This window comes from Silene latifolia, chromosome 5 (genome assembly GCF_048544455.1).
Source record: "Silene latifolia isolate original U9 population chromosome 5, ASM4854445v1, whole genome shotgun sequence".
Lineage (NCBI taxonomy): Eukaryota > Viridiplantae > Streptophyta > Magnoliopsida > Caryophyllales > Caryophyllaceae > Silene > Silene latifolia.
Genome location: NC_133530.1, coordinates 75411200 through 75555378, shown reverse-complemented (window position 1 = coordinate 75555378; position 144179 = coordinate 75411200). Strand labels below are relative to the sequence as shown.

Below are 144179 nucleotides of genomic sequence, written 5' to 3'. Positions count from 1 at the left end.
GTTATCGAGTAATTGAAATGGTAAATATAATGATTTAATAGGTCAATTAAGAAACCAAATTAGCAAAGATAATAAATAACGTCATGGTATAGACTAATTTATAGAGTTCAGGGGTACACAATAGAATTTTAAAAATGTAGAGGTAAAAAATAGAAAACTGAAAAACTCAAGGATACACCGTAGAATATCCCAAAAGTTATTCATTCCTTTGACGAAAACAATTTTTACAAGATGATTAGAATTAATTAAATGTCTTAACGTATACGACGCTTTAATTTTAATGAGTAACAAGAATTTGCATTGGTTAACTCAAGTTATTAATTAGCTCAACTTTTTTGTTTTTTCTGGTAACGAGGGAACCACCAGCTGCTATCTTTGGTGTGCACTGGGTAAATCCTCAAGTGTACGTAATAGTCTGCAAATCACGTATACCAGGTAGGCCACCCAGGAGTGACAAACTCGAAGTCTAGAAGACATAGTTCAAGGCCATAAATATTCTACAAAATTGATGTTAGAAAGAGTTAAACCTGAGATGTTTTAACCACTAAACTCCACTTTTACAAACATTTATTGATGTAAATATTACAAAGGGTTCTTGATATTTGGTAAGGTCATGAGTAATTGCAACCAATGATTAGAATATAAAATAGTGTCATGATCATTGGTGTGACTCTTTCTTCCCTCAAAAAGAGCTAAAGAAGTGTGACTTGAGATGGATGATCATATAAGTAGCCAGGCTTAAAAAGCAAGTAATAAGTGTATATAATTGCTCATTCAGAGATCATATAAAGTCAAGCTCACACTGATTCGAGATTTTCAACTACAAGATGGACAAAATATCATTAATTGATTACTTGATTCAAGCAGAAACCCAATTAAGATCCTCCTCCTCTTATTCTCTCTACTAGTATAAATCCAGCGCACACGCGGTTTTTTAGATAGGAACATTAGAGAATTTAACAATTATTTAATTATATTTAACTTATTTTAACTCCATTTGAAAATTTAGTATAGAATAAAACTTAATATTAGTAATGTTTTGTATTAAGAGATATAAAAAAATAAGGTTTAACATTGTTACTCTATATAAAATTGCTGAAAGTATTTTGTGTGTATATGTGTTGTAATAAATGTACTTATATATATATTAAATCAAAAAAATTAAAAAATTAACCAAAATTTATATGCTCGCGTTGTATAGAGTAGAAATAGATATTAAATTAAAGTGTGAGAAAAATATTTATTAATGGCAATTTTTTTGATTTAGAAGTAAAAAGAATATATGAATGCTCTTATCTTGTAGTAGGTTAGTTATTGTATGTAATTAATCAGTATTGGCCCAGTTGTAGGTATATAAATGTGTAAATGAAATAGAATTATATGGAATTAAGCAGTTTGGCCCAATTGTAAATAGAATATAATTAAGCCCAAATATGGAATATTCTTTTAAGCGGGAAAATATTAGAGCTTTCTTATTCTTTTAGTTTAGTGAGGATTTTCTTTTAACGATATAGATTTTATTTCGGAATGATTTAACGGTGTAAGGGGTTGATGAGGTAAAAGGGGAACAATAATTTAAGATAAGTACGGAGTATGTAAGAGAGAAGTGGATAATAAATGGAGTGAAAAAAATAAAGAGGATTTTTACTCTTAATAACTATGTTCAATTTCTTGCGTAATCAAATAATGTCGATGCCGAAATTTGGAACAAGAAAAAATATTATTCCGTAAAATTATCTTTTGTGACTTATTTTAATATTTTGTGACCCTTTCTGTTTCTACACATGTTTCGAATTCTACATCTGTTTAAAAGTACGATCAGAGAAATTGTATAAATTCTTTGAGTTATAAGTTAGTTGATCATTCATGAGTTAATTTTTTAATTTGATTCAGATTTTTTTTTTTTTTGCAGCCGTTAAAACAGTTCTTATACAGATGTCATTTGACTTATATGGTCAAATGCACTTATTTTAGTAAAACCATAACCTACAACGACAAAGTAAATGTAACAACATCGGGTACAAAAAGTGCGTTGGTGGTGTACGGACAGCGGAACACGAGGACCATCTTCATCCACTACATTCTTAAAGTGACCGTCGGAACTCGCCACAAGATCGAACAAATCCTTACTCTTTTTTATCAACTGAGCTTCGAAGAAATACCTGCAACAAGACACAAAGGAGTGTCTCGGAGAGATTCATCCTCTTAGCTATGAAATACATCATCTGGAAACCAACGAGACCCTTGAACCATCGAGGGTGAGCAAAGTGCATTTACGCCACTAGGACGTAGAAAGGGAAAGGGGAAAACAAACCACAAAAGGCTGCCTCCAGAGGAGAGAAAACTCCAACATTTTGAAACACGCTCCCTACGGAGAAGAACCTCGTAGCCAAAAAAAGTGAGTAGGTAAACATGTAGCGAAATAGGGGCCACTGTGAACAACCTCCTAACCAACGCCATCCGAGAAGACCAAATCGAGATGGACACAACACAAGCCGGATGCGAAGTTACCATTACCCTTATTAGTATTAAAGACACGACACTACGAGCCACCCCAATGATTAAGGGACAGGACACCCATAACCAAAAGGAGGCTATTATTAATATAAACAGAGAAAAAAAAACAGCATGCAAGATGAAGTTTACACCGCCGAAACCATCCAAACCAACACCTCATCCAACCCAACCTAGACCCACCCGATCACACTTCAAAAGACACCAACGCCAACACTAACCCACCCCATTCGAGAACCATGGCATAACCACTACACCATCCAGGACAAACAAGAGAAAAGCCCACCAACACCAAAGAAGACGATCCCAACGACACCCAGACGAAATCCCAACAATAACACAATCAATCTTACATGCAACCACACTAAGGAACAAAGACCTGAGCAGAAACCTTAAAAAACGCAAAATGGAGCCGATAAGTGGGGGAGGGGCGAGGGAAAGGGGAACACCATATCACTCCAGAAAGCGACACCAGACGACGACGACACAAGATGGATTATGACCATCCCAACGACACGATAGATGGGGGAAGGGGGCGAAGGGAAGGGGAACACCATATCGATCTAAAGAACAACAACATAAGCCACCAACCAGACCTAAACACGATGGGTTAAACCCATCCCAAAGACCAACAAAAAACCGATTAGACATGGGAAAGATCCTTACTGAGGTTGGGGGAAGTGGCCCATGGGCCGGGGAACACACCCTGCAATCGCATGCAAGACCGAAACAGGAGATCGTCGGGGATAGAGGAGGATCACCGAGCATACCACCACAATCAAAACCCACAAGCAACACCCTAATCTACCCCGGATCATGAAAACACAAATGATCAACCAAAGGAAAAAAACGGGATCAGTGTTGGAAAAAGTGATCAAAAGAAAGGAAGATCAGTCGTTGAAGATGGGCCAAGAGATGAACCCATCTCCGGTGAAAGGGTAGCAACATGCGGAAGGATAGAGGGTGAAAGGCGGCGGCGGCGGCTCAAGGGTTTTTGGGTTTTTTAGAGAGAGGGCAGACAGTTTTTAGAGATAATGTAATCCCCATAATCAATAGAATTTACTTTACTCTTCATTATGGATGTAGCTAAGACAATTTTAACCGAAAATGCACGCAGTGCCCTTGAGGTTTGACATTTTTCTCGAATTACCCAATTTTTTTATCCGGAAAATTTTAAAAGGCCATAACTCATGTTTACGAGTTCAGAAAGTGATAATTTTTTTTCAAATCGATTATCTTTCCGAGAACTATGATTGAAAAAAAAACTGTTGTATGTGGATCCCGTGGCTAGGAGTTTTTGTATGCCAAAGTTTTTTGACTGAACAAATTTGAGTGACCATATCTCTTGGTCACGAATACCAAACTCGACAATTTTTTTCCAAGTCGTAGCTCTCGGAAAGATGATCAATTTGAGAAAAAAAATCGTCACTTTCTCAGTTCGAGTTATGGCGTCTTAAAGTTTTCCGGATAAGAAAAATTGGGTATTTCAGGCAAAATGTCAAACCTCAAGGACACTGCGTGTATTTTCCGCAATTTTAATAAACCACGTTAAGACCCTCGTACGTAGAACGAGAAAAAAAGTGACCATTTGGGGTAAATAATTACCACTTTTTATGACAAAAAATAATCCATTTTTTTAAAGTCGTCACTACTGATCATAAAGTGATAATTATTTACCAAAAATAATTATTTTTTTAACATAAGAAAATGAATACCGCTTAAATAATTATCTATACTTTTCAAGACATTCTTCTACTCCATCTCATATTTAAAATGACAATTTCTCATTTGTGACGAACACTATCCGTCACAAGCTTATGACGGATAGTGGCCCTCTCACACAATTGCAAGTGGAAGGGCAAGTGGAACGGATATGGAGCGCCCCATTTGACCTCCCACTTACATATTGTGAGAGGATCACTCACTATCCATCACAAGTTTGTGACGAAAGAAATAGACATCGCGTCCGTCTTACACATAATATGTGAAACTTGAATGGGTACGGTACTACAGTGTACATGCTGGTTCAGAATAGACACACAAATGCATTGAATGTGTGTGTCGTGATTCGCGAAAGTGATTTTCCATTATTCCAATGCCTTTTTAGAGCTCAATCCAAGCTGGACCCACCTTGATTTCAGTTACGAAGCATACTAGCGTGATCAAACCTTGATAATATTCTTCACATATTAAATTATGTCGCATGGGAACTCAGAGCACACCAATGACCCCAATTCAGACTAATCCGTGCGTTTTTTAATCCACAAACACTACTTTATTGGTCAAGCTCATATTAAATGTACCTAAAACCAGGGTGTTCACGGTTCAAAATCGGATCGAACTGGACGGAAAAGACCCGCAAATTGGACAGCTCCTTATCCCAAAACTGGAGATCGGACCGGTTAGGCACGGACTAGATCACTAGGTTCGGGTTTTTTTTCAGGTTTGGACTTACCTCGTTCCACTTTAAAGGATAATTTAAGGTTCTTTTGCTTGGACAAAACCGCTAACCGGTCAGCATATTTTGTGCACATGGAGATCGGAACGGAATGTATCCTGTCCGATTTATCAGTACGGTCTACTTTATGAACAACCATACCAAGACATGTTAAACAAATTAATCTGATAGGATTATGAATGGGTAATTTTAAATTCATGTAAAATATAGGTTGGATGTATTTCGACTTTAAGGAAGTCAAATCTTTATGGATTTTAGGTTCGGTTAAGGGGAAAAAACAAGTTCTTTTAGCATTTTTTTAGAAATTTTTACATAATTTTCTATGATCAATACTGTTCCGAATAAAACAATCGGAATGATACAAAGTTAATTTAATACATGTCATGGGCATAATGCAAATATCCCGGTGCCTTCTTGTAGTAGAGACTTGTTTGTCATCAATCCTTTCTCCGATCCTTGGGCTTAAATGTGCCTACATAAGTGATACTTCCTTCATTCTAATAAATTCTATACATTTATTTTTCAGCACTATTCATATGTGAGGAGAATTTCCGATACAACTTCTAATATATAACATAGTATAAGATAGTCATGTGAAATTTTGTTTAAATTGTGTTACCGGGTATAGTATGAATATCAAATTTTTATAATTTTTTAATGATATATAACTAAAGACGATATTAACAAAGAAAAGCGAGAATTAATATACGTGTATACAACAAATGTATAGAATTCGTTGAAATGGAGGAAGTAAAATTCTTTTAGGTGTCATGGTTGGACACTTATGAGGGCTCGTATGATCGCCTAGTTTATCAGGTTTCCCAACTTATGCTTCATCAAATTCTTTTATACAAAATGTTTATACAATTAATGAATTCATGACGAATTTGTTTTTTATCATTTAAGTATCGATGGCATCTATATACAAAGTATCGATCACTAGTAATATGCAAATTATTAGTGAAATATCCGAAAAAGAGAAGGGTAAATTATTGAATAGAATAGAGGGTGTAATGTTTATGAATTGATAGGTCCATTTGATGTCATAGTTCCACAATGATGAATATTGGAGTGCAATTTGGAGGGTAATATAGAAAGAAGACCTAAAAGGACAAATTTGTAAAGTGAGAAAATGTACGTCGTCTTTAAAGCAGAAAAAGATGATCATAGTAAAGTGACGTTACTAACATCAGATAATGATTGAGGATGTGGATTTCAAACTGTCATCCAAAGTGTAATAATCTTTTTAACTTTCAACTAACAATTCTCCCTCGTGGAAGCATGTCATATTTATCATCGACTTACTTCTATGCGCCTAACTTGCTTTATCTTTACTTTTGACCTTCTGCCGACTGTTTTACTAGTCTCAACATTAAGGTATCATTGATCCAGAGTTAATTTCCATATTACTATAATAATTAGTATGGTAATAATGTACATTCAAATTAAGCATGCCATAATGTACATTCATGTATAATTGACCAAAAATATGGTCAAAGTGTCAAATCGAGTACCACTAAAAAACAAATTAAAGCTCTATTCTTTTGAACTTAATTTTAGCTCATTTCAGTTCAGTTTAGTTCAGTTCAGCTTCATTACGTTCAGTTCGATCAGTTCAACTCTTCTCTTCTCAAATTAACTCTTACTTCAGTTCAGTTTAGTTCAGTTCAGCTCCCAATAAGTTCAGTTCAGACAATTTCAGTCCAAAAAAACAGGGCCTAAATGTCACTAGTAGATTGGGTCGGAGGACTAGGTAGTGATGATTTCGGGAATAGTATTCAATGGTGATATAATTTATTTTCAATATGTTATTTCTATGGCAAAACAATAGTTATATTTGCGACTCTCGGTAGTCAGTATTTTATAGTACCCCATGGGTCGTACCTATAATATGGAAGTTCACAAAGATCTCAAATTAGTAAAAATCTATATAAGTGTGGAAATGTTAATTACACTCAAGCAGCCAATCATCATTGAGCACACGGATTGCTGACATGACAACAAGTTAGTTAGGATTTGTGTTTGTTTGGAACCACTTGTATATAAGCATCCTACACTATTGCAGAACTAACTTATCACTGTAAAAACACAAAAATATCTTCAATAATAATTCTGCATTTATTTACCTTTGTTCTTCCTCTTTATCAAAGCTTCATAAAGCTCATCAATGGAGGTCGTTCATTAGGTAGATTTTAAACTGTGGGAACCAATTATGTACATGAAGCCACTAGGAAGTCTGCTAGGCCAAAGCAGGTCTCAAGTAGACTAAAAGAGTATCATTGCTCTGTCAAACTACCATTCCAGTCCACTGCATCAGCTTCCATGGTTTTTCACCATGAATTGTTGAATAAACTGTCCATGTTTGATCCAGGCTATGTCAGTTCACTGAGCAATGTGCTGCAGGAACATGAACCTGGTTCTTTTTTTGAAGCACAGAAAGATGACAGATGGGTTATGGCAATGAGTAAAGAGCTTGAAGCACTTGAAGCAAATAACACCTGGGAATTGACTTCTCTACCTGCTAACATGAAAGCAATAGGGTCAAAATGGGTGTATAAAATCAAGCATAAGGCTGATGGGAGCATTGAAAGGTTCAAAGCAAGATTGGTGGCTAAGGGCTATAGTCAAGTGAAAGACAAAGACTATAAGCACACCTTCTCCCCCGTGGCTAAGTTTGCAACAGTAAGAACTTTATTGGCACTAGCTGCAATAAGGGGATGGCCACTACACCAATTGGATATCAACAATGCATTTTTGCATGGCTACATTGAAGAAGAGGTCTACATGAAGCCCCCAGAAGGGTATACCAAAGCCCTAGAAGGACAAGTTTGTAAACTGAAGAGATCATTATATGGCCTAAAGCAAGCTAGTAGGCAATGGAATGTTCAGTTGACTAAGCACTTGGTAAGTTTGAGTTTTAAACAGTCCAAGCAAGATTACTCTTTGTTCACCAGGAAAAATGACAAGTTAGGAAGTTTTCTGGTGATCTTAGTCTATGTAGATGACCTGATCATCACATGAGACAATGAAAAAGAAATTAAAGAGATTAAGAACAGTTTGGATGACACTTTTACTAACAAAGATCTGGGCTTAATGAGGTATTTTCTGGGTTTAGAGGTGGCAAGGAATAAATCAGGGATTTTGTTAAACCAAAGAAAATACATTACTGATATCATCAAGGATCTGAAAATGGAGAATTGCTCACCTACACCTTTTACAATGCCCAGAGGACTGAAGTTGTCCACTGACCAAGGTGCACTTTTACCCGATCCAGAGAGATACAGGAGATTGATTGGCTGACTTTTATATTTGAATCTTACAAGGCCTGATATCTCCTATTCTGTACAACATTTGTCTCAGTTTTTGGCTTAGCCTAGAGTACCACATTTACAGGCTGCTCTACATGTGATACGGTACTTGAAGCATTCTGCTAATGCAGGCATGTTCTAATAAGCAGATAGTACCTTGAGTTTGTCAGCATTCTCTGATGCTGATTGGGGCCAGTGTGCGTTCAGCTGCAGATCTTCATCAGGGTATTGTGTTCTGCTTGGGAATTCTTTGATATCTTGGAAAACAAAAAAAACAAAAAATAGTAAGTAAAAGCTCGACAGAAGCAGAGTATAGGTGTATGTCTTATACTGCTAGTGAGGTAGTTTGGATGGACAGATTACTCAGAGATTTGAATGTTGAGGTACCTACACCTATCAATCTTTATTGTGATAATAAAGCAGTAGAACACATCTCTCTTAACCCTGTGTTTCACGAGAGGACGAAGCATTTGTATATAGATTGTCATTATGTCAGAGAGAGAATATAGGAGGGTTTGCTCACACCAGAACATGTAAGATCAAGTATGCAGCTCGCAGACTTAATGACAAAACCACTTGGAGGACAGCAGCATATCTACTTATCAGAAAGGCTGGGTCTACGGTTCTTAGGTGATTGCAGCTTGAAGGGGGTGTGTGCACTACTACAAAAATCATCATAGACATCAGACATTTTCATCAATAGGCATCAGATTTTCTACTGATGCACAGTTGACACATGTATATTCTATATGCTTATACATCAGTCTTAAGTCTGATGTCTATTGGAAAATAGGCATCAGACTTTCATAAAATCCGATGTCTATAGGTTTTATAGACATCAGATGTTTATAAAAAGCCGATGTCTATTCGAGATCATAGACATCAGATATCTAAAAAAACCGATGTCTGTACTTTTTTTTCATAAAATAAAAATAAATTACGCTATTGTTATACATTAATTGATGTAAAACTGTATGAACAAACGTGATTAAACAGTGCGACAGACTGTTCGTTCTCAGGATAGGATAAATTCGTGTATGTTTGTAGATGTAATGGGTAAATTGGCAGCGGAATTGTGTTTGTTGTACTGTATATTTCGTGAATATGGATGTAATGTGACACCCTCATTAATTGCGGAAAAGTAAACACATAATTCTAGATAAAAACTGCATGGATATGTTTGTAATAGGTTCATTTGGGTAAAAACCTGTAATTTTTAAAACCTGAACCTGTTATAAAAATATCCAAATGGGAAGGTGTCAAACATGCAAGGTCCAAAATAAACCTCATAAATAAAACATCGCTAAAGTCGCGAAATAAAGTTATACAACCCAAGTATCAAAAAGGGAGACATATGTCCCTAAAAAGTATATGACATAAAAAGTGTTCAAGGGTCACAATAAAATAAAGCCAATCTAGGTCCCAAGGTTACTTTGCTCGCTAGCTCGTCCATGTACCCCATATATGCATCACCTACCTGTCAATCGCATTTTATACAAATACGAAAGCCACAGTCAGTGGGGAGTAACTCCGAGTTCTCCCAACCACGAAATGTCATAATTAATATAACATGTAAACACTACAAGAAAAACGCGGGTTACTGATGGCCCTACCGACGGAAAAAAGAGGCCGTCAGAAAACACGGGTTACTGACGGATGTGTGACGGAAATTCCGTCAGTAAAGTTTCCTGACGGATATCCCGTCAGTATCTATTGGCGCGTTGACCAAGTCAAAGGCGCCAAAAGAACTGTGACGGATATTCCGTCGATAATCTTTAATACCGACGGAAAATCCGTCAATGGTCTTTGCGCGTTAAATTGGATTACGGTGAAATCACTTTAGCCTCTCGACGGAATATCCGTCGTTTTTTTTCAAAAAGCGACGGAATATCCGTCACTTGGTCAATTATTAGTTGGTGGTAGTGTGTGACAGGGTGTCACAATAATTAACCTCGACGGATATTCGTCGGTATTTTGAAAAAAATGAGCGGATATTCCGTCGGGAGTTTTACTTTAACCGCGTGTACGAGTCCTTGCATTATTTTTTCGATAAAGTGAGGTGACGGATTTTCCGTCGGTTTAATAAGAATCGACGGAATTTCCGTCGGGATTTTCTATTTAAGCGACGGAATTTCCGTCGGTGGTTTCTATTAATCGCAACACGCGAAGAGATCCTCCTTCACTTTACTAAAATTCCCCCAAATCAATTAAAATCGCCTTAACCCCTTACCTCCTTAAAACCCGACACCACCACCACCCTCCTCCCACTGGCGCCACCACCACCACCACCACCACCAACACCACCACGCCGTCGCCATCACTATAAGGTAATTAACTTTATCTTTTTTTCTATTTCCTTTATCTTTTTCCTTCTCCTTCATCCTTTTCCTTCTCCTTTTCTTATTTATCTTTTTTTTTTTTGTTAATAGTAGGCGCCGCCTCTCCGCCGCCGTCGCCGCCCGCCGCCCCCCCGCCGCCGCCGCCCGCGCAGCCGCCACACGCACTTCCTTTTTCATTTTTTTGGTCAAGTTAATTAGGTATTACTCCTTTTAATTAGTTTAATTAATTTAGATTATTAGTTATTGTTTTAATCGTCGAGGTTTCTCGACGGATATTCCGTCGTAATTGTGAAAATCGACGGATATTACTCTTTTTAATTTTTTTAATTAGTTTAATTAATTTAGATTATTAGTTATTGTTTTAATTGTTGTTGAAAAAGGGTTGGTGTTGATGCATGTTGACTTAGGATAGAAGCCAATGTTGTGACGGATGTATGTTGTTAATGTATGTTGTTAATTTAGATTATTAGTTATAATTTTTTTTTTGTTTTAATGTATGCATGTTGAGTTAAGATAGATATTTAATTTTATTATTAAAAATTAGATTATTGTTAAATGTTAATTAGAATAGATATGAATTAGACTAGATATGTAAAATGAAAAGTAAATCATGTTAGTTTTTGTTAATTGAAAAAGTAGTCAATGTTGTATGTTTTGTTTTTAATATTGTTAAAATTATTGTTCATATTGACCTAGTACCCGTTCAAAAATTACTCACTAGGAGTAATTTTTGAATAGTCCCGTTTTGGGGGATTGTCTTTGTACGTTTTAAGTCACTTAGGTAGTAAACATGTGCTTGTGATTTGTTAATGAGAAAAGAGTTTGGTGACAATTCCTTTAATGTTCTCTAAATGCATATGTAGAGTAATTATTTATTCTATATTGTGTATTTGGAGAACGGATGGGAAATGCTGCCGAATTTTTTTCTCATTAATAAATCACAAGTACATGTTTGCTAGTGACTTAAAACGTACATTGATGGGTTTAGGTTGGAGTGATAAGGACCCAATTCAAAGAAATACAATATTTATATTGGTTAAAATGTTAAATTATTGTTTATTATGCTTGATTTTGATTGTTGTTAGGTTATTATCTTTTTTAATGATATATATAAATGTGTAGATATATAATAACATGAAAAGATTAGAACGGCAGTGGATATATGAAAGATTAGACGAAAAAAAGAAACCCAAGAAAGCATATGCAGAGGGGGTGAAAGAGTTTATTAAATTCGCGGAGGGAAGTAGTGAGTACAAGAATTTAGGTGAAATGAGGTGTCCGTGTAAGAAATGCAAAAACCTAGGTTTTAAAAGGAAAGCAGATGTTCAAATTCATCTTTGGTCGTATGGTTTCGCCGATAATTATTATGTATGGACGTATCACGGTGAGAAACTACCTAGTACAAATGCTAGTGAGAATCCTTACCGTGAGTTCGTGGAAAATGCATTGCGTGATCCTGTTGACCAAATTTTGGAGGATCGACTTAATCGATGACCTTGACGATGAAGAAGTGCGTTATGAAACCCCAAACCCCCAAGTTTCTTCGTTCTTTAAAATGTTAGAGCAATTTGAACAACTTAGGTGTTTGAGGGAAGTGATATGAGTTTGTTGCAATGAACACTGCTAGGTTGTTATCAATCAAATGTGAGAACAACATATCTCTTAGATGCGCTAATAGTTTTGTGTCGTTCGTTGGTGACATAATTCCAAAGGAAAATCAAATGGCGCGCAATTTTTATGAGATTAAAAAAGTTCTGAAGGGACTCCAACTTCCCCATGAAAAGATTGATGCATGTATCAATGGATGCATGCTTTTCTGGGAGGAAAATTCTAACTTGAAGAATGTACAAAGTGTCGTGCATCTCGGTATAAAGGTAAAAAGAATTCAAGTGGGAGGCGAATTCCATGTAAACCAATAACTTATTTCCTGCTTGCGCCAAGGTTACAACGACTATATGCAACCAAGCACATAGCAGGTGAGATGAGTTGGCACTACAAAAACTCTCGATTAAGAGAAAGGGGGACAATGGCACATCCAAGTGATGGAGAAGCGTGGAAGCATTTCGATAGAGAGCATCCAGATTTTGCAAGTGAACCCCGGAATGTTAGGCTAGGTTTGTGTACGGATGGATTTCAACCTTTTGGGCGGTTTGGGACGAAATACTCTTGTTGGCCCGTGATTGTGACTCCGTACAACTTACCTCCTTCGTTATGCATGAAGAGACAATTTCTGTTCTTGTCTGTGCTAGTTCCTGGTCCTAAGAATCCGAAAACAAATTTAGATGTTTTCCTCCAACCGTTGATCAAAGAGTTGAAACAACTTTGGGAAACCGGCGTGGACACCTATGATGTCTCTAAGAAACAAAATTTTCAATTAAAGGCTGCATTAATGTGGACGATCAACGATTTTCCGGCATATGGCATGCTTTCTGGTTGGTCCACAAGTGGATATCGTGCCTGTCCTTATTGTCCAGAAAATGATCATAGATCTTTTTGGCTTAAAAATAGCAAAAAGGTTTGTTGGTTTGATTGTCACCGTGAGTTCTTAACACCTGATCATCCTTTCCGCGACAATTGTAAGCATTTTCTTAAAAACAGAAAAACTGAGAATCGCATAGCCGCATCGAAACTAACGGGTGATGAAGTGTGGGAATCCGTAAAAGACTTGCCTAAAATAGTTGATGCTTCTGATAAAGAATTGAAAAGATTGAAAGATCAGAATGAAGGTTGGTGGAAACAAAGCATATTCTGGGAACTTCCCTACTGGAAAACGTTGCTGATTCGACACAACTTGGATGTTATGCACATTGAGAAATTTTTTTTTGAACAACTTATCAACACCATCATGGATGTACCAGGTAAAACTAAATTTGACACTAAGGGTAAAGAAGACTTTAATGAACTTTGCTATAAACGGACCACATCATCTAGGTTTGTTTTATCAAACGCGGAGAAAAAGGCTCTATGTGACTGGGTTGCTAACTTAAAATTCCCGGATGGTTATGCTTCAGATTTGAGTCGGTGTGTTGATCATAAAAAGATGGTGTTACATTCCATGAAAAGTCATGATTGTCATGTCTTTATGGAACGACTACTCCCCGTTGCCTTGAAAGAGTTGCTCCCGACAGGTCCTTGGAATGCAATAACTGAGATAAGCCAATTTTTTAGAGACTTGTGTACTTCTACGATTAGAGTTGATTCTATGGAACGTCTAGTGTCAAACATTGCGGAGATAATATGCAAGTTAGAGAAGATATTTCCCCCGTCTTTTTTCAATTCCATGGAGCATTTGCCTCTTCACCTACCTTATGAAGCAAAAGTTGGAGGACTTGTTCAATATCGATGGATGTATCCATTTGAGAGATTTCTTAATCATATAAAAAAAGATTGGCAACAAAGCTCGGGTGGAGGGTTCAATATGCAACGCTTTTTTGTTAGAGGAAATTTCAAATTTCTGTTCTTTTTTTATTTCAAGATCACATTGACACAAAAGCAAAAGACTTAGATGTTGGTGTAAATTCGATGACCAGTTGAAATCTAAGTTACCTGAGTTATTCAATGATGACATGGGAACTACAATCGGAAAATGTATACGAGAGGTACTTAAGCGAGAAAGAGTATGAAGAAGCTCATTTTTATGTGCTAAGGAACTGTGGAGATTTTTTAGATACTTATGAAAAGTAAGTTAATACTTCATCATTACTCAATTGTTTTTTAATTATCAAATTAGATCGAATTTATAGGTAATTAATACATAACTAAAACATGCTTTCCTTACTTATAGGGAATTTGAGGCACATATCAAAATCAATTTTCATGATGTCACATCCTCTGATGATGTTTGGGCATCACATGAGAAAAGTTTTTCGAAATGGTTAGAAATCAAGTAAGTGATGATACATTTTCTTTGAAATTGAACTATACATTTACATTTCTTATTAGATATTGAAAAAAATATAACAACTTAATTAACATTTTTTTATTCATAGGTTCATAGATTGAAGTATCATCTAATAATAGCTTTAGCATTGGGTCCTAGTAACATGGTGAAGTCTTGGAGACGGTATTCCATCAACGGCTATAAGTTTCGAGCTTATAAGGAGGAGTTGATGTTTGAAGTCTACGTTAAGCAATGGGGTTTTGTGAATTCAATGAAGGGTTGGACTACTATGGAACCCTAAATGAAGTAATTGAGCTTTCTTATTATGTCGGGCAAAGGGTTTATAGGGTTATATTGTTTAAATGTGATTGGCTTGATAATTCCCCACAAGGACTTAGTATCCATAAGGTTTATGGACTTGTAGATGTAAACGAGAAAAAGAAACTTCGTGGACATAACCCATTTGTGGCAGCTTTTCAAGTCGATCAAGTTTGTTATGCTCCTTATCCAACCATTAAGAAAGGTAATCAAGGTATTCGGTGGTCCGCGATTTTTAAAACCAAGGCAAGATCACAAGTTGATGCTCCTATTGAAGAAAGTGTCTTTCAAGAAGATGTGGTTGTGAATGATCACTCAATTTCACCGATTTTGTTGGAAGATACAGATGATGAAGATGTATACGAAGTGACAGTGGAAAGAGGTCAAGGGGAATATGACAGAGACGTCGAAGAAGAAGGGGATGAAGATGAAGTTGAAGAACTTATTAGATACGAAAATGAGGAATCAGAGGAAGAAGTGGGAGTGCTTTTTTCAGAAGATGAACCTGTTTTGATTTGTAGTGATAGTGATAGTGAGGAGGACTAGTTGTAATTGTATAATTATTAAACATTCAATAAAATATGCCCTCCTTTTTTTATTACTTGTCGTTCTAAGCTATTTGGTTTTTTGTTTTATACATGTCGTTTTAGCTTAACATCAATAGTGTGTTTCAATTTTCAAGATTTGGTTATAAGAAACCTCTCAATTCACCCAATAAAATGCATTAAAGAAGAGGCAAGTGGTAATTAGTTCACAGTTTTCCATAGTGTTTTTTTCAATTGTTTATATATACCCTGCAGAAATGGTTGTTTTGAACTAACGATTTGAATTGTTAACATGCAGTGATTATGCCGAACATTTTTCGCCGTATGATTGGGAGCAATAGTAAGGCAAATGCATCTCAACGGAATCGGGAGGACGACGAGGTTGAGGATGAGGAAAATCCTGAATTTCCAACAGATAGACAGGAGAACATGCGGGTGATTCTCTCGAGGCCCGTGCTCGGCCGGATCATTTTTGGTAAGTTTATGTTAATTTTTCTTAAGTTTAAAAAAACTTAACATTTACAGTTTTAATTTCAAATATTTATGTGTTTTTCAGGTGGGATGACGAACCAATCAAGAAATATGTTACTTGGTCATTCACCTGTAACACATGAGATGAGTACTTCACTAGGTGGGGTGAAGCGAGTAACGCACAGCGTCGGAAGATGTGGAATTACTTTGCGGTAATTATGTTTTTCAATAATAATTTTCTTAAGTTTATAATAATTTTCTTAAGTTTATAAGAATTTTCCAAAGTTTTATATAACTAATTTCACACTTGTTTTTTGAAACAGACTCATGTAAGATCCATCGATCGTGGGTATGATCCTATTCTGAGTGGCGGCGAGGGTAACGAGGCGGATTACCACTCTTATCAATGGAATAAAATATAACAAGAAACCGCCAAAGTGGGTGCCTGTTTCTTGGTTGGAGAACCTTAGTAATAGGCCAAATGATCCTACTTTTTCCAAACATTCGAAAATCAACACGGCAAATAGGAAGTCGGGTGGGAAAGATGGGAAAGCATTGGGCACCCACACTCTTGGTCGGAAGAGTTGCTCCGATGCTTTCAAGGAATTGGTAAGTATTGTTTATATTGCTTTTAAAAAGTGGTTAATATATATGATTGACAAAAATATACTTGATTTTACTTGTTTCCATAATAATTTCAGGGTCAAGAGGCCACCCCCCACAAGATGTTCATGAAGACGAAGAAAAATAAGAAGGGCGAGTGGGTTAACCCTCGAGCGGCTGATGTTGAGGTAAATTCTTGAATTTAATTTAATATTTATTTTTATTACAAAAAACGATAATCTCTTTCTTATAAAGATAGGTATATATATATCATTTCTGACGATTTTCTATTTTTTCAGCGTGATTTCCAAGAGGAGATGAGCCAGCCATTGCCACCTGGACAGTCTCACGACGAGATTCGGAGCCTACTACAAGGTGTAGGAGGATTTGACGAGAAGAACCGGATGTTTGGGACAGGACCTACCGGGGCCCAAATATGGTATGATCTTCCTCCTAACAAAGCTGGCCGACGGTCTTTATCTTATGCTCCTAGCATGATTTCACTGACTTTCCACCCAAATGAATGATGAGCGATCCGCTCGAGTTGCTCTTGAAAGACCGGTTCGTGAACAGTCAAGAAATGGCTGCAATGAGAAAGGCTTGGGCTGATTTGCAAGCATCTCAACCCCCAAACACGTGTTCCCAATTTACTCCACATAGACGGGATGACTTTGGGGGTGGTGATGACGGGTTTGGAGGTATTGGTGGTAGTTTTATTGACCCTATAAACACTTAGAGCCTTTAAGTTAGAGCCTTTAGGTTAGAACTTTAGTTTAGTTAGTATTGTCGTCTAGTAAGTATGAAAGACATGGTAAAACAATTCTCTGTTTAATTTGTAAGACAATGTACAAATTTGACTATGTTTTTATGTAAAACAATTTGCGTCCCCTTCTCTTTTGTTGTCTATTGATTCCCGCATTAGCGGTCGACGTGAAAATGGATTCCCGCTTGGCGGTCGACGATTGGATGTGTTTTGCAGGTTTTGTTTATATTGGAAACGATGCAAATAGGCATCGTGGCTGGCAGCAGGCTGTATTTGAAACGATGCAAAAAACGCATCGTGGCTGGGCAGCAGGCTGCTGTTTCCTGGCCTGTTATTTAATACATCTGACGGAAATTCCGTCAGTAATTTTAAAATACCGACGGAATTTCCGTCACTGCGTTTTCCTCCCCATTTTCCAGATTTAACTAGAAACTGCCACGTGTCCCACAAACTGACGGAATTTCCGTCAGTAAAACTAAAAAACTGACGGAAATTCCGTCACTACCCTCTGTTAATGTGATTTCAGAAACTTACGTGGAATGCCACGTGTCAGACACAACTGACGGAATTTCCGTCAGTAATGCTAAACACTGACGGAAATTCCGTCACTATTGACCTATAAATAAAGATGGATTTTCCGTCACATATCCGTCAGTTTTTTGGAAGACTGACGGAAATTCCGTCGATCAAGAGGTATTTTCTTGACGAAATAAGCCGACCCACGATTCCGACGGAATTTCCACAAGAATTGAAATACCGACGGAAAGGCCGTCAGTATGGGCTTTATTTTTCCGTCAGTTTCCCGCGTTTTTCCTGTAGTGAAACATAAGAATATGAATATGAATAACACATATCCTTAGCATATAGATGCTAGACAATCATGCTTATCATGTGAACAACAATACGACAACACATAGTCCTAGCATGTGAATACTAGACCGACTCATACTACACTATCATGTGAATCACATAACATCCAGGAATCCAAACTCTATCAACCATAGCCGGCTTGCATCTCACCTTCTATGATTCATAGAATCATCAAACAAGAAAGGACAATATATCTAGAGACAGGCATAAGTTCTTAGGACAGTCAATAGTCACTCTATAACTCGAGTCTATACCACGAGGTAAGGTAAACACCCTAGTCCTAAACCTACGCAGACCTAGCGACATGCGGAAAATACCGCATCCAAGACCCATGATCACACACATGAGTACCCCTATGGAGTCCACCAAAGGGTTGGCTAGTACTTAAGCTGACCACATACTTCTAAGAGTACGTCAGGAGGTCATGCCCTAACTTGGATATAAGCCCACCAAGCTAAGACACAAAGGCTATTAAGCGGTGAACATACACTCGTCAAAGACTATAAGGGCCTATCTATGACGAAGGCCGAAATACTCACCTAGGACCTAGTCCCAGCTTGAATACTTTAGCCCACTCCACACAAGACAAGTAGGACACCCAATTAACCATAAGAGGGGCAAAGAGTCCAAACTTGCACACACACAAATGATCATACACACCCTAGCATATGAAAGACTACGCAAGAGCATATTCAGCTGACAATCCAACAATATCTCCAATATCAATAATAATCCAAATTCCAGCTAACCAACAGTACCATAATCCATGAGAACAAGCTAAAATGGCAGAGAGGCAACAAGACTCAAGCATAAGGCATCCAAAGCATCCAACAACCAACATGTGAAATGATAATTACAAATATCAAGGCATAAACATAAAACATCCAATAACAACCAAACTAACCTCAAAGACAAACCCTCGACTCTAGTCCCGCGACGGGTCATTGGTCAAATCGAGGCTGACCGGTTTAAACCTAGTTTGACCAAACTCGTTCGGTCAATCTGGCCCAGCTCAGAGTCTTGGCCTACTTTGGCCCAAATCACAAAATTCATCACAATATCATTCTCATGCTATTTCCAATTTCTATCATGTAAAAAACCATCAACATAAGGAAATATATTCCAACTAACAAAATATCCAATTCAATTAAATTCTCGCATAATAAAATAGTATAAATAACCGTCTCACACAAGAGTAAACTTTTCTATAAATTTTATCGATAAAACGACGCCATTTACTCATACGGACTCCGAATTGAGTGATTCAAGTGGCTAAACCACCTAATTTTTCGATGCCGTTCAATCTGTCATATTTTTAGAAACATTGGAAAACGTCTCAGTCCGGTACTGACGCGTTCCAGCCAACACGCGGACTTGTCACAACACATAATTCCTCATCCAAATTTGTTCTAAACAATAATATACAAATGGTTAACATAAATTAAACATAAGCATACTCATCTTACTCCATTCATTCATTTATCAACAAGATCGTTTCAAACAACAACAAACAACAACAAACAACAACAACAACAACAACAACAACAACAACAACAAACAACAACAAACAACGAATACAACTACTAATGTGACATTAATTCGTCGAGTAACTCGGAATAGTTACCTTAAGTTAGCAAAGAGACAAGTAATAACTTGAGAAAACTTCTAAAACCCAAAATTACTCTTCATCTTCAACAACATATGAGTCACCTAACTCATCTTCAAATTCTTCACCTATAAGAACAACAAAAACACAATTATTAAGCTTAAATTCGAAACCCTAAAAAAAGTGTCTTAAACAAAATTTGGGGGAAATGAAAATAAAGCTTACTAGTAGATGAGGATTGAAGAGAGGATTCCGAATATATAATTTTTATGCGATTTGGTGGAGAAATGAAGAAGTTATGGTGGATTTAGGGATTGTAAGGAGGTTATTTTGAGAGGAATTTGGTGTTTGAGAGAAAGAAGTGATAGAATGAGAATTGAGGAAATGAAAGATGAAGAGGAGACCCATGGAGGATCGAGGGTGCATGGTTTTGGGTAGGGTGTTTGGGGGAGTTTCAATTGTTTATGTTTTGGTTCGTTTCGACAGAAATTAGAAATATTCATCGAACGCGATTTCCGAGAAAATTAAAGTTCTTAAACACGATTTTACTAAAAGATTAAGTACTCATATGCCCAATATCCAAACTCGTTTACCCAACGACCGTAAGAAATGGAAAAATTCCGATTTTACGACTTTTATCCGAAATCTATTTTATTAAAGGAAAAGGTTTAAATATAGTTTAAATCACTTTTAAACATTTCTAAACTATCAAAAATAATTACATTTTTTGAAAATAAAATAAGATTATATTTTATCAAATAGATTTTATTTCAAATAAATTAATATTAAATTAAAATAGATTAAAATATTACTTTTAAAATATAATAAAGGTCTTCGAATTTACGGGGTGTTACAATCATCCCTCCTTTTAAGAAGTTTCGTCCCCGAGACTTAGAAGAAGGAACATTGTATATATATGTAGGTCTATCTCCTTAAAATCAAGTAAACAAAATCTTCAAAATATGGACGTATGAAGTATAAGTGTCTTTTCAATGGAACGGAAAATCCTCGTCGGCCGTTTAAGAACATCAACATTCCAAATCAAAGACATAAAAATATATATTTTTATACCAACAAGTGAGAAAACCAATTATCGGACGTCTCCAATAACGAGCTTTACCACTCATTGACGTTAAAACCAGTGGAAAACAGTAAAACATTTTCAAAAATTTTTAGTTCGAAACTCTATAAAAAGGATAATAACTCCACTAGCTATGACCAAACTCTAACTACGACTTTTAAACAACTAAGCAAGGACTACTAACGCGGAGGGTATTTAAGAGAAGGAGAGGAAACACTCGAAAGGATAGCTTAACTCACAAGAATTGGATAAAGGAACGGAAAGTACCTCACGAGAAGAGTTCGGGATATTTAGCTAACATAGAAGATTCGGGCTCCCAAGTTTCTTCTTCGACATTCCCACAACGCCAAAGGATACGAACTAGGGGCACAACTTTGTTTCTAAGTTGCTTGTTTGCTCTTTCGAGGATTCGGATCGGCCTTTCTTCCAAAGCCAAGTTGGGTTCCAAATCTGGGATTTCTTCTTGAATAACATGGCTCGGATCACTAATGTACTTCCTCAACTGAGATACATGGAAGACATTATGAACCTTGCTCAAATTCGGGGCAACTCCAAACGGTAAGCAACGGGACCAATCTTCTCAAGTACACGGAAAGGTCCAATGTATTTGGGACTCAGCTTTCCTTTCACACCAAAACGTTTCACCCCTTTCATAGGTGATACCTTAAGGAACACTCGATCATCAACCTCAAAGGCAAGTGGTCGACGACGGACATCGGCATAAGATTTCTGTCGGTCTTGAGCGGTTTTCATACGCTCTCGTTTGATCTGAACCTGATTGATGGTCTCAGTCACCAAATCGGGTCCCAACACATGAGCATCTTGGACTTGATCCCAACAAACAGGACTACGACACTTCCTACCATACAAAGCTTCATAAGGTGACATCTTGATAGAGGAATGATAGCTATTGTTGTAGGAGAATTCGACAAGAGGTAAACATTCACTACTACAGATACAGGCTATAACAACGGTCAAAAACCGTTGTTATATAAAAAAGCGGACGTTGTTAAAGCGTCCGTTGTAGAAGGTTTTAACAACGGTTGGTTTACTTAAGGAAACCGTTGTTAAAACTATTAACCACGGTTTTATGTATAAAAACCCGTTGTGGAAAGTGTGACTCAATTTTGGGGGGAAAGTTATAACAACGGGTTTTAATATACAAAACCGTTGTTATAACTAAAGACAACGGGTTGTTTTAAAATAACCGTTGTTGTTTGTTCTTAAAAAATAAAAAAAAATTAAATTAAATATTACTAGATGCATGCATAATTACGGCCTGTTAGAATTCCGATGCATGCATTATTACTGACATCACTGTACATATGAACGGATAATATGGAATGAGAAGGGTTAGTAATAGGATTTGAAGCAGCATTATTGAGAGATATGATGATGATTATGGCACAACTTCCTAACATATATATTAATTAAAAAGCAATTAACTCAACCCACACATTGCTTAGTATAAATACATTGCATATCTCAACTAACATTTCCATTATCTCATATATTCATCTCCAAACTCTAACTGCTAAAACAAACTCTACTTAATCTTTCAAATCAAACTCAAAAAACTCCAACAAAATGAATGATTTCATCCTTAAGACTCTTACCATGATCGAGAACAACAACAACTTCATCCGGTTCCTCCATATTGAGGAAAGTTTCAGGAGCTACCTTGCGGAAACTCGATCCCATCAAGCACACGCCAAAGAAGATGGCTTGACGGAGCAGCAGCAGATTGCGGCTATATGACGATATAGCAAGCTGCGAACGGAACCTCCAAATAGCCAAGGAGGAGAGGACGGATACGATAGAGCAGAATAAGATCCTCCATGAAAATATAAGAATTGCATTTTTACATATGTAATTTTTTTTTTTAATTTATGTATTTATAAATATATATATATATATATATTAATTATGTTTATCTTACTTCTTCATCTTGCTTCTTCATTGTTTTATTAACTAATTATGCGAACAATACTTAAACAAATAACATAATGGTCGATAAAAACACATACATGCAAAAGAAATAAATAGAAAAAGAAAATAATGACGATGAAACTAAGGATTTGGCGGCGAGATTTACTGATAAATACAGAACGTAATAGACGATGAAATCACAGTGACGGCGAGAAGATAAAGCGACGATGAGAAAGAGAGAAAAAGAGAGAAAGAGAGAAAGAGAGAAAGAGAGTGTGTATGTGTTTTGTGTTTGTTTTCTCTTTGTGTTTGTGTTTGTGTTTGTGTTTGTGTATTAAGGGTTGTGTTTTGTGGCTGCAGCAGACTTCTGTTTGTGTGGTTTATAGTATGGGAGGTATTGACAATGGTTATTAAACAACAACCGTTGTGAAATAAGTTTTAACAACGGTTGTAAAAAACACCCGTTGTTAAATATGTTTTAACAACGGGTTTCAAAAGTAACCGTTGTGATTACTTTTCACTAACTTTGCGCCAATTTTGCGCCAAATTATTAACAACGGTTGTGCATGTGTGACCCGTTGTTAAAACTAATAACAACGGTTTTTATAACCATACCCGTTGTAATTGATTTTAGTAAAATTCGCGCCATACATTCTACAACGTCTATTGTGATTTTCGTGAATAATCGTTGTTAAAGGGGCGTTGTAGTTGCCTGGATTTGTAGTAGTGATTTCTCCCAAGAAGTGTGGAAGTCTAAAGCACAAGCACGGAGGAGGTCCTCTAAAGTCTGGATAGTCCTCTCAGTCTGCCCATCTGTAGCGGCATGAAAAGCGGTACTCATCAGTAGCTTACTACCCATGGCTTCTTGCAAAGCAGTCCAGAAACGGGAACAGAATCTAGGGTCACGATCTGAAACTATATCCTTAGGCACTCCATGGTAGCGTACTATCTCCCTCACATAGGCCTCAGCTAGGACATCTAATCTCCACGTCTCCTTGATAGGTATAAACCTAGCACATTTGGTCAATCGATCTACAACCACCCAAACCGCATCTTTTCCGCTAGCAGTCTTAGGTAAAGCCATCACAAAGTCCATGGAGATGGACTCCCATTTCCAAAGGGGAACATCCAAAGGTTGTAGCAAACCCCGGGTTTCGATGCTCAATCTTCACTTTCGACGGGTAAGACACTTGCTAACATACTCTAGGACATCAATCTTCATCCTAGGCCACCAAAACTGTAATCTCAAGTCTTTATACATCTTGTCACCACCAGGATGAATAGAATAAGGAGAAAGGTGAGCTTCATCAAGGATCTTCTTCCTCAACTCGGCTACTCTCGGAACATACATCCTACCTTGGTAACGAAGGTATCCATCACTATCCACCACACAATCCTTAGCTTGCCCAAGTTGGATTTTTGCTTGAATGGACTTGAAAGTAGCATCCTCAGGTAGGCAAGTACGGATCTCACGGTAAAAATCGGGTTCTGCACTCAAGGCACTAAGATAGTCAAAGCCCTTCCCAACAAGGCTTATCCCTAAATTTTGAAATTCCGTGGTAAGTTCGTTAGGTAACACACGGATAGTGCTCAAAGAGTGACTAGTCTTCCTACTCAAAGCATCGGCCACCACATTTGCTTTCCCTTCATGATAAATCAACTCGGCATCATAATCATTCACCAACTCTAGCCATCTTCTTTGCCTCATATTCAATTCTTTCTGGGTAAAGATACACCTCAAACTCTTATGATCGGTATAAATGCGGCAATGAACCCCAATAAGGTAATGCCTCCATGTCTTCAAGGCATGTACCACGGCGGCTAATTCAAGATCATGAGTCGGATAGTTCACCTCGTGAACTCTCAGCTGTCGAGAAGCATAAGCAATAACCCTTCGGTTTTGCATCAAGACACAACCTAGGCCATGCTTTGAAGCATCACAATAAACATCGTAGTCCACACCATCCTCAGGTAAGGTTAACACCGGAGCGGTAGTCAACCTAGTCTTCAACTCTAAGAAGGCATTCTCAGACTCATCGGTCCACACATACTTAGACTCCTTCTTCAACAATTGAGTCATCGGTCTAGCTAACTTAGAGAAATCTTTCACGAATCGACGGTAATAACCCGCCAAACCGAGAAAGCTTCGAATCTCAGTCACATTTTTCGGACTCTTCCAATCAACAACGGCCTCAATCTTAGAAGGATCTACCATAATACCATCTTTGGATATGACATGTCCGAGAAAAGTAACTTGATGCAACCAAAATTCACATTTCGAGAACTTAGCATACCACTTCTGACGATGTAGAATGTCTAAGATGATACGGAGGTGTAGGGCATGTTCTTCATCATTCTTTGAGAAAATCAAGATATCATCAATGAACACCACCACACACTTATCGAGGTACTCACTAAAGGTACGATTCATTTGATCCATGAAGATAGCAGGAGCATTAGTCAATCCGAAAGGCATCACTTTAAATTCAAAATGACCATATCTCGTGCTGAAAGCAGTCTTAGGAATATCGGGCTCACGAACCGGAATTTGATGATAACCCGATCGGAGGTCAATCTTGGAAAAATTAGAAGCACCACGCAATTGGTCAAAGAGATCATCAATTCGTGGAAGCGGATACTTGTTCTTGATTGTCACACGATTGAGTTCACGATAATCAATGCAAAGTCGCATAGATCCATCCTTTTTCTTTACAAAGAGGACGGGGGAACCCCAAGGAGAAGCACTAGGCCTAATAAAGCCTTTCTCAATCAAGTCATCAAGTTGAACTCTCAACTCCTTCAATTCGGAAGGTGCCATACGATAAGGAGCTTTAGCAATAGGACCGGTTCCGGGAACTAGATCGATGGAGAATTCAACATCTCTTTCAGGAGGAATCCCGGGTAATTCATCGGGAAATACATCCGGAAATTCACAAACAATGGGAACATCCTTCAAGGGAGGAAGAGAAGGAGAATTAGAAGTAGTCACTACACATAGAAATGCTTGATGACCCTTCTTCAACGCATTGACCATTTTCATGGCCGAGATCAACTTCACACCAGTTTGCTTTCTAACTCCTTGATAAGATACGCGAGTACCCAAAGGGCTTTTAAGAACAATATTTTGATCTCGACATTCAAATCGAGCATGGTAAGTAGATAACCAATCCATGCCCAAAATAACATCAAACTCCTCAAGTGGAAATCGAAAGAGATTAGCCGGGAAAATAGATTCCGCTATCGATATAGGAACATCCGAATAAAAATAAGAACAAGAGAAGATGTCGCCGGAGGGTAAAGATATTGATGTACTATCTCCAAGTGAAGGTTCAAGAGGTAACTTGTCGGAGAATTTCATCGATATAAATGACAAAGAAGCACCGGTATCAAATAAAACCAAACAAGGGACATCAAATATTAAGAACGCGTCAGTGACTATGTGCAGGTGTGCCTCGGCCAAAGACGGCTCATCACAAATATGCGACCTCTCGACCTCTCAGGAACAGCAGGAGTAGTAGTAATCTTCTTCTCAGGACACTCATTAGCCTTGTGTCTAGGCTTGTTGCAAGAGAAACACACAATTTGCTTTTCAAAGCAACGAATTCCGGGATGCAAAGGCTTCTTACAATGATAGCACATACGACCCTTAGGATTTTTGTCGTTGCTAGGAGATAGAACACGAGCACCTTGATTTGCTTGTCCACTCGGAACAAACCTCTTCTTGTTAGGATAAGAGGGGGAAGAAGTAGGCACAAAGGGTCTAAAAGGAGCAACATAAGGCCTAGAAGTGGAGTAGAGTGGCCTCTTGCCAAGGGAAGTACGAGAAGCATGAGCCTCTTCATCAATAGCCCGAATAGAGCTCTCGGCCCATAATGCATCATCATAGATTGAGACAAAGGAAGTAGAATCCCTACGGATCAAGCTCTTAAGCTTTGGAGTAAGCTTGTCAAGGTAAAAGAAAGCCTTTTCTTCTTCATTTTGACAAGTCTAGAAGCATAGTGAGCAAGTTCATTGAACTTGTCGGTAAAGGCTTGGACAGAAAGACTTCTTTGCTTCAAATTCATAAACTCTTTAAGCCTTTGTTTTTCCAGCTCTTTTGGATAGAACCTAGCCTCAACTAGATCCTTAAAGCGATCCCAACCAAAACTAGGCTCAAGAGTGGAAGTAGGACTAGTCATGGTCCACCATCTATCAGCGTCTTTCACAAGGAAGTGAGAAGCCAATTTCACCTCGTCTTCTTCACGAACATCATACAAGGCAAAGCTTTTCTCCAATTCACGAAACCATTCGGTGAGTGCCACCGGGTCTACTTCACCACCATAAGTTTGAGTCTTGTTTCGAGTCAATTGACTTGCCACCCAAGTGTAAGAACCAGGTCTTTCACCTTCTGGAAACTGAGGAGGAGGAGGAGGAGGAGGAGGAGGAGGAGGTTGGTTTTGTTGGTTTTGTTGTATGTCTTGCTGGTTCTGGAGAATCTGAGTAAGAGCTTGTAAGATTGCATTATCAACGTTTCTTGTAGGAGCCATCTTGCAAAAGAGAACACTAATTAGCACCTAATAAATAGCAATCACAAAGAGACTACAACATAAGGTCCTAAGTCTACCCATCCTACCCATCTCTCGAGTTTATTATTTGAAGGTCAAGTTATTTATATTGGGGTGCACAAACGTGCGTCGGGAGCAAATATGCTCTGATACCAACTGTGACACCCTCATTTATTACGGAAAAGTAAACACATAATTCTAGATAAAAACTGCATGGATATGTTTGTAATAGGTTCATTTGGGTAAAAACCGTAATTTTTAAAACCTGAACTGTTTAAAAATATCCAAATGGGAAGGTGTCAAACATGCAAGGTCCAAAATAAACCTCATAAATAAAACATCGCTAAAGTCGCGAAATAAAGTTATACAACCCAAGTATCAAAAAGGGAGACATATGTCCCTAAAAAGTATATGACATAAATAGTGTTCAAGGGTCACAATAAAATAAAGCCAATCTAGGTCCAAGGTTACTTTTTGCTCGCTAGCTCGTCCATGTACCTCATATATGCATCACCTACAATCAATCGCATTTTATACAAATACGAAAGCCACGGCCAGTGGGAGTAACTCCGAGTTCTCCCAGCCACGAAATGTCATAATTAATATAACATGTAAACATAAGAATATGAATATGAATAACACATAGCCTTAGCATATAGATGCTAGACAATCATGCTTATCATGTGAACAACAATACGACAACACATAGTCCTAGCATGTGAATACTAGACCGACTCATACTACACTATCATGTGAATCACATAACATCCAGGAATCCAAACTCTATCAACCATAGCCGGCTTGCATCTCACCTTCTATGATTCATAGAATCATCAAACAAGAAAGGACAATATATCTAGAGACGGACATAAGTTCTTAGTACAGTCAATAGTCACTCAGAACTCGAGTCTATACCACGAGGTAAGGTAAACACCCTAGTCCTAAACCTGCGCAGACCTAGCGACATGCGGAAAATACCGCATCCAAGACCCATGATCACACACATGAGTACCCCTAAGGAGTCCACCAAAGGGTTGGCTAGTACTTAAGCTGACCACATACTTCTAAGAGTACGTCAGGAGGTCATGCCCTAACTTGGATATAAGCCCACCAAACTAAGACACAAAGGCTATTAAGCGGTGAACATACACTCGTCAAAGACTATAAGGGCCTATCTATGACGAAGGCCGAAATACTCACCTAGGACCTAGTCCCAGCTTGAATACTTTAGCCCACTCCACACAAGACAAGTAGGACACCCAATTAACCATAAGAGGGGCAAAGAGTCCAAACTTGCACACACACAAATGATCATACACACCCTAGCATATGAAAGACTACGCAAGAGCATATTCAGCTGACAATCCAACAATATCTCCAATATCAATAATAATCCAAATTCCACTAACCAACAAAGTACCATAATCCATGAGAACAAGCTAAAATGGCAGAGAGGCAACAAGACTCAAGCATAAGGCATCCAAAGCATCCAACAACCAACATGTGAAATGATAATTACAAATATCAAGGCATAAACATAAAACATCCAATAACAACCAAACTAACCTCAAAGACAAACCCTCGACCCTAGTCCCGCGACGGTCATTGGTCAAATCGAGGCTGACGGTTTAAACCTAGTTTGACCAAACTCGTCGGGTCAATGGCCCCCACTCAGTCTTGGCCTACTTTGGCCCAAATCACAAAATTCATCACAATATCATTCTCATGCTATTTCCAATTTCTATCATGTCAAAAACTATCAACATAAGGAAATATATTCCAACTTACAAAATATCCAATTCAATTAAATTCTCGCATAATAAAATAGTATAAATAACCGTCTCACACAAGAGTAAACTTTTCTATAAATTTTATCGATAAAACGACGCCATTTACTCATACGGACTCCGAATTGAGTGATTCAAGTGGCTAAACCACCTAATTTTTCGATGCCGTTCAATCTGTCATATTTTTGGAAACATTGGAAAACGTCTCGGTCCGGTACTGACGCGTTCCAGCCAACACGCGGACTTGTCACAACACATAATTCCTCATCCAAATTTGTTCTAAACAATAATATACAAATGGTTAACATAAATTAAACATAAGCATACTCATCTTACTCCATTCATTCATTTATCAAAAAGATCGTTTCAAACAACAACAAACAACAACAAACAACAACAACAACAACAACAACAACAACAAACAACAACAAACAACGAATACAACTACTAATGTGACATTAATTCGTTGAGTAACTCGAATAGTTACACCTTAAGTTAGCAAAGAGACAAGTAATAACTTGAGAAAGCTTCTAAAACCCAAAATTACTCTTCATCTTCAACAACATATGAGTCACCTAACTCATCTTCAAATTCTTCACCTATAAGAACAACAAAAACACAATTATTAAGCTTAAATTCGAAACCCTAAAAAAAGTGTCTTAAACAAAATTTGGGGGAAATGAAAATAAAGCTTACTAGTAGATGAGGATTGAAGAGAGGATTCCGAATATATAATTTTTATGCGATTTGGTGGAGAAATGAAGAAGTTATGGTGGATTTAGGGATTGTAAGGAGGTTATTTTGAGAGGAATTTGGTGTTTGAGAGAAGGAAGTGATAGAATGAGAATTGAGGAAATGAAAGATGAAGAGGAGACCTATGGAGGATCGAGGGTGCATGGTTTTGGGTAGGGTGTTTGAGTGAGTTTCAATTGTTTACGTTTTGGTTCATTTCGACAGAAATTAGAAATATTCGTCGAACGCGATTTCCGAGAAAATTAAAGTTCTTAAACACGATTTTACTAAAATATTAAGTACTCATATGCCCAATATCCAAACTCGTTTACCCAACGACCGTAAGAAATGGGAAAATCCCGATTTTACGACTTTTATCCGAAATCTATTTTATCAAAGGAAAAGGTTTAAATATAGTTTAAATCACTTTTAAACATTTCTAAACTATCAAAAATAATTACATTTCTTCAAAATAAAATAAGATTATATTTTATCAAATAGATTTTATTTCAAATAAATTAATATTAAATTAAAATAGATTAAAATATTACTTTTAAAATATAATAAAGGTCTTCGAATTTACGGGGTGTTACATGTAACCTGGATAGTATGGTGAATCTCGCTCTCCGCCTCGCAAGGTACGAACTCGAAACACTCACAAACAACCTCACAAGGAAGATTAAAGACTAAACTCGCAAGCCTAATCAAAACAAAGTTCACAATGGAAACTTCTATTAAAATTCTGAATCACACGTGTTGAACAATGTCATACACGGTCCTTATTTATACCTTTACTTAGCTTGACTAATAAGCTATCTTTCCTAATTCTACTTGATGTCAGAAATCCGACCCGAGATCTAATTCCTTAGCTTGCTCCTCAAGCTATCTACTCCTTCCCTAAACTAACTAGGAAAGTTATTAAACTAATAATAGTTAAAATACAATCAGATTTAGGGTATTCTAATTAAACTAGGATTAGGAAACATCTAGCTTTCCTAACTTTATTCTAAATGAAATTAATCTAAATAATAAATCCTACACGATTTAGGAAATCGTGTATCCTACTTGGCCTAGGGAACCGTGTCCAGCAGCTATGTGGCCGGTTTTGAGCTTCCTGATGTCTTGATGCAAACCACATTTTAGCATAATCTTGCTCGTTGGAACAAACCCGAATCCTTTTACCATTTGATTTATCCTCCGAGTATGCTTCTGCATCATACTCTCCTTCTTTTGATTTTAAATTTGACCTCAAATTTCGATCATGCATGCTGCCAGGGATCAAAAAACGCCGCACAAGTTTCGAATCATAATTCTAATGACAGTCTTAGTTAAGATTCTTTCAACTTCCTCTGTAGTAGCAATCTTCTTGTGGCTTTTATGATCTTCGAACCACTCCTGCTTGTGCCTTCCACCCCGCCTCCCTCCTTGCACAAGTAATGAAAAATTGAAATAGCACTTGCTTTGGCTAGTAAGTTCACCGTGAGCATCTACTAGTACCGAACTCAAAAACCAACAGCACCGATAATCTTCAACACCTAGCTTCTTGTTAATCGATTTATCAAGTGGTGATTGATAAAGTTCTTTATCTTGAAAGTTTGAACAATCATTAACATGTGACAATGCCCTACCCAATATCATTTTATTATCATCAATTGTTTCAGCCTTGGACAGATTCGAAAATACCTCGTGCTCACTGACAATTAGTTCGTCAATCAAGCCCCTTTCAACCTGTTGCTCATCCTCGTCAATAACATCATTGCAAGACTCGAACGTTTCCTCCTTGAACGGACCAGCATGAATATGCAGATTACGAATCACCGTCTCTGGTTGGTCATCGTCACTCATCATTGGCTCAACATCGTATGTGACAGACTCACCGTCCTCTTTTGCTTCTTTGTGCTGGATTGGACAGTCTTTTGGACTGTTCGGTAGAACAAAACAAGGTACCATCTCGCTTAACTCGTGTATTGTAAGGGCTCTCTTTTGTGGACATTCACTTGCTATGTGTCCATATCCTTGGCACTTGAAACACCGTCTTGAACTAGCACTTTTAGATTCCACGATCACGCTCTTTCCCTTGTCCTTCACGTCTTCTGCTTGGATATCCTTGGACTCGCTAGTTGCTGGCATTGAATAAGAGCTCGTCCCTTTCGAATAAGCATGAGATTTTTGTGCCTTATCATGTTTTTCAAACTTCAATGCTAATCGGCACACATCATTAAAACCTTCATAATTCTGGATCTCGACTCTTTTAGCAAGCGCGGGTGTTAGGCCCTTGACAAATCTCGCCACTCTTAGCTCTTCTTTCTCCTCAAGATCGCACACGATTGACATCTTTTCGAATTCTTTGATATAATCAGTCACGGACATGCTTTCTTGCTCTAAAGATTGGAGCTTTAAGTAGTTATCTTGTTCATAGTCCTTTGGCACGAACCGTTTCAGGAGATGCTTCTTCAATTTCAGCCAAGATTCGATCTTTGCTTTACCTTCTTTCTTTCTTTGCTTCTTTAAGTTCTCGTACCATAAAGAAGCATACTTTGTAAGCTTCAAGATTGCAACTTTAAATTGCTTCTTGTCATCATACTCTTTATACTCGAAAACCCTCTCAGCTTGTCTTACCCAATCCAGAAATTTTTCCGGATCCATCTCGCCATCAAAGTCTTGAATATCGAGTTTTAAACCCCGATCATCATCGTTCTTATTTTTGACTTTTCTTTGGTCATTGCTCGTCTTCTTCTTGATTCGGATGGAGTGTCCGATTCTTTTTTCTTCTCTTTAGCCTTCAACATGCTTGCTATGTTTTTTAACACATAAGCCATCTGAGCCATCTCTAACTTCAGCTCGTTATGACCATCTTCCCATGTTTTCGGACCTTCATCACCGTCTTTAACCATGATTAGCAACGTCCCAAGACAGATCTATTAAGGAATAAATTTGAACTTAGCTCTGGTAACCAATTTGATGTAAAACTGTATGAACAAACGTGATTAAACAGTGCGACAGACTGTTTGTTCTCAGGATAGGATAAATTCGTGTATGTTTGTAGATGTAATGGGTAAATTGGCAGCGGAATTGTGTTTGTTGTACTGTATATTTCATGAATATGGATGTAACCTAGATAGTATGGTGAATCTCGCTCTCCGCCTCGCAAGGTACGAACTCGAAACACTCACAAACAACCTCGCAAGGAAGATTAAAGACTAAACTCGTAAGCCTAATCAAAACAAAGTTCACAATGGAAACTTCTATTAAAATTCTGAATCACACGTCTTGAACAATGTCATACACGGTCCTTATTTATACCTCTACTTAGCTTGACTAATAAGCTATCTTTCCTAATTCTACTTGATGTCAGAAATCCGACTCGAGATCTAATTCCTTAGCTTGCTCCTCAAGCTATCTACTCCTTCCCTAAACTAACTAGGAAAGTTATTAAACTAATAATAATTAAAATACAATCATATTTAGGGTATTCTAATTAAACTAGGATTAGGAAACATCTAGCTTTCCTAACTTTATTCAGAAACAGTAAATTAATCTAAATAATAAATCCTACACGATTTAGGAAATCGTGTATCCTACTTGGCCTAGGGAACCGTGTCCAGCAGCTATGTGGCCGGTTTTGAGCTTCCTGATGTCTTGATGCAAACCACATTTTAGCATAATCTTGCCCGTTGGAACAAACCCGAATCCTTTTACCATTTGATTTATCCTCCGAGTATGCTCCTGCATCATAGACATCAGATATCTAAAAAAACCGATGTCTATACTTTTTTTTTCATAAAATAAAAATAAATTACGCTATTGTTATACATTAATCCTACACATGATCACAAATGCAAGGTAATTCGATAATCAACACCAAATATCCTTATACAATTAACCGATTATTCCAAGTCAATTACCAAAATATCTTTAACCAACTAACCTATCAACAAAAATAACGCTTCATCAACGACTCATGTTCAAATTCATACTTAAGCCGTAAGAGTATCTATGCCACTCTCAAATTCATACTTAGCAGTAGGCTGTTACAACTCCAACTCCTTTTCCTTTCTGAAGAAGGAACATGCTAGGAATGAAATTCAAAAGATCCTAGGATAACCTTGTCACTCAATCTCGGGATACCGTTACACAAACCATTTGGATTAATGCGGGGCTAGGCACGGCCGGGTTATCGTCTTATCTCTCCTACATGCCTGATAAGAAGTGAAATATTTGAAAATTTTAGTTTACCCGACTAATCCACTAATCCAGCATATGCAGCTTTATCCTTTAACAATACATGGCAATATGGCATAAACAATATACAGAGTCAATCAAATAAGGAGTATTTACAAAAAAAAAAAGGAGATTTGTCATGTGCGTAGTAGAATATAAGACTGGGAGTGAAAGAAGTCTTTGAAATTTGACAATAAGAGATGAGTGTAAGATGTCAGTTTCAATACTTATCATAATATATTTGTAACCTTCTGATATGAACCATCACATTAATGACCTTATTCATAGCTTAGGTGCGAAATTTACTTCAAAACTAACGATTGTTGCCCATAATTTCAGCAAAAAGGAAGACATATTCAAAATTAACAGGTCAAAAATAGAAACGCCAATGCTCATGTAGATAAACTAAGTCAATTATACTATTTAAACACTTTAGTAATGAAGCTTAATGAATTCATTCTTGATAAATCCATGGTAGCAGGAAATGTTATGTTGTAGAAGTATCAACTACTCACCTGTAGATAGTAAAACTGTGCAGTTGTAATTCAGCGTTTTACCTTATCAATAAGGTGTATATCTTTCTGAGATGATAAACTTGAAACTTGCAAACTCAGCCAATTGTTGAGCTTCAATCAGACCAAGGTACATAACTGACCTCAATTTTCAAATTAGAGAACATAAGTTTGCATATTTTTAAATTATATTAACCCTAAATTTCAAATAATATATGTTCTAAGTCATTGATGGTAAGGCTCAAGGGGGAGTAGAAATAGCCCTTGCAAATTTGTTGAAAAAAAGAAATAAGTGAGAAAAGATGTTGGAATAATACTTTCGATATCTATTGAACATGATTTCAATCAAATACACCAGTTGACACTTTGCGAGGGTAACTAATACTTAGTACTAACTAACCAACTATGCCACTCAAAAGGTCTCAAACAATAAAGTTATTATGAAGAGATGTCACTTCAGATTGAGGCCATAAGAGTAACTAATACTTGAAGCTAAAATATGTCACCTGCCAGAATACAATTATTTTACTCAAGTAAACTTGTATCTCTACAAAGTGAAAATGAATCATACCGGGCGAATAGCTATATTGATTACATTCTTGTACCCTCGCTTAAACCTGTGATGCTTTCATCCTACAATTACAGAGGCCATAAGAGTTTCATATAAGAGTTTTCTAGTAGAGAAAATTATCTATAACTTATTTTAATAATCAAGCAGACCATATGTTGAGATAATAAAATTTAAACTCACCAAGTTTCTGGATTATGTTCACGGCCAGTAGAATCTACAACAGCGGATATAAGGTAGAGCAATACAAGGAACATCTGAAAGGTATAAAAAACATGATCTCCAACTACATTCAGGATGCAAACCGCAAATAAACTGCTTTCACAAATATAATGGTTGAGCCAAAAGTTTCCCACTGCTTTCATACATTTAGAGGCTAGAGAATAAGCTGCATTTATTGAGAAATTAAAAGGGAAATAAGCTACAACAATTCTAGAAGAATAGCTTCTTTAACATGAAAGCTAAGTTCAATTACATTAACAGTACATCAGCAATAAACAATAATGGTACGCAACCTAATTCAACCAACTTGCAAAAAATAAATCGCAGTTTATGAAGCAAGAAATTAAAAGGAAAATAGCATACAGAAGACGAAATGAAGCTCCAACTACAATTATCATCACTAACATTTGATTAACGAGTAGAATTGGGGATTTGCTATGTTTATTAGCTTCAACTACTAAAAAGAAAATCGCAGCTTATGTCAACTACTTCAGTATCAACACAACCCAATATTTGTTAAACGTAAACTACTCCTTTAGAATACACAAAAGAGTCAATAAACGAACCAAACTATCAAATTAGAGAACATAAACCCTAAATTTCAAATAAATGTAACCCTAAATCGAACCAAGCAAAAATATAGAAGATTAAAGTAATTAGATTCGAAAATACCGTGGTTGATTCTGGTATAGAGGCTGGCGGCGAGCAAATCGCGGTGGTCGAAAGGTGAGAGCAAAAGTGGGCGGCCAATGGCGAAGGAAGGTGTTCGGTTGTTAGCTATGGAAAACGATGGTCTTCAGCCAATGGCCGGCGAAGGTTTGACCCAGGCGAAAGCGGTGGTCGTCGTTACCGTCTTTGTGTAGTCTCTAGTGTTATGGTTGAGAAAATGAAAATGATGTAGGTGGAAGATAATCAGAAAGAGAGATGGTTCAGAGTATGAGTAATACGGACTTGAGGGGAGAGGAGGGGATTTTAAACTTATCTCCGAAAAGCACAGGCATCAGATATTGAAACGTCCCATGTCTATTAAAGTTGAGGTTAATAAGCATCAGTCTTTTAAAAACGCCGATGCATATTGAATTTTATACGCATCGGTTTTTGTCAAAACTCTCATGTCTATAAATGGACATCAGTTTTTTTTAAACTCCGATGTCTATTGAGTGATGTCTATAACGATTTTTGTAGTAGTGGTGGAAATGTTAATGACACTCAAGCAGCCAATCATTATTGAGCACACGGATTGCTGACATGGTAACAAGTTAGTTAGGATTTGTGTTTGTTTGGAACCACTTGACTTATCACTGTAAAAACACAAAAATATCTTCAATAATAATTCTGCATTTATTTACCTTTGTTCTTCCTCTTTATCAAAGCTTCATAAAGCTCATCAATGGAGGTCGTTCATTAGGTAGATTTTACAATAAGCGATCCAAGATTCTAAGTAATTTTAAATTATGTGATATTGTGATTGTTTTCTAAAAACGGGCATTCAAGGAGTGTGTGTGAAATTTCAAAAGAGAATGGAGCCTACATAAAAGTGTTGCACGTTGGGAGATCTGATAACATGACCCACGGTCCACTTAAATACTTTATCGAGAATAGATCTTCTAACTACTGTAATACGAGTACTCCACAAAAAAGGTTCAAATCCTATATTCTTCCAAGTCTGACACATCACACTATTATTCTAAATGGAGGAAGTACTCCATGCCAATTCGTAAGGTAGATTGAGGCTGATTGTATACACCACTTTTGAAAATGACAGAAAAAAAGTAGTCTTGTTTTTATCAACAATGTTGTTGGATCTCCTTAAATTAAATATTCTATCTGTATCCATTAATTTTATCCATTTTGATTAATTCTATAGGTACTTTATTTTACGTCTTAATGAATCTTTTACGTTTTTGTAGTATATTTTCACTATGTACCATTATTGAAAGGCCTTAGAGCATCCACAATGGTAAGTTAGTTGATATTAGCTTACCATTGCCACATAAGATTTTCAAGTTACAACATTTTTAAACTACAAACTACTACAATGGTAAGCTACTAGTGTTGTGGCTTAAATTGGCCCATATGCACAACAACATTTCTGAAAATGCCATTGTACTTCATGCCTATTTCCACGTGTATTAGTTTAGTTGGTAGATTTTTTTTAGGAACATTTGAGCTACTAGCTCCATGGAGCTAGTTGCTCAATTTAAGCTAGTTCAATAGGAGTGCTCCAATGGTTAAGCAAGTAGCTTGAAATTTTTTTTATTTGCAAGCAAGTCCTTTTGGGCAACCATTGGAGATGCTCTTACAAACTCATGTGCAAGTAAACTTGGCAAACAGGTTAGTACGACTGGTCGGGGTGGGTCAATTCTGACCGAGTCAGATAAAGTGCATATTTATTTGGAAACGTTCGAGTCGGGCAAGACCATTTGGAATTATTATCCAATTACGTTAAGGTAGATAAGGGTACTCATCTTCGCTGAATCATGAAAATTTTCGTTTTTCCTTTTAAAGTATTTCTATTTATTATACAATAAATCTCACGTTTATTACCTAAGTTCATGTCTTCTAAACTTTGAGTTTATTACTCTCGAATAATTTACCTAATATACGCGCACTAAAAATAACGGCTATGGATTATTTCCTCGTCACCCGAAAAAATTAAGCTAGCTTTTCTAATTATTTCTGGAACCTTGAATTTTAAAATAGTCACATGAGAATAGAGAAATACATATAAAAATAGAGGATGCAAATACGAAATGGAGAGGCCAAAGGGTGGCTGCTATAGCACGTATGCCCGAAAATGAGACGCTAAACTAATGATTGAAAGGCCGTCACGTATTGTGGCCCTAAATTTGCCGATACTCTCGGCTTTTCCCACGCATTTCATTCTTCATTCACTTGCTTTGTCATGTCATTATTCTCACTTACCTTTTGTCAATTCTACATTTCTTTGTGAAGGTCCGATGATAATCATTACCTTGATTTGACTATATTGTTGCTTTCAAACGTCCATTTCAACAAAAATAAATTAAAATGTGTGCTCCATCATTCTTGATTGTTCAACCCAAATAATGACCAACCAAGGTGGAGCTTGTATTTGTTTGAGCAATTAGATGGTTAGGTTTATCCATCTAAATAAAAAAAATACATAAATTCTCGTTTCGCATAAATGGTATTCATCTGAAATTATGAAATTAAGACGGTTAAAATGTGAATATTTCATGTATCAGTTACCACAATTTATTGTTACGAAGCGATAATTTGATCATTAATTGGTCACCTTTTAGTAAGCTAGTATGGATCCCGCTCATACATGCGCGGTATTCATAGATCTTTTACTTACTTTATAATGTATTATTTAAGATTTAAAATTGACGTATTATTAATTTTTTATATTTTAATCTGAGGATAAAAAATTGAAATGGAAAATTAATTAAAAGAATTAAGTAAATTTATGAAATGTATATTTTTGTTGGAGAATATTACGGTATTATACCGTAATCGTAATAATATTATAATGATATGATGAATATTTTCAATTGCCTACATTAGAATGTTCTAGATCGAGATTTAGGTTATTTTGAATGCTATATAAATGTCTGATCTCTTATTGTAATGGGTACGAACGAACTACTATAATCGCTTTATGAATTCCTCCCCTCTTGATTTCTAATAATTTTAATGAAATTTTTCATCACAAAACAAATTATTTCAATTTATAAATTATCTCAAATAATTTTAAAGTTTTTTTTTGTCAATAAATTAATAATATAAGTTCATAATTTTTTTATACTAACAAAATACTCGTACTTGGTAAAAAAAATTATGCGAAACTAATAATATCAAATTTTTCGATTTTTCATATACGAATTTTAGATTTATACCAGTTTTTTTTTAAATTAAAAGATTATAATTTAATTAAAAAAAATTATAATGGTTAAAGATTATATCTTAACTAAAAGATAATAATTTAATAAAAATAGAGTTTTGTTTCCTTATTTAGCCAACTTCTTTTTGTAGGGAAAATTATTGAAAAATTTTATTCTCTTAGTTGTAAAATAAAGGGGAATGCAAGTTGAAAAAATATTATCCCCTTTTTAAATGTCATAGTATTATTTATTGTATGAAATAAATCAGTATGACCTAGTCAAAGATAGGATATAATGAAGCCCAAAGCCCAATATAGAGCAACTTATTTAGGTGGGAAAACTTGAGAATCTCCTATTCTTTTAATTTAAGGGGAATGGGTGGCATTTATCTCGTATTAAGTGAAAAATCGTCTTAAGAAAAACTAACCATTAGAAATAAAACATAGTGAATCTTACATATATACAATGTATGATAAAACATAGTGAATCATAAACCGTTTAATTTTGGTAGCACACTAACACCATGTTACATATATACAATGTGAATCATACATAATCTTTATTCGGTAGCGGAGTTTATATAAAACACTCTGTATGTAAGACAGTGATACTCTAATTCAGTACCACTTTGTGTTGCCTATCATTGTCCTATCTAATTAAGTTATTGTTAAAGGCAATAGTCTATCATCAAAAATAAGAACTCCTGGAGCAGAAAATTAAACAGATAATGACTCTTGGAGCAGAAAACAGTAGTGGTTAGGACCTTAAGTTATATTAAGGCTTTATTTTGTAAAACTAGCGGACAATGCAGCTGAAACCTGAAAAGGTAGATGAAACTGAAAAGTTTACTGAAATCTAAAAAAAGATAGCTTAAAATTAGGAGTTGACAAGGTAACGGATTTTATAAAAAAAAAACTGTTATTAACTTAGCTGAAAAGATAACTGATTTTTGATGAAATGACGTAAGATTTCATTTCAGATAACTTATTTCTCAAATACTATCCTAAGTAACATTTCATTTCAAATAGCTTATTTGGTTGAATAACCTACATGCCAAACATTTTTTTTACAGTTGGATACATAATGAACCGTTCCTACAATAATCGAGCTTTTCTAGCAACATTGTCTGCCAGAAAGTTCAAAGACCTAGGAACATAACGAAGATTAATACAATGAAATTTTTTTCCTTATTCGATAATATTAGTAATAACTGAATGCAGCTGATGACTTCTTAAAACGATCCCAGTGATCTGCAAGATAACTTGGATACAGTCGAAGGAGATGCTAACATGAAGGGAGCTCTTATGAAGTGCCCAAATCAACATCTGCTTGATTCCTAAGGCCTCTGCTTGTTCTGGTGATTCGGAAAAAAGCGTAAGATGCATAGTGTCTCTCGAGAATCCTTCTTTAGTAATGTTGTCCGACGAAGAGAATGTCCAACCAATTCTTGTTTTACAATCATCTTTCCAAGCTGCATCAACAGAAATAAACATTGGGCTACACGTACCTGCAAAACCAATAAACGAAATCCAATTTCCATTTAGGGCATTCATATAATTCTGATCAAAGAGGTCAAAACAAGAGGATCGAAGGCCCATATTTCTTCTCCTGTTGAGTAATAATGCTAGTTAAAGCCAAAGAAAGTGATCCAAACTGCTGCAATGAGACTCACAAAAGAATTAATCTAAAAATCGCTTTCCTTTCGAGTTGAAAGAAAAGAAATCCAATTAACCACCCATTGTTTAAAGGCAATGTTATCATCCCCGTCTGGCTTAATGCCCAAATGACTCGCTTTCCATAGTCGTCTGGCAATTTGACAATCTTTGAAAAGGTGATCCAAAGAATCAATAGAAGAATCCTCCGAGCATAATTTACACCGTATATCATTAACAATATTCCTCTTAACTCAGTACTTTCTACACGCCAAACACTTGTAAGTAAATAAGATAGCCGAAATTTTGGTTAAATAAGCTAGTTTTGTCAAATAAGCTACTTGCAATACCTTGTTCTGTTTGGTAAAACTAGTTGTTGAAAAGGTAACTGAATCCTGAAAAAGGTAATCACAAAACTGAAAAACTAATTGAAACCTGAAAAGGTAACTGATAAGGTAGCTATAACTGAAAGTTAGAAGTTGATAAGGTAACTGATCATATAAAAAATATTTGACAAACTAGTTGAAAATGTAGCAGATTTTTGGTAGACGTAAAATGATATGATAATTCTTTAACATCTATAAAATATTATTAAAAGGCTACTCTAAAATGACCAATTAAAGCCACATAGACAATGCCACATGGCAAAAATTTATTATGACATGGCAAAAATTTAATTGTGACATAGCAAAATTTATTGTGACATGGCACTAATCTATACAATGTAAATAAATTAACCCTTTTATATATGCATAAAATGTACTAAAATGTCTAACAAAAATGTCATTATTATCATCATTATTCTTAAATAAATTAATATAACAAACACAAAAAATAAATTTATATAAACTTTTTGTTTTCCACTTACAACTTTGGTTATGAATCTATCATATTTATATAACATATACTTCTTTTATTTTAATGGTAGTATGTTATTAATCACCATTATTAGTAATTATGTTATGATAATTTTAATCTTCCCTTCATTCACAAAATTTTTCTTCTTCCTCCAAATAAATTATTGAAATTAATAGGAGAATTAATTACAAAAATGATCTTATATAAATATCACACCAATCCTAATTTTCATTTTTATTACAAAAGTCGGTAGGTAAAAAATACATAGAGAACCAATGTATTGTTTCGATTTTTATCCTTATTATGTTTTGAATTAATAGTTAGAATCTAATTTAGTTATTATTTTGTGTTTGTTTTCGAATTGCAAGAGGATGACATACTCACATATCAATAACATTACAAGAAATTATAAAATAATGCATGGTAATGTTTACACTTTTCTTTTGGCTTGAATACTCTTTCATTTTTGTCGGATTTTCCCTTTTTCTATTATGGTGTGTAATATAAAATGATAATATGAATCTCTGATATGTGATGACAATGTGACATGTTATATCTATCTATAATCTATAAACAATATAAAAAGGTTAGCTTGAACAATGTGACATGGCATCTTCTTAAGCCATCTAAAACATATGTGACATATCTTACGTAAATTCCACTTATAATACCCTACTAAATTTAATTAGAGATTTTCATATCTATATTTGCTTCTTAAATGTCAAAACAAATAATTGAGCAATTTAATTAAAAAAACTATCAACATTCTACCATTTACTCCGCTCATCTATGAGTTTGTTAATACTACGTTTTTTTTAGGAAATTAATTCTACCATTTGAAATTCCCCGTTTATTCTATTTAACTATAAGTCTTATTCATTTTATCATTTAAATTATTGACATCAATAGATGAACACCATTACATGTCAATATCCACCAGTTGATTTACCAATTACATAGTAGTTGCTTCTTGGTTTTATTCAAACCAAACAATTTGTTTTGCATATGGAAGTTTTGTACATCTTAAATGATGTCTTCCACATCACACGCCAAATGCGTTATGTGGCGCAAGTTGTTATCGAATTGAGTGTTTATTGGAATTTATTACTCCAACCGTAAAATTATCTTAACTTTTACTTCATTGTTTACTTTGTAGGATTTCTTTGATGAGAATTCAAATATACCAATATATTTTCTAACTGAGGGGATTTAAGAGGTAAGTAGTATGTTCTATTTTGATATGATTATTGTTTAGTTTTTTTAGCAAGTAAAATTAACTTATTGATATATTACTTTGGATGATTGTGCATTTTATTATGTCATTCCATGTCCTTATATGGTTTCTTATTTTGCCAGGTTTATATGTTTTGAGGTGTTCAATGGTCGCTTCCTAAATCACCAAAACCTCGACTCTTTAAGTAATTTGTTAGCAAGTGTGTAGCGAAATTTGCTCACCACAATCGTAAAATTATATTAACTTTTACTTTATTATTTATTTTGTAGGATTTTTTTAATCGGAATTCAAATACACTGATATATTGTCTTTTAATGGTAGAGATTTGAGATGTAAGCAGTATGCATGTTTTATCTTGCCGTAATTTTTGTTTGCGTTTTTTAACAAGTAAGATTTGATATAGTACTATAGATTATCGTGCCTTTAATTATTTCATGCCATGTTCTTATATGGTTTTCTTATTTTTTTTCAGGTGTATATATTTTGAGATGTTCAAATTAAAATGGTCACTTCCTAAATCCCCAAACCCCCGACTACGTAATTTGTGTGATTTTTTAGCGACTAATCCTTTTAGTTGAATACAAAATCGATAGACGAAAACTTTTAGATAGACTACTAGCTACTAAAGCGAGTTCGAGAATGAATGACAAAATTGTAATCCTTATTTTTTAATAATAATTTGTCTTATTGGAATTCCATCGTTCTTCATATTTACTCTCAATAGCTTTTTTGGTATGTTTAAATGATATAAGATCCTTTTCTTTAGGTACGTTGTTAAAATTGTGACTTTATTTTAGTGATAAATTTTTCCAGTGATGTTAGTAATGTGAGATCCAACAGATTAAAGAGGAATCATTGCAATATAAATAAACTACTAGCTCAAAGACTATTTACTCCGTAACACAAGTTATAGATATGAGACTTTCATTTGAGTTAACAAAAATCATTTGTTGATGATAAATAAGATGTTTTTTTTTCACAATAGAACTGTCTCAATTATTATAGTATTAATATAAGAAAATTTTTGTAATTAATTTTCGCATTAATTTCAACAATTTATTATAGGGGAGAAAAAAGATTTTGGGAATGAAGGGGTAGATAAAAAATTATGGTAACATAAATGCAAAGTATAATAATGTTGAAGGAAAACAAAAAGATCATCCCATTAAATAAAAGAAATAAAGGTTAAATAAATAGGATAGTTTAATAACAAAGGAGAGAAAAATAAAAATTTTGTTTTAATTTTTTTTTTTTTTTTGTGTTAGCAACTAATATTTCAAAAACAATTCTACTTATTTGTTAAAATTTTAAGTAAATAAATAAATGTGTAATTTTTAAGTAGTACAATTTTTGAATAATTAAGTTTAACAATTATCAAAGAAAAAATATATATCATTTTCAATCAATATTTTATCATAATAAAGCAGTAAAAAAAATTAGTATGAAAAATCTTAATCGATTCACTAACACGTTAAATTATGAAAACTGTAATTAAAACGTCAATTTTAATTATAAAATATGAAACTTAGATGTGATCTGTAGAGTCTTGGAATTTTTTAACTCGTGAAAATTTTAAGGTACATAATTAATTTAATATAGATATAATGATATTTTGGTAAGGAATTTTAAATTAGGATTATTATAATATTTATATAAGAATTTTTTTGTAATTAATCTTCACATTAATTTCAACAATTTATTACAGAGAAGAAAAAATATTTTGTTAATGAAGGTGAAGATAAAAAATAAATTTTGGTAACATAAGTACAAAGTATAATAATATTAAAGGGAAACAATGGGTCATCTTATTAAATAAAAGAAATAAATGTTAAATAGGGTAGTTTAATAAAGGTCTTAATGATGATTATTTATCACTGAAACAAATAATATCACAATACGTGTAAATGATTTAAAACTCAATTTTCCAAAGTTATTACTCCTTATATGGTTCTATCTCAATTTTACTGTTCATTTCCTCCAAATATCCTAAAATTAATGCCATCTTTTTAATTTAATTTTTAAATATTCAATAATATCGCCTATATCTATTATGAATCAAAATATGATGACATTAACCCCACTTGTCTAGGGTTTAGGACTTCCGTCCAAACTATCCTAGGGTTTCTTCGTCTATCGTCTCTTAGGGCTCTTCTTTCTCTCGAGGGTTCCTCTCACATTTTCGATTGTGAGAGCTTTTCTTCTAGTGTTGTTTTCTTTGGTGCTTTGTTTTCTTATGCAGGAACAGAAGATGAGTAATACGCGTGGTCAGCGACGGCAAGGGAAGGATATTGTGCTTGATGATGAGTCGCAGGACTCATTAGGGTTTGAATGGGATGATGAGTCGAATGAAGGGGAGCAAAGTAGTCACCTTATGCTCGTGGGGAAGATTTGGGCATCGAGAACGATTAATGTTAAGGCAGCCATCGATACTATGATAAAGCTTTGGAATCCCACGAAACCTATGATTGGTAATGTGGTCGATGCGAAGGAGAAAACGTTCGTCTTCAAGTTTGGATCTGAGCGCGATAAAAGTAGGGTTTTGGAAGGACAGCCATGGCACTTCGATAAGTTTGCGTGGTGCTTCAACGAACCGAATGATAAAGGTAAACTTTCCGACGTTCCTTTATTTCGTTTACCTATATGGGCAAGAGTGTATAATCTACCCGTGCAAGGTAGGTCGAGTAGAGCCAATGCGGAAAGAATAGGGGCGAGTTTGGGATCATTTGTTGACGCGGATGTGGGACCAAACTCTGAAGTGGATAGAGCTATCCGAGTTAGGGTTCTTCATGATGTTCGAAATCCTCTATGGTCCTCAATCCCGATTAGAATGAAAGCAGGGAACACAGTGAATTTTGATGTCAAATATGAGAGGCTACCCATTTTTTGTTATGGATGTGGAGTTGTTGGGCACGGAGAAAAAGATTGTGATGACGGACCATATGAGGAAGGGGAGTTGAAGTTTGGGGAATGGTTACGGGCGTCGCCGTGGAAAGTTACGAAGACTTCGAAGGAAGGGACAGGGAACGGGAATGCTCGTCGTGCTCTAGCTCCGGAGTTCGATGCAATTGAGAAGCAGGACAATGAAGACGATATTACTCGGATGATTGAAAAGCTACAGACTATTGCTATTGACCTTCGGAGGAGTAAAGGAGGGAAGGGGAAGAGTGCAGAAGGGGGGGGGGGGGTTCAAAAAGGTGCTCAGAGGGAGGATAGTGGGAAGGGGGGCAGATTGGGGCCTGAGATGGTGGGTGAGCAACGAGGAGAAGGGCAATCTGATGGGGTTAAGGGGGTGATGCAGGGAGCAGGGGAGTTGGTGCTAGACGTGTTGAAGGGGTATGAGGGGTCTTTTATGGATGAAGGAGGGGTGAATGGGACGGCTGAAGGTGCGGGGCATGTGTTGATAAGGGAGGAGCAGGGGCCGGGAGAGGGGCAGGGGAGGAGGAAGGGGTGGACACGATGGGAGAGAATTGGTGGCAGTAGCGAGAATGGGGAGGGGACTGTTGAGATGGGAAAGCGATGTAGAGAGGCTGATGGAGGTGATGAGATGGTGAAGCGGTTGAAAGTAACGAGAGACGGGGGCGTCTTAATACCTGAGGCGGAGGTTGAGGGAGCTCAACCCCGCCGGGCCCAATGAATCTCTTAAGTATTAACTGCCGGGGATTGGGCAACCCCGATGCAGTGCGAGCCCTTCGTGCCCTTGTGCGAAGGGAAGCCCCGGCCATGCTATTTTTATGCGAGACGAAATTGTGTGGTCGTGATATAAGGCGGGTGAGGGAAGGTTTAGATGGGTATTTCGGGATGGAAGTGGATAGTAGAGGGAGGTCGGGGGGTCTTGCTTTCTTGTGGAGGAAGGAGATAAATTGTACTTTCTTGTCTGCTTCGGCACACCACATGGACTTCACTATACACGAGGATAATAAGGAGTGGCGGGTGACGGGTTTTTATGGGTGGGCAGCTGTTACTGATCGCCATCTTTTGTGGGAGCTGCTTCGGGTTCTTAGTAGGCAGTCTTCGCTGCCTTGGATTTGTGTGGGCGATTTCAATGAGGTGCTCTACTCGACAGAAATGAAGGGAGGTAGTCGACCGCAGTGGCAAATGAACAATTTTCAAGCAGCTGTGGATGATTGTGGGCTGAGAGATGTGACTTGGGAGGGGTACCAGTATACTTTCGATAATGGACAGGTGGGTGAGGATAACAGACAAAGTATGCTAGATCGGGCTATGGGTACTAGTGCTTGGATCGATATGTTCCCCTATGCGAAGCTTTTTCATCTGGAACGGGAGTGGTCGGACCATGCTCCCATTAGATTGGTCCTGGATAAACGAGTGGCGGGTAATTTGAGGAAGCACAGATTTCGGTTTGAGCAGATATGGGTTGGGGAGGAGGGTTGTGAGGAGGCCGTCATTCGGGGGGTTGAGAAAGGCAATGGCAATTTGGGAAGAACAATCAGTGAATGTGCTAAGGAGATACAGGCTTGGAAGAAGATCAATATAGGGAAGATTAATTGGACTTTGGAGCGCAAAAAGAAGCAACTTGAGCGGCTCAATAGTGGCACGAGAACTGAGGCCGAAGTAAAGCGGAGGAAAAAGCTCGTGGCGGAAATCGCGGAATTGTATAGACAAGAAGAACAATATTGGAGGCAAAGATCGCGGGCTTTATGGCTTCGAGACGGTGACCGTAATACTTCCTTTTTCCATACTAGAGCTGGGGAGCGTAAGAGGAAGAATTACATTGGGAAATTGATTGATGATAATGGAGCCGCACGAGTTGGTGATGAAGCCGTGACCGTGGTAGCTGTTAACTACTTCCGGGACCTGTTTGCGACTTCAGAACCGGATATTGGGGTGGGTGTGTTGACAGGTTTGGAAGGGCGAGTGTCGGAACAAATGAATATGCTACTAAGGGAAGAGTACCGCGAGGAGGAAGTTGTGGAAGCGATCAGCCAGATGCATCCTCTAAAATCCCCGAGACCAGACGGAATGAATGGCTTATTCTATCAGTCTTATTGGCATGTAATTGGACCTGATGTGGTAAGTTCGGTGTTGAGTATTTTGCGAGGAGATGTGTCACCAGCTGAGTTCAACAAGACTAATATTGTGCTCATACCAAAAAAGAAAGCCCCGGATAAGATGCGTGATTTTCGGCCCATCAGTCTCTGCAACGTGGTGTATAAAATTGTTTCTAAGGTCCTTGCTAACCGTCTTAAGCTCTTTTTGGGTGATATAGTCTCGGAGAATCAAAGTGCTTTTACCCCGGGCCGTTTGATTACGGACAACATTCTTATTGCGTTTGAACTGTTTCATTTCATGAAAAATTCGAGACATTCGGAGGGGCATATGGCTATTAAATTAGACATGGCCAAAGCTTATGATCGGGTAGAGTGGTCATTTTTGCGCAGGGTTCTGGTGACTATGGGCTTTGATGGTGATTGGATTTCCAGAGTGATGGATTGTGTTTCTACTGTCACGTTTTCTGTTCTTATCAATGGTACACCTTCTGAGGATTTTCGGCCTACTAGAGGGCTTAGGCAAGGTGACCCGCTATCACCTTACTTATTCATTCTCTGTGCTGAGGCATTATCTAATCTTATGAGACGGGTTGTTGAAGAAAATTCGCTTCATGGGATCCGGATAGCGAGGAGTGCCCCCGCTATTTCTCATTTGCTGTTTGCAGACGATAGTATTTTCTTTGCTCGAGCTACTTTGGATGAGGCGGATATAATCAATCGTGTTTTACGTCAATATGAATCGGCCTCGGGTCAATTGGTCAGTCTGGAAAAGACTACGGTCTCGTTCAGCCAGGGGGTGTCTATTGAGCAACGAACTAGGGTGGCGGAGAGGCTGGGTGTGGGGGTTGTGGATGAACAGAAACGCTACCTGGGATTACCCACTGTAATTGGGAGGTCGAAGAAGGTAATTACTGATATCATTCGCGATAAATTGTGTAAAAGACTGCAAGGTTGGCGTGGGAAATTATTGTCTAGGGCGGGTAAGGAAGTTCTCATAAAGGCCGTGGCCAATTCTCTTCCTACCTATGTGATGAGTGTGTTCAAAATCCCAACCAACTTTTGTGACGAGCTTCGATCCATGATATTGCGGTTCTGGTGGGGTCATGAGGAGGGTAAGAGAGGTATCTTCTGGGTTGCGTGGAGGAAGTTGTGTAAACCGAAGGGAAGTGGAGGTATGGGTTTCCGTGACTTTAGATTATTCAATCTCGCTCTCTTAGCTAAACAAGCTTGGAGGTTGTTGACTTGTCCGGATAGTTTATGGGCGAGGATGATGAAGGCTAAGTACTACTCGGGGAGTGACTTTCTTGGAGCGGAGTTGGGGTATAACCCTAGCTATGCGTGGCGTAGTATATGGGAAGCGCGGGAAGTTTTGGTAAAGGGGTTGAGAAGGAGGATAGGGGACGGGAATTGCACCCGGGTTTGGGGAGATGCATGGGTGCCAGGTACGCAGTCAGGTAGGGTAATTTCACCCTGCCCGGATGGTCAAGAAGAGCTTCTAGTGGCGGATTTGATTACGGGATATGGGATGTGGAGAGAATTAACATGCTTTTCCTGCCTTTTGAGCGAGAACGAATCACAAATATTCGGTTGAGCCCGAATAGGCAGAGCGATGAGTGGTATTGGAGTGGAGAGCGGGACGGAGTCTTCACCGTGAAATCTGCTTATCGGTTATTGGCAGGAGATTGGTTAGACATGGCGGAACAGTCGGATTCGACGAATACGAGATGGCTTTGGAATAAACTTTGGAAGGTACCGGTCTGGCCACGCGTAAAACTCTTCTTTTGGCAACTGTGTAATGATGCGCTAGCAACAAAGGCAAACATCGCTGCTCGAGTGAAAGGTGAGTCCTCTCTTTGTCCCTTGTGTAATTTGTCTGACGAGTCTAGTATACATTTATTTCGAGATTGCAGGATGGCGAGGTGGGTGTGGGAGCAGCTGGAGTTGCGGTGGGAAGGGGAGGAACGCTTGGGTGGAATTCGGTGTTGGGTGGAGGAGCGTTGGAGAGATATGAGTGCGGCGGAGTACGGTACTTTCATGGTAGGGTGTTGGGCAATCTGGGAACATCGGAATAAGATTGTGTTCGATGAAATGGAGGTGGAACCCGAGAGGGTGTGCAGACGGGTTTGGGACGTGCTTAGTGAAGGGGAGGGGATAGTGGATAGTGGGTGGAGAAACCGGGGTCGCACAGGTCGACGAGGGGATGGGGAAAAGGTTGATGCGTGGATGGTGGCACCGAGGGGATATGTTAAAATAAATGTGGACGCAGGAGCGAAAGAGGGAGAAGGGACTAGCACGGGGATTGTCTGCAGGGGTGAAGGAGGGGAGGTGCAGTGGGGGTTGACAACGACCCGAGTGGAGTATTGGGAGCCGTGTATTGCGGAAGCGGTGGCGCTGTGGGAGGGCCTGAATGAAGCGAAAGCGAAAGGTCTACGGAAGGTTGTGATGGAAAGTGACTGTCTACAGCTGATTGAGTCACTGAAGGGGAAGCGAAGTGGGAGGAGCATTTTTTCACAAGTTACGGATGATATTTTACTTTTATGTAATAGTTTTGAGTCTGTTTTATGGTCACATACTAGTCGGGTTAATAATTGCGTAGCGCATTGTTTAGCTCATGTTTATCCTAGGGTACTTGGTAGAACGGATTGGTCGAATGTTTTACCGACGAACGCTCAGAATGCTGTACGTTTTGATATTTCAATGCTAGAGTAACACCTTTGGGTGTTTTCATCAAAAAAAAAAAAAATAATATCGCCTATATATTAACTTCCTCATCTCCATCATAAGAGCATTGTCTCAACTCTCTTTAGTTAAAAGGATAAAGTATACGAAATTTCGTGCTTCACACATACAAAAATATAACGAAAACTAAAACAAGGTTGTAGGCTATCATCTAAATTTTAATTCTTCACAAGATGTCAAGATCGAGTACATTGTACACATGATATCAAACAGTAAACATAAGCGGAAAACCATAAATAGTCCCGTGAATTCTCACGGGTAACAAAACTAGTTATATAGATTAAAAGGGTAAAAAAAATAAAACAAGATCATGTACCTTATTTCTCAAATACTTCCGGTAACAATTCATTTCAGGTACCTTATTTGGTTAAATAAGTTACTTGCCAAACATTTGCAAAAAAAATAAATAAGATAGTTGGAATTTTGGTCAAATAATAAGCTACCTAAAACATCTTATTAAACAGAGCCTAAAACTTCAATACACGACCATAAAATCGAAGGGTTAATCTATACGTTGAAATATACAAGTACATGAAAAAAAGTGAAAAGGGCCTATTTCATCCTCAATCAAATGATTGTTATTAATGAGAAGAAATAAAAGAGAAGTTAATTTTTTTTCCCTCTAGTAAAAGTTGTTCAATCATTATTATATCTGTGAGAGTGATGAATATATATACAAATGAGTGAAAGTAGCAAATTGTCCCTGTTTGTTTGGTGTCAAGTGCAATTTACCCCTTTATTTTTTAACATGTGTAAATTAGTCCTATATATGTTTGCATTTATGTGCAAATTAGTCCATACAAATTGAAGCTCAGACCACCTTCTTGTGCCTGAGTCGTGTCATTTTTTTCTCCTTGCACGATGGGCGACACAGCCGCCTGACGGCTGACACGACCTACTTCCATCACCAACGTTCGTTGGTCACTAAGTTTCGTTCTAGAATAACCTTTCGTCCTCCTCTAGTTTCGACTGGAAGGGGTAATTATAATTAAATAATACTCCGTATAAATAATTTAGTTTTTTTTAATCAGATTTATTATTATTATTATTTTTATTATTATTATTATTTCCCATAAAATAGGATTTGTATAGTTGTCATATTCTCTTGTATAGTTGTCCTACCTCTTGTAAAACATATGTATTTAATACAATTAAATCACCCAATTCAAAATATTACTCTATATCAAATACTTCAATTTTAACATTAAAATATGTAAAAAAAAAATGGTGATACAACACTCGGTCTTGCTATCTGTTCTAGTCATTTGTTCATCATTTATAATAATATATACTCCCTTCTAGTCACTCATTTCTTCTCTCTTTTCTTTTTCATGGTAGTCGGATTTTCTTCTCTCTTTCCTTTTTATAAAAGGTTTGTGTGGTCCAAATTCATTTACATGTAGGGTTGAGTATTTTGTGTGGTCTAAAATCATTTCCTTATTTCTTGTGCAAAATGAAAGGGGAAGAAATAAACGAGTACATTTTAATTAAAGGATAAAAAATTATTATTATTATTAATTTATTTATTTTAATAAATGGAAAGGCAGCGCCGTTATGCGGAGAAAGACAGCAAAAGAGGGAGTCAAGACTATCTAGGAAGAAAGACTAAAATCCTAAACTCGTTGGCCGTTGGAGTAAACAATCAACATCAATAGGCAATAGCTAGCCCCCTCCATTCCTCTGCCTATAAATCTCAACCTACATTCCCTCGTCTTTTAGCACAAACACATTCCTACAACAAAACAAAACATATATACAAAAAAAAAAACATCAACAATAATATTATGTCTTCTTCAAACTATGATGGCAATTTTCCATACTGGAATAATAATAATCTTGAATATAATATGTATGGTGATCAATCTTCTGGCACTTCTTCACAATTTAATCAGTTTTCATTTTCTGAAAATCCGCAGTTTGATACCACTTTAACTTTTCATCATCAAAATAATCTTCCGGTAATGATCATTTTACTATGCCATACATACTCCCTCTGTCTATGTCTTGCCTTTGATTAAAGTACTACAGTAGTATTCTTTTATTTTCATGTTTCTTCTTAGATGGTACGTAAGGGTCGGGCCATCCATAACACTGACACTGGTATAGAATCGAACCCTTGTTAGAGTTATCACTATTTTTAGAATACAATTTGAATAGTGAAAAAAGTAACCTATAATAAGTCTAGGAAATTCGAAACAAAATTTAAAAATTGAGATTTTAGTTGAATTTGACATGTATTAGCCCTACAAAAATTTCAAGTTATTTAATTTATCCCTACAATGAATTTATTATTAGTTTAGGCACATGTGTGTATTATGCATTAATATATTGAATTAAATTGGAAAGAGTATTTACAAAGTAACATAATCTTTGTGTTCTTTTCAGCTCAACATTCATTATATGAAGTTATTTGATTTTGTTTGTGTAATGTAGGTAATTGATATTGATGAAGCTGTGAAGGGTGAGAGTAAACTTGGGTTAAAACTCACCAAAACTCCATCTTTACTCAATATTGTGAGTGGGTTCAAGACTTCATCTGGTGGCAAGAAGAAGCAAAAAGAGGATGATTTAGCTTCTTCTTCAGACAAGCTTAAAGCTTCTAATTTCTCTGCTTTATCCATCCAAATTGGCTCTTGGAAGGTAATTAGTTTTCTAACATCACCTTACCAATAATCTTAAGAATAATGCATAAAACACTTGTATAGGAAATTCTCAAATGGGAAAATTTTCAAGCTTTAGTTAATCTTTTAGTAAACAGAGAATGGTGAGTAATCTTATGGCAAAACCGTCTTTTTGTATTAGTCTATGAGACTATTATAAAGACTTATGTTATACTCGAAAAATAACTGAAAATTGACTTATGAACTTAAAAATTCAAGTTACTTTTTCATGAATTCTTTATACTCTCGTACAATAAGACAGTCTTACTCTAGAATCTATATATAATGAAAAACAGTACGGTTTTTTCGTTTGTAAAATGTGTTAGTGTTACCAGATGGTATTGAGTTACGAAAACTATATATCTCGTTAATTTGCTTGAAACAATTTTATTTTCATATGTTTTCGGGTGATATGTTATAGTAATTAACTAATTAACATACATATGGTGATTTACAATGCAGAGAGAATCAAGACATGAAGGAGATTTGGTAGCAAAGTGTTACTTCAAGAAGAGGAAGTTAGTTTGGGAGGTTTTGGATGGCAATCTAAAGACAAAGATTGAGTTTTTATGGTCTAACATTTTGGCCATTAAACAACGTACTTCCCATGCAGACAATACAAGAATTCTCGAGATTTTGGTAAGCGGTCTAATTTCATACTATATCGAAAATTTCAATCAACAAAAATAATATATATATATCACCAATTCAATCGAGATTTTAATAATCGGATGATACATACATTTCTCGACATAGCGAAGTATTTCGGTCATATATTTATTTCCTTGAATTGCGTTGCGCAGCTAGAGAGGAGTCCCTTGTTTTTCAATGAAGTAAATCCTCAACCTAGGAAGCATACAAATTGGGAGCAAACAAATGACTTCACCAACAACCAAGCTTCCTTAAACAGGTAATCACAAATTGGATGTACTTCTAATATGGGTTATGCATGGTTTTCCATATATATATATATATATATATATATATATATATATATACATTGTTGTCAGAATCGCGATTCGATCCAACGATTCTACGATTTTACGATCCAAAAATGTTTAACCGATCCTGGATCCTACGATTCCATCATAGTTGTAGAATCTTACGATCCTGTTAATTTTAAAATTTCTAGAGATGAGATCATAACACGATCCTACGATTTTACGATCCTGCGATCCGATTCCATAATAAAAAATTAATATATATTTTTATATAATGACACCGTAAACTCAAATTTCGTGTAAGTTGTAGAAACATGTTCATACAATGACACTAAAATCATTAATTACCAATATTTTATGAATAAAATTAATAAATAAGTGTTTTAATTTTCAATTATATGTTCTTACCAAATAAAAAAATATATTTAGTGAGTTTGTAGAATCTTGCGATTCTACGATCCGATTCTACCGATTCGATCCTACCCTCCCCATCGATCCAAAGTAGAATCCCGATCCTGACAACATTGTATATATATATATATATATATATATATATATATATATATATATATATTACATCATGGTAATTATAAATGGAAATGAGATGACGTTACTAAATAATACGAGTCTTAATACCAGCCTCTCACATATCCTCTCTATTATTTCTTTGTACTTCGTAATATGTATTTTTTCTAATACGATTTTGTCTTGATTCGTTTTATATTGTTTCTCTCTTACGTAGGAAACACACTCTTGAATTTGCACCTGGAATATTGGAGAAACATTTTGATAAGATCGTACAAGCTGACCCAAAACTACAACGTTTAAGCCAACAACCTTGGCCAAATCATATTAGTCCATATTTCCATGAAATCCGTTTCACCAATGGAGTTGACTTTAATCATTCACCTATCACTTCTACCTTTCCACCACATTATTCCTTTGATCCTACCATCACCTCAGGAAATTCCACTCATATTGAAGGTACATTTTCACTTACTTTTAACGTCACTTGGTAGTACTGAGTTCAGTACCATCATAATTCATACGAATATATATTATGTTAATCTTATACTTCCTCCATTCAACTCCACTTTACCTATTTCTATTTTCTACACTATTCACAAATGCACATTCAATCTCGATTTTCTCTCAATACATAAGTGAAAATATATTCATGTGAGATCTTGTTTGATTCGTCTTTACGAGTACATTAAAAATATTTAACTTTTATAATTTTTTCAAATACGTAGCTAACGATATTTACTGCGTAAAACACGCGTTGACGAACGTGAAAAAGCAAAGTGGTAGAGTGGAGTTGAATGGAGGAAGTATTACTATATATGGTTATATTATATTAATATAATACTCTCGTTATTTGGTTATGGTAATACTAAAACTCAGCCTGATCAGTAACTCTATATATATCTTTAATTTCCGTCATATTGAAGGTACATTTTCACTTACTTTCAGTGTCATAAGTCCAATACCATCATAATTCATATTAATATATATTATGTTAATCTTATATTAATATATGGTTATATTTATATTTATATAAAACTCTCGTTATTTGGTTATGGTGATACTAAAACTCAGCCTGAGCAGTAACTCTATATCTTTAAGTTCCGTCATTTCACTAATTTGTCGTCTTCTTGAATCATGTAGGGATGAATTCTTCGCAAATCACTCATTCCGACTTTTTCCCATCAACAAACTACCAAAGTCATGATGCATCATTCAATCAAAATGTTTCACCATACCAAAATCTTGAACAAGGAGAACTAAACATCAATGGTGATGATCATCCTCATGGACTACCAAATCTTTACAACAACCAATCACAATTTTACACATCGTCGGACGTAGGAGAAATAAACCAGCATGTTTCTTACGTACAAGAAGAACAACAATTAAGCTATGACCCATCTTCTTTCCCGTATTCTTATGCTAATTCTGAAACCCAAGATGTAGGGTATTATCAATCAAACAATGATTATCAAAGTCAATATTATTATGATGCTGGAGGAAATCAATGGCAGTAGCTATGGCGGAATTAGGGTTTGAAGTGAAGCAAGCGAGTGGGCGAAAAATTTCAAGGGAAGCTCGTTATATATAATGCAATAAGATATACGAGTATTAGAAAAGAAAGTAATTATTTTAACTAAAATTTTCGACTTTTTAGTTGTCTTATGGGGCAAGCGTCTATGCTAATCCTTGATCTTGCTAGTAGTCATTATAGATGTAGAAGTTTGTATGTGTAGATTAATTAAGTTGAAATGAGTTAAAATGTGTGCTTTAATTTAGAAAATGGATAGGTTTGGTGTGGAGTTTGAAATTTCTAACTCAAAAAACATATCCAAAGAATAGCTTAGGGTATGGATGTATGATTTGTGTAGTAAAATGTTGTCTATCTAAAGCAAAGCTGATTTACTCCCTCCGTCTCGGTCATTTATTTACATTTGATTTTAACATAATTATTAAGGAAATGGAAGGGAATCAATTTTGATTAGTATTATTGAATGACAAGTGAATTATTGATATGAAGGATCAAAATATTCATAAAAAAACGCCTTCAATATAAATAAATAAAATAAAAATGGTAAACAAACGGACTTGGACGGATGAGTATTAAATTTTCTTGTTTGCAACTTAACCTAGCTACTCCTTTGTCAAAATATGGTTTTATTTTACTTGAATAAAAACACACATCATTTCTTCATTTTGACTATTTATTCTCTTTATTTAGTCAATTGTTTACCATTCTATTTTGAAAATGTATTTGGACCTTTCCGAGACCGTAATCATTGTTTAAGAGTTTCAGGAAATATTTTTCAAAAAAAAAAAAGAGTTTCAAGAAATAAAAAAATACAAAATTGAGTTAATCATTGACAGTATTATACGAATGTACTGAGTATACAAGAGTCCTACACAGGTTATGACACTACACAAAATAATAATAATATAATTTCCTGTCTATCTATTCCTATATTAGCTCAAATTCTCCAGGTTTTCAGGTTAAGGTGTACGGAAACTATTTGTAAGGAATAATATATTCAATTTCTCAGATGCTCAAGACCTACTTAATGAGAGAATTTGGCAGAGATAATAAACTTAATTAATTATTAATTAACAATGGATTCTTCAAATAATAATCATGATCATTATTATCATGGTAATCATGATGATCAATATGATAATTATAGATTATTTCCTTTATTGACTGATGATGTAAATACTAATCAATCGTCACAAAATTCTCCTGCTTTTGCTAATCACAATTTACCGCATGCTGTAATCCCTTCTACTTTCCATACTTTCCATGATCAGGTATTTAATTATTTTAATGCCTATTCTAATAGCATCTTTTTTTTTTTACTTCCTAGCTGTATTAGCTTGTTTAATTAGAGCGTTATGAGTATATGATTATTCACGATGTTTAATTGTTTGGGTAGTTACCCGTCTATTGTAGTTGAGTTTTTACGAGGGTCACCTTTCTTAACTTTACCAGCTCAGTGAGCTGACATCTGCTATGATAATACAGTTATAAGAATATCAATTGTTTCTTACATTCAGATATCTTTGCATGAAAACAGTGCGTTTAATCGTACTAATAAGGGAAATAGAACTTAAACATATAAAATTCTCCCTTCGTTTATCTAATAGGAGTAATTCCTATTCCATATATGTGACCACTCCGCGAGTTATTGGAGGCTACTAGGATTTGAAACCGTAACCTTTGGTCACACCAGCTTCCAATTCGTGAGTGATACCCTAACAGATAACCATTTCAACCAAAATCTGTGATGGTTGAGACTTAACTATTATATTTATATCTTATTAGTTAAAAGGTTATGACAGAGATTATTAAATTTGCTCGACCCCTACCAAATTTCAAATTGATTGGATCATATTCCATGGCGTTTATTTATCGGAGTGTATCTATTTATCATACACCCCTATAACAAAAGTTTCGCGTGTCAAAGCCGGTGTAGCCTATTAATATCGAATTACAATTAGACAAACTTAAACCAAATTACTGTCAAGTCGAATAGATATTGAAGTTGGCAAATCGAATTGTAACTGAGAATTTATTACGCCATTTGTCTATTTAGGCACCAAGGAATAGCGAAGTTGCAAATGTGAATGATGAAACAACAGTTAATGTAAAGGTCACCAAGGTTGGAACTTCGAGTGTCAAGAAGCGAAAGCGCAAGAATGCCAAGCCTGCTTTGCCTAAGCCGAACGACAATAAGGCTATTAACTTTCCCATTTCCTCTCTCGAAATTGGCTCTTGGAAGGTATATATATCACAACTAATCACCGAGTTTTATTACTATCACTAACTATACTCGCATATAATAGTAAAGTTCTAAATATATGCATTAATTACATTGGGTTGTATATAATTTAGTCTTGAATTCCTAACTTAATACGGAGTACCAAATATAGAATGAAGATATTAAATGCTTAAATACAACTCATTTGAGTTGTATATATCAAAACCCTTATTATTATCCAAAAAAGAAATTATTTTGTACTCCATATAATTTTATTGTAGTGTAGGCAATCACGAATGGTGAAAATTGAACTCGACTTAACTCGGGTGGTAATGAGTGGTATAGTCAGTGGCGGAGCTGGGATTCCCGTTGGGGGTGGGGCAAAAAACTACTGATTTACAATGTTATTTATATTTGATTTTTCTATTTTTTAAGCAGAATGATTATTACATGAGATAATGAGTAGCGGTTTGTTTTGCGAGCAGAGACAAGCCAGACATAACGAGGATTTGATAGCAAGGTGCTACTTCAGCAAGAAAACATTAGCTTGGGAAGTTTTAGATGAAGAAAACTGCAAGAATAAGTTGGAATTTTCCTTTTCTGACATTGACGCTATCAACTCAGTTATTACTCCAGAAAACGGACTTCTTTATATAAGGGTATGCTTCACTATAATCTATTTAACCACCATTCCAAGTTGATAAATGAGATAGCGTCATAATGAGTATGATGGTACCAGAAGAACGTAGATTGAAAATCGTAGTTGCATTATTTTTTATTTGGGTCTAACGAAGCGCGCATTTTAGTGGCATTACAATAGAGGACAAGGAGGATTCGAACCTAGAACTATTGTAGATAATACCAGCCTCCATCTTAACCACTAGACTAACACATCTTCGATTATATTTTTTTGTAAGGGGTATTTAATTCAAATGTAAATAAATGATTAAGACGTAGAAATAATTGGTTATTACCGGTTGACGATCCTTGCTAACCCTTGCGCTCTTGACTATATCGTTGATGATATTGTTTAAAATAATTGTGAAGATTGTATACAAGTTTAATGATTTAGACGTAACGAGTAATTATTTGTTTTTCTCCATGTATAGTTGAAGAACCGTCCAGCATTCCGTCACGACGTAAATAAACAACCAAAGAGACACACTAGTTGGCAAGATCATGTAGACTTTACTGGTGGAGAAGCCACCCGAACAAGGTATAAATATGCTCTCAATTTCCTTAATTGCAGATTTTAAATGAGACGCTGTCAATAAATCCAAGTTCTTACATACATACTAAATCACATGGAACATCGTCTCATATAATTTCTTGTACCGAGTTTATCTACTAATAACGAAAAAAAAAAAACACAGTTTCATTCAAAATATATTTTTTCCAGGGTACACAAGCTAGAAATCGATCCTCGCAATCTCCGAAAGCATTACAACAACATAATAAAACATGACAATAAGTTGTTGGAATTGAGCAAAAAGAAGTTCCCAGACAATGAAAGTACATTATTTGACGATGATCCTAACTCAATTAATAATCCAGTGCATACCCTACCCGAGCTTCCATCAAATTTTAGGGTACCACCACAACCACCCTTAGCAATTCAAGGCTATGATTTTGCAGGGAGAAATTGGCCAGAAGGTAATATCAGCAATAACAACTACGCAAATCACGATTATCCAACAAGAAATTACAGTATTGATGTATTATATCCTAGTCAAGTATACGGCAGCAACTCTGACAACCAACATTTGGGGTCCACCGCACCACCATTACTACCACCTCTGAACTACACCATCAATGCTCATGATCGACCACAAGAGTGGGCTCCTCTGGTTTATCCAGGACTTGGTACAACCACACCAGCACCTTTGAATGACGAAAACGTATCTGTCCCGGCTCATGCTAATGCTAGATTAATTGACTTCTCTTCCAATACAAGTGTTGACCTAATGCAAATACAACTTAGGTATCTGCAGCAACATGGTTCTAGTTATAATAACAACCAGTTACAAAGTCGAGCACCAATTAACCATGATGTCGCTCATGTGGCTAATCCAAGTCGAAGGTCTAATAATAACTAGCTACTGTGTGATTCATATATATGTAATTGGATCCTAGCCCTTTTTTGAGGTTCATAATATTTTCCCTTTGCTTTAATATAATAATATGCTATATATAATTATATATACTCACCATATACTAGAATTTATACGTATGTATAAATAGTGTTTTGTTGCTATTGTTTGATTTTTTTTTTTCCCTATTTCTTTTCCCTTACAATGATATAATTCAAGATGAGTGCTCATGCTTAAAGTTTGTAAAAATAATAGAAAGATGGGGTAAGGAGTCTAAATATGATTAGAAAATAATTATCAATATATATACTCGTAAGAAATGCAAAATAAAACATGTACTCCGTACTAGTTTAGATCTCGTACAAATGCGTGGTATTTTAGATTGTAATATATAGATAAATGAACATTTTTAATAATTACACATTAAATTTACTGTTAAAGTCTACAATATTAATGTGTTCTATACTTCTACTAATTATTAAGACAGAAAAGGGAAAACTTGAGGACACATCTTAGACTAAGGTTTGGAATGGAATACAATGGATTCTAATCATTCAAGTGTTTCACCTCAATTCCTTGGAATCTCATACCCCGCCTCCCTCCCATGGATTCTAAATCCATTCCTTTATGTTTATGTTTTAAATGAACCAAACATATTTTCCTATTTGGATAGTGATAGGACGCCACCGGGTGGCACCGAATCTCGGCGCCACCATAATTAAAGAAAAAAGAAAATAAAAAAAAATAAAATATATGTTTTCGTTTTTACGCCAAAGTTTAAAGGACATTTGTGTAATTTTATATCTATTCGATCAATTAAAATAATAGTCTAACTAAACTAACTTTTATTTATAATATTTTACACAAAATAATTTATTTAATATTCATTATTAGTAATTACTTTTCTTCATCATTGTATTGTGTATTCATCTACTTCGTTTTTATTTACAAGCCAATAAAAGAAAAAATAATACAGTAAGATCTCTTTGTGAAGACATTGTTGAAATTAGTTCTGAAATTGTGATATGTAACAAAAAATTTCTCTTAATTTAATCCGTCGCAGCCTTAACCATGAATCAAATATGAACTCTAATACCTACTACCGTACTCATGTACTCGGGTAGCCTACTGGCGAGTGAGTGGCTACTACCTATATATCAAGTACAAATCTGCATCATTCACTTGTTAAATACTCCGCACTACGTGCTCCATAAGCTCGCACATGGTTAAACACGTTGTAAACAAACCAAGCATTTGGTGGTTGTAACATTCTCCACAAAAAATGGCATGACTCTAGGGAAATCCTACTGATAAAACCTGTTTTTTTTACTATTAACTACAATTAGTGATTCAATTTTACATATCTAAACTACCCTTTTTCATTAATTAGTTTAAAATTTAAATTTTAGAGAAGAGAAATGAAAAAATCTACGTAATTTACTATAATAACTCCGGTGGCGCCCAATTTGAGTACCACCGGGTGGCGCCATCTCATTTTCCTATTTGGAAAGGTATGGAATTGGAACCCCATACTTCTATGGTTTCTCATTCCAATTCATTCCATTCTTAAGAAGTGAACCAAACAACCCCTAAGTGTAATATACTCCCTCTGTCCCGGTCATTTGTTGTCCTTATCCATATTGGTGTGTCTCAGTGAGTTGTTATCCTTTCTATTTTAAGAATGAACTTGATGAACAATTTGATCATCCACACTCAATTTGTTCCACTTGTCATTTAATAATTGGTTCATTTCTCTTTCCTTGGTCTTTGTGCCAAAATCAAAGGACAACAAATGACTAGGACGGAGGGAGTATTTCTCTACAAATATTGAGATATAAGAATTATAAAGTAAGCCAACATTTGTATAGAATAAACAAAAGTTTAAGCGCAATATTTGAGAATAACCAAACCGATTTACTATTAAGGTCCAATTTGTAGTTGAGAATGATTTAAGCGAAAAAAATCTAATTTTATCTATCTATTCTTTTAATAAATATAGGATGACTGGATGAGTCATTTTAATGAGATGTCATGTAGTGTTGTGTTAGACCTAATAACACTCAAAACCTTGTGACTAAGCTTGAATAATCACGTCATAACCCACACCGATCTAGATTACAATCACTCTTTGAACATGATTATACTAGTGTTTGGTTGGAGGCTTTTGGGATGGAGTTAGATACCAATAATTTTTAACCCATTCTAACTCCTTAAAATCTCATACTCATATATATACATCCCATTTTCTAATTTCATTCTACCATATTACTACTACAAAATTGATTTTAGGATCAAACCAAACACTATGTATGAGATTCTAACTCCATACTAATATAATATTACAATCCATTTCGATTCATTCAATACTTTGAAGTTTGAACGAAACGACCCCTAGAGGCATGTTCAACGTGTACATTAAAGCCAAAATCAACCCAAAAGAGAAACAAAATGACAAAATCAATAATGAGTTGGCATATCCATAAACCCAAAGAATTGAATATTCCCCCAAACAATCCCTCCCCTCGTGTAAACACCCAATCAAACCCTGCCAGCTGTACCATACAGACCCCCATTTACAACGTGTCACAATTCCATTTGTCCACGGCACTCTCAATTTGGCAACTAGGACAAAAACAGAATTAGTCAACACCTCCTATAAACGAAAACTTCGAGCTAATTCTACTCTGCTCGATCACTCACACATTTCTCACCTTACTCGAGAACTTCAACAATGGCGTTTCGAAGGAGAAACCCTAGCGCTTTCTCTCTCCTAATTCTACTCTCTCTCTTCGCATTTTCATCCGCTAAGGTGTTCTTCGAAGAGCGATTCGACGACGGTAAATTCTATTCATCTTTTTGATTTCGCATTTTTTTTTGTTAAATTTGTTCCAGTTAGTTTTGTTGTTCATGAATCATGAATTTTGATCGTTTTTGTAATGTGATAGTGATTTATGATTTACGATTTTGATTAGATTGATGTGATTTCAGAGTTTAATGATGATTATTTGATCGGCATTTGAATTGGATCTATAATTGCGTACGAATTCGCATTTTTGTGATATTAGGAGTAGTTAGTTTGTTGTTCATGAATCGTGAATTTCGTTCGTTTTTGTAATGTGATCGCACAGTTATCTTTTGAATCCGCATTCTATGTGATTTTAGTTATAGTTAGTTTGTTGTTTACGAATCCTGAATTTTGATCGTTTTTGTAATGTGATTTTGATTTTTATGTTGATTTTTGATCGGCATTTTGAATTCTATCTGCAAATGTGTATGATTTACCTGATTGTTATCTGATCATTTATTTGATTCAATTTTACTCGTTTTTTATTTCAAATTTTTTAATATTAGGTTCAGTTAGTTTGTTGTTCATAAATTATAAATTTTGATCGTTTTTGTAATGTGATACGAGTTATTATTTGTGAATTTATCGTTGTGTTTTCTGTTTCTTATGCTGATATTTTATCAGGATTATGAATTCAATCTGCAATTGCGTACGGTATACCTATATTTATTTGATCAATACCGTGTTTTAAATTTGTTAGATAATGTTTAATTGTATCAATCAAATGAAATTTGTTGTAGGAGCAAATAAGAGAAGTTAATTTGAGATGATTTTGCATTTCAATAAGGCTACATCGAGATCTGGTTGTGCTGTATTGGTATCGTCTTTGTGGTTAATCATGTGCATTGATGTAAGATCTGTGTTCGCTGTGATTATCACAGTTAGTTTTGTCAATCTGAGATTGTTTATGTGCTTTTGTTAATGTTCGTGGCACGTTTGAGGTGTGATTATATAATGTATGTGAGTAGTTTACTATCTTCTTGTTTTTTTGGCGATTGGTGGCTGATGTTTCTGTAATTTAGTATAAAGTAGGTATGAGATGGATAACAAACGAATAACAGAGAAATGAAAATGTGTAACCAAACTTTAAACAAGCTAGGACTCGCTGTAAGGATTGTTGCCGAGGCTTTGTTTGTAGTAGTGTTTTTATCTTATTATCCGTACATTTCCTCTCTCAGAGCCTTTAGTCGACAAGCTATTGTGCTATGAATGTTTGCACAAATGATTCTTAGACTGGTGGAAAAATAATAGCAGGGGCACAATTTTAACAAGATTAAGGAAGTTGGTTACATCCTCGCCTAGAGTCATACTAGTATGTTTAATGTATTTGTGCTGAAGTTTAAAATGTGGTGGCAGGAGATAGAAGTGTATTTTCTTGCACACCATCTTTCTTGTTTTTTCAACTATCATGTCAATTTCGTATTTGTACATGATTTTCGAATATGCTAAAAAATCTTCAATGCATTTCTCAGCACTGGTGTATCTATGTGTGTATCATGGACGTCTTAAATTATTTTATCTAACCTTCTCTTTTTTTTTGTGTCAAAGATGGATGGGAGTCTCGTTGGGTTAAATCTGACTGGAAGAAGGATGAAAATATGGCTGGAGAGTGGAATTTCACCTCTGGCAAATGGAACGGAGATGCTAACAACAAAGGTATGTCATAGACGACATCCTATAAATTTGTGTACGCCGTATATCTCTGGTTTTCTATTACTCCGATAGTCCTATCTACTTAGTCCTCCTCGACCGATGTATAACCCTTGAATCTTTCACAGGTATTCAGACTAGTGAAGACTACAGATTCTACGCGATCTCTGCTGAATACCCAGAGTTCAGCAACAAGGATAAAACTCTAGTTTTCCAATTCTCTGTTAAGCATGAACAGAAGCTTGATTGCGGTGGTGGTTACATGAAGTTACTCAGTGGTGAAATCGATCAGAAGAAATTTGGTGGTGACACCCCTTATAGGTTTGCCCTACCTCCCTTTGGCGCTGAAAGTATATCTCACTGGCGGTTAAGCCGGTTATCATTGGTTTTAAGTTCCTAAGTCACTCATATAATACTATTTAATCTGCTGGCATTGCAGCATCATGTTCGGTCCTGACATCTGTGGGTACAGCACCAAGAAAGTCCATGCCATTCTTACTTACAATGGGACTAACCACTTGATCAAGAAGGATGTCCCATGTGAGACTGACCAGCTGACTCACGTTTACACTTTCATTCTTCGCCCGGATGCAACCTACAGCATTCTTATCGACAATGAGGAGAAGCAGAAGGGCAGCCTGTATGAACACTGGGACCTACTTCCCGCTAAGAAGATCAAGGATCCAGAAGCCAAGAAGGTATCCACTTTTGGAAGCCAAATTTCTTTTGTTTCACGTGCAAAGTGTGCAATGGTGTCTTTTTTTTCTGAGTAAAGGCTTCTGAATGTTAATTTAGCCTGAGGACTGGGATGACAAGGAGTACATTCCTGACCCAGAAGACAAGAAGCCTGACGGTTACGATGACATCCCTAAGGAGATCCCTGATGCCGATGCAAAGAAGGTATTGTATATCACCACTTGAGATTAAAATTGTGTTGAAATTATTATAGTCAGGAGTCATTGAAATATGTCCCTAACTTGATCACCGTTCCCATTTATTAGCCTGAGGACTGGGATAATGAGGAAGATGGTGAATGGACTGCCCCAACCATTCCTAACCCCGAGTACAAGGGCCCATGGAAGGCAAAGGTTTGTGGAGTCCAATTTTAAGGCACTCGGTACTGCTCTATTGAGTAACTTGTATGACTGATGCCTGGTGCTGATTAAGCTCACATATATACCTTGCTTGCAGAAAATCAAGAACCCTAACTACAAGGGCAAGTGGAAGGCACCTATGATTGATAACCCAGGTCCGCTCCTTGATCTTCTTCTACATCTCACATGCTCATTACCTTGAACTTTTGCAATGAGCTTATCCAGCTATTTTGATATTCCAGACTTCAAGGATGACCCAGAGCTCTATGTTTTCCCCAGCTTAAGATATGTTGGTATCGAGTTGTGGCAGGTAGCATTTGTTTCCCATGTTTGCTTTCATCCAAAGACAGACATTGCTTATATTATCTGCAATAAAGTTCGAATACTTAGAAATCGACATGCCCGCTTTCTGCAGGTCAAATCTGGAACACTCTTTGACAATGTCTTGATCAGTGATGATCCCGAGTATGCAAAGCAGTTGGCTGAAGAAACCTGGGCCAAGCACAAGGATGTAAGAATTTGTTTGCTTTCACACTTCTAACCCCCTTGCGTCACCTTTCAGGGTTTCCTTTTTTATGACATTTTTTTTTGTATATTTCAGGCTGAAAAGACTGCTTTTGATGAGGCCGAAAAGAAAAGAGAAGACGAGGTATGGATATTGTTAACACTTAATTAGCTCCCAATTGTATGCTTACATTTATTGCTGCATCTTTCTTTTATGATTTTATTATGACATAAGGCAATTAGTTCGTCATTCTGATATATATGTAACTGAGGAATCAGAATTTATAGAAGCGAAAAACCTGTTTTGGATACATAATACTGGTGTCGCCCTCTGGCAGTCTTGGAGTCTGTGGTTCAGTTAACATCTCGAAGTTTTGAATGGTTCCGTGCCTCCTATATTCATTCCCACTCAGGCACTCATGTGTCATTAGTTCGACTAATAAGCTTACTTGGGGTTAATTTTTATTTATTTTTCAAATGAAGTGACAAATATCAAATTCTAACTAGAGTTTTGTACTTCCGACAGGAAGCAAAGGATAATCCAGTTGAATCAGATGTGAGTGGCGAATTTTTCTTTGTTTTTGCTAATAGAATTCGTAACCCTCCTAAACTAAACCGTACATGCTTTTCAGGCTGACGATGATGAAGATGATGCTGAAGACTCTGATGGTGATGACGTCAGTGCTGATGCCGAATCAGAAACGGAGGCCGATTCTAAGGACGAAGAGAAACATGTACGTACAGTCCCATTTCATGACCTATACTGCACATAAGTAACATAACATTAACAAGTTTGCTGCGTATTAATTTGTATCTTAACTTGGATCTTGGGTCTATTTACAGGATGAGCTTTGAGTACGAGGAACGAGTCAACTGTTACGAGAGGGAGGGATAGATTCAGCGACTTGGTTCACTCACAGGCAGCTCTCTTTCGTTTGCCATTTTTTTTAGCTTAGGGTTTTAGTGATTGAGTTTAAAAAACTGATATAGCCGAACTCTGTTGCTCGAATTGCCTTAGTTTTAAATTTGAAACATCAAATAGATTAACCTTCGAATTGTAGCTCAGTTGAATTATGATAGTGTTACATTAAGCTTTCCTTCTTACGTGTTTAGCTTTAAAATGGAAATCCAGTCTAAAATTGCGTAGCTGCGCTGTTTCTTTTATGTCCAATTAACTTCCTCTTCATTTTGTACAGTAGTAAGGTTGTGGGAAAGGAGTTAGGAGATTACCTTTTTTGCAAATCAATATTACCATTGAAAATAATTTACACCGTGTGGGAAGATTTGAGGAACGTGTTGTGGAATTAGGGTAGAAGTGGCAGATGGGTCAATTAGGTTGGGTCTATTTGGGTTGGTCAATTCGGTATGCTTCACTTCTCGATTAGGGCCGGGTTTGGGTCATTTAAGGTCGTTTTAGGTTCTTTCAAATCATTTATGATCGGATTGATTAAGGGTCGAGTTGTTTTAGGTCGGTCAACATTTAGTCAATCAAGATTCAGTTTGAGACTAGATCAGTTAGGACAACTTAGATTTTGAGTCGGGAAATTTTGAATCACTTACGCGTCTAGCTTGACTTTTTGAAAATGATGTTTCAGAACGAGTTAGCTTTGGTAGGGATGCTCATGATAATACGACTTATTGTATAATAAATTAATAATACTAGTAACTAGTAATTTAAGGCCGTTTTAGGTTTCTTCAAATTATTTAAGATCGGATTAATTACGGCCTTACGGGTCGGGTCGTTTTAGGTCGGTCAATCAAAGTTCAGGCTGAGACTAGATTGGTTGGGACAATTCAGATTTTGGGCCGAGCAATTTTAAGTCACTTGGTCAGCTTTCTTTTTCAAAACGTTGTTTCAGAACGAGTTAGTTTTGCTAGTTCTGCTCGTGATACAATCAATACTATATATTAAATCCAGAAACCAAGGGACTTTAATGTAATTAAAGAAAGTTATAAAAATTAATTATACTATATAGTTTTAAATCAATAGCACCGTGTGATGGACCCGATTAAGGGATCTCAATGCAATTATTATATAGTTTGGATTAAAATTAAATTATATAGAAACTTGGTAATTTCCTAAACATGGTAAATTTCCTTACAATAAAATAATTAACTAAAATGGTCAATTTCCTTAAAATAAAATACGTAATTAATTAAGATGGACAATTTCAAGGAGACTAAAAGAAAGAAAATGTCTGGTAATTTTCCTAAATATTTATAGAAAACTAGAAGATGGTCAATTTTCTTAAAATAAAATAATTAATTAGTATAAACATGCACATTTATGGTATTAATTATTATCATCATAAAATTATATATTAAATTTAAAATCTATGCAATTTTATTAAACTTTATAGTTGATTAGATGTATAGAGATGTTAATTATTTAACATACAAAAATATAATAAGTAGGTTATAAATAATTCAAGTTAGATTCCATAATATATAATATTGCATAATTCTTTCGATTTGATTTAATGCATATATGTAATATATTTATATAAATATATTTTTATGATAGTAATCACTCATTTGAATAATAAAAGTAACAATAAACGAGATTAGTGAGAGTAGTAGAAATAACAACGGGAGTAGTTAAATAATCAATATTAATGCGGCAATAGTGAAAGTAACAATAATTACGGCGGAAGTAGTGAAATTATCAATATTAATGCGGCAGTAGTGACAGTAACAATAATTACGGCGGGAGTAGTAAAAGTAACAATGATTATGGGCAAGTAGTGAAATGTTATTACTATTGTTTCATTAATAAGAGTAAAATATTAATAGCGGGAGTAGTGAATTTGTCTCAAAATTTATTTCATCGTAATTTTAGGATATGTTATAAAAAATATATTAATGACAAATTTATGGATTATGCAACTTTACATAGTTTTATTTATTGAAAAAAAAAATTAATGGTAAGTAGAGGTAGCCCGGGCGAAGCCGGGCACCAATACTAGTAATTTATATAAAATGAAAACCTTACTAAGTTTCGGGTCAATATACATAGGGCTGTTCACTCAGTGGTCCGGACCAAAGACCAGACCGGACCGGACCATCTGGTCCGGACCAGACCGGACCGGACCATCTGGTCCGGTCCACGGTCCACCTATTTACTCTACTTTGGTCTTCGGTCCGGTCCTGGACCAAACCGAATAGACCATGGACCGGACCGTGGACCGAAGTTAGGTAAGAAAAGAATTTTTTAAATTGTAATATTATTGATTTTATTTTCTACTTTGTTTACACGTATTATAAGATGTGTAATTATGTAGTTAAATCTAGTAAGAAAATAATGTTGTTTATTTTGATCGTTACGAACTTCTCAAGTTCTAGTTTTATATGCTAAAACATGTCAATGACAATAATATTTGGTCCACTTTGGTCCATTTGGTCCGGTCCGGTCCGGTCCACGCGTTTTTATGGTCCAAACTGGACCGGACCAATATTAATATGGTCCGGTCCTCGGTCCACCTCTTAACTCTTCTTTGGTCTTCGGTCCAGAGAGTTTGGTCCGGTCCAGTCCGGTCTCGGACCAATGAACACCCCTAAATATACATGTAGAGGTGGCAATCGGGTCACTTGGGTCGGCTACGGGCCGGGTTAAAGCGGGCCGAGTCATATCGAGTTCGGGTTATGCCGGGTTAGTGACGGATTCATGTCGGTTCATCTTCGATTCGGGTCGGGTTATCAACGGGTGGCAAGTCGGGTCGGTTAGCGGGTTAGTGTCGAGTCAGGTTACTAACATTTATTTTCTCTTATATATTTAGTTTTATAGATGATAATTTTATGTTTAAACAAAGATAGTTGTAGTTTTAAGTGAAAATAATTAACATAAATGACAATTTGGTTTTATTTAAACCATTATTAAGCTAATTCATTATCCGGCCACATATCAGGTTTGGAAAATATCGGGCCACGGATCGGGTCGGGTCGATTCAGGTCGGTTTCGGGTTGAAAAAAAATATGGTTGTTAATTATCGGTTATCAGGTCGGTTCGGGTTGCGTTAGATCGGCTTCGGTTCACCTAAATTTCGGGTTGTATCAGGTCGGGTTTCGAACGGGTTGGATCGGGTCAGCTTTTGCCAACTCTATATAATACACGGCACGATCAATATATTATGAAGTACTCCCTCCTATTTCGCTTTTAATTCAGCTTTTATTATACTACTTCTCACATATATTAGAAAAAGGGGAATTATAGGCTGAGTATAATTTGCCGTGGAAACTACTCAAACTAGGAATACTAAAATATTTTATTGGCTTACTAATTAAAGCCATGTGGCGAGCTGTAATTGGATGATTTAAGTCATTATGCATGAAAAAAATTCACCATGAATCCCATATAAAAGCAACCGAGATTATTATACGACTAGGACAGAACACGTACTATAATCTTTTCTTCGCTTATTCCTGTTCCATAAAAACCCTAAATACTAAAATCCACACTAAATTCTAGCATTATTAAAACTATCTCTTTCTCTTTTAAATTCAAGTTTTTACGGAAAAAAAAAAGGATGTTTTTAGTGGATTGGTTTTATGGAATTCTTGAATCACTTGGGTTATGGCAGATGGAAGCTAAGATTTTGTTCTTAGGCCTCGATAATGCCGGAAAAACTACCCTTCTTCATATGTTAAAAGACGCGGTTTGTTTCTTTTTACTCTTTCATGAATTTCGGATTTTGTTTAGGTTTTACTTGATGCATGCGTTAATTAGTGGCGTAACCAGGATTTATTGATTTTTAGTTACGAAAGCAACAACTTTTAAGGCTGGACTATTAATAGAAATATAGAATAAGGTAGACTAACAACAAATTTATCAATTTTAACTTCAAAACTCTACCATTATGTGTAACAAGGGTCAATGATAAAAGTGTTATGAAAAACAAATAAATGGATACGAGAAAATAAATTAGTCTCTCAAAGTTTCACTGAGAGTCCGTCTCCAACAAATCTTTACGGTATACAAGTTTGTTTTTTTTCTTTTTTTGCTTTTTGTTGTGAAATTGAGATTTTAGTGATTTGTGGATTAGTATGTTTAATTTAACTTTATATTTTCTTTGGATGATTAAATACTGACAGAAATTGAGTCAACATCAACCAACTCAACATCCAACATCTGAAGAACTGAGTATTGGTAAAATCAGATTCAAGGCTTTTGATTTAGGCGGACATCAAATCGCTCGTCGCTTGTGGAAAGATTATTATGTTCAGGTATTTTCATTCATATCCGAAAAACTAATTTTCGACATATCAGTGATTATTAATTCGCCGTATTTGTGAAAAAAAGTCTATGATTCTTTCGCAAACCACCCGGTCAAAATTAAGCCTAGTTCGTGTCAGAGATAATCATATTATGCTATTAGGAAAATAATATTACGGAATTAGATCTTTAATAATACTGTATCTCCTACCTTAGGTAATTGTAGGAGTCTATCATATTCTAACAATAAGATAATATGATTATCTCTAAGCGTTGGCGTTTGACTCATTTTATTCGTAAGAAAACTTCATTCAGAGCTAATTTTTTTATTTTGAAATTTCGAAGAAAATATTAGACGATTGTATATATTATGTAATGCTATGAACCTAATTTAGTGAGTGTTGTTGACACTGAAGGTGGATGCAGTGGTGTACCTAGTCGATGCGAATGACAGGGAGAGGTTTGCGGAGTCAAGGAAAGAGCTTGATGCTCTTCTGGGTGACGAAGGTCTAAGGAATGTCCCATTTTTGATACTGGGCAACAAAATCGACATTCCATATGCTGTGTCTGAAGAAGAGTTACGCTATTATCTGGGCCTGACGGGTTTTACCACGGGGAAGGGAATAGTCGATATGGAGAACACGAAGGTGCGGCCCATCGAGGTGTTCATGTGCAGCATTGTTAGGAAAATGGGTTATGGGGAGGGCTTTAAGTGGGTCTCTCAGTACATCAGTTAGTTGCAGTACAGTCTAGGTTTCTCTTCTTTTCTGCTATAAATAGATACTAGATTTCAAGCCCGGGCGTTGCCCGGGTTATATCACAGCAGTGGCTTTAAAGTATATCTCATGATGTTGATTAATAATCCCGGTTAGGTTTCCATTTATTATTTCTCATAACTTTACATCTTTACGGCTTTACCCTGTATAAATTTGTCAAAATTATTTTATCTATTTTTTACCCGAAGTTGTATATATTATTTTTTGTTCTACCTAACTTGAAAGCTTAGCTTAAAGTCTCTAATTAATGTCGCTCAAAGAGTACTCGTAAAAATTAAACTCTTTATAAAGCGCAAAAAAAAGAAAAAAGAAAAAAAAAAACTCCCTACATATAAAATGATAAATAGGTTAACAACTATTCTACTAATTGGCTAAGTCTTTGTTGGACACTTTTTTTTATTTAGACAACTTATGAACACTTTCGTTCTACCTAACATGAAAGCTTAGTTATTTTTATTATTATTATTTTATTGTCTTCTATTGTGTTGTTGTTGTTTATAATTAGGTCTTAAATAATAATTTTAAAATGAGACACCCTTGCCAAAAACACAAAAACCTAATCTCACATAAATACAGTTTCGCCAATCCTAATGGAAGTAGCGCTCTGGAACTCTAACTTTACCAACAAAAGATAAAAGTTATTATCATTTAAAATAAAAACTTTAAAGATAATCAAAGAAAAAAATCACGTACCAATAAAACAGTTTTATTTGACGTTGTATTATTTGGGATTTTGCGATTTTCATTCTCACTTGATTGACGTCGGTAGAAATATATAACAACTTAAGCATTATTTTTGGCAGTCACTTAGAACATATAATTTGGCATTTACGTTTAATACCACCGTTATTAATTATGTCGATGCCCTCTCTTTAAACGTTATGCGGAATTTATAGTGGCATGAACACAACCGTCTTAACTTGTTAATATAATCCTACCTACTAATAAGTGTATTTTCCATATTTATCACTCAATCTCTTTAAAGTGTTGTATGTAAAATGACGATATCTTAAATGAAATCTTATCAAACTGTCTCGATCCGAAACTGTACCAACATATTGGGATGCGTAGAGTATTACTCGATGACTATTCCCCAAGTACTCATGGATCCTAAAATTAAGTCACACGATTAAACGATATATACCTTACACTATTAATTTCTCCCCATATAAGTCTCGCATTATCATATTGTAAGAATTCTATATAATATACGAATCATGTGAAGAATTCTAAGTAAGAATAACGATGCTCGTATTTGGCTTTTGACCTGATTATCTTTTTGTTTTTAGTTTTCACATATTAGTGTTCTTGAAGCCTTAAACGTGTGTGGACACCAAGTTAGAAACTTTTTCCGTTAAAAAAGAGAGCATGATGATATACTTCATATCTTTCAATTTTTTATACGTTTTTTGAGGAAAAAGAGTAGGATAACTTTTGAGTGCTAAATTTTGACATGATCTTATCCTATTTAAATCTCATTTATTAATTGATTTACTTATAATTAAATTATAGATCTAATCAACGGATTTTTATTTAAAATTTCACTCGCGTAAAATCACAACTCACATAAATAACTATTATTGACTGAGAAGGAGCAATAATTAAGTTAAAAAAAACCGGTTACCTTTATCGAATGACTTTGAGAAGGTTGTAACTCGTTTTAACATGTCTTTCGTTGTACAACCATATAGTTTAAAGTTTCAAACTATTCAAATAAGTGTGTAGTGGAAAGTGTAAGAAGTTGGAACACTAAATTAAACCAAGTGCATAGCCACCACATATTCAACTTAGTCGTCTTTAAATAGACCAACTTTTTCATATAGACTGCAGTTAACGTAACGTATAAACCTACAAATGACGTGTAAACCCCAAAATACATATTAGGAGCTCAAACATAAGCAAGTGTAATAAGAAAAATGCATCATAGGAAAACAATCGAAAAAAATTGCACCAATAATAAATAATCAAAATCGAGAAGCTATCCAAATTACATCTCATCAAGGAAATTAATAATCAATAATCGATAATAAGGAGTAAATCTCAATCCATTTTGGAAAATACTAATATCGTATGAAGTTCGTAGTACAGACGTACAGTACGATTATACCTTAAAATTGCATCTCTATATTTGATTTCAGTTTACTTATAACACATGTCCACTCAACTTCTGCATACATTATCTGCAAGAAATAATTTGAAGTCAATGATCATGGAAAATTAGTACATTAGAAGCAAAGAGAATAAAGAACTTTAACTACGATAATCGGAAGGAAGCGATCCAAATGCAAAATCACCATACAACAACAAAAGTAACAAACATAATAAACAGGAAAATAGGATAGATATGCAATGGTATCAAAAGCACCAAACTTCTTTTATAGAGAATTGAGGTAGACTATTTCTCTTCAAATACTATTAACAAAATTGATCAACGTTCCTTTTTTTAATCTCGGGTGTTATCAAATGCTCCGTATTATCTTATGCAATTTTTAATTATTAGACTCCTACCCTGTCTTGTATATATCCACGATTATCTTATGCAAAATTTTAATTATTAGATGATTGATATTGATTTTCTGTTTTATTTCTTTTAATTTAGATAAAGAAATAATATTATTCAATATTTTAATCTTAATTAAACATAAGTAGTTAATAAATCATTAACCACTCAAACAACAATACGGGATTGTTAGTTGAATAACTCTAGAATTCCAATTCTTCAGGTTCTCAACTATAATGCTCACAAATTCTATCTTAATGAGTTATTAGATAACGACAATCAAAATATCCAAACTGTTTTTCTATGTGTATAATAGTAATAATACTCTTTAAATTATTGATAATACACATAATTTATTGAACAAAATTGTAACCAATAAAATCACTCGAAAAATTCTCTTTTTAAGTAGCCAATGAAATCGCTTTAAAAGTTCCTCTTTTAAGTATATATATTGATTGATATTATAAATAGATTTTTTCGGGTAATTTTGGTGCATTCTATCAAAACCAGCAGCGTTTTGATAGAATCGCGTTTAAGTGTTTCAAGTTTGTATGTCTGAATTCCAGTTATATATGGTCTCCGATTGACTTATACTCCGTATGTCTAAATATAACACAATTATGGAATTAATGTGGCGGGTAATAAGTTGCCACTATATTTTATTGAATGCAAAAAAGAGAGCACTAATTTGGGATAAGCAAGCTGAAAAAGATGGCAAATTCTTGTTTCACACGAACTATTTCCGTTTGAAAATAAAACCGATCAAATGTGACCATTTTACAAGTATTTTCTGAGAAAATGTTACCATCGGTTTCTGATTAAAACGTGACAACTTTAATTATAAAGTTTATCGTTAAATGGTGACTTTCTATTAAAAAATATTTTTGACATTTTCTGATAAAACCGTCTTAAGAGAGACTTACTCAAAAAAGATGGGATGGATAGAGGGTTATACACAAAATTGGAGTAAGGTTAAAAGATGGCTTTTCCTTTGAGAGATGAGTTATGATTTATGAAAGCAAACATCACATGTCATTATCTCCCAAATCATTGTTACTCTCTCAAAGTCGCTGTTTTGTTCCCTTTTTTTTTACATAAGAATTAAGGAAATGAATTTATACCACAAAAAACTCTACCCATATGAAATTGAATTTAGACAACACAAAGGTTTCCAAATAAAGAAAAGGGGGACAAAACACGAATAGCAAGAAAAAGGAAAAAGAGAACAAAACAGCGACTCGGAGAGAGTTTGTTTTTCCTAACGATTTTGAGATTTTCTTGTGTAAATTGTACTTGAGAGTAGAGCTGGCCATCAGCACGGGCTGACCTAACCCACCTTGGCCCATTATTTTATGCAACTTGACATGATCACGGCCAGGTCAAGCCCGCCCCTCCCCTAGCATGGCCCGGGTCTGACCAGGAGAACGGCCCGTCCTTGGCCAGCCCGGCCTGAGTACAGGTCTACTTGAGAGTCAAACACTACATTCATCCATCCCAATTTTATCATCTCTTTTTCCGTAAAATTTATCCCAAAATAATTGTCCCCTTTCTAAATTTAGTAAGCATTTACACTACAAATCCCTCATCCTTTTCATCTTACTAGCTCTTCTTAAAGCCGTCGTAAATAGAAAGTAGGACAATATAAATGGGATGGAGGGAGTACCTTTTCCCACCCAAAATATTCACAAAAGAACGTGTACTATGGTAAGACAATGCAAAACGTGGTTCATCTTTTGACTAATAAAAGTCCACTACGAGCCTAAGCTCGAAACCCCCACCGTATCACATATCTGTCTATTTGGCACTGCCGATAAAAAGGCGACTTGTATGAACCAACACGGAGGAACAAAAACATCAATAGTTACGGTGGGTATTAACCCAAGTTAGAACAATTATCTAAGTGATCACTTGTTTAACGACCTCAGTTTCACTGACCTCACTTATCTACACAAAAATGCCGGTAAAGGAGCTCGGGTGCAAAGGGAATTGATTGTCGTCCACAAGCCTCCAGTATAGACAGAGTCATTGTATTTTAAAGAGAGTCTTCAGTTTTACAACCAATTTCCAATCCTCAATAGACAGATCATCCTGTTGCATACTTACAATTAGTTGAAATAAAATAATGACAGCGACATGTGTAAATGTGGTATAGGTTGCAGGCTCACCCGGTAATTAGCTTTAAGCGTGTCAATCGATTTCCTCGAGATATGGCTAACTAGTTCATCTTCAATATCAAAATGTCTTCCAACCATCTTTTGCTGCTCTTCAGGATTAGTACCAAGTAACTGCACAGAACAAGAAAACCAGATTCCATTGAGATTATCCACTTTCACAACAATGATAACGGGAGTACCAAGTTATCTGTGTTGCCGCATGGTAATGTCCCGAGTATATTGGGGAAAGATGGGAAAACCAGAACATAACCAAGAAATTCTAGGATGGACAAGGAGTCACGGCTACTGAATCACAAATAAGTATATCCAGACTTAACAACCAGTTTACTTATTCAATTATAGTTCAAAGCCAGGTAATGATTGAAAGTAACAACCAGTTTACTTATTCAATTATATATATATAACCAAAACGTACCTTAATGGCTACTTTCTGGCCTTTCTTGGCAATCTCCACCTGTTTGTGATTATTTTCGATTGATGCAATTCGACCGATATCTACAAAATCTTGTGAAGGAATGCAAATGGGAGTGCCCACCTGAAACGCAATGCATAGATAATATCAGTCAGCATTAAGACGAGAAGACATAGTATGTGTAAGTGTTGGAATAATATTTGCACCCTTGAAATGACTTGATAAAAGCCAACTTCTACATCCACATGCACTGTCCATATTTCCTCCGACGTAGAAAACTAGAAATACTGCTATAGGGAAGATGAAAAGAATTGTTCTACACTAAAAATTACTCTCCCATATTTCTTTTCGGTCCATCTCAGGATTATTGGCCTCTTTATATTGAGTGAATATAGTGAATTTCTTAGAATATCTCTAGTCAAGTACTAGCAACTGCAATATGCTCTACTCGTATACTTTTGAAATCACGAGTTAATAATGATATTATCATTATTAAATATTAGATATGATGTCTAGTCAAATAGGGACTACACAAATGGGTGGAGAGAGTATCTTTTTCTTCTCTATTCATTCCCTCGCCCTTTATAAAATAAAACATACCTTTACAATGCCTTCAAGAACATCCACTCCCAAGACAATAGGATCCCTTTTGTTGAATACACAATTAGGCATGATCTTGAGTACACAAGGGAACACTGCTTCAACAGCAGCCTCCTTTTTCTTTTCCTCTTTAATATTGTCAATGTACGCCTTGAATTGATCAAACAAGTGGTAAATGATATCGGCCGTGAAGATCTTCACACCTACTTCATCCGCATATTCCCGTGCCTCCGGTGTGACCTTAACATCAAATGCCAGAATTGTAGCGTACTCTTTCTTCTTCTCAAGCATAACCCCTGCCTTCATAACATCCTTCTTATGAACAGGGCCTATGCTAACAGCACTCACAGGAATGCTAACAGCAGGAGATTTCAAAAATTCTAGCAATGCTTCCAGTGATCCCAGGGTGGATGCTTGCACACAAACTCCCTCACCACTCTTGTCAATCTTGCTCATTACAGAATCCATGTCTTCCTTGGCTAAATCTGTGATCCTCTCAAGATCATCATCAGGACCCACAACATACAGCCCAGTGCCAGCAATTGCATGCTCAAGACCCTGTTCAAAAACATCATTAAAAATTTCAGTAACAAACTATAAAAAAAAACGAAGCTACAGCTAAAATCCACCTCCCAAGCGACTTGAGAAGTAAAACGTTGGGAACATAGATCAGCAAAAAATCTAGCACTAGAGACCTAGACCCAATTGAGCTGAGCCCAGTTATCAAATTGTACAACCGATACCTGTGCACTTATCTTAATCCCCTGCGCAGCCTTAATCTCCTTGTGATGCAGATACGTTCCCTAAAAATGCGGACAATAAATATCAAGAATGAATTCTGACAATTATGGAAGTATGAACCACAGAGCAAAAACTGATCAGATAACCATACAAAGCAATACAAGAATGAGCCAAATAACCAACTAAGTTCTCAAAGGATCTTGTCCTTTGCCTTAATGGTGTACGCCAGTAATCAGGTCCATCTATTTTAGATTGCAGTTCGTTTATCAAATTCAATTATCCCTTCAAATAAGCATACAATCCTGCTATGTCATCAAATGGCTTGTGTGATTGAGCTTGATGCTAATGAAGGTGTAAACACCCGAACTTTATTGAGCAAAAGATTTGGCATGTGGGCAGTAGGTTTTAACGTTAAATCTATTTTGACACAGAAATGTTTCAAAGTGGAGGACTGGAGAGGTACTCCCCCAGAGTTGCACACAACTATCATGTGCAACTCTGCAATATATTAAGTTATTAATAAGCTTGGAACATTTTGTTGTATAGAAACAAAAACAAATGTTCCCTAGAACAGGTAGAGTAGCTAAGCAAATTTCAAAACAAATGTCCATCACAATTGCCACGTGTATATCAAAAACCTGGGAACTGCATATGTTGTATCATGTATGGTAACAAATTCTTTTAATACATCTCTTTTCAAGTAAGAAGGGATAGCATACACAGGCTCTATTGGGCAAAATGATGATTGAACTTACCTTGACTCTGAGTTCCTTCATTGGATGGGGTGTTAAAAGAGCTCGGATGTTGGTAACAATAGGGCCCTGAAAATAACAAATGGCAAAGCTCATGACAAATTTTTGGGTTTGAAAAATTTTGACGCATTCATCAAAAATGGAAGAAAAAAGAACCAATAGCTTGCCTGCATGCCACAAACAACAATCTGGTCTCCTTCATGAAGAACGCCGTTTACCAACACAACGTCTATGGTTGTCCCATGGCCCTCAACCACCTTAACCTCCAATACTGTGCACTGAATAATTAACAATTTCAGTGTAGAGAAATCAGTTTACAAAACATATTATTCCCACTGTAGTTACATGTTCATCCCACTTGAGAAATCAGTTTACAGCATATGTTACTCCCTCCATGTTTACATTTTCATAGTACAATGTTCAATAATCTTCCAATACTGTGGAATGAAAAATTAACAATCTCACTATTGAAATATCAGTTTACAGTACATATTACTCCGTCCGGTTCTTTAGAATTGCCCCACTTTATAAGATTTGTGAAGAGTAAACAAATGGAGAAATTCCTAAAAAGCGAAGAGAGTAACATGTTCTTCCCACTTGTTTTGGGTAGATAGTTTTAGGGAAGAATACTGTATGACCACACAAAAGCAAGGGGGTTCGGTGGGGGGAAGGATTCGATGGAAGGAGGGAATTGCAAGGTGGGAGAGAGGAGTGGCCTCTAAACCCCATTTGCTTTTGTGTGGTCTCTAAGCCACTACTTTGACCGTATTTTTCTACCTCAGTATATTCCTAATTTTGTTACAAATATTATTTTATGAAGAACTTTGGATAACAAATGTAAATACATAAGTGTTATATTTAATTTTTGATAGTTTCTAACAATTATACGGTCAAAGTTTAGAAACTTTTGACCTCCAAAAAGCAAATGTTTTGTTTGGAGTTGAATGGAGGGAGTACAAATTGTGGGAGATAAGAAGTGGGACAATTAAACCAATATACCCCAAGAAAGAAGCCAAACCTGCACTTTGTTGCTGAAAGTAAGCTTCTTAGTCATTGTCTTCTGTGTCCATTGTACTAACAGCAACAACATATCAGGAATACCTTCTCCACTGTCAGGCGTCCACGCAATGAAGGAGAAGAAATTAAAGTTCTTACATTAGCTCTCAAAAGATAGCTTGTACAAAGGAACAACCACCAAAACTAGATTGTGGTTTACCTGATTGCACTAGTTGGTACAATGCTGAATGTCTCGCCCATTTCTTTGTTCTTATAATATAGTTCAGTATTTAGGCCTTGCTCTTTGAATTGTGTAATAATCTACAAGGGAATGACAATGCCATAAAAAATGGAGGATTATCGATATATAAAATGCATAAAATTAAGGTTTATTACCTGGATGAGCCTCATATTAAACTCGTTCTGTACATCACGTGTCTGTTGTTTCATTGCTTTTACGATTGGTGCATTGCGACATGTTTTCCAACCATAAAGCCGGTCAACCTTTTGCATAAGAGAACAGAGGACGTTATCACTAATGAAGATAACCTAAACATATAATACACAATTAAACTCCGTATAACTCAACGCAACACACCTTGTTCAATGCCACAATGAACTCGGTATTTCTCATTTTCAAAAGGTTAAGTGACTCAATTGTCTGTGGTTCCAAGCCATGCATGATATCCACAACCAAGATAGCGATATCACACAACCCAGAACCCCGCGTACGCAAGTTAGTAAAAGATTCATGCCCTGGAGTGTCAATAACAAGAAGACCTGGGACATTTAGTTTTGCATCAGCCTTCAATTCCTTGGTCCTCTCCCTAATGTTGGCAGCAGGAAAATATGTTGCTCCAATTTGCTGAGTGATACCTCCTGCTTCACCCTCCTGTACATTTGTACCTCGGATACAATCTAGCAATTTTGTTTTACCAGTATCAACATGTCCCATTATACAGCAGATTGGAGACCTGAGATCACCTTCATGCATTGTAGACTGACCACTCATTTCATTTTTCTTAAGAGCTTCTTTACCATTGTTTTTCTCTGGATCTTCAACATCTGAAAGCTTCTGTTTGCCCTCCGAAATCTGGGCAACGGTTGGGCCAGACATAGCCTTCTTGGCAGCATCACCTGGTTTAGCACCCAAAGAAGGTGGTGCGACATCAACAACCGATTTTTTGCCTTCTTTCTTAGCTGCCAACTGAGCTAGAGATTCAGCCTCTTCATCATCAAATGCTCCATTAACAGAAACATTAAGGTCAGTATCATCCCAACTTTTAGCATCCCAATCATCGTCATCTTCTTCCTCTTCCTCTTTGTCTTCTTCTTTGTAGGGGGTGCCATTTTCTTGTACATCAGCAGCAGCTTCAGCTGCCTCCTCTTCGTCCATTGTACCCAACTCTTCCTTCTTCGTTGTTTCAACAGGCTCACTATTGGCAGTAGCTTTTTCTTTTGTTTCCTCCTCTGAAGCACAAGTCTTTGAACCATTAGTTTGTCCTGGATGTGACTTTGACTTCTTTGTTGTATAGATAGGGCGTTTAGTTGCAGCATTGCTCTCAGCTACCGGTAAAGAAACACCAGTAGAAATGATTTGATGCCTCATAATCTCACGTCGACGCTGTTCTTCCTTCTGCTTGGCAGTCAATACCTTTCCTTCAATCCTTTTGAGCCGGAGTTTCTCCTTCTCCTTTTCCTTCTTTCTGAGCTTTGCTTCCTCTGCTTGCCTCTCAAGCTCCTCTTGCTTAAGTCTCTCCTCCTCTTCCTTCCTCAACCTGTCCTCCTCTTCCTTCCTCAACCTATCCTCCTCCTCCTGCCGTCTAAGCAATTCGTCTTGCATTTTCCTAACATGCAGAGGCAATTTCTTGTCTGCTACTTTACTCTTCTCATTCTTCAGTTCTTCCTTTTTTTCCTCTGCGGCTGCCTTTTTCTCCTTTTCTTTCTCTTTCTTTTTTTTCTTCTTCTTTGCTGCTGCGGATTCTGCAACTCCTTGTTCCTCACCCTCCTTATCACCTTCCGCCATGCTCATAGATTCAGAGGGTTTATCAACTTTCTCATCTTTAAGCAGAGGCGCCGGGGCCAAAGAAGGTTCTGGATTCGAGACAGGAGGTGCTTCCCCAAGCTCTGCCAGGATCTTATCAAGATCATCCTCTTCTTGAACAGTTCTTGCACTCTTTTTCTTCTTCTTCTTATTCTTTGAAGGTTCAGCGACTACCACGGCTGCTTGTGCTGACTTCAAATCACTTTCTTGAACTATAATAGTTGAAGCATCAGTTGCTTCAGACACGATCCCTATTTTGCCATCATCTCCTGGTGAAGCAAAAGTAATGCTGCCTTTCTTTTTCGAAGACTTCTTTTTGCCAGCAAATGCAACAATAAGATCATCTTCATCAACTAGATCAGCATCTTCGTTTTCTTCATCCAGTAGAGCAGCACTGAAGAAACTGCCACTTTTACTTGAAGACTTTGAGGACTTCTTCTTTCCGTGGAAAGAAATTGGCCCAAGATTCTCATCCAACTCCACATCACAAAGATCCTTTCCACTAGTATAGTCCTCGAGAGCATCAGAACTTGACCCTGTGAGCACATTTCCAGAACCTTTCTTACTTGATTTTGACTTTTTCTTTTTCCCAGAGAAGGCAATAACAGCAATCTCATCATCATCTTCATTAGGGTCATCATCAACATCATCTTGCTCGTCATCTCCAATGGCATCAAAAGCAGATGCAGAAAACAAGCCACTACTCTCCTTTGAACCTTTTGAACTCCCTTTATACTCAAAACTTGCTGCGGTGGGTTCATCATCCTCACTCTGAACAGTCTCATCTTCTTCGTTACCCTCTTCCTCTAACAATGCGAAACTAGTTTTCAAACCACCCTTCTTTGGACCTTTTGATGATTTCTTCTTCCCCATGAAATTCACAACAGGTTCGTCTTCTTCACTCTGGACATCATCGTCATCTCCCAGTACATCAAAGCTTACGTTGCTAATCACGTTATCCCCACCCTTTTTACCCTTGGACTTTTTCTTCCCAGAAAACACCAGTTCTGAAATGTCCGCTTCATTGATCTCTTCTTCAAGCTTTTTACCATCATCATCGTCGTCCTCTCTTGCATGTGCCCCTTTAATAGTTTTCTTCTTTCCCTTCTTCCCACCAGCAGGTGCTACTGTGTCCTCCTTAACTAGGGGCTCTTCATGTAGTTCAGTCCCAATTGAGTACTCATCATCATCTATTACTAGATTCTTCTTCTTCTTCTTAGACTTGCCACCACCACCACCCTGCTGTGGCACATCCTCACGCACCGTTGGCTTCTTCTTACCCATTTACAACCACCAGATGAAACACCTGCATAAATACAAAATCATTACACGCAATAATAACCAAGAATGTAATAATGTCTCATTAAAGCAAACTAGAGCTCTCAAATAATCCACAGTCCAGCATAACATAAGATAAATGTTCGTCTACCTGAGAAGTATTAATGATCAAAAACTGGAATATTAGGAACAGATACAATCTTGCAAAACGTAAGATAAACAGGTGTTAGCCTTACAGATTGCTAAATCGCATTAATAAAGCACCTTCATAAGAAGATGTCGAATCCCTACTGAGACACTGATAAACAACAAAATAACCACATTTACCCCTGTGCCTATAAGGCCCCAGCCCTTATCTAAAAAATGCACCAAGACCTTCCAGATCACCCATGCAGAAAAAAATGTCTACCAATAAAAGATCATTACAAGGAAAACTTTTGCATTCAGAAAACGCAGATACGAATACTCTTAAGTCTTAATAGATTAGCATTCAACCAGTTACTACCAAGAGCTACATATAACCAAAAAAAAAGGTTTGATATAGAATGTATACATGACAGCAGATTCTAAGGTTACACAAGAGAAGTTAACACCTCATGAAAGTTAAAAAAACGTGTGGAACTGTGGATCCAAATATTGACACCCACACACTTCGTATTACTTTTTCTTTTTCTCTTTCAGAAGGAAAAGGAAGCTTAATTCAACCGACCGTGTTCTACAACCCATAAAACTAGATATCCCCTCCATTTCTAAACGTTCTTCCCATTTTTTCAAAATTCCCATCACATAAATGTGTGAAGACCACGGTAAGATAAAGACTGCATAATTAACCATGACTGCCAAGTGTTATACAAGTCATACTACCAATTACATTTCCGTCCCACCACTCTCTTCAAAAGAATTCTGTCAATTCTATCAGCACACATATCTTCAAAAGAATGCTACTCAAACCTAGTCGTAATATGCAATCACTTTTATCACAAAATTTCACCTTACTCCTCCATGCAACAGATTCACAACTTAGTCTGATAATTCAACAGCCGCAACGAAACATTACAATTTACAAACAATAATCGCATAAATTCTGCAACTAGTAAGTCGTAATTTTTTCGGAAATTCAACGAAACGCAACGAAACATTACAACAATAATCACATAAATACTATAACTAAAAACGATGCAATCAAATTGATAAAAAGCTCAGTTCACAGACATTCAAGTGCACTACTCAACTCGAACGAAGCTTAACCCTAATTCAAATAAGCTAATAATCTCCATAAAACACAGTAAACAACAAATTGAATCGAAAAACGGGACGAATTGTGATTATATTATATCAGATCATTATACGCTAAAATATAAAAGAACGAGGATATACATACAGAAATTTGTTGCTCAATCGAATAGAAACGGAGTATTACCAACTAAATATTTGAAATTGATGGGATTAAACGGCTAAAGATGATGATTGTATGAAGTACGACAGTCAAAAAGTAAAAGAGGTATTAAACTGGAGATATTGAGCTTTAATGGCGGATGAACAAAGAGAGAGATTGGTAAACCTAAGTCCGTTATTTTATACAAATCCAAAAGAATGAATGACCAAATGTTTGTTCTGTGTTTATTAGTTATACAAATAGTATTTCTAACAGGATGGGGATGTAGCTCAGATGGTAGAGCGCTCGCTTAGCATGCGAGAGGTACGGGGATCGATACCCCGCATCTCCATTATTTTTTTATTGATATTATATTTGAGTGTTGCAGAAAATTATTTTGATATTTTTTACCTGATACCCCCTCATATGTTTTAAAATTTTAAACATAATGACCCTCGAATTTTAAAAACTCCCCTAAATTTTATAAATCATCCATAAAATACTTCAACTAATAAAATTTGAGCTTTTAAAGAGTTAGGCCATGTTCTTTTGGACTAAAATTGTCTGACGAATTTGAAATTTGAACTGAATCGAATGGAGTAACTGAACGAATGGAGTGAATCAATGAATTGAATCGAATCGATCAATCAACTAGTAATAAAATATTATACTAATAATAATAATACCAATAATAATAAATATTATAATAACAATAATACCAATAATAATATAATAATAAATATTATAATAATATTATTCATTAAAAATAATAATATATTAATATAATCTAATAATAATAATCTAATAAAATAGTAATATAACAATAGTTCAGTTCAGCTAGACCTGGCAAACAGATTGGGTCGTGTCGAGTTCGTGTCACATGTAAACGGGCCACGAACCCTTCAACCCAAACCCGACCCAATTAAATTTCGTGTCGTGTTCGTGTCGACCCACTTACATAAATGGGTCATCAAACCTCAACCCTAACCCGTTAATTTCGTGTCGGGTTCGTGTCGTGTTTTCGTGTTTTGTCTATATTTGGAAAGTGTAAGTATATTTATGCGATGAAAAATCATGAAAAATTAGGATTAATTTAGTAAATAGGTCATTCGTGTCGGGTTCGTGTTTTGAGTGCTCAAGCCAAACCCGACCCAATTAAATATTGTGTCGTGCTCGTGTCGACCCACTTACATAAATGGGTCATTAAGGCTCAACCTAAACTCGTTAATTCCGTGTCGGGTTCGTGTCGTATTTTCGTGTCGTGTCATTGTTTGTCGCCTCTAAGTTCAGCTCTATTAAGTTAAGTTGATTCGACTCCATTGATTCGATTGATTCGATTGAATCGATTCGATTGATTGATTGATTTATTTCAACATTAATATTATTATTCTTATTTTATTTCTTATTGTTATCATTATTATTATTATTATTATATTAATTTATTTACTATTGTTATTATTATATTAAAATTTATCTTTAATATTTATTATATTACTATTATAGTTATTTTTATTATTATTATTATTATTTTATTTATATTTATATTTATTTATTATTATATTATTATGATTCATAGAAATATTAGTGTATTAATATTTATTATTATTATTATTATTATTATTATTATTATTATTATTATTATTATTATTATTATTATTATTATTATTATTCTCCTCTCTCATTTGAGTCAAACTAGTGCTTGGTCCGGACAATGCCAAGGTCTTAGATCGATTCTCCAAGTTATCGTGCCTCAAGAAGAATCTCTTTTACAACAAACAGTGGCGAAAGACCTCCAAGTAGATAGTTGATCTCTGGCTCATGCCTTGCCTTTATATGCCTTCATCATTCTCTCAATTATTCTACCTTTGGAACTGATACGCTTTGTCACCCACACTTGGCTAGGGGTTGCGCACACTTAGGCAAAGGCTGTCAAGGTCATCCCATGTGTCGCGTCAAAACTAAGCTAGCGTTGCGTCAGTTTATCGTCTATCGTTTAGTGAGTCGATTTCGTGTCGAGGCCTATGACTACAGCCCATTGAGTATGCATAACGCATTACAAACGACAAATTTCTTTGAGCAAGTTTTAAATAACTTTTATAAAGAGACAACTTTTGCAAAACCTATGTGTTTCCTAATGCGTATGTGTTTTTTTTTTTCTATTAGATTGTGTTCTTGTGTGGCCACTAACCATGCAGGTAAGTATCAGAAGCAGTGCTCGCTCCAACTGGGGGCTTCGCTCAAGTCCGAGTAGACTATGAACTGTCGCAGTACTTTATCAAAACCTCGCTTGCCACAACGAGCGAATTTTCTCTGACAGGTGTTTTGACACACCTCAATTATGTTCCCCCAGCGAGAGTTCAAGACAGCCATTTGTCTCTCTCAACACGTGGAGTTCAACATCAATCTCAAGTTTTACCGAAGTTTGTTTGAAGACCGACCCAAGCAGATTTCCTCCAGCAGTTTCTACCAGACGTCCTGCTACCCTCAATATTATTGTTTCCTCGCGGAGTTCGGCAGAGGTGTCGTTCTCCAGAAGTTCCCAAACCAGCGCCTCCTTCCTTAGGTTCGTAAACCCAAAGTTAGGATTCTTACCCCTAGATTTTTATATCCCAAATTGGCTTCCTTTAGGTTCATAAACCTTTAAGCTCCCACACCAACGACCTTAGGTTCATAAACCCATAAATTCTTTTGGAGTTCTCATACCTCAGAAAGTTTAAATGCACGCGTTTAAAACAAGAATTAGTAACCCAGTAGTTCCTAAACTTAACCCCCGGATCCCCATTCCTCTTAGGTTCATAAGCCTTTAAGTTCCCATACCAGTCGTCCTTTTAGGTTCGTACACCCAGGATCATACGCCTAGCTCTTTAGGTTCCCAAACTCCCTAGAGTTCATGCACTTCTACCCTTAGGATCATATTCCTTTAGGATCACCTTTTCCTTTGTCCAAGCCTCAGTCAAAGTGGGGGCTCTGTAGATACCTCATTTCTGCACCTCCCGCAAGCCACCCGGTGATGATTGGGCCGCATGTTTGGTACACGGAACGATTTATGACAATTCGTAAGTTTATCATCAAGTGATAGCTCAAATACTTGTGTCTATCCCTTGGTTGTCGTCTAGGTGTCATTACGGTCGTTTTGGCAGTAATTAGAGTTCATTTGGAGTCCAGGTCAAAAACCGTCTTCATTTCCTAAAAACCGTCAAATCCCGAGTCAAAGCAGTGTGCTTGTCTACCTAAGGTTAGGATGTCATAAAATGTTATGGGTATATCTCATTTTGAGTCTCATGTCACTTCTTTGGGCTAAACTTAAAGTTTATATTACAAAATGTGCATTTCATTTAGCTAAAATGATAACCCATAAAGTTCTAGATCTTTCTTTTAGCTTTCCAACGCCACCAAAATCACCTTATTCCGAGTCTTGTATAGAAAGTTATGCCTAAAATACGACAGGCTGTCAAACGCGCTTTCTTATGCGCTGGGGAAAGGACGCAGCAAGTGTTGCGCCTCTTCCAAGGAACGCAACACCTGATGCGCCTTTTCTCCAAGTTTCCGTGTTTAACCTAAGTCGGTTGTTTCTGAATCTTTCTCTCCTTTCCTAAACCCTAATTCCGTGATTAGTATAAATAGGAACCTTCATTCCTCATATTTCTCACGCGAGTGTCCGCCCTTCTCTTCTCCCTTTGCATTCTAAGACCACGCTCTTACTTTTTGGCGTCTACGTGCTTGAACTTTCGACCACGTAAGCTCGGATCCTTCTGAGTACCAGCCTCGTTTGCATGACTGACCAATTTGACCAACTCCACATCAATCAACTTTGTTTAAATTCCTCTTAGAGGGCACTTTCGTCGTACATTCGAGTCGAGCATCACTAAACGTTAACTTAGTCAATCTCGTTTCGTCAAACATGTAAGTCTGAGGGTGTAAATCCCATATTTTATTATTGTACTTTATTTTTGTAATCATTATTGTAAGGTTTACGTCAAAAACATATTCAAAACCGATTTATAAAACCTTTATTCAAACCCTTTTTACGGATTAACGGGAGATAGATGTCGAGAAGGAACGCAGCAACTACTGCGCCTCTTCGATGGGACGCAGCACCTGCTGCGCCTCTTCCTGAGGCTGCCGCAGTTCCTGCTTTCCTTCTTCTTCTTTCGTCTTCTGTTTATTTCGCCTGTTTATTCTTGTTTTGTCTTTGCTTGTTCTTATTTCATTGGCATGATAATTTTAACATATAAATCATTAATAATTCGTCACCTTTTCAATTCCCGACTTAAATCGCTTATAATTCATATTTGCGGGTTTTCATCATTAAATCAAATCCGGGTTTTAGAGATTCGATTCATCAATATCAAGTCTCGAAATTCATCTTTTGTATATTTTCATCTGTTAATTATCATCATCGTCATAATCAGTAGTTTAGTTTAACATTAATAACCTAATTAACCTATTTAATTTGTTATTAGCCTTGTAATTAATCTTGTAATTAATTCGTTCTAATTAGTTTTATCTCATGTTTTATTGTTTTTATGACTAATTCACATGTAAATAATATATAAAATTACTTCCATCTGAGTCAAATATTATTAACCGATCATTAAATCCACCAATGAATATTAACAATATGCAATTCCGGCTTCACAACCAGAATTCATCTCAGGAAAGGACACAGCAGGTGCTGCGCCTCTTCCAAAGGACGCAGCACTGCTGCGCCTATTCCGGGTTGAATTCTGCCCCTGAACTTCCGTTATTGCTTTGACCTAGTTATTAGCTCACGTATTAATTAACTATTACTCGTATTATCACCTACTAATCTGTTTATTTATTTATTTCCCCTTTCTTTTCTAAAACCATCCGTTTTAAGTGTATTTTCGACGTAGATCGATTAACCCATTGTAATTATTGTAATTTTAATTATTGCATTTATTTATTTATCGTATTGGATGATTTATTACTTGTTTTCACATGTAATCAACCCTAAATCATATTTTGACCTAATGAGTGCTAAATTACATGTTCACCGACTTAGTCTAAATTCACATGCTAGGATTAATCTAATGGATGTTGCATAGCATGCTTATAACCGACAATATATCAAGTATAGGTAACTTCCCTAATCATTAGTAGATGCCGCTATCGAGGCGGGCGGGATTAGGTGTTCGATCAAAAGAGCTTCCTAATACGTACCCTCACCCCTACTCCGGATCTCTGTGAACATCCGTGTTCATTGGCACCCACGAGAGTCATTCTAGACATAGAATGCTAATGGTAACGAGTTCTTGGTGTTCATGTCACTACTTTGTGTCTTGACATGACACGAGGTATTCGAACGGTTTCCAATTTTCCACAATAAATTGGTGGCGACTCCACAATTGCACTCCTTTGGAGATCCGCTTCCATAGAGAAGATCAAGACATTCTTGATCACGGTCGATTCCTTTAGGTAAGCCTCATAGGCCTCCCTAACCGCGGCGGATGACCTAGTAGTAGGCGTAGCGGGAGCGGTTTCGGTAAGGTAACGAAGCTTGTCGTCACCTTCCGCGGCCAAGCGGAGTTGCGCATCCCAATCGGCAAAGTTAGTGCCATTCTTTTCAAGTTTACATCAATCCATGAAGGATCGGAGCCATGAAGCATTAGTGAGTGGTGGAGCGTTTCCACTTGTGGAAGCAGATGAAAGTGGAGTTGTCATTGCAAATTAATTAAGTTGACTATAAAAAGGAAATGAAGGAAACAATTAACATTTATCATTTTTACTTGCAAACATTTTTAAACAAGGTTTTAAAATTATGCATTTAAATAATGACCTCGCACCTAAATTATATAAATGATTCCGAGATCCATGTTTATACAAACATGGGCACGGGAAACCGATACAACCCATACTTGGATAAATTTGGTGAATTAACTCTTTAATTGATTTTACTATAAAATTCTCGGTCGATGTATTTCATAAAATACATCTCTAGCCCCGGAACATAAGACTAGTCTTTATATCCCCTTGAGTCCAACCAAATTTTGTGTGTAATAACGTGTTATTACCTCACTTACCCAATGATCGAAAAATGAAAGTACCCCGGGACACCGAATCTACCCCAAATGTCAAAGGGATTCATGAGTCCTACTATTTGGTAAGGCTAATCTCAATTTTGAATATGTGTGTGAGGTCTTGTCGATTTATTATCTATCATCTTTAAGTGAACTAAGTCGATGAATACTCGATAATTATAATTGACAATAGTCGATAAAAGGATTAAATATGCATGTGTTGTTATGGCGATTTGGCAATGCATGCAAACATATAAAGCAAGCAAATAAAGAAAATAAATGTCCTAGTATGACCTTTCCTAAAATAGAAAATCTTTTATTCCATTACATATTCGGAAACCAACTCCCTTGGTCCTTTGAATCTTCATTTGACACGCCTCCCAAGAACAAACACCGTCTTGATCGGAACTCCTTTCCGAATGACACCGTCTTTAGGAAACTCCGGGATTACAAATAATTAAATAATAAAATGTACATTGTACTTCCTATTATACATTTGTAAAATAAAATCTAATAAAATAGAATAAACGTGATACAAGATCATAATGAATTATAATCGAATCAATATTCCCTTACATTACGGGTAATATCGATTAAAACTAAGGTCATACTAAGACGAAATTACATAATTCCAAAATTATATAAATAAACTATGACATTCATCAAAGGTAAAATGCAGCATTATAATATGTATCTAACATACCAAATAATGTGCCAAATCGCCCTATTTAATTTATATCGACAATATAGTCCGGTTTTATAGAAATTCGCGATTTTTAACTTCTTAAAATCACAAAATAATACTAAAATCTAATTTTAGTCCAAGTTAATCATCCTAACCTTTTAGGACTTAAAACTTAGTCATTACTCAATTTTTGAAAAATAATTCAACTTGATATAGCATTTATGCTCATTATAGACCTTAAAAATCATAATCTTTTATGAAATAAATCCAAATTTAATTACAATAATTTTAAAATTTGAATTTTAAATTTTTTAACATTTTGGAATAATTCCATGACACAAATAATATCAAAAATCAAGATTAAAGTTTTTCAAATTTATTTCAAGAAAATATAGTTACAATTTATCGGTTTTATCAAATAAAACATCTAAAGCATATGAAAATTAATCTAATCAATGTTCCAACTTTATATCTGATTTTTGGGATAATAATTCAACCTAAAATAATTTTCTCATGTCATGTATTTAATTTTAGCTATTTGTGCTAAAATAGTCACTATTTATGTCATTTTTACACTAAAAAATTCATAAATCATGCAAAATGAATCAAGTTCATCTAAAATTTTTCAATCAGTGAGTAAAATGTGCATGTGACAACATATTAAAATTCTATAGCCTGCTTTGAAGTTTAACTAATTTTAATCATTTTACCTCTATTTATATCATTTTTATCTCACAAAAATCACAAAAATCATAAATCATGCAATATTAATCACATTAATACAAATTTTTACATAAAATAATTAAAATATGCATGTGAGGTCATATAAAAATTTCAAGGTCATAAACAAAGTTTAACTATTTTTAGCATTTTAAATACCATTTTATACATTAAATGTAATAAAATTACTAAAAATCATTAAAATGAGCCAAAAATTACCATAAATCACCAAAATGACCTAAATACATTTTAGGACCAGAATATATGACATGCAAAAATTTTCGTGACTTAATCATATAAATCACAAAATTCTAGTTTTAATTTAGTCGGAAAAACTAAGCTGATTATGCATGCAACAACCAAAGCTCATGATACCAATTGAAAGGATATTATACCCTCTAATTAAATTCAATTAATTTTAGATCTAAATAACTCTTTTAATTAGATGTTGATCTTATGCATGCATAACATAAATAAAATTAGGAGTAAGAATAAAATTCCTTACAATATGGAAATCGGATTTTAAGGGTACAAGTAAGAACACATTTCTTACTTGTTCTTGAGCTTAAATATTAGATGATTCCTTTTGTCCCAAATGTATGAGAACCTCCTATCAATTGCACCAAGACAACCCCCTTAAAACTACTAAATAATTAACTAGATTAGTTTAGTAGCTATCTTTAAAATATAATCTAATATTATTTTGTATTACTACTTCTAGTAATTTATATATTAGATATTAGAACAATTAACTTTCTAAAACTTATTTTAGAGAAAAGAGAGAAGAGTAAGAAGTAATTTTTCTTGGAATGAATGTGGAAAAAATAAGAACAATTCTTATCATGGAGGAGGGGAAAAACTGGTGGAGAGGAGGAGAGAGGAGAGCCAATGCATGCAAAATGCTTTTTCAATTGTTCTTCTCAAAATTACTAGGGTATAGTTTAGGTTTAGTAGGTAATCATTGTGTTTACCACTAATAAAATGATTTTAACCATTTCACCTAAACCACCCTAAAACCAGTTCCCCTTGTTAATATGGAGTCTATTTTATTTTTGTCAATTTGTCATTTTGTCATATAATGTGTGACATGTAACATGTAACATGTTATTAATAATATTAATCCATATTTAACAATTAAATATCATTAAATATATTAATTTAATTATATACAACAATTGACTAATAATTCACAATTACAAGTAAATAAAATGGTCCATGTTAATATAATCCACAACATATTGCAATTATAATTAACCGTTCATTCTTAATTTAATTGTTTCATAAAACAATATTTTAGTAATATAACATCTTAATTACTAAAACGAATCTCATTTAATCGAATTACAACAAGATTCATATTCGTACTCACATACGTGAATTGTTCAATTTTAAGGAATTAATTAATCCGTATCAGTATACAATTAATTAATTTTATCTATTAAGGGGATCATCACTCAAGTGTGACCTTTATGGATCAACTGATCACCACCGTATAAATGACTGTAATGTCAAACTCTAATCAGCCAATCATTACCGATTAATGTTGACTAGTTGACTTATAAAATGAATCATCCCTTTACGTATTCTTATTATGAGTTTCAATAATGTGATCTCACTATTGTTGAGGACACATACTCCAACAGTAGGGACCTCCCCAAACCAACCAGCAACATAGGAGGTCACTAAAAGCTTCAGAACGGCGACACTGGAAGCGAATCAAACAAATCTATCTGATGGTACTTCGATCGAGAGGATATAGTGCTCGATCGAGTACATTGGGCTGCATAAGTGGTCGATCGAGGAAAGGGAGTTACTCGATCGAGATGGTAGATTCTGTGGAAGCTCGATCGAGGAGGAAAAGCGTTCGATCGAGGGAGTGAGTCACTCGATCGAGTAGAAAATTGCTCGATCGAGAGTTCCTTATTGCGCAACTCTTGGGCGTCAAGGAAACACATGCAAAGACGCAAATAGCAACCACAAATACGACCAAAACTCAAGCCTAGATTGTTCACACCCTATGGTTTGAAAACCATTTATTACACACAACAAAACTAAAATGCTCGAAAATCAACTAAAAAGTTTAAACTCCGGGTTGCCTCCCGGGCAGCGCTAGTTTCAGACAAGTCCCAGCTCGACCTTCTTTTCTTCTTCCAGTCTGGGAAGATGAATATTTACCTGAAATAATGCAATCATATAGTTCTTTTAAATGCATCTTCTTTAACTGCTGATGTTCACTCATATGTGTCTTGAATCTTGACTGTGATTCTCTACCAAGAATTTGCCGATTCGATGAAATGCAAAATATATTAGTATTTCTTACTATCATCTTTGCTGTTGCGATGGTCATTTGTTTCATCGCAGGAATTTTCAATGGCTAAGAATTGCTATTTTACATGACGTTCACTGGCAACAGTTGTTTGGTTTAATAAGGACCGGAATTTCACAGGGTTTCTCGTTTTTATTGTCTTTTTTTTTTTAGGATTTTCCTCCATTTTGGAGGAATTTAATTCCTCGACCCTTTCAGCTCATGTGAATGATGATAACCTGTGAATGTACCAATCTGCCAATCTATGTATTCTCATGAATTGGAGTTATTGAACTGCCATTTATGATGGAGAGTGACCAAATTCATGTGTTTGACTTTCTATTTGCTGAAATATTAATTAAAACATTTCGGTGCTCTTCTTGATCGGTCCTCTTTCTTCACAATCACACTAAAGAGCGTACTCAAATGAAACGCTCTAGGAGGAACAGAAATGTGATTGTAATGTGTGATGAAGAATTTATTTGGTGGGGTTTGCTGTTCTTATGCTGTCCCGGCCAGTCATATTCGCATAAACTATTGATTCCACTTTTGATCTCAGACTCGGCCGATGCAATTTGGTGACCTCTGCATTACGCCATATTATGGCTCTAGTCATAATACTCCTCGTAAACAAAGCATCTGGCAACTAATCCACAGCAGTTGCGATCTGGTGGGCTACTGAAGCGGTGATCAATCATGAAAATAATTTCAAGTAAGGGAGTGATTGGTTAACGACCAGGACAAAATTAGTAGATTTAGCTGGCAGCTGACAATACTGAATAGTAAGCAAAACAAGAAGATTAAAGCAAACAAGAATGGAATTCTTTGAAAGATCAATGAAAGCTTTTGAATTAAACATTCCAGGAAAGTTGAATATCCATACCTTTTTAAAAGTCTAAAGATGAGTTAATGTTCCCAGAACAGTAACTTTCCCCATTTTTGCCCATTTTGCCCTATCTATTATTCTTAATTTTTTCGTGTTTGTCCATCACTGCTGCTCTCTCTCTCTCTCTGTCTCTCTTCCAACCTTTTATTCTACTGCTCACTGTTCAGTCTTCACTCATCGTAGGGATTTGTTTCGTGAGATGATTTTCCGGATTTAATGGCTATTTTTTGGCGGAGACGATGATTACTCACATGATTGATTTGAAGATTGGTACTTTCGGTGGTGATGATTATAGCTTGGGATTTTTGCGTACATTTTCAATCTCACATACCTCTTCATTGACCTCTACCATTTACAGGCATTATAGCTTGATCCTTCTTTCAATTTTTAGATCATACCTTCTCTCAGTTTTTCGTTCATGCATTTCAGCTTATTTTGATGTTTGATTTTTGCCTCTTGTTTTAGTATATTGAGATATCTATAAAAAAAATCAACCGAATAAGTGTTTTTGGGATTAAATTCATTGCAAGCAATTTCCTTTTCTGCGTTATTTTCGTGTTTTGATTGTGAATTAAATAAGCTAGGGTTTAGTTTTTGGGTGTAAATTGATTGCATGCAATTTCAAAAGACTAGCTAAAACTGGAATTGGCAACCCCCTAAAATTGATTAGGTCATCATTCATTACTTCAAAACAATTTTACTATGAATATTTAACTGTTACCATTATGATTTATAATCTGGGTAGGTTTTTGAATTGAACTAATTGCATTTTTTAGAAACTAATGGCATTTTTTGGTCTATAATTGCATACTTTGGCTGTTGGATTTTCAAGATGGTGGGCAGAGACTCACTATAACCTGGGCTACATATGGTATCATAGCCTGGTTGAGTAGTGTTTCTAGAGACGGTGGTGGCTTTGACGTAGTTAACAGAAACTATTAGCCAAGGAGCTCAATAGTTCGGAGATTTCAAGGTCTGCTCCATCTTTGTTTCTTTTTTTGTAATTGTTCTTTTCGAGTTAAGAAATTAACGAGACTGATGGGGAGGAAAGGGTAAAATACTGTCACATTTGCTCAGTCTTAAGTCTATTCAGACATTAGTTTGCAAATCACAGTTGTGGAGAAATTACGACTATTGAGCTGCCTTTTTTTTGTTGAACTAAATATACTTACATATTGCTTAAAGAGTGAAATGTTGTAGTCGTCTGATTCTGACGCTGCAAGTTAGGGTTTACTTTTTGGGTGTGAATTTATTGCATGCAATAATCCGTTGATGCTTATGTAGTTGTTAGCTACTGAGGTAGAATAACGATTGTGAATTAGATAAGTTGAGGCAGAGGATGTCATTCATTTTGCATATCTTGATACAGCTAAAAAGTTTACCAAAATATCCTTATCCTTGTTGCTGGTGCTTCTGATTTCTATTTTATTTTGTATCAGATGAGAGTGAGTTGAGCTGTTCTGCAGGATATTAGAGATTTACCAAATTTAAAAGTTGATATGGTTCTCATTTGATTTTGTCGGGTATACTACATGATATCACAGTTTTTCTATCTATATTTTGTTATTCTCAGATTTGATAAATTCTTGGTAATAAAATCTTGCACTTTTGTTTGCTTTTTCAGATTTTAGCTTGTGATAGGGGAATTGAATGATATACCACCATCAACACCAGTTAACACAACCGTCACCAGACCAATGTTAATGATGATGGTGAATTCTTAGATCTGGTGAAGCATGTGTTGATAATGGTGATTGTTTTTCTTGTCCTTCTCACGTTTGTAGTGTTTGTCTCATTTTGTAGACCAATTTCTATCCTTCTTTCTTTCTGGGTTATTAAAATTTCAGGGAACTCCTTGCTTGTTGATTGCATTTGATAAAGGATTGCATTTTTATTCGTTTGGTATAGTTTGTTTCCTTTTGATTATGATTCTTTTCTTTCTGCCTTCTTTGAGTGCATTATGTTTTTTTTTGGGTTTGTTACATATTTAAAATGACTTGTTTTTATCATGTTTTCTTTCTGATTGCAATATCCATTCACATTTAATTGATTAGCTCTTTCCTTGATCTATGATCAGTATCGCCTACAACTCGAAATTTGATCTCTCTTATAATTAGTTTTTCCTTGTGTGTGTAAAGTGAATGACAAGGGCAATTTTGATGTGATGGGGTTTGAATCGAGATCATATGAGTAATTGAATACCATGATTATCACCCTTCAATGACTTAATCAACCGACTTAGGTGATATCTTTTTTTTGCTGAAAATGGTACTAAAAAGCTAAAAAACCAAAATCAACTTAGGTGATATATGCTTGTCGTAAAATCATACTATACTACTTATAATCATAGTAGTAGGTACAATTTGGTTCACTTCCAAGTGCTTCGATTGCTTGATGCTTACGTGCTTGTCCCTGGAATTTCTAGACAAGTCTTTGTTGCATAATTCAAATTATGATAGGCAGAATATATGTATTCCTGCAGCGAGAAAATTCAATGATATCAAATGAACAATGTAAAACTAAACTCTGAAATTGGAAATACTTGTCTGCAGTCGGTTTTGCCGAGGGGCCTGCTGCTGTTACGGATTCAAGTTGACTGGTGGTCTTTGTAACCGAGGTGTTATCATCACTTACCAATGTCATTTTCTTCATTGACCACAACCACTCGCCTATGAATCACACCTTCGTTCTGTTTCACCATACCCCGTTCCAGGTCTGCCATTGTGAGTTCAGTCACATTTGCACAGTCTTAAGTCTATTCTGATATTAGACATAGGAATGTATGATTCCGATATTTTTCCAACATTACTTTTAGGTTACGACATGTGTATTTTATCACTCTGAGACGTAGATTATATATGAAAACGATTTCACAAAATCCGTTTTGTATAGGATGGGAGGGAAGGAGGGCTTTTTCTTTTTAATAGGAAAACTAGAAATGCAATATATTGACTAGAGGAAGGGAAAGTTTTTTTGTAGCAAAAAATGAAAAAACAACATCCATTTTATTAAGGATGGAGAGAAGAAAGGTAAGCTATTTGTTTAGGAAAATGAGAAAACTAAATTCATTGTCATATTTATTTAAATCTAAACTCTTCACATAGGTATGATTTAAGGTCAAAAAATGTCGTAGGTCTTGCAGCGACCCTTTTTGGGCATTTTCGTGGATTTTAACGTCGTATTTCTCTATTGTAGATAGTTCAGTCAATTAAACCAGAGAAGACAATTAGCGATTCAGCTATAAAGAAGGGAGAGATGTACTCGAGTCTAAGTACTTATCGAACCAAACAGCCTTCACGCTAACCAAAACCGCCCCGTCCCTTTCTCCATTCTGCATTCTTCCCTATTTTGTAGCATTAATGCACACTTATATGTTACATCTATGATTTAGGTTACTATGTATGCATTTTATCTATCCTGAGAAAGTGAGAGGCAGATCGTAATTCTGGTATTATCCCACGTACCTTTGTGTTTGTGTGTTGCTTTGGTCGTATTTGCCAGTGAAATTTAACTTACCCCAGGTTTGCAAGTTTCAAAACTTTACTTTGTCATAGTTAGTTGTCTAAATCTAGACACTATCTTGAAGTTTTGAACTTTATAATTTTGCAACTAATTTAGATATAAATTGAAAAGCTGTATCATTGATTTGTACAATTTAATAAACCCTCTATCCCGGTCCGGTTGTGAAACCTCGCTATAACGCGGAAAATATAACTTATAAATTCAAGCGGAAATTAGGAATTTTTTTTGAAACTTTTAAAGTTTAAAGCGCGGGTTCATTAAAACCTAAAACATAATTAGAGAATGCGGAAATAAATATTTAAATTATACAAACGTGGTAGTCAAGGTGAGGGAAAATATATCCCTCGAATGACAAATGATAAAAGGTGAGTATAAGCAATTATACTAAACCAACTACTAGTCCAAGGTGCTCGCTAGCTCACACGTCTAAACCCCACAAATGCATCTTCGCAAACCTGTCATTCATGTAAACATGAAAGCTACAGTTAGTGGGGAGTAACTCAGGGTTCTCCCAGCCACATTATGTCAAAACGAACATAACAAAGAACATGAACAAATAATCATATTAGATAAGTTATGAGTGAATCGACTTATAACCAAACATGGGATCATACGTGTTTAAACCAACAAGGATAAAAGAAATGATGGAATAAACAAGTAAGTAAGGCATAAGCAACAATAAAATAAATGGAGAAGAAAGACAAGGAAACAGACACGACCACTTAGCCACGAGCACGTATTTCAAGAAGATATGACCAAAGTAACCATCCAAATAATGCAAGACATTTACTACTCTTAGATTATAATTTCTCCGGGTAGGACTACGATAATGATACGGTCCTAGTCTAAATATGAAGATTCTCGGGTGTACATCCCGATTCGACGTGCGCCAACACAGCACGCACCCAAGACTCGACTACTCATGAAGACCGAGTACCCCAATCGCCAGAACAGCACGAAAGTGGCGGAAAGACTAAGATAAGACTCACTTGCCAGCACAGCACAAGTGGCCCAAAACCACACTTGCCAGAACAACATAAGTAGGCCAAACCCGTACTTGCCAGAACAACACAAGTAGGGCGTAAATGCATGTCAAGCACATACGATGGTATTATGGAATTTCTACAAGAATACGACTCACAAGTGTAAGACCAACACAAAGTGTAGACGGAGTATCCGACTCAGAGGCTACCTTGAAAGCATGTCCGAGATACCACACACAAGACTATATCCTAGACTCCAACCTCCTGGTAGGACGACGATCATATCGCAACTAGAGGGCTTATAGCTCACCTCTAGTATCCGATAGGACGAAGACTCAGAGACGGGATTATTAATGTCACATTCATACTTATGGCTTGCGTGTCACCATAAGTACGGATGGGAACATCAATCTCGACGATCATATCGTAACTAGAGGGCCTATGGCTCACCCCTAGTGTCCGATAGGACCAAGACTCACACAACCGAACAATACTAGACATTATTAAAAATACGACTCACTACAAGTAACTATTTATAATAAATATCTCATACTTGCATTATGTTAATAAATATTCCATTTTATAATTTATCATGCCGGTTAAATACAATATAATAAGCGATAATGACTAATTTACGTTATGTAAAATTTACAGGATAAATGTGACCAACTCAAGCGACTCATTTATGAGCCCATCAAACAGTCATAAAAACCCAAAACTTGAAGTCACGGGAAATCCATCAAGTTAGTCATGCAAAGTCCAACCATGTAATCATGTGAAGTCCAACATTTAAAACATAACAAGCTCAAAAGAAGGAAGTATGTAAATTCCCCATATAAATTATATTGAACCCAATCTATAAAATATAATGAGCGGTAATGAATAAACGTATCATTTCTCATTTACATGTTACTTGAACAAAGTATAAATAACCGATAACAAATGAATTAACTAAACGGAACACGAGGCAAAACGTAAACAAACCAAAATCCGAACCACCCATAAGCTATACGAGTCAACAAGGGAAAACTTTGGTCATGATACGAATAAAAAGCATAAACAACCATCATACACAAAGGATATATATATTTATAGAACTTGAAACGGTAAAACGGGCGCCATTTACTCATACGGACTCCGAATCGAGTGATTCAAGTGGCTAAACCACCTAATTTTTCGACGCCGGTCCATTTGTCATATTTTATTGGCATTAGAAGTCACACCGGTCAGATACGATGGGTTCCGGGCCAACATGGGTCACCCAAAATAGTCTCAAAAATGCAACTTTAGCAAGCTAAATGGAACCGTCTCAAAACTGAAACTTTAAGCAAGTAATGATACTACTAGTGACATATAACAACAACCACATATAATTACCCGTCTCATAAGAAAGCCAAAGATACCATCTTTACTCAATTTAAGCAAGTAAAACCTTGTATAAATCCATCTTAAACAACTACACATATAATCTCATAAGAATCACAATTACTAGCTTATAACAACAAAACATAAAATATAAACATACAAATGACATAATACCGAGTAACCCATCACCGTTACCTCATTATTTCTTCAAAATGCAAGATTCCGACTCAAAACCATGCCGGTTGCCCAAAAGGAAGCTCAAGATCCGATTTCCCAAGTAAGACCTCGAAAATCATGCCACAAAAGTCACGGCCAGCAGCAAGGGTGAGGGAAAGTCAAGATCTTTATTACCTAGGAAGATGGAGGGCGAGGAGAGGAAGAGATAGGCGCGAAAATCGTTGAAAACCGATAAGAAATGAAGGTTTTATGGTCATTTTAGTGAAAGAGGTGGAAGTTGTGTAACAATGGTGTTGTAGTTGTGTGTTTGTTGCTGAAAAATGAATGGTGGAGGGAGAAGTAGGGTTTAAGCTCTTATATGGGTGGAGGGAAAAGAGTAGGATGAAGACCCAAAGTTATCTTAGGCTCAAACTATCATTTTAAGTCGGTTTTACCCTAAAATACAACCCGGACCTACTACAAACTTAAGACGGATATTTTTTTTATCAACATTAATATTATTTTACATGTAAAGCCGCATTTTTATAAAAAAGATTTTAAAATACAAATAAAATAATAAAATGGCTAATTAAATTATAAATGCCAACACGGAAAATTCGTGGGTGTTACAATCATCCCACCTTTTAAAAAGTTTCGTCCTCGAAACTTGAAAGTTGAAAAAGTAAGACCGCAAAGTTGTAGTCAAATATTTCAAAGTCGACCATCCAAAACATTTACAAGATTTTATGCCATAAAAATTTAGTGTTTCTTAAAAAGGTCTCATAAAGAATTTTCTAAAAGCCCAAGTTTCTTGTCAAAGGAACGGGAGAGTTCTCGTTGCGCATTCAAGAACATCATCATTCCAAATCGAAGACAAGGTAAAAGACAAAATCGTACGTTGATAAGCGTAGAACCCGTTATTAGACGTCTCTAACAACAAGTCCTAACACCCGATCAAATGTTAAAATAAATTAAAAAGATAATCCACTTCAAAGTTTCTAAAGATGTGACAAATTAAAAGCGAACTTTCGTTTCCAAACCCTTAAAATGAGTAAAGTTTTGCAATAGTAATATGAGATTTAAACAGAGAATTTCAAACGGGTAACTTAAAACGGGTTGAAGTTGCACAAGATGGAAAATAAGTTAGGCATCATAATCATTAAGTACGATAACGGGGTTCAAACCCAACAGACCAAAAGACTAAGTTGAACTTCTACGGGTAGGAATCTGAGGAAAAAGTTAACGAGGAGGATAAAGGGTATAGAGTTTCATGAGTCACTAGCTTCAAGTCCAAAGGAGAAGCACAGGGAAAAGCGTAAGAGGGGGCACGAACGGTAGGGCTTACGGTCAAGGCAGAGAAGAAAATTATGGAGCTTAGAACTACCACAAACACTTTAGAAAAAGTTGCACCCTCATCCAAAATTGTCAAGTCAACAAGTCTTTCTATTATTTCTCCCACAACGGATTCCCAAAGGCAAAATTACACTTAATTGAAACATCATTTCATTACCTCAAATACTCCAACAACTTCAAAGTTTCGAAACCACAGGATCATTAAAGACTTCTCTATACTAAATTTCTCTCAACTCAAAACTCCTAGGAACCAATTCAACAAATTTCAAGTCTTATCCTCAAACTATTTATGGTTATCAACATTCCCCAAAGTGTTTCTTTCAAATTCCACATCTTAGGACATTACTTACCATCAAGCTCTCAAGAATTCAAGGCTTTAGTTGTAACAACACTTCATCATCACTTCATATCTCTATACTCTAATACCACAAGGTGAAACCATATTCACCACTTAACAATTGGTGTCTACTATACCATTACCTCTTATGACTCCAAAACAAGCGCTAAGACTCTCCAATAACGCAACTTAGTCTCACTCTCATCTCATACCTTGAGTAGTATTCAAATTTACTCACTTACACCGACTAATAATCCAACAACTCCTCTAAGTCACTAGAAGAGGCTCTACGGTACTCAATTAAGGTGGCTCATACTCATGAAAGTCCTTCATAATATAAACGGTTTATAGTTTTGTTTACAAGTAGTATGAGTAAAGTCATTTCCCAATAAAGGTATCAACAAAAGTTTTAGCAATAAAATTTCATTCATATTATTTGTATTATAATCAAAATATTATAATTTAGAGGTAATTGGAAATTATACAACTTGATAAAAAAATTTATTTTGATGAAAACGGAAACTTTAATGGAAAGATAAAATATACCAAAATACATTATAATTACCAATTTCTTATAGAGTTAACACACTTAAGTGTCAATAATTTTCTTATTTAAAAAGATGTAATTTTGTTGGGAAAACTTAGTTTGCTAGTCTATTATTTTAGAAGATAGGGAATTACTCACAAAGTAGTTCTCTCCCAATTACACTCTCAAATCCATGTATGTTCCATAATGTCAACCACAACTTCAAAGCTCTAGTCTCACATATAACTCAAACTTTACACAATCGATTGTTTAGTTAAATCACACTTATTTCAAATTAAGCATCTAAACTCTAAAATACCCAAGTACGCCAACTCACCTTCCAAGAAGTTAACCGCTCATCACAGGGGTTGGGGTTCAAAACAAAACACTTTCCTCAAAACAAAACTCGACCAAGGTGAACATCTCACAAAGGAAAAAGGGAAGTGCCTTCAAAAGGGTATTATAAGAGGGGGAGATACAAATTCTAAGTTGGAAGGAAAGATACAAGAGTCATTAACAAGGGGCGAGAGTCGAGGTAAGGCCAACAACGATGCCAAAGATAGAGTTTTATAAGTTACCATCATCAAATTTAAAGAAGGAGCACGACGAAGTGAGGAAGAGAGGTATGAACGGTAACGCTTATGGTCAAAGAAAAAGGGAAATTAGACAACAAGGAAACGTCGGATGCTCAAAACTCAAATAACAACATCATCCTAAACGGTTCCTAAAACTTCCTAATAAAATCAATCTCACAACCACATTACCTACAAGGATTCCACAAGATAACTTACGCTACTTTACATCTAAGCTAATCTATGAAACAAAGTACTTCACCACACTTTTGATTCAACAATTCCCAATCACTAAACATTCACAACGACTTTCATAAAACAAGGTCAAAACTATTAACAAGGCTATACTCATACCCGACAAACGTCAAAAGGCAACAACAATCTATGTATGGCTATCAACATCTTAAAGGTATCTCTTTCCAAACTCAAATCATAAACATTACTCCATGTTTACTCCTAAGGTAACAACGCTCAACCTACTAAGCTTTAAAATCTCAAACATAAACAACAAAACCAAGTTCTATAACCTTAGTATCATAGGCAACTCGCACTTAACACACAGAATCCACCAATCAATTAAACTCACTTTATCAAGGAACTAGGTATAAGAATCACTAAGTATGTCTCATCACACTACCTAAGTCCTTCTAAAATCACAACCCCTAAACCAAGGTTATGGGTCAAATACAAACAAACTCCACAAAGCCAAAGTATCCAACCAAGATTAACATCCCACAAAAGAAAGAGAACTATCTAAAAGGCGTCAAAGGAGGATAAGCAAGGAACAAAGGACAAGTTAGGAGGGTACAAGAGTAGCTTCCAAGGGAAAAAAAGAGTTTAGAAGAAAGATAGGCACCAAGAGGTAAAGAATAAGGCAAGGAACACAAAGAAGGAGGAATATCTTCGAGGAACAAGAAGCATTCTTCAAAGGTTGAACAAACCTTCAGTTTCCGACACTAGGCACCAAGTCTTGATCTCCACATAGGTAAGTTCACGGTCATTGATCAAAGGGCACAACAATTATTAAATGACAATGAACAAACGTGTTAGAACCTAACAAAGAGCAAACACTACAGACTACCACATTTGGTCCTTAAGTCTACCCATCTCTCATTCATTATTCAAGGTCAATTAAAGTTTAAATTTGGGGTACACGTGTGTGCGTCGGGAGCAACAAAGGCTCTGATACCAACTGTGAACCCCCGCTATAACGCGGAAAATATAACTTATAAATTCAAGCGGAAATTAGGAATTTTTTTGAAACTTTTAAAGTTTAAAGCGCGGGTTCATTAAAACCTAAAACATAACTAGAGAATGCGGAAATAAATATTTAAATTATACAAACGTGGTAGTCAAGGTGAGGGAAAATATATCCCTCGAATGACAAATGATAAAAGGTGAGTATAAGCAATTCTACTAAACAAACTACTAGTCCAAGGTGCTCGCTAGCTCACACGTCTAAACCCCACAAATGCATCTTCACAAACCTGTCATTCATGTAAACATGAAAGCCACAGTCCGTGGGGAGTAACTCAGGGTTCTCCCAGCCACATTATGTCAAAACGAACATAACAAAGAACATGAACAAATAATCATATTAGATAAGTTATGAGTGAATCGACTTATAACCAAACATGGGATCATACATGTTTAAACCAGCAAGGATAAAAGAAATGATGGAATAAACAAGTAAGTAAGGCATAAGCAACAATAAAATAAATGGAGAAGAAAGACAAGGAAACAGACACGACCACTTAGCCACGAGCACGTATTTCAAGGAGATATGACCAAAGTAACCATTCAAATAATGCAAGACATTTACTACTCTTAGATTATAATTTCTCCGGGTAGGACTACGATAATGATACGGTCCTAGTCTAAATATGTAGATTCTCGGGTGTACATCCCGATTCGACGTGCGCCAACACAACACGCACCCAAGACTCGACTACTCATGGAGACCGAGTACCCCAATCGCCAGAACAACACGAAAGTGGCGGAAAGACTAAGATAAGACTCACTTGCCAGCACAGCACAAATGGCCCAAAACCACACTTGCCAGAACAGCACAAGTAGGCCAAACCCGTACTTGCGTAACAAAGACAAGTAGGGCGTAAATGCATGTCAAGCACATACGATGGTATTATGGCATTTCTACAAGAATACGACTCACATGTGTAAGACCAACACAAAGTGTAGATGGAGTATCCGACTCAGAGGCTACCTTGAAAGCATGTCCGAGATACCACACACAAGACTACATCCTAGACTCCAACCTCCTGGTAGAACGACGATCATATCGCAACTAGAGGGCTTATAGCTCACCTCTAGTATCCGATAGGACCAAGACTCAGAGACGGGATTATTAATGTCACATTCATACTTATGGCTTGCGTCTCACCATAAGTACGGATGGGAACATCAATCCCGACGATCATATCATAACTAGAGGGCCTATGGCTCACCCCTAGTGTCCGATAGGACCAAAACTCACACAACCAAACAATACTAGACATTATTAAGAATACGACTCACTACAAGTAACTATTTATAATAAATATCTCATACTTGCATTATGTTAATAAATATTCCATTTTATAATTTAACATGCCGGTTAAATACAATATAATAAGCGATAATGATTAATTTACGTTATGTAAAATCTACAGGATAAATGTGACCAACTCAAGCGACTCATTTATGAGCCCGTCAAACAAGTCATAAAAACTCAATACTTGAAGTCACGGGAAATCCATCAAGTTAGTCATGTAAAGTCCAACATTTAAAACATAACAAGCTCAAAAGAAGGAAGTATGTAAATTCCCCATATAAATTATAGTGAACCCAATCTATAAAATATAATGAGTGGTAATGAATAAACGTTTCATTTCTCATTTACATGTTAATTGAACAAAGTATAAATAACCGATAACAATTGAATTAACTAAACGGAACACGAGGCAAAACGTAAACAAACCAAAATCCGAACCACCCATAAGCTATACGAGTCAACAAGGGAAAACTTTGGTCATGATACGAATAAAAAGCATAAACAACCATCATACACAAAGGATATATATATTTATAGAACTTGAAACGGTAAAACGGGCGCCATTTACTCATAAGGACTCCGAATCGAGTGATTCAAGTGGCTAAACCACCTAATTTTTCGACGCCGGTCCATCTGTCATATTTTCAGTGGCATTGGAAGTTGGACCGGTCAGATAAGACGGGTTCCAGGCCAACACGGGTCACCTAAAATAGTCTCAAAAATGCAACTTTAGCAACCTAAATGGAACCGTCTCAAAACTGAAACTTTAAGTAAGTAATGATACTACTAGTGACATATAACAACAACCACATCTAATTACCCGTCTCATAAGAAAGCCAAAGATACCATCTTTACTCAATTTAAGCAAGTAAAACCTTGTATAAATCCATCTTAAACAACTACACATATAATCTCATAAGAATCACAATTACTAGCTTATAACAACTAAACATAACATATAAACATATAAATGACATAATACCGAGTAACCCATCACCGTTACCTCATTATTTCTTCAAAATGCAAGATTCCGACTCAAAACCATGCCGGTTGCCCAAAAGGAAGCTCAAGATCCGAGTTCCCAAGTAAGACCTCGAAAATCGTGCCACAAAAGTCACGGCCAGCAACAAGGGTGAGGGAAAGTCAAGATCTTTCTAACCTAAGAAGATGGAGGGCGAGGAGAGGAAGAGATAGGCGCGAAGATCGTTGAAAACCGATAAGAAACGAAGGTTTTATGGCCATTTTAGTGAAAGAGGTGGAAGTTGTGTAACAATGGTGTTGTAGTTGTGTGTTTGTTGCTGAAAAATGAATGGTGGAGGGAGAAGTAGGGTTTAAGCTCTTATATGGGTGGAGGGAAAAGAGTAGGATGAAGGCCCAAAGTTATCTTAGGCTCAAACTATCATTTTAAGTCGATTTTACCCTAAAATACAACCCGGACCTACTACACACTTAAGACGGATATTTTTTTTATCAACATTAATATTATTTTATATGTAAAGCTGCATTTTTATAAAAACGATTTTAAAATACAAATAAAATAATAAAATGGCTAATTAAATTATAAATGCCAACACGGAAAATTCGTGGGTGTTACACCGGTCATTTGTTGTCCTTTTCCATTTTGAGGTGTCTCAGTCAATTGTTGTCATTCTATTTTAGAATTGCATTTGATAAGCAATTTGATCTTTCACACTCAATTTGGTCCACTTGTCATCTTATAATTAGCCCCTTCTCTTTCCTTGGTCTTTGTGCCAAAACCAAAGGACAACAATTGACCGGGACGGAGGAAGTAGCTATTTGTGCATATTGTTACTGCCATTGTGAGTTCAGTCACATTTCCCCTATCTACTATTATTATTTTGTTCATTTGGTTTCGCTTGTGTTCACTTGAACAGAAACATGGTGGGACCGATGATCCGGAATTAAGGGTTAGTCAACCAGGCGCATCAATATTTTGGTGGAAACGACACTGTCAAGACAACATGGGTGGCAATTGTGATGATGCAGAAACAAATTAGTAGTTATAGTTTGATGAACCTTCAGTTTAAAAACAGTTTTTAATTGCTAATACTTTCATGTTAATTTACCTGAATATCAGACAAGCTTAATTTGCATTGCATTAGATTCATTTTAAAATTATTTACATTGACCCTGAAGCGATAAGGCTTTACTTAAATTATTAGTTTATGTTCATGGTTTTGATTTAAGGTGAACTGAATATGTTTGCTCATATTTTAAATGAATTGTGCAGGAGGTCGCTGGTTGATTCTAGAGGAATAGCAAACAAAGTAAGAGATGCTACATGTCTTCTCTTCATTAGTAAATATAGATTGTGGAGCAAAGAGCGTAGGGAAGGTGTGGTGGAACAAGGACTCGATACTGAAGAGATGCCATCAAACTCATCTGAGATTGATAATCATTCTGATTCTGGAACCCATTTTAGTCGAGTGCCAATTACCTGTTCGGAAAATTCTATACGCAGTGGTCATAAACGGGGCCCAATAAAACTTGCATATCTTCAACTTTAAGTCACACCACCATCTGCTAAAATTCCCAAATCTGGTTCGAGACCAGATTCCTTTTTACCTGGTTCATCATATGCCAAAGAAGTCGTCACTGAACAACATAAGACTATGACAGTACCTCTGATCAAGCACTAAGCTAAGTTTTATAGCCACTTTTTATGCTTTAACAACTTGAGTTATGAGCTTTTACGTCATCTATATGTTTGATAATGTTACTTTTGGTTGATTTCTGACAAAAATACTTGCTTTAGGGTTGATCAAATATAGGAGAGGAAATTGAGGTTGTGTTAATTGAATTTAGATATAGTAATGGTATAATACTATAATTTACTGATTTGTTAGTGTAGTTTGTTGCGATTATTCATGAAATATGAATGTGATCCAATACAATCTCTACCTTCCATTTTACATTGTTCAATTCTCATTCTACTTTATCTTCCATTCTTCACTTTTACGCCATCCATTCTTCACTTTTCATCTTGTTCCTCTTCCAAAATGAACATTGATCGATTATTGCTTCTCAAAATCAATGTATTCTGGGATTTTTGATTCACTTTTCTCTTTTGTTGCAAAAGGCTGGTTCTTTCTTTTTTATTGTTGTTGCTCCTGGTTTCGCCTTTTACGGTATGCTAATGAACCCTGGCGATTTCTGAAATCCGACAATCGGATCTGAATGTGTTGCTTTTCTTAATCATATTTTGCAAAAACTCTTGACAGATACCTTTAGATTGTTGTTCTTTATTGATTGATAACATCTTCGTTTGATTGTTCAGTTCAATTTGCCGCCAGACCAGCTACTGCACCAGTAGACCCTTAAATACCAAATACCATCAAATACAACAACAACAACAACATCAGAGTCTTAATCCCAAAATGATTTGGGGTCGGCTGACATGAATCATCCTTTAGAACCGTATATGGGTGAACACACACCTCAAAAAGCAAATAGAAAAGGGAAAATGAAAAACAAAAGGGAGAGCGAAAATGTAATGGAAAGTCAAGGTAAACTTACAGGTTTTAAAATCGAATTCCGGATTTCTTTTATAAAAACTTAAAATTTAAATCGAGAGAAAAGATTAAAACAATTTTGAAAACCGAAATAGAATTAAGGATCCGGAATGCCTTAAAAGTAAACCAAGTAAAATATATAAGAAAGAAATTAAAATTAACAAGTAAAATGTATAGCAGGTAAGAAATGATGGAGTAAATTAGGATTGAAAGTTATAAGAATTGTTTACTTTTTTTTTTTGGTCTAAACCATCCGGTAATCCGAACCACATTGGGCCGACTAATCCGGATTTCGGGGCGTGTCCAAGGATTACGGTATTTAAACCCCTCCCAATCGCAGTTGTGGGGGATCGATCCACAGACCTCCCTACCAAGCGCAGCCCCATGCTACCACTGCGCCAACCAACGATTGGTAGAATTATTTACTTTAGTAGCATATAACTGCTCTACTTTCATTACGACTTGAGATTCTACTCTTTGTAGTATAGGTAGTATGGAAGGTTAGATAGAATTTGTCTCTCTTTATCTGCTCTATCTTTAGTACCCCTTCTAAGGAAACCAAAAAACTCAACCTAACCATAGCTTAATTGTCTCTAAATTGGTTTGATGTATCTGACGTGTGTGTCCAAGTGTCAAACTTGTATTTTTTATGAAAAATCCTGATTCTATTTCTGTTCAATGTTTTTTTGTTTTAAAATAAAGTGTCAAATTGTCATATTGATGTAGGAGTGTACTGTTGAGTGTTGGTCACACGTATTCTAACGGAAATTAAAATTAACAAGTAAATTGTGTAGCAGGTAAGAAATGATGGGGTAAATTAGGATACAGTTTGAATTTATACGATGAACAACTTGGCTACAAACTATTAAGTCATTGTTATATTAGAGCCAGATATTTTGCCAGTAGATTCTTATTATTTCGGATTATCGGGGTAGTTAATTTTCTTATTAATGCATGTTTTGCAGATCTCCCCTTTTACTATTCTTTGGTTTGAAGTCAATTAAAGATGCATGGGAGCTTCCTGATGTCAAAGCTGAAAACAAGGAGGGTCCTGAACTTGATGACTATGCTGAAGCGGGGGAGCTTGTGAGCAAGTAAGTAGCCACATCTTTTGTTGGAAGTATAATCTGAACACCATTCTGTCTTACCTTGTGGCATTTATCCAAAATACTCCCATGATCTCTTCAATCCTACGCAAGTGGGGTAAGAGTTTATAATGGGTAGGTTGGAGCATGAAGAAATGGCTAAGACAGACAAAAAATGGAATTGTTCCGGGTGTAGTTCCAGATCAAGTATAGTTACCACCCTTGGCTTGTTGAATGATGTCTTGAGTTGGATTCTCCTTTGGTCTCAATCGTTCCTCACGGCCTCTCCTGCAACAATGAACGAACTGAGGGCTTGGCTTTGTGCCAAGCGTACTCACTCCGACGCTCAAGTCAGTAAACTTAAGAGATAAGTTGTTACTTGGCTGAATGTGTATTGTAGAGAGATAAGGAAGATATTACCAGATGAATAGTGTATTTAGGTTTAGTTGTGGATTAGTTGGGATTCTTTCCTCAATGAAGGTTGAGGAGTATTTATAGGCTTTCACCTTTTGTCACGTAGTGGCCAAGTGGCCAAGTGGCTAGCAGGTGGAAAGACTGATCTACCCCTCGGCCGAGGGGCCTATGGCTGGCCGGCGGATCCTGTTGACTCGCCGCCGAGGGGTCTTGGATATGAGTACGCGGATATGTGTCCCTTTGGCAGGTTACCATGCCGAGACCCGGCCGACGGGCCGATGGGTGCATCGGCTAGATTGTCCAAGTCGTTGACTTGCTGTGGATATCTTTGACCTTGCTCAATATGTTGACTTGGTCAGCGGTGCAGAATATGCCCCATCAATTTGCCCCCAGCGTAGTCTATGCCGTGGTATGGGCTCCGATGTACGTTTGAGCGTATATTCTGCGCAAGTAATTTGTAAAAAATTTCCTGCATCGGCTTCTTCTGCGGCGGCTTCTTTTACCTCGGCCTGGTCTTTCTTAGGCCGTACCATATCCCCCCTCCACATGGATGCGTAAAGGGCATCCGATGTGGAAAAGAAAGTGACGCTGGCCGAGACCAGGGTTGAGAGTGCCGGTTGTTTTTGATTGCCCCCTGCCGGCGCTTTTTAGCTTGGTCGATTATGTGGCCGGCGGAGAGCAGATGCTTGGGAATTTGTTGAGGAAGGTGAATAGGCAAGGAGATATGAATAGGCGTGTTGAAGACGCTTGGTCACTGTTGCATTGATTGACGTCTAACTGTTGCAACGATTGACATCCCGTGGTTGCATGTCCGACACGTGTCTGCACGCTGATTGGTTGACGCTTCATGGGCTGTTCTCTGATTGGTCCTTCTTCATGGGCTTTTCCCTATAAATAGGGCAGTTATCCCGTGAAATTGGTCACCAATTTCAATCTCCAAAATTTTTCCTCTAAACTTTCGAAGGTTTCTTTGTCTTCTAATTTTCCAGTTGTCATTCCGGCGAGTGTTTTTCTTCAAGGTAAACAAACAAACTTCTTCTCTTTATTTTGTTGAACAATTATTGCTATTATGTCTTCTCACGACGCCGGACTAGCACTTCGTGTCGGAGGGTTCTCCGTTGCGTCTTGATGGGGGGAGATACTAGACGCCATTCCTATAAGGTTTGGGGGCCCTAGGTCTCCTTCTCCCGTAGTCGATCCACCGATTCTGGAGGGACGGGAGGATGAGGGTGACGATGCTGATGAGGATGAGGGGACCCCTTCTGATGGTGGGAGGCTGTCTGTCCCGGATCATGGCGAGCCCTGCACGATTGGTCTTGAACGTGGTTGGTCTCATAAGTTCGCCAGTTGTTCCGGCGAGACATTTTTCGGAGGCCATTTCTCATTCGGTGAGGGGTATAAGATCGTTATTCCTAAGAAGGGTCAGGCGGTCTGTTGCCCTCCACCGGGTCACACCGGCGTATACATCAGGCATCTGGAGTATGGGCTGCGGTTTCCTCTGAATAAATACGTCGTGGCCATTATCAGAGCTATGAACGTCGCGGTGGCCCAACTACATCCGCTGGCCATGAGGACGATAGTTGGCTTTGTGTGGCTTTGTCTCTTTAGGGGGGAGATCCCGACAGTCAACTTATTCCGCCGACTTCACAGTCTTCGGCCGTCAATTTCCGGTAAAGTGGGGTGGTACAGCGTACAGACGGAGCCAGGCTATGTCTCCGTGAACAAGCTTACTTCTTGCAAAGACTGGCAACGGCGGTGGGTGTATGTCCAAGTGCTTGGGAGGATTACCCTTTGCCTCGGTCTTTCCAGAGCCCCTGTTCACTTTCGGTGTGAGAGCGGGAAGAGTACGATAAATGTATCTCCGGGGTAAGGCTAAGATGGATGCTTCGATGGTCCTTCTTACCGAGGATGAGAAGCGGGCGATGCTGTTGTTTGACGCCGAGAAGGGATGGTCGCCCCGACTCGATTATTCTTCGGGATGAGTCGCTTGGCCACGTCGGCCTCATACCGGCCCTCGGCCCGGGGTGAGTGGGGTCGGTGTGAGGCCCATCTTAGCTCGTTGTGTTCCTGTTTTTAGAGCTATGTTTCATTTCTTTCATGTAATTCTTTGTTTGATTTCTTGCAGACCGGTTTGGCGTAACCGTCCGAGAGTACCTTAAAGAGGATAGGCCTTGATAAGGACGGGAAGGTCGTTCAAGAAGATCATCCTACGGCTGAAAAAAGTGATCGTAGACCGGCTCCTAACGACCTTATGGAGAAGCGGTGAAGTCGTTGGATCCGTCGGCGGCCCAAGCACGGGTTCTCGGAGGCGTCGAAGAGAACAAAGAAAGGAGCGTCCAAGCCGGCGACGGCATCGGTGTCCACTCCTCCTCGACCCCGGTGGTGTAGAAGGATCATGTGGAGATTATCGACATCACCGACAAGGTGGTGACCGTTGCTAAGGGTCCTTCTTCCCAAAGAAGAGAAAGGAGCCACCACCGCTTCCACCGTTGCCGGGGAGAAGCCTGCCGCCCTCCATTTAAGAGGGTCCAAACTGGTACGGATCTAACTTGCGGTTCGGATTTAGCCGGTTCGTTGGACATCCCTGATGACCGGCTTTCTGATGTGTCAATGCAAGGTGATATGGATGCTCTGTGTAAATTTTTTGTAGATCCTCCCTCGGCGACCGCCGTTCTTGCTGAACGGCAATCGGGAAGCGACTGAGAAGGCTATTGGGAGGCGGGTGACGGAAATGTCATCGTTGACTCCTCGGCTCGAAGATTTCGCCTCCGAGCTTGTGGCGAGAGGGTGCGAAATCGTATAAGAGGTGGGGAGGTGGACCCAACAGCCGGCTCCTACATCACGGAGCGGGAGAAAACTATGGCCCAAGTCGCGCCACCGCTCGCAAAGCTTAAATCTGGATCTCTCGCCGCAAAGGGGGAAGCGCGAAGGCTAAATTGGATCTCTTACGCCACGAAGCGCGTGGAGGAAGTTGAGAAGCTGCTAGGGGCCGAGAAGGCCAAAGTTGAGGAAGCTGATGCCGCCACCGCCAAGATGATGGAAGAGCGGAACAGGTATAAGGATGCTTACGACGCCGTGGTTGCCAAGAGGGATCAGTGGAAGGATCGGTTCGACAACCGGCGAGGCGCTCGGGACGCGTAGGTCGCCGTTGCCCAAAAGGAGAAGGATATTGAAATGCTTCAAGATGATCTCCTCCCTAAAATGTGTGCCAGTTTCCGGGACCGGGCCGAGGAGGCGACCAGGGAGGCAATTAAGAAACTTCTCCCCGACGGCACCTTCCCGTGGGATAAATTTGACCAGCTTCCGGATGAGATGGCCGATCTTTGCGGAAGCGTGGATGCGGAGGCGGCGAAGGCGGCTCGATTAGCCGAGGCCAAGGTGGCTGTGATGCGAGGTGAAGGAGGGTGACGGGCTAAAGGTACTTGAAAATGTCGAGCCCTCTTTCGAGCCGGCCACCGAAGATGCGCCGCCGATGGAGGGAAGCAACAGCATAGGGAGACGGGCGGTCGTCACCAGACTCACCCGGCGTCTCGGATAGCTTTAGCTGTTCGGGGGCCAATTATTGAGCCTTCTCTCCCTGCCATCTTTTGGCGCTTCAAATCCCAAGTCTGTAACCTTTTGTTTTTTTGTTTCCTAGCTTTTGTAAAGCTTTGGTAGGTAGAGTTTAGGCTATCCCTAAGGGGACGGCCGTCGTTTGTACTCTCCTTGCAATCATTTTCAATAAAGTTTTGTCTTTTCGGTCCTCGGCTTGGCCGGGACTTTGGTCACGAACCTTTGCTTTTCTTGCGTTATTAATTGAGTGCCTTCGTTTTTACCGCCAGCATGGCTGAGGCAGTTAGAATACATATCTCAACTGTGTCTAACGTCTTTAGTGTATTGCTTGATTTGCGTCTCGGCTGCACCGAGTCTATGTTCCTGCTAGCATATCGTTCGTTGTGTCCCCGTCGCTCTCGGCTTTGGCCGAGGTAATCGAGGTTACGGCTCGATAGCGCGTATCGGTCATTGTGTCCTCGTCGCTCTCGGCTAGGGCCGAGGTAATCGGGGTTATGGCTCGATAGCATTCGTAACTGTAGGCATGTTGACCGCCAGACTTGCGTCTCAACTGCACTGAGTATACGTTTTTTCTAGCGTATCGGTCGTTGTGTCCCCGTCGCTCTCGGCTTTGGCCGAGGTAATCGGGGTTACGGCTCGATAGCGCGTATCGGTCATTGTGTCCCCGTCGCTCTCGGCTAGGGCCGAGGTAATCGGGGTTATGGCTCGATAGCATTCGTAACTGTAGGCATGTTGACCGCCAGACTTGCGTCTCAACTGCACTGAGTGTACGTTTCTTCTTTGGGTGACTGGCCGGTGGCAACTTTATGGAGGGGACAAGTACTTTGATGGAAAATTTGGGTGATCCTTCATTTGTTATGATTACGCGTTGGGGTGTCCACAATGGGCTTGGACACCTCCGCCGCTATACAAAGTACTTTCTTAAGTTGTCGGTATTCCAATGGCTCATCAAAGGCACACCCTCCATGTCCGTCAGCCCGTATGTACCCGGCCTCATCTCTTCAACCACTTTGTAGGGACCCTCCCGGTTGGCCGTCGACTTACCGTGAATGTTTCCTTTGTTGGTGGTGGTGACTTCCTTAGGACTAGGTCTCCTATTTTTAAGTCCCTTTTGTGGACCCTTCGGTTGTAGGCTCTTCTCATCCGGTTTTGATATACCGCCAAGTTGAGACGTGTCGTGTCTCGGCTTTCTTCGACCAGGTCTAGGGAGGCTTTCTGTGCCCTCCTCGTTTTCACCGGGGTTAAAGGTAGCCGTTCCGAATGTCGGCACCGTTGCTTCAATTGGTAGGATCGCTTCGGAACCGTAGACCAGGTGGAAGGGGTGTACCCCGTTGCTTCTTTCTCCGTGGTCCAAAGGGACCACAGACGCCGGTAGTTCGTCGGCCCACCTTCCTTAAGGTCTTCAATGTTTTCTTCAAACCGTTGAGGATTGTTTTGTTGGTCGCTTCCGCCGCCCGTTGCTGTGGGTGGCAGACGGAGGAGTACGCAAACTTGATGCCAAGCTCTTCTAACCAGCTCATTATCAGGTCGCTCCAAAATTCTCGGCCGTGGTCGAATACCATAACTTGTGGCAACCCGAAGCGAGTTATCACATTTTCCCAAATTACCTTTCGACGGCCGGCTTTTGGTCTTCGCCGGCATCGCTACGCCTTCTACCCATTTGGTGAAGTAATCCACGGCGACGATTAAGAACTTCCTTCCTCCGAGGGCTGTGGGGAAGGGTCCTAGCATGTCCATCCCCCACTGTGCGAAAGGAAGGGGACTAAGCACCGGTTGTAGGTCCCGGGAGGGAGCGTGTATCACCGGGGCATGCATCCGACGGTTTGTGCATTTCTTGGTCTTTGTTCGGAATCTTGAAGCATGGTGGGCGAAGTAGCCAGCTCGGAGAGCTTTGTGGGCTAGTGTTCTTGCCCCCATGTGGTGTCCGCAGATGCCTTCGTGAATCTCTGTTAGTATCGATTCGGCATCGGACCGACACACTTCAAGAGTGGTCTTATTACGGATCTTCGTACAGTTCCCCTTCGAACACCAAGTACCTGGTGGCGATCCTTTTTATTTTGGCCGAGGGATTGCGGCCCTCCCGCAATTCACCGTGAGTTTGTATTTCATGATCGGGGTCATCCACGTTGTCTCGGTCTCTATGTTGCCTACCATGCCGACAGTCTCTGTGATGCTCTTCGCATTCTCGATATCTACCAAAGACGGTTGGTGACATTCTTGATGGTTGAGTGGCCAGTTTGGAGAGAGCGTCGGCCGGTTGTTTTCGGATCGGGAACGCATTGGATTTGGAAAGATTTCAATTTCGCTATGTCGGATTTTACCCTCTCTAGGTACCTTACCATTCCGTCGTCCCGAGCCTCAAACTCCCCTCTGATTTGGTTAGTAACCAACAGTGAGTCCGTCTTCAACACAATGTGTTCCCGCTCCGCGCCCTAGCTAGCTCGACTCCGGTTATCACCGCCTCGTATTCGGATTCGTTGTTCGAGGCCGAGAAGGTGAATTTCAAGGCGTACTCAAACTCGTCTCCGTTTGGGCTGATGATAAGGATGCCGGCTCCTGAGCTGTTCGTCGTGGAGGAGCCGTCGGTGTAAACCTCCCATATGCCTGGGTTTGGCTCTTCTTGATATGTGCATTCGGCCAGGAAATCTGCAAGTGCTTGCCCCTTTATCGAAGGCCTTGGTTTGTACTGAATGCCGAAACCAGAGAGTTCCACCGCCCATTTGATGAGCTCGCCGGATTGTTCGAATCTTTCCAAGGCTTTCTCAAGTGGCTGATCGGTTAGGACCGTCACGGGGTGTGCGTCGAAGTAGGGTTTTAACTTCCTTGTGGCAACGACGACGGCGAAGGCTGCTTTCTCAATTAGTGGGTAATTTCTCTCGGCGGGCAACAGCGTATGGCTGACAAAGTAGATTGGGTGTTCTTTGTTTGTCCTCTTCCTCGATGATCACGGCGACCGTGGCCGAGGTAACGGCTATGTATAGGTATAGCGTCTCCCCAAAGATCGGCCCGGACGAGTTGGGAGAGTCTGAAGATGAGCTTTCAGTTGCTTGAAAGCCGTGCTCTGTTCCTCCCCCCAGCTGAAGTCTTTGTTCCCTTTCAATACTTTGAAGAATGGGGTGCTCTTGTCGGCTGACCGAGAGATGAAACGGGCGAGAGCCGCCATTCTCCCGGTCAGCATCATAACCTCTTTTCGATTCCTTGGTTCCGGCAGGTCTAGAATTGCTTGGATCTTGTCTGGATTTGCATCGATGCCTCTGGCACTGACAAGTACACCGAGGAATTTACCTGCCCGGACACCGAAGTTGCATTTCATTGGGTTGAGCTTCATCTTGTATTTCCTTAGTGAACAAAATGTTTCGTGTAAATCGGCCAGGTGCTCGCTGTCAGACTTGCTTTTCACAATAGCATCGTCGACGTAAGCCTCAATGTTTCGTCCTTTCTGATTTTGGAACACTTTGTCCACCAGTCTTGTATACGTTGCGCCGGCGTTTTTTAAACCAAACGGCATCATTTTGTACATGTATGTGCCGTTAGCGGTGATGAATGCGCATTTAGGCATGTCTTCCTCAGCCATGAATACCTGGTGATACCCCGAGAAGGCGTCTAGCAGGCTCAAAGCATGGTGTATCCGCCGTGGCGTCGATCAAGCTATCTATTCGAGGCAAAGGGTAACAATCTTTGGGGCATGCTTTATTAAGTTGGGTAAAGTCTACACACATTCTCCATGCCCCCGATGATTTCTTTACCATCACAACATTGGCTAACCACTCGGGGTAAGTGCAGGGCATAATAAAGCCCGCCGTAAGTAGTTTATCTACCTCGGCCTTGATGGCCTCATCTTTCTCGACGGAGGAGTTCCTCATCCTTTGCTTGACAGGGCGAGCGGTGGGGAGTACGTTCAGCTTGTGAATAATTACTTCCCGGCTTACGCCTGGCATCTCGGCCGCTGAGTAGGCGAAGACGTCCTTATTTTTCCTTAGCAGGTCCAGGAGTTCGGCTCTGAATTTCGGTTCCAGGTTGACACCGACGGTCACGGTGCGACTGGGTCAATCTCCACCTCCTCTCGTCTCGCTCCTTCAACCATGCCGATGGTTGGTCGATCTCGGACACGGGAGTGTCTTTGTATCTGGAAGGATTTTAATTTTGAAGCGCCGGCTCTCACCTTCTCTAGATACTTTGTCGTCCTATAGTCCCGAGCCTTGTGCTTTCCTTTGATCTGGTTGGTCAATAAGAGCGAATCTGTTTTCACCACGACATGCTCCGCCCCGGAGGTTCTGGCTAGCCTGACTCCGGTTATCACTGCCTCGTACTTGGATTCGTTGTTTGAGGTCGAGGAGGCAAGCTCCAAGGCGTGCTCGAACACGTCTCCGTTTGGGCTAAGAATAACGATGCTAGCCTTCGAGCTATCCGTCGTGGAAGGGCCGTTGGTGTGTATCTCCCATACGCCGGGTTCCTTCTCGTTCTTCGAGGCGAGCTTATGTGCTTCCCCCCGGTCCGAGACGTATATCAATGTCAAGGCCCGGATGGAAATTACGGCGTCGGTTTCACTCAAAGTGACCCGACCTATGAGCACGTTGTGGGCGGATGTGCCGTCGATAACTATAAACTCAGACATAACATTCCTGGCTGCAGTTCCCTCGCCGAACCTCACCGGCAGTCTGACCGACCCCAGGGGTACCAGGCCGACCCCGGAAAAGCTGTACAGCGGGTTGGTGCAGGGGCTCAAATCTTCGACTCTCGAGGCCGAGAAAGCATTCTCTGTATATAATGTTTGTGTAGGCGCCTGTGTCAATCAGGCACCTCTTCACCAAATGGTTGGCTATGTCCAGGTGGACTGTAAGTGGGTCGCTGTGAGGAGCGATGACTCCCTCGTAGTCCTCCTGCCCGATGGTCATATCGGGGATGTCGGGAGCGGGGGTGGCTGTATTGGGCACAAAGTTGATGGCCCGATATGGTTCATTCAGGTGCCGTTTGTGCCCATGAGCGGACCCATCGTTCCCGTTGCCTCCGATGACCACGTGGATTACTCCTACCCGTTCAAATATGGGCTTGCTCTTTGACCCGCCGGCATCTGGTTTTTGGCCCCCGGCTACATATTTGCCGAGGCTCCCCTTACGGATCAGTTCTTCAATGGCATTCTTCAGATGACGGCAGTCGTTGGTTAAGTGTCCGGTGTGGCGTGGTACTCAAGATCGCTCGTGTCACCGTCACTCCTCGGCCTAGGGGTCTTTCCCACTCTCGGCCCTCGTTCTTGCTCAACGCGAAGACCTCGGCGGCCGATACGACTAAGGGGGTGTGATCATCGTACCGTTTTTTGTAGTACGTTCCCGAGCTCCCCCCGGCATCCGCCGAGTTCTGTTTCCTGGTAGATTTGTCGGGCCTTGACCTGTTATTGCCACGGCGTCTTTCATCGGACCGTGACCCGTTGTTGTCACGGCGTCTCTCATCCGGGTTGTCTTCCCGGTGACTCTTCTTTTCTGAGTGCTCGGCCTCGCTGGGGCCTACCCAGGTCTTGTGATAGTCCTCTACCTTGATGGCCTGGTCGGCCATTTTTCTAGCGGCGTCCAAGTTCAGCCCTCCGCACTTGATGAGCTCATTTTTCAAGTCTCCCCTTGGGAGGCCCTTCATCACCGCGAAGGCCGCCAATTCGGGATTAATTTCTCGAATCACGGACCTTTCCGTCGAACCTCTTCACGTAGCTTCGTAGAGACTCGCCCCCCTCCTGTTTGATAGTTAGGAGGTCCGATGTCTCCACGGCCCTTCTCTTGTTGCAAGAGTACTGGGCTAGAAAGGCGTCTCTTAGGTCGGCGTAATAGTATATCGAGCCTTCGGGAAGCCCTTTGTACCAACTTTGAGCCATCCCATGCAAAGTTGTCGGGAAGACTCGGCACCAGACCTCATCGGGCTGTTCCCATACCGACATGTAAGACTCGAAAGCCTCGGCGTGGTCGGCCGGATCACTTGTCTCCCTTGTATGATAGAGGTGGCAACTTGAGCTTAGTTGGCACATGGACGTCTAGGACGTAGGCGTTGAGGGGGTGTCGACCGCGATCGAACGGCGCGCGGCGATCGGCTCCTCGCATTCCTAATCCGGCTCCTCTCCTCGTAGCGGGAAGGGCTTCTTCTCCGACTCGGACTTCTTCTCCAACTCGTGAGTCGGACTCCTCTGGTTCCTCCGGGGTAAGCCTCGTTCGTGTTGCGGGACGCTTTGTCCTCCCATGAGTGCGGGAAGGACTTAGGTCTACCACGCCCACTTTGGGCTCCCCCGGCGACTTGGCTGGGTCGGCTTCTCCCAATGCTCCGTTCAAATTTCTCGGAGTCACGTTTTGGGCCCTGGTCTCCTGGGGGTTTTCCGCCGCTCTTGTCGGCGTGACAAAGTGTGAGGGCGTATTACTAATTAGGTCCGGGACCATTTTCGCTTTCGCTTATGTCAACCACATGTCCCATGATGGTGACTGGTTGGTAGCGGCGGCGTGTCCGGCGTTATTGGCATGCCGAACTCCGGTTGGACTACCCCGCCGGTGGAGGGCTGCACGACTCCAGAATTGTTGAAGGTGTCATCCTGGTGGAATGGGGTTTCGTCGGTCACGACCGCGTCTTGTTGTTTTGACATCTTCTTAGCTTTTTGGGTGGGTTTTTTGTTGTTTTTTTTTTCTTTTTTTTTCTTTTTTTTTTTTTTTTGTTTGGGAATGAATGTGACTAGCTTCTAGTGTCTTTCCCCACAGACGGCGCCAATTGTTCCGGGTGTAGTTCCAGATCAAGTATAGTTACCACCCTTGGCTTGTTGAATGATGTCTTGAGTTGGATTCTCCTTTGGTCTCAATCGTTCCTCACGGCCTCTCCTGCAACAATGAACGAACTGAGGGCTTGGCTTTGTGCCAAGCGTACTCACTCCGACGCTCAAGTCAGTAAACTTAAGAGATAAGTTGTTACTTGGCTGAATGTGTATTGTAGAGAGATAAGGAAGATATTACCAGATGAATAGTGTATTTAGGTTTAGTTGTGGATTAGTTGGGATTCTTTCCTCAATGAAGGTTGAGGAGTATTTATAGGCTTTCACCTTTTGTCACGTAGTGGCCAAGTGGCCAAGTGGCTAGCAGGTGGAAAGACTGATCTACCCCTCGGCCGAGGGGCCTATGGCTGGCCGGCGGATCCTGTTGACTCGCCGCCGAGGGGTCTTGGATATGAGTACGCGGATATGTGTCCCACCGGGCGGGTTACCATGCCGAGACCAGTGACGGGCCGATGGGTCAGATCGGCTAGATTGTCCAAGTCGTTGACTTGCTGTGGATATCTTTGACCTTGCTCAATCATGTTGACTTGGTCAGCGGTGCAGAATATGCCCCATCAGGAATATATAAACAAATGGGTAAGACAAAGGGAGTAGTAAAAAATTGTGTGCCCACCTAAAATAACTAGAAATGAAGATTTTAAAATATTTGTGATCCTTTAGATTGTTTGGTTTAATGTTTTAAATGGGCAGTCATCCAAGCGGCTGTCAAATCCTACACAATCTGTATGCTTTATAAACGTTCTCTCTGTCCTTTATTTTGCAACTAACTACATACGGAGAATATCATTATCATATATGTGGTCATGTAGTTGATGTATCTTAACACCTGAAACAAGCTTTTTCTAATTTCTCAAGGAATGGGGAGATTGATCAATGCATTTTACCATTGCTCTTGGTGCTGCACAGGTACTTAGTGCTCCCTCCGTTTCTCTGATGTCTCCAAATTTCCTTTCTGGCATGTTTCAGATCTGCCCATTGCCTTTATGAGAAGCGGGTACTTTTGTACGTCAAGACCGACCTTGTTGAAAATAGGAAGGAATTGTGAACATATTCCGGGCTTGCAGCCAGATGATACAATCTCTTCGTCGTCGATGTTGGTTGTCCCTTTCTCATACCTTCAACTCTAATAACTATACTGATATACTCCATTGAAGTTCAGAACTTTGACGCTCCAACCTCAACTAAACTCTCTGTTTGTTATTGGTAGCTGAAATTTGCAGTATGGGTCATCAAAATGTAGCTGTAGAATCATTAGCTAGAATGGGTCCTTTAATTTTCATTTTTCAGCAATGAGATTTTGGAAAGTATTGACGGGAGAATTGAGGATTGTACTTTGTTTTTGGGAGCTACTATTATTTGAAGGAAAATCTCTTATTCGGTGTATTTTTCGTATAGGATACTTGAGACAATTAATATTTTCATTGTATATTTCGGTGCTTATAGGCAGCGTTAAGATTAATTTTAAAGTCAATATTATAAGGCCGTTTCATTCTGCTGATCACTTGTGCCTATTGTCGACTTTCCTCGTATCCTAATTTCCAAGTTTCAATTGTGTTGCTTCAGCATAGACAACTATCCTCTGAGATCACATATAAGCCTTAACATGCTCCCTTCATATAGGATAATATCACGAAAAACCATGTTCGATTCTGTAGCTATATTTCCGACTTACTCCGCTTAGCATTTTGCCAAATTGGGGCACCGCGCCCCAATGAACTAATGTTTTTTTTTTTTTAATAAATACAAAGTATTTTTATGTATGAAATTTAGCATAACTGAATAGCATGTCAAGATGGCCGGGTTGGTCTAAGGCACCAATTTCAGGTATTGGTCAGAATGGTCATGGGTTCAAATCCTATTCTCGACATTTCTTTATAAGAAATTAGAAAAACTTAAATTATTCATTTCTTTACAAGAAATTAGGAAAACTACAATTATTTGCACTTTCAGTCACTAACTCAATTTAGTAATCCCCGGCTTCTACACAACATTGTCGACTTGCATTTTTTGTCGTATATTTTTGCTTTTTGGATGACCGGTTGTGTGACATTGTCAACTGTTTCAACGTTGGATACAATTGTGCAAACATCAGCTGAGCATTATACCAGATCATATTTTAGAGGATCTAAATCAAGTTTGTTCAATAATAGCTGGCCGATATCATCCAAACCAACAAGAAAATGTAGCAACAATCTGAACTGCCAATGCATATAGTCAATTATTAAATTGGGTTGCCTAAGCAACACGAAACAAAGTCAAGAACATGGAATACAATCAATTCAAATATCAGCCCAAACAAGAAATTTAAAGGAGAAAGGGGGAAAAGATCAACTCTACCCTATCTCTATAACAATGCTTCATCCAGTTAAAATGAGGCAAAGAAACCTCAAATTTTAGCAAACGATTTGTTACAAAAAAGAGCGTGGGCAATCAAAGAAACTTGGAACGGTTTCGCAAGCTATCACCAATAATTCTCTCAATCAACTGTGTGTAGAGCAATGAAGAACACAGAGATACTCCACGGTGTTTCACTAACCGCATAACTGTAAAAGCCCATCAAAACTCCATTGTAGTAGAACTACTCATGCCGGAATAGCAGTTGGAGCCTGCTTGGTCTTGGCATGTAATCTGGCCATGAAAGCTGGATTTGCTTTGAGCCTTTGTTTGACGTAAGCAGTCCGAGCCTCATCGACCAAAGCAGTAGCTTTTCCAGCCTCTTCGATTATGCTTAGCAAAGTTCTCAGGCAGTCTTTTCTATTTTCTTCACGGTGTTCAAACCTGAAACGATGGGAATTATATGCAATGCAGTAAAAGCCATTTGAAAAAAAAAAAAAAAAAAAAATCTGTATCATCTAAATCCGCAAGGTATTAAACTATTAACAATACAAATTTCTTGTCAGAATCCATAATAGACAAGAACAGATAATACTATTGCCAATATGTGAGATGTGAGACCAACCCAAATACTTCTATCCTCATTTAACTAATGGGTTCGTCTCGCATGCAACCCCGTCTCATATGTTACTGTGTTTTTATAGTACTGAAAAGATAAAGCGGTTATCCACGACATAGTGACAGTTTGAACGTATCACAGGTTTGCCTACTCGAAATCTGGATGCATAATCATAGATGTAAGAAGGATTTCAACGTTACCTTTCACTAGTTATTGTTAGCTCATCTTTTCCGGAATGATACCTTTTCCCAACTATTTCTCTCATACGGCGGAACTGACATTTCGACAGTCGAAGCTCCTTAACAGTCACTGATAATTTTACCTTTCTGTTTTTAGGATGCCAGGCATCTCCACCAGGAACAAGTACAAGTCGTGTTTGCCATCGGAGGATGGGACCCACACCAGGAGGATCATCGCTCTTTTTATCCACAGGCTTCGCCACCTCATCAGACTCTGGAAGAAGTCTCTCTTCCTCATTCTTCTTTATATGCTCTGCTACGATCTCATCCTCAAACACCTTGAATTGCTCATATGCTTTTTCTACTTCAAGTCCATTATTTTCCATTTTCTCCGCTAATTCATCACACTTTGCTTGGACCTTCTGCTTAATGTCCTCTACAAGAAAGCAATCATAATGGTGACAGGTCAGATGCTACATCCAAATTACTAGTCATTCAAACACACGTCTCAACAATATAATTATCAAAAAAGTTACAGCTATTAAAAAGGTCAAAGGGAAAGAGTAATATAAAATTAGTCACTGGAGGGTTAAAATTCGACTAAAAATATTCTGGATTTAGAAGGCAACTTTAAAATTCGACTAAAAATATTCTGGATTTAGAAGGCAACATTTTTTTTCCAAAGAACGTAAGGAAGTGTCTAATTTTCAATTACCCTAAATGCCATGAAAACTTTGTTTCCCAATGACAAAAAAAAAAAAAAAAAAAAAAAAAAAAAAAAAAAAAAACTTTTTTCCAATGAAAAACCATTAAAAGTTTATGATAAAACTTCCCTGGCTAATACGACCATGAAAAACCATTCAAAGTTTTAAACTCTCCCTTTTAACTCTTTTAATTCATCCCTCATTCTCTTAGTCCTAAGAAATTTGTCTGCCCATTTCCTAGCCCTGGTGGTGGGTCTTATACTGAGCGCCATATAACTGACTACAAGAAAAATGTCGGCTTATGCTCCATAAGACCATAGCTTCACAAATGGGATTGCTCACCAATATTAATTTCACAAATTTCGCCCAAGAAGGCACCTAGAAGATGTTTAGCTCTTCTTTTAATGCAATTCGAAGGATATAAGAGAGACAGGTTGCAACAGAACTCAAAATAAGTCGGAACTGTCAAGCTTATTGCCAAATATCACTACACACCCACACGAAGAACTTTAGGATGCTGGCACTTGGTTTTAAATGTCCATCTCCTACAAACTTCATGCAAGAGCACACTGAAAAGCTAAACAGCATAGGGTAGGTGCCCAATTGATCGTGTACAAATGTGATAGATACGTTAATGATATTTTAAGATTATAAGGCAAACAAAGGTAATAAAATAGTATCATATGTCTCGGACATTTGTTTACCTCTTTTTAAAATTCACTTTGCAAAAATACTAAAGGTAAACAATTGACTAGGGCGAGGAAGTAAACGAACAACACAGATGGAGATAAGGGGCAAAAAATGTTCAAAACAGTTCCAGTCTACATGTGTATAGTATAGTAAATGAAAAATGTCAATTTAAGTGTTTGGTACATTCCAATAGTTGCCATAATATCTTTAAAACAATGCATGATTGAGATATTTTTTTTCCAAAATAATGAAAAAACAAAAAAAAAAAGTTATAAATTGACGAGTATGTTACCTGGGAGAAGTTTATCCCAGTAAAGCATATCTTCCAAAATCTCCTCACACTCCTTAGGATCATCTACATATCCTTGTTGTTTTGCTTCGTCCACAATGGCATTCCACTTTTTGTCATCCATGTTGAAGTATTCATCTTGCAACATCCTCTTGACAACTACATCTTTTGCAGAGCATAAGTTTGGAATATCTTCATCAGTCTGAATAGCTTCATCAAAATCGGACTCGAATTCCTTATCCTCAACATTCTCCAATGGGGCAAAGCGTAGTTCTTCGGTCAGCTCATCATCAGTATCTTCGTGCTTTCCTGATAATTTTCTCGACAGTATGGCTTCTAGAACTGATGGGAGTGCCTCTTCATCACCCTCAAAGTACTTCCCTATCCTAGTTTTCAGCTCTGGAGTCAACCAAAAATATTTACCATCAGAAACATAAAGCAAAATAACGCAAGCAACATACATTTCATTCACATAGTGGTCGTTTAATTCCCTATAAGATACCTCAATGATTAGGAAGTAATATTTCACACGATTTTTCATCTCTTAAGAAATGATTACAACTTTTTGCCTCAAAACAAGAATTAGATTTCCCTACAGATTCCCTATTACCTAGGGGAGTCTAAGTAAGCAACTTCCTCGATTATGGAGAAAATAGAATTCCCAATGTCCCCAACTCATTTACGCCGACAAGACGACACCAAAGGCATTGATCGGTTTCAATCTGGCACTCAACAAGAACCTAAAATCAACCACATCCCAAAAATAACAACCCAACTTCCAAATTATATCCATAAATTTCTCAGAGAAACCACAGTTAGGTCTATACTAACTACTTCCTCCAAAAATCATCGACATTTTTGCTAATTTGGATTTGCAATACTCCGTATTACTTCCTAATGAAAACAGAAACAATGAACAACGAATCAACAAGCTACTATACAATCAGTAATTGGTTAAAAGAACATAGAATTGAATCAAAATTAATAAATACCTTCATTATCAACATCTTCAACAACTAAGTCTAAATTTTTTTCCTGGGTAGTTTTCAAGCTGGTGTGTTCAACAGCAGCAGAAGGAGGATGATGATGATTAGGGTTTTGATCAGACGAACCGGATTCTTCAGAAAAAAATCTGTGGAAAATGGGGAGATTGAATTTGGGAATTAAATTTAGGGTTTGATAATGAGGGATATGGGGAGATTTGGTGAAGGTGGTAGCGTAGAGTGACACATTTTTTAAGAGAGCTCTTCTCATGGCTTCCTCCTCTTCTCTTGTCTTTGATTCTTGCTTGTGCTTCGAGTCTCAGGGTTTAAGGTTGGTTCTGTAAAACTTGGTTTGTTCTCTCGGGTTTGGGCTTGGGCTTGCACTATGGTTTCGGTGTAGACCGTCCCAGACTCAATTATATTTCCAGGCAAATAATCATCTTCCCCTCTGCATATCACCAAATTCAATTAAATAAAAAACTGAACTATGCATTCTGCTCAAATTATCAGTACCAAATAATGCGAATTACAGTAAAGATACTAACTTTCGAAATTAATCAAACCCTCGAAACAGTAGAGATGGAGAAATTGGTGTAAATCTGTTGATTTTGGAACTAATTTTTTACAACAACAAATCCAAAAAACCCAGAAGCTTTACAAACAAATAAGTTTTTAATAAGCCCTAACCCAGAAAAAGAATCCTAAATTCGACCATCTTACCAAAAAAAATTAAAACAAATGAAATCAAATAACTTACTTCTTTATGTGAGAATGAGAATGAGGGATGACAGAGAAACACCGCTATCGCGGGAAGAAGATGAAGATATGAGGGAGGGAGATGATGAAGTTTGATGAAGATGTAAGCAATAAGGAAACGAAGGATGATAATGATGAAGGATGTTCTAACTTAGTGTTTTGATTTTTAACCAGAATAGTTGGGTGCCTGGGTATGGTATGGTAAGAGTTTTAATTGTTTTGTGGGTATGAATTGGAGGGTTAATTATGGTAATTTGTTAGTGTAATTAGTAAACCGAGTTGGGAAATAAGTAAAATTATGTTCGGGAGTGAAATACGGTGTGAGTTGGGATATATACACTCTAATGTAGGTGGTATTTTGTAATAAATGAAATACATGGTGGTAGTTTGTAAAATACGATAAATAGTAGGTGGTACAGCTGATTCTAAGGTTACACAAGAAAACTTTTGCATTCAGAAAACGCATAAATATACACTCTAATGTAGGTGGTATTCTAAGGTTCTACCAATAAAAGATCATTACAAGGAAAACTTTTGCACTCAGAAAATGCAGATACGAATACTCTTAAGTCTTAACACATTAGCATTCAACCAGTTACTACCAAGAGCTACAGCTGATTCTAAGGTTACACAAGAGAAGTTAACACCTGATGAAAGTTAAAAAACCGTGTGGAACTGTGGATCCAAATATTGACACCCACATACTTCGTATTACTTTTTCTGTTTCTCTTTCAGAAGGAAAAGGAAGCTTAATTCAACCGGCCGTGTTCTACAACCAATAAAACTAGATATCCCCTCCATTTCTAAACGTTCTTCCCATTTTTTCAAAATTCCCCTCACATAAATGTGAGAAGACCACGGTGAGACGGAGTTAGTACACTACAATGATAGCAGATAAAGACTACATAATTAACCAAGACTCCCAAGTGTTATACAAGTCATACTACCAATTACATTTCCGTCCCACGACTTTCTTCAAAAGAATTCTGTCAATTCTATCAGCACACATATCTTCAAAAGAATGCTACTCAAACCTAGTCGTAATATGCAATCACTTTTATCACAAAAATTCACCTTACTCCTCCATGCAACAGATTCACAACTTAGTCTGGTAATTCAACAGTCGCAACGAAACATTACAATTTACAAACAATAATCGCATAAATTCTGCAACTAGTAAGTCTTAATTTTTTCGGAAATTCAACGAAACGCAACGAAACATTACAACAATAATCACATAAATACTATAACTAAAAACGATGCAATCAAATTGATAAAAAGCTCAGTTCACAGACATTCAAGTGCACTACTCAACTCGAACGAAGCTTAACCCTAATTCAAATAAGCTAATAATCTCCATAAAACACAGTAAACAACAAATTGAATCGAAAAACGGGACAAATTGTGATTATATTAAATATCAGATCATTATACGCTAAAATATAAAAGAACGAGGATATACATACAGAAATTTGTTGCTCAATCGAATAGAAACGGAGTATTACCAACTAAATATTTGAAATTGATGGGATTAAACGGCTAAAGATGATGATTGTATGAAGTACGACAGTCAAAAAGTAAAAGAGGTATGAAGCTGGAGATATTGAGCTTTAATGGCGGATGAACAAAGAGAGAGATTGGTAAACCTAAGTCCGTTATAAAATGCAAATCCAAAAGAATGAATTGACTAAATGTTTATTATATAAATATGTATATTTATTATAGTAAAAGTAGTTATAACAAAATGGGGATGTAGCTCAGATGGTAGAGCGCTCGCTTAGCATGCGAGAGGTACGGGGATCGATACCCCGCATCTCCATTATTTTTTTATTAATTACAATGAATCTTGTTGCAAAACTAATTTGGTATTTTTTTACTGCTACCCTACGGTTATAGCGACAAATCCACAAAGCTACCTATGAAATGTTTTTGGACGATATTTTAATCAAATTCAAATGATTTTACACAAATAGATATGTAAATGCTTTAAATAAGTATTTCCGGTTCGTTTGAATAATTTTTAAATTTTTTTATCTTTATTTATTATTCGCAAAAGTGGTAATTAAGCCCATAACTTTAGTCAATTGTGAGAATAGGCCCCGTAACTCACAAATGGAGTAATTTGGCCTCATAACTTTGATAAAAAAGTGAAATTAAACCCAAAATTAAAAATACTCGGTAATTTTTATTTAGCCGTTGGTAAACATGTCTTTGTTTTCTTCATTGTCAACTATACACCTCCATCAAAGGCGTTCCTAATCTCCATTAAAGGAGATTAACTTGCTCACTTATTAGCTCCATTTTACAGGAAGACTTGTAGGTGTACTATACAAAGAGAATAAGGTGTGTGGGACAAAATCTCAAGGCAGAGGACGAAAAGAGAAGGATACACTAGTTTTTACACGAGTTTTACTGTGGGATTGAAAAAAAAAAGTACCTATAATGGCTATAGATAGTTACCAACTTCGGAAACGAGTATATAACTATATAAGCGTAATTGTGTAACCATCTTCATCAAATTGGACAAGAAAAATGAGAACAGGCAATACAGGGCAATCGATTACAGTATAATTGGAACTACTTTAGATGTCATTTTAAGATGCAATTTTTCAACTAGCGATTTCATATACAAAAGAAACAAAATTTACCAATGTTTGTCGAACATGAGTGATTTCGTGTCAGTCAAATTAATACAGTTGGTGATTGTGATTTATACTGAGTTATAAACTGAGAACCCATTTCCCCAACTTGCCTTAATTTCCACGGGTCGAGCACTTGTCCACGGCTTCCTGTCCGGTCCTAACATTCCCGCGAATGCTTACACAACAGCCTTCCTAGTGGCAATTCAGCCCTTGCCTACATAATTACTGATCATCATATAGTATGTATCAAGCAGCAGCAACAACACCTTTGACGCGAAAGAGAGATCCCACACATACTTAGCAAAGGCGATCAGCCATCAATTTCTAACACAGTCAGCCTGCAATAGTCCCATCAAATCGACAATATCATTCTCTTGTCTGCCTATAATGATCAGCAAAGAAAGAAAATCCACCAAAGCTCTCTAACAACCAAGACCATATCTAATGTCACTTTAGAAAATAGTGTGTGCTAAAAGCATACGACCAATCCATGTCGGTGACACATTGGCCCTCATAAACAGAAGAAATGTTGAAAAAGTGGATAGCTTAAATTAGACTACACCGGAAACCAACATATATACAAATAGAATACATCTTCCAAATCAAAAATGTATGTTAAAAAAAAGTTAACACCTCACACCTTTCTCATCTGTGCGGTTATTGGATATCATCTTATACATTTTGCGGGTATGATAGAATGGGGAAAAGCTGTTTGCTTTAATCAACTGAACGGGACATAAGAAGCCAAAATAAGAGACAGAAGCAAGCACAATTTATGTTGCAAAAAAGAAATATTACGAAGTACAAATCAGACCATACAACCCCATGTCAATTCTCTCAAAACTGCAGGAAAGCTATGTTTACATCTCTTACAATATGAGTTTACCTAGTAGCGTGATTACCAGCTCCAAAGCATTTACTGTTCATTAACATTAACAAATCAACTGTTCGTACTGAAGATGTGATCATTTCGAGAACAAAAATATCTCAACCAAGACTCACCTGAACACTTGCCCCTTCCATAGCTTAGTCATAATCATAATCATTTCAGAAATCTGAGACTTACAAGGGTTAGAAGAATACTTTTTAAGACTTTAATGAGTAGATACAAGAATCGTGTAAGATGAGATCATTATAGTTCAATATTACGGGCGGAGATATGGAGATAGCCGCCGCTTTGTGAACAAAGAGATATGGTTGTATACATCTGACCCATTCTTGTTCTGCTATTTGCAGGAGGCATCAAGGCACAAGGATAAAGTTGCTTACTTGCCGTCGTCGTATTATGGATGGACGATATCAAGATGATACAATTGCAAAAGCAAAAGGAGCTTGTGTAACTGGAGTTTCTACACTTTCAGAGACATCAATAGAGTTTGAGCAGTTTGAACAAGTAGATTTCAGCTGCATATTCTGCCTTTTAATTAATCCCACTGCCACTCATGTTCCTTAATTTGCCATGTAGCGCAAGGCCATTGATTTGTGTTAACAACGTGGCAGCCATTTTACTCGGGAGTCGGGAATCACACAGCTTCTCAATTAACCATATCACAATTTGCTTCATTCATTCTCTTTTCTTCCCCTGACAATTAGTAGATGTGTAAAATGATCAGATTAACTTCACCAATTGTTGCTCACAATATGTCATCAAAACATTAATGCACAAATAATTTGACAACAGAAGATAAGTTTAGAAGCACAAGAGAAGGATAAGGTTTAGTGCAGCCAGTAACCCATGATCAAAACATTGATATCAAAATAGCAAAGAGGCGCGCCGCGCGTACCATCATGTTCGAGAAAATACTTTTGAACCAAAGCTTTGTCTTTATCACTAACATCACGAGCAGTGAGCAAGCCGAGAAATAAAGAGGCAGTCTTGTCATCAACAGCAAACCTTAGGCTTCTCATAATACGAAGATAATCCAAAGCCATGGCGATATCATTAGCATTGAGAAATCCTTTGATAATTGTATTATAAGTGCGTCCATTTGGAGGACATCCATTGTCCGCCATCTCCTTTAATAGTTTTGTTGCATCACCTAACAGCCCTTGCCTACATAGGACTTTAACCATTGTAGTGTAGGTAGTTACATTTGGCCGCAACCGCTTCGCTACAAGAAAACAGAACACCTTTCCTGCTTCAACTAGTCTCCCAGCTTCACATAGACCATTAACTAAAATACTATATGTAACAATGTCAGGGGGCACTCCATTATTCTCCATCTCTTTAAGTAAGGAGATCGCTGCATCAATCTGTGCATTTCTTAAAAGGCCATCAAGCAATGAATTGTAAGTAACCACATTGGGCGACACATCGCGATCTTGCATCTCTTTAAAAAGGTGGAGTGCAAGCTGGAGTCTCTCATCCTTGCACAAGGCATCTATAATGGTGCTATAAGTGAACACATTGGGCGACACACCACGATCTTGCATATCTTTAAAAAGCTCGAGTGCAAGCTGGAGTCTCTCATCCTTGCACAAGGCATCTATAATGGTGCTATAAGTGAACACATCTGGGGTTATATGGGTTCCTTTAAGATGCATGGCCTGGAGCATTTCCAATGCTTTGTCAAACTTTTTAGACTTGCAATATCCATTGATTAAGCTACTGAAAGTCGCTACATTAGGGACGACACTATATTTCAACATAATATCAAGGAGCTTTTCTGCCTCCTCCATCTCTCCACGCAAACAGTACCCATCCAACAAAGCAGAGTAAGTGATAATGTTAGGGTGCACACCTCTCTTAGTCATGAGTCCAAAAATAGTCCTTGCTTCTTCAACATGTCCCTCTTTAGAGTAACTGTCAACAAAGGTGGTGTAGGTGACAACGCACGGAGCAATGTTGTTGTCCAACATCTCAGTCAACAATCCCTTAGCATCATCCCAAAACCCTAAACTACAGAATCCTCTAATTAAGGTATTATAGGTTACGACATCGGGCAAAATGTTGTTGGCTTTCATCTCCTTGAAAAGGCAAAGGGCATGCGGGACCAATTTGTTTTTACAAAGAGCTCCAGCATGGTGGCGAGATTGGCAAAGACCATTGAAGATAGAATTGTAAGTAACAAGGGAGGGTTGTATCCCAAGCTTGACGGTTTTATGTAATAATTGAACAGCTTGGTCCAACATATGAGAATGAATAAGGCCATTGAGTAAGGTATTGATAATGACAGCATTAGGAGGATATCCAAGCTTAAGGTGCTTACCCAGAAGAGAGAAAGCAAAATCAAGACGACCCAAAGAGCAATAACACCTGGTGAGAATACCAACAAAATGCATATTGGGGCGGCGACCGGACAATTCAAGTTGATTGAAGAGGGTAACAATAGTGGAGAAAGGGGGATTGGGTTTAATCTTAGACATGGAATTAAACAGCTGAGTGTAGACGAAAATAGAAGGGCGAGGACGAAGAGAGTTCAATTGATGAAATATTGAAATCGGAAGATCGACACTAGAAAACCCTAATAGACATTGTTGTCTAACAGAATTGAGAAATAATCGGGGATCGTCAACGGCATGATTAAACGAAGAGTAATTTGGGGAAAGTAATTGAGAATGAAATCGTCGATACTGAAAAGGGAAAATGCGAAGAAGAATACCTGAGATTCTGACAATCATCATCATCATCATCATCATAGGCTAAAAATGTAGAATACAAGCTGAAGTAGGCGATTTAGAACATTTGCCCGCCTTCTTTATTATGAGAACACAAGTAGCGAGATTAAGGAGAGTAATAATTTTGAGTGGATATTAATTGTCTTGTCACACTAATCTCTACTATTTTCATTTCGTTAATTCTATGTAATTATGTCTGGTTAATGGCATGATCTTCAGTAAGAGGATTATACATCTGATGTACTACCTCCAACTTTATAGTTTATAAGCATTCTAATAAAGTTTTTGAGTTTTATTTTAAAGTTTCTGAATTTTACTATGAAGTTTTTGAATTTATTCACTTAAACATTCAACTCTAAAATATTGCAATAAAACTCAAAAACATTACTATAAGTTTAGTTAAATTTGAGTTTTGACGGAAAAATATTAAAATCTAACTTATAAATTTTAATATGCTCGAAAAAAATACAAATATGCTCAAAAACAAATAAAGTTTGAGTAAATAAGCTCAAAAAAATTACATATATGCTCAAAAAACAAAAAAGTTGGAGGTAGTACATCCGTTGTATGTTCCTTTTTCTCCATGATCTTGCAACATGCAATATTAGGCGTCCATTACCATGGAATTATACTGATCCCCATTTTCGTAGACACGCCTGCATCACCGTCACCACTGTCAAAGTGTCAATAATTAGCACCAAAATTTCCACCAACGCACCACCCTAATTACAGCACACTAGCTTGACCGCCGTAAACCACCCTAATCTCCATGTCATCCCTAACCATAAACCCTAATTGATACTAATTGATAAAAAATTAAGTATATTAATTTCACTAATAAACCCTAATAATTTGAACAAAACAAATTAATAATTACTAAACAACTAAATTACTTTACTAATTGGAGAATTATGTTCCATTGTTCAAATATTTAGAGTAATTAGATTCGATTTTAGGGAAAAAAGATACATATAAGAATTAATTGTTTAGGTTTAGAAAAAGGGTATGATACGGAAAGTTAATGAAAAAGTGTATGTGAAAGAGTAAAGTCCGTATGTGAAAAAGTAACTCCGTTAATATAATACTCCTCTCATTTATTAGAGAAATGGGGTGATAATTGTTGAATGGAGGGAGTATTACTTAATATTCTCCTTATGTTTTTACTTGGCCGCTTACAAATATAATGTTACCTTGTCCTGTCACTCGAACAGGGTACAAAAACCCGACTTATATAAGATGCTATTAAACTATTTGCATGAAAATTAATAAAAATACAATTGAAATATTTGAGTTTATAGAAAAGTAGGAATTAAGCAAATGTATTGAAAATTTGTATTTAAAGGAAATAAAAATAATATAAAATTTTCAAATTTTAGAATAAAGCATGCTTTTATATGTTTTAAAATATGTTTTAAAGCATAATTTTACCAAATTATTAATTATTCAAATGATTACATGCGTGTAACAACTGATAAGTTTACTACTCGTACTTTGTATAGCTTACAACATTGAATATATTAGACGAAAAATGCTTATTCTAATTACTAACTTCTCATATTAAACTACATAACTACGAAAAAAATTAAGGTTTGCCATAAAAAGAAGGGTAAGGTGAGGGTAAAAGCACTCTTTAGAATAAGAGAAGCCTAAGGAAAAACTTTTAAAGTAGCACCGAGAGTTGATATAACAGTCACAATAGAGTTAAAAAGAAATTGAGTAACAAGAATATTTTTATGATGAAAAAAGAGCACATTAAACTCATTGTCAGAAACGTTTCAAGAGACATTGACAATAATAAAGATATAAAACCCACTGTTGAGGTGGGGAAGATATGTCCAAAAAGAAGGGATCTAAAAGGCTTAAGGGTATACTGCATGACTGCATCTATATTAGTAGTTTATCATACTTTAAATTCAAAGATCAAAAGAGAGGAGGTGTGTACATGTTGTATGTAACACATGCAATGTTAAATGAATTAAAATACAAATGGATTCTCATATTTTTTTTTTGTTTTACCCATTAAACCTCTCCAAACTACTATCTAAGGGAAAAAATGTGATATCCAATAAGTGTCGATTAGTTTAGCATTAATTAACTACTATCTAAGCAATATTTATTGTTAATCAAATATGTTAGCATTAAAATTGATCTATAGCCCTCTTTTCACGATTAAGGCTAAAACATCCTTATACATTTTACATTTATTAAGACAATTATTTTAAAATCTGTGCAAAGCACGGGCATCACACTAGTTAACTATAAAGGTAGCTCACAACTGAAACGATAGGTGAAAACTGAAAAATTAGCTGCAACCTGAAATAGTAATTGATAAGGTGGCTGAAAATTAGGAGTCATTATGGTAACTGATTATATAAAAAAAACGTTTGTCAAACTAACTGAAAATGTACCTTTTGGTGAAATGACATAAAAGAATATATTAATTATTTAATACTCCATTATAGATTAGAGGGATAAAAGATAAAATAGAATCAAGTACCTTCTTTCTCACATGCAACCTTATATAGTATTTCGTGTCAGATATCTTATTTGGTGAAATAAGCTAATTGCCAAACATTTATAAAATAAGTTGATCCATATAAGCTACTGTCTACTTCGGTCAAATAATTAAAATGTCTTGTTAAACAAAGCCTAAAAAGAGGAGAGATCACATCAACGATTTAACCCTCCCTAATCAGATTAATTAGTTTGGGCAATTTTTTTAATCAAAACACGTATACAACCAATAGTGAAAAAAGGACTCGATTTTTATATTATATTTATTTTAACTTTCCTCTTTATCACTTCTATTAATTTAGACAAAACGGGTAAGACTAACGGTAACACTTGTGCTAATTAAACAAGTAACTAACTTAATTAACTTCGATTAATCTCAATTGAAGACTCGTTAATCAATTAACTGAAGTAGACTTTAAAAACAATTCAGTAATTAAGACTTGACATTTGATATTGCGGTTTGGCCCTAACTTAAAACTTAAATTCCAGGTAGAATCGTAATTGTGAAATTGACAAATCAAGTTGCTAATTTGTTACGTAACCAAGACACCTACTTAAATTCCAGGTAGAATCGTAATTATGAATCCCAACCTATATTACTCTAATGCTTTACTTAGCTGCCATGTCCCATTGTCCGGCACCTACTTATTCGATATCGACACGACACTTCGACACTCCATTTTAGACCGAAAAAAATAGAAAAATTTGAACAAAATAGCCGTATCCGACACGACACCCATGTCGGAGTCGAGGTAACACAGAATTCCCAATACAATGAAATCTTAAGACAAGCCAAATGCGCGCAGGAGTGCAAGACCATGAACCACAGTCATCCCACAGATTCCATAAAAAACGTAAATTCATTTGCGATAAATCTTTTACAGTATTTTTTGTTTTGATAACATGGCAAATGGTGTACGGTACAATTCAAGACTGCATTTCTCGAGAATTTGTAGAGCTGGTATCCCCAACCTGTCAAATCTCACAAAAAGCATTGCCTTATACCACTCGGGTCGAGTACTTTCCCCCCGGCTTCCTGTCAGCTCCTAACATTCCCTCGAATGCTTACACAACAGCCTTCCTTATTACAAGTCAGACATCCTAATTAACATCAGCAAAACCAAAGCTTACCACTAATTTCTGATCATTCCCTTGCCCACATAATTTCAGATTATTACAGAGTTGCTCTAAGGACTTTGCAAAGGCCATTATTTATGATATTGTTAGGCACAATTCCACTTCCCTCCGTTCCACTCACAATTTACTCCGCTCATTCTCCTCTTCCCCTAAAGATCAGTAAAATTTGACCAATGATCCTAGCTCAAATATGCAGACTCCTAAAAAAAACTTCAGTGTGTAGATTTCTCAAAGGAAGTACAATATGCACAACATATATAACAACAACAAAGACGACGACAGTAACATTAACCCCCAAAGAGGCCCGCAGATTATGGATTTAAGGGTGGTTGGATACTCACATCCTTAACCCTACGGACATAGATGCTCTACGGACTTCGCGAAAGCCGTCATTTATGATATAGGAACAATTCCACTTCCTTCAGTTGCACTCACAATCTGCTCAGCTCATTCTCCTCTTCTCCTGAAAATCAGGAAACGAGTAATGATCAGTAAAAGTTCATCAATGACCCAGGCTCCTCAAAGGAACTACAATATGTACACTTCTCAAAGGAACTACAATATACACAACATATATAACAACAAAGACGACGACAGTAACATTATCCCTCAAAGGCTCCTGCAAATCATGGGTTAAGGGGTGGTTGGATATTCACAACCCTACCCCTATGTTCGTAATGTTGAAAGATTGTTTCAACATAACAAATCAAAACATCAGAAAATAAATTACAAATAGGAGCTAAATGAAATGGCATAGATTTAACATTATAAATGAAAAGCATTGGCCACTTAACAAATACATTAAGCAAATTGGAGCTGGAAATACACGTTAGCCTCCATCAGTCAATTCTTACAACATTGATATCCAAATACGTTCCACGTACCATTATACTCGAGAAGATACTTTTGAAGCAAAGCTTTGTCCGTGTCACTAATATCACGAGCAGTGAGTAAGCCGGAAAATAAAGTAGTGTGGGTATCAGTAGCAAATCCTTTGCTCCTCATTTGTTGAACATGATCTAAAGCTTTAGCAATATCATTAGTACCGATAAATCCTTTAATAATTGTGTTGTAGGTACGTTGATATGGAGAACATCCATTGTCTACCATCTCCTTCAAAATTTTGGTTGCATCACCTAGCAATCCAAGACTACATAGCAATTTAATCATTACGGTATAGGTAGTTACATCAGGCCGCAACCCCTTACCTACGATTAAAAAAAACACCTCTGAGGCTTCGGCAAGTCGCCCTGCTTCTGATGCGGGAGCAATATCGAGCTCTAGCGCACTCTTACTTAACGCTGATCCGAGTCCTTATTTTGGCGCTAAAAGAAATGCGAGTTATGTCACAATGATAAGTTGGACATCGAGCTCTAGCTAATCCGAGAAGTGCCGTCCAAGGAGTGCCGCCCAAGGAGAGTGCCGCCCAAGTTAGAGGATGATTTTAGTCTTCCTCACCTAGTTTTCCTCACCTAGTTTTTACAAAAATCTAGCATATTTTTTCTACATAGTCTTAAATAATGCCTTGGAGCCCAAGCATGCTTAGGAAATTGCCCCTAGCATTTAATGTTGCCTTGGAGCCCAAGCACATCTTTTACTATATAAGGACCAAGCCTCCCACATTTGTAATCATCCAATTTTCAGAAATATAAACCCAAGTGTAGAGATTTTCTCTCAAACTTTGAATGCTTGCGAGTGTTCTTGTCTTCCTTGCGAGGTCGGCGCCATATTTCAACCTTGTTTACTGTGTGTTCTTGGTTGAAATATCCTTTGTTTCCCTCCTTGTTCCTGTGTGGTCTTGGTTGGAGATTTCAGTTTTAGTTGAGTTATCTTGCGAGGTTTCTTAGCTAATCCATATCCATTTTACTTTACATTTTCCGCTGCAATTTAAACTCATAAAACACCAAAAATATCACTCACAATACTTCACCAAATCAGGCCTTTTCGTGTCTAAAATTCACACCAATTTGGGACCCGGTTTTACATCAAATTGGGCTCCAAGGCATTATTTAAGACTATGTAGAAAAATAATTTAGGGAAGTAACAATTCCATTCGTCCTTTGATTGTCTTGGTTCGTCCAATTTGCGTCACCTGCGTAAAACTTGGACATTTCGCCTTAAAACGACCATATCTCCTTCGTTACTTAACCAAATAAATCGTGTGACCACTCGTTGGAAAGCTTTCATCATGTACTTTCATTTAAAACAGGAATCACACCAAAATTAGCCATATTTTCGGAGATATTTAGCTTTTAAATCAAGTGAACGAATCTGAATTGTTAAGAATGACTTGAACTTGCGTTTTGAACATATACCCATGTCCCTCCTGCATCATTAATGATGCGGGAGCAATATCGAGCTCTAGCGCACTCTTACTTAACGCTGATCCGAGTCCTTATTTTGTCGCTAAAAGAAATGCGAGTTATGTCACAATGATAAGTTGGACATCGAGCTCTAGCTAATCCGAGAAGTGCCGTCCAAGGAGTGCCGCCCAAGGAGAGTGCCGCCCAAGTTAGAGGATGATTTTAGTCTTCCTCACCTAGTTTTCCTCACCTAGTTTTTACAAAAATCTAGCATATTTTTTCTACATAGTCTTAAATAATGCCTTGGAGCCCAAGCATGCTTAGGAAATTGCCCCTAGCATTTAATGTTGCCTTGGAGCCCAAGCACATCTTTTACTATATAAGGACCAAGCCTCCCACATTTGTAATCATCCAATTTTCAGAAATATAAACCCAAGTGTAGAGATTTTCTCTCAAACTTTGAATGCTTGCGAGTGTTCTTGTCTTCCTTGCGAGGTCGGCGCCATATTTCAACCTTGTTTACTGTGTGTTCTTGGTTGAAATATCCTTTGTTTCCCTCCTTGTTCCTGTGTGGTCTTGGTTGGAGATTTCAGTTTTAGTTGAGTTATCTTGCGAGGTTTCTTAGCTAATCCATATCCATTTTACTTTACATTTTCCGCTGCAATTTAAACTCATAAAACACCAAAAATATCACTCACAATACTTCACCAAATCAGGCCTTTTCGTGTCTAAAATTCACACCGATTTGGGACCCTGTTTTACATCAGCTTCACAAAGGCCATTAACTATAGTAGTATATGTGATAATATTAGTAGCCACTCCATTATTCTCTATCTCTTTATGTAGGGAAATCGCCGCATCAATCTGCGCATTTTTTACAAGGCCGTCCAGCAATGCATTGTAAGTGACCACATTAGGTTCCACACCTTGATTTTTCATGTTATTAAAAAGCTGGACCGCAAGATGGAGTCTCTTGTCCTTGCACAAGGCATCTATAACAGTATTATAGGTGACAACATCTGGGATAATACGTGTTCCTTTAAGATGCATGTCTTTGAACATGTCCAAAGCCTTGTCAATATTTTTAGACTTGCAATATCCATTGATTAAGCTACTTAAAGTCATAACATCAACACCATCTTTCACCATAATATCAAGGAGCTTTTCTGCCTCCTCCATCTTGCCACGCAAGGAGTACCCGTGGAACAAAGCATTGTAAGTAATAATCTCAGGTGCACACCTCTCTTGGTCATGAGCTCAAAAATGGCCCTTGCTTTATCGACATTTCCTTCTTTGCAGTACATGTCAACTAAGGTGTTGAAGGTGTCTAGGCCCGGAGAAATGTTGTTTTCCAACATCTCATTCAACAATCCCTTAGCATCATCCCAAAGCCCTAAACTACAGAGTCCTCGAATTAAGGAATTGTATATGACAACGTCGGGCAAAATGTTATTGGTTGTCATCTCCTTGAAAAGACTAAGTGCTTGAGGTAACAATTTGTTTTTACAAAGAGTATAAATGATAGTGCTATAAATGACAAGATTGGGCTTAAAAGGGGAAGTAGACTCCATATTCCTCAGCAAACGAAGAGCTCCAGCATTGTCACCAGAGCGGCAAAGATAAGTAAATGATGAAAGTTATAATTCCATCCGTCTAAGTTGTTTATTTAAGTTATTATTCTTTAAGAGAGGTATATTGATTAAAGATAAGTAAATGGATAAGATGTAGAGAGTAATCGTAAATTAAAAGATAGGCACGAATTCCGACAAAGTGTTTGAAGTAGTTGAGAATTATGGTCAATTGAAGTTTTTCGGCCAAATAAATTGTGACTAACCATAAATCCCGGTTACCATTTTAGAAAGCGGTGGTTTGGTTTTGTGAACTCATGGCAAAGGGTTGTCAATAGTTACAAATCTTTTGCAAAAAAAGGAGGGATATAAATATCATAGAAAATGAGAAAATTATAGAGATAGTACTACTCGTACTAGTGAGAAAATTCTAAAAAGTTGGTTGATCATATTTTTGTTCCAAGTCTATATCATCTTCTCTCATTTTTGCTATAATTTGTCTTTTTAAGGCTAACGTTTCGTTTCAATATCCCGCAAAAGTGGTAATCTAGCTCTATTATTTTGGCTAATCGTGAAATTAAACCCCTTAAATTTAGCTTTCATGGGAATGCCATGTACTAACAATGTTTAGCTTGCAGACACTCTCCTTTAAGATTATGGTGGCCTAGCTTTCTCCCGGTACATAATCACCTTCACCGGCAATCCGAAATCATAAGATTGTGCCATCATAAATACGAGACGATTTTATTGTATAAAAAAACAGCCCATCTGTCAACAATAAATGAGTTACGACAAGGCATTAAAATCTAGAGACACCAAAAATATGGCAATACTTTTGATAAAAGATTAAACCATGACTCGGCGTTTTGCTCGGTTTGTGCAGCTTTTGATAAAAGATAATCAAAATCAACAAT

At 37.2% G+C, this 144179-nt stretch overlaps 8 protein-coding genes and 2 non-coding genes across 23 annotated transcripts; 7 read left to right on the top strand and 3 right to left on the bottom strand.

Annotated features, from left to right (window-relative positions):
* The first annotated feature begins 45129 nt into the window (after window positions 1-45129).
* LOC141655558 (uncharacterized) lies at window positions 45130-50599 on the top strand. The gene is made up of 3 exons (XM_074462632.1): window positions 45130-46417; window positions 46561-49332; window positions 49569-50599. The coding sequence occupies exons 1-3, from the start codon at window positions 45130-45132 to the stop codon at window positions 50597-50599; spliced, it is 5091 nt and encodes a 1696-aa protein (XP_074318733.1).
* A 1666-nt stretch (window positions 50600-52265) lies between these two features.
* Window positions 52266-56742, top strand: LOC141656161 (uncharacterized). The gene is made up of 6 exons (XM_074463035.1): window positions 52266-52587; window positions 53063-53269; window positions 53752-53928; window positions 54093-54199; window positions 54973-55214; window positions 55899-56742. Exons 1-6 carry the CDS (start codon window positions 52414-52416, stop codon window positions 56273-56275), a joined length of 1284 nt encoding a protein of 427 aa, XP_074319136.1. The 5' UTR covers window positions 52266-52413; the 3' UTR covers window positions 56276-56742.
* Window positions 56743-62859: 6117 nt separating this feature from the next.
* Window positions 62860-67797, top strand: LOC141657576 (calreticulin-like). Its single transcript, XM_074464856.1, has 13 exons — window positions 62860-63437; window positions 64994-65101; window positions 65224-65416; window positions 65535-65793; window positions 65891-65995; window positions 66097-66183; window positions 66287-66344; window positions 66432-66499; window positions 66605-66700; window positions 66791-66838; window positions 67220-67249; window positions 67326-67427; window positions 67537-67797. Exons 1-13 carry the CDS (start codon window positions 63332-63334, stop codon window positions 67546-67548), a joined length of 1272 nt encoding a protein of 423 aa, XP_074320957.1. The 5' UTR covers window positions 62860-63331; the 3' UTR covers window positions 67549-67797.
* A 3307-nt stretch (window positions 67798-71104) lies between these two features.
* Window positions 71105-72685, top strand: LOC141656160 (small COPII coat GTPase SAR1A-like). Its single transcript, XM_074463034.1, has 3 exons — window positions 71105-71345; window positions 71782-71913; window positions 72319-72685. Exons 1-3 carry the CDS (start codon window positions 71217-71219, stop codon window positions 72637-72639), a joined length of 582 nt encoding a protein of 193 aa, XP_074319135.1. The 5' UTR covers window positions 71105-71216; the 3' UTR covers window positions 72640-72685.
* Window positions 72686-76909: 4224 nt separating this feature from the next.
* LOC141657579 (uncharacterized) lies at window positions 76910-85774 on the bottom strand. Of its 2 annotated transcripts, none has more exons than XM_074464860.1 (12): window positions 85557-85774; window positions 81452-84203; window positions 81250-81357; window positions 81074-81174; window positions 80876-80966; window positions 80025-80135; window positions 79861-79926; window positions 79108-79167; window positions 78365-78922; window positions 77768-77887; window positions 77344-77463; window positions 76910-77266 (listed from the first exon to the last, which is right to left on the bottom strand). In XM_074464860.1, exons 2-12 carry the CDS (start codon window positions 84179-84181, stop codon window positions 77201-77203), a joined length of 4131 nt encoding a protein of 1376 aa, XP_074320961.1. In that variant the 5' UTR covers window positions 84182-84203; window positions 85557-85774; the 3' UTR covers window positions 76910-77200. The 2 variants fall into 2 exon arrangements, with proteins under 2 accessions (XP_074320961.1, XP_074320960.1); XM_074464859.1 differs by having other exon boundaries at window positions 85596-85770.
* Window positions 85775-85829: 55 nt separating this feature from the next.
* Window positions 85830-85902, top strand: TRNAA-AGC (transfer RNA alanine (anticodon AGC)). The gene has a single exon. It is a non-coding gene; the product is annotated as a tRNA-Ala (tRNA).
* An 11074-nt stretch (window positions 85903-96976) lies between these two features.
* Window positions 96977-124430, top strand: LOC141657575 (protein PAM71-homolog, chloroplastic-like). 12 transcript variants are annotated; one of them, XR_012548804.1, is made up of 8 exons: window positions 96979-97160; window positions 97627-97710; window positions 97812-97937; window positions 98740-98910; window positions 109448-109480; window positions 109804-110205; window positions 112051-112179; window positions 123836-124430. XR_012548804.1 is itself a non-coding variant. In XM_074464855.1 (7 exons), exons 5-7 carry the CDS (start codon window positions 110186-110188, stop codon window positions 123972-123974), a joined length of 228 nt encoding a protein of 75 aa, XP_074320956.1. In that variant the 5' UTR covers window positions 96977-97160; window positions 97627-97710; window positions 97812-97937; window positions 98740-98910; window positions 109448-110185; the 3' UTR covers window positions 123975-124430. The 12 variants fall into 12 exon arrangements, 1 of the variants encoding a protein (XP_074320956.1); XR_012548801.1 differs by having other exon boundaries at window positions 109448-109569; XR_012548797.1 differs by having other exon boundaries at window positions 96980-97160; window positions 109448-109572.
* A 693-nt stretch (window positions 124431-125123) lies between these two features.
* Window positions 125124-131167, bottom strand: LOC141657577 (uncharacterized). Of its 2 annotated transcripts, none has more exons than XM_074464857.1 (5): window positions 130989-131167; window positions 128737-129175; window positions 127748-128143; window positions 126083-126497; window positions 125124-125707 (listed from the first exon to the last, which is right to left on the bottom strand). In XM_074464857.1, the coding sequence occupies exons 2-5, from the start codon at window positions 128996-128998 to the stop codon at window positions 125512-125514; spliced, it is 1269 nt and encodes a 422-aa protein (XP_074320958.1). In that variant the 5' UTR covers window positions 128999-129175; window positions 130989-131167; the 3' UTR covers window positions 125124-125511. The 2 variants fall into 2 exon arrangements, with proteins under 2 accessions (XP_074320958.1, XP_074320959.1); XM_074464858.1 differs by having other exon boundaries at window positions 130950-131115.
* Window positions 131168-131229: 62 nt separating this feature from the next.
* TRNAA-AGC (transfer RNA alanine (anticodon AGC)) lies at window positions 131230-131302 on the top strand. Its single transcript has one exon. It is a non-coding gene; the product is annotated as a tRNA-Ala (tRNA).
* Window positions 131303-131977: 675 nt separating this feature from the next.
* Window positions 131978-142876, bottom strand: LOC141655557 (uncharacterized). Its single transcript, XM_074462631.1, has 6 exons — window positions 142450-142876; window positions 140268-140530; window positions 136474-136544; window positions 136363-136399; window positions 133910-135767; window positions 131978-133707 (listed from the first exon to the last, which is right to left on the bottom strand). The coding sequence occupies exons 1-6, from the start codon at window positions 142874-142876 to the stop codon at window positions 133661-133663; spliced, it is 2703 nt and encodes a 900-aa protein (XP_074318732.1). The 3' UTR covers window positions 131978-133660.
* Window positions 142877-144179: the final 1303 nt, after the last annotated feature.

Bases quoted from the DNA above. Each gene is read 5' to 3' on its own strand.
- LOC141655558 (XM_074462632.1), top strand. From the start codon at position 45,130: ATGAGTAATACGCGTGGTCAGCGACGGCAAGGGAAGGATATTGTGCTT. The intron at 46,418-46,560 runs GTGATGAGATGG...ACCCCGATGCAG, and splicing joins ATGTAGAGAGGCTGATGGAG to TGCGAGCCCTTCGTGCCCTT. The intron at 49,333-49,568 runs GTACGCAGTCAG...GGTTATTGGCAG, and splicing joins GGGAGATGCATGGGTGCCAG to GAGATTGGTTAGACATGGCG.
- LOC141656161 (XM_074463035.1), top strand. From the start codon at position 52,414: ATGTCTTCTTCAAACTATGATGGCAATTTTCCATACTGGAATAATAAT. The intron at 52,588-53,062 runs GTAATGATCATT...TGTGTAATGTAG, and splicing joins ATCATCAAAATAATCTTCCG to GTAATTGATATTGATGAAGC. The intron at 55,215-55,898 runs GTACATTTTCAC...TGAATCATGTAG, and splicing joins AAATTCCACTCATATTGAAG to GGATGAATTCTTCGCAAATC.
- LOC141657576 (XM_074464856.1), top strand. From the start codon at position 63,332: ATGGCGTTTCGAAGGAGAAACCCTAGCGCTTTCTCTCTCCTAATTCTA. The intron at 66,345-66,431 runs GTCCGCTCCTTG...TTGATATTCCAG, and splicing joins ACCTATGATTGATAACCCAG to ACTTCAAGGATGACCCAGAG. The intron at 66,500-66,604 runs GTAGCATTTGTT...CGCTTTCTGCAG, and splicing joins TTGGTATCGAGTTGTGGCAG to GTCAAATCTGGAACACTCTT.
- LOC141656160 (XM_074463034.1), top strand. From the start codon at position 71,217: ATGTTTTTAGTGGATTGGTTTTATGGAATTCTTGAATCACTTGGGTTA. The intron at 71,346-71,781 runs GTTTGTTTCTTT...AAATACTGACAG, and splicing joins TTCATATGTTAAAAGACGCG to AAATTGAGTCAACATCAACC. The intron at 71,914-72,318 runs GTATTTTCATTC...TTGACACTGAAG, and splicing joins GGAAAGATTATTATGTTCAG to GTGGATGCAGTGGTGTACCT.
- LOC141657579 (XM_074464860.1), bottom strand. From the start codon at position 84,181: ATGGGTAAGAAGAAGCCAACGGTGCGTGAGGATGTGCCACAGCAGGGT. The intron at 81,358-81,451 runs GTGTGTTGCGTT...CTTATGCAAAAG, and splicing joins TCATTGTGGCATTGAACAAG to GTTGACCGGCTTTATGGTTG. The intron at 80,967-81,073 runs GTAAACCACAAT...GACGCCTGACAG, and splicing joins GTACCAACTAGTGCAATCAG to TGGAGAAGGTATTCCTGATA.
- LOC141657575 (XM_074464855.1), top strand. From the start codon at position 110,186: ATGACAGTACCTCTGATCAA. The intron at 110,206-112,050 runs GCACTAAGCTAA...CATGTTTTGCAG, and splicing joins ATGACAGTACCTCTGATCAA to ATCTCCCCTTTTACTATTCT. The intron at 112,180-123,895 runs GTAAGTAGCCAC...GGCATGTTTCAG, and splicing joins GCGGGGGAGCTTGTGAGCAA to ATCTGCCCATTGCCTTTATG.
- LOC141657577 (XM_074464857.1), bottom strand. From the start codon at position 128,998: ATGAGAAGAGCTCTCTTAAAAAATGTGTCACTCTACGCTACCACCTTC. The intron at 128,144-128,736 runs GTATTTATTAAT...GGTTGACTCCAG, and splicing joins TGAAGATGTTGATAATGAAG to AGCTGAAAACTAGGATAGGG. The intron at 126,498-127,747 runs GTAACATACTCG...GCTTTCTTGTAG, and splicing joins CTGGGATAAACTTCTCCCAG to AGGACATTAAGCAGAAGGTC.
- LOC141655557 (XM_074462631.1), bottom strand. From the start codon at position 142,876: ATGGAGGAGGCAGAAAAGCTCCTTGATATTATGGTGAAAGATGGTGTT. The intron at 136,545-140,267 runs GTATTTGGATAT...TTTATCAATTAG, and splicing joins AGTATAATGGTACGTGGAAC to TATCAATTAGGGTTTATGGT. The intron at 135,768-136,362 runs GTAATGGACGCC...CTACATTTTTAG, and splicing joins GGGATCAGTATAATTCCATG to CCTATGATGATGATGATGAT.